Source organism: Nothobranchius furzeri, chromosome 3 (genome assembly GCF_043380555.1).
Source record: "Nothobranchius furzeri strain GRZ-AD chromosome 3, NfurGRZ-RIMD1, whole genome shotgun sequence".
NCBI lineage: Eukaryota > Metazoa > Chordata > Actinopteri > Cyprinodontiformes > Nothobranchiidae > Nothobranchius > Nothobranchius furzeri.
The window spans coordinates 5,718,095-5,862,273 of NC_091743.1; the positions used below are offsets into that span (position 1 = coordinate 5,718,095).

Sequence of the window (144,179 nt, forward strand, 5' to 3'; positions counted from 1 at the left end):
TGCAGGTCCTGTATGGAGGGAAGTTTGCTGCCAATGATCTTGTCAGCAGAGCGTACAACTTGCTGCAGCTTCTAGTTGTCCCTGGTGGTATCTCCCTTGTGCCACACAGTGACTGAAGAGGTGCTTTATGAGGTGAATCTTGCGGACCGCAGCTTCAATGAAGTCTTTTCTATTTGATTCCATTTCATTCTGAAGTCATGTTTGAACTCGTGAAATTTCCTGACTGGGGAATCTTTGCGTGTGACATTGGTTCGTGTGTTGTGTGGAGTTTTGCTGACCATCACCGGTGAATCCATGATGCGTGATCTCTCATGTGTTGAAAACCGTCTGAGTTGTTAATGATCGGACCTTCAAGACCGTCCCATTAATTTTGCTTTAACATAGTTGCCGAATTCAACGGGAAAGTCTGTTAAAACAAACATTTGTAGTTTTGAAGATAATATAAATACACAAAAGAGGAATGTATGAAAATAATGTTAAAGTTCAAAAGCAAAAGTTTCTAAACTCTTCAGGAAGTCTGTAAAGCTGAGAAACACATCACCAGCATGTACGTATAGTCTGGTAAACTAAAAATGAATTTCTTTAAGTTTGCATGATTGAGTTGAACGTTAATGTTTAGCACATTTAAGCTGAACATGGCTGCGTTTGCGGACCTGTCCGTACATTGGTCCGACGTCGTGTTGTGTAAAAAGCTGAGTAAATGTGGGTTTGAGGCTGTTTTACAGTGAGTCAGAACTCAGCACCATGGAAGCAGAGTTCTGCAGGGCCGTCAGATGAATGGTGTGAGCAGGAAGTCAGACCACCCCTGGGGAGCAGCCATTTGTAGGACGTGATGAATTGGCTGCATGCTTGAACCCAAAGGTTGGCAAATTAACACTTAATTAGTAGTTGATAAATGACAGATGGACACACACCCTCTGCAGCCCTAACCCACCTCTGCTATCTCACTAAGGCAAGTGTTTATGTGCTGGTAACAAGTGCTGGAGACTGTTATGTCTGGGTTTTGTCACCGAGTGCGATTGCTCTCAGATGGCCCTGCTCTCTTTAAAACCCACCAGCATTCTCCAACTGTGTTCCTTTTAAACATGGGGCTCATTCCCAGTCGCCCTATGCTGCCTTTTTTCCGTTTTCTGGAAAATATTAGAAATTAGAAAGTTTTCATGACAGAATGTTAATTCATTTCAACAATCCCATTAAGAGATTTTTGCTCTCTGAGAATTATATTTTCCCTCCCAGCCCTCCCCACCATAAGAAGCAACAATTTTGAGCTGCAGCATGCTTGACAGGTATGTCAAGCTGAGGAGGAAATAGTTAACCCTCTCAGGCTCTAAATAAGTTTTGATAAAAGGACGAACAAGTACGTCCTTCAGGGGTACTTCTGAGTTAAAAATGCTCATGAAATACATATGTGGAGTAACCAGGTAGGTAGGTTTTAACATTGCTAATCTGCAATCTAGGAGTAGAAAAGCCTGACAGATCTATGTCACACTGTCACTAACATTCATGGACTCACCCATCTTGACTCACGACGGGGAAGGCTGTTGTTGGCTTAGCGTCCAGGAATCAGAAGAGATCGTCTCACCTACTAGAAGCCGTTAGCACTGTTAGCATTCACCATTACCGTTAGCAACTCCACCACATGGCAGAACTCCTTCAGGCTTATGTTATTTTTGGAGCTAAACCTTCTTTTGATGATATAGATCTTCGTTCCTCCTCCCCCTGCCACACCTGGTGAGAGGGGTTGTGCCATGGTCTGCCTGAGTGTTCGTGGCAACCGGGTCTGGGGGTTTAAGATTTTGGCATCTGCCTGATAGATCCCGGTGGCTGCCTGGTGGGGTCTGGGTCCCTGGGCTCTGCTGGGTCCCCGGTGGGGGAGGTCACCCCTGGGTCCCGGGTCGCTGGGTCCCGGGCTCGGCCGGCTAGGGGGTGGGAGGCTGCGGGCGGGCCTGTGGGCTTGCCGCTGATATCTCCAGGGACTCTGCCGGCTGCTGGTTGTGGCCCCCCGGGTGCGATCCTCTGTGCCTCTCGAGGGGGGCGGGGGTCTTTCTGGTTGCAGTCTCCTTGGGGTTCCTGCATTCTGGGGCAACGCCTGGATCTCTGGGACTTGGAGCTCCCCCCGTCTCCTACGCATCTTTGGGGGGCGGATCTGTGGTCCCTCACACTCTCTGTTGGACGCTCCTATAGAGAAACCTTACATAAACAAGCGCGTGTACACACACAGGTGCTCACATGGTGCTCTCAAAAGTATGGACTTGGGCACGTTAAACACAGGTCTTAAGACTATGGGGGGCACTTAATGCATTGTGATTTATTATCGTGATTCTTCAGTTAAGCAATGTTGATATATATATATATATATATATATATATATATATATATATATATATATATATATATATATATGTTAATATATATATATATATATATATATAGGGGTTTTTTTTTTGTTTTTTTTTCATCAAGTTGACGCAGTGATAGGTAGATCTTGTTGTATTGTTGTTGTGTCCCTTTTTTGTGTCCTTTTGTTTTTTTTTTTTTGTCTTTTTCTGCAGGTTTAGAAGCAGACTCTTGTTCATTGTTTATTTTTGTGGAACCCCCCCCCCCCCTCCCCTCTCTCCACCTTTTCTCTTCCTTTCTCTTTCACCTCTGTCTCCGTGTCTGGTCGGAATTACAAAGCATTCAACAACAATAACAATAAAGTTTTAAGTATCAGGCGTGACATTAAAAGCAAACGCTTTGATGCTCCACCTGAGAATAAATCTGTAAGGCTTGTTACCAGCATTCAGACATCAATTCTGCTTGCTTCACAGCCAGACAGGACACGGTAAAAAAAAAATAAAATAAAAAATTTTGGAGCTAAACATCAACACGGCAGAGCAAACAAGATTGAGTGGTAGAGTCACATTGTTGTTAGCCAATCAGAGGTGAGATGTTCAGATACCAGGAAATAGGAGCATAGTTCTGGAAACACAAGTTTCCTTTTATTTGTTGTTTTTAGTGTGTGGATGTCAAAATAATAGCTTATTGCCTTTGTGTGTTCACCTGTAATGTTGTTATTTTTCTTAATAATTTTCTCTAAGTGTATGTGCTGCTGTAGCAAGCAAATGTCCCCTCTGTGGGATTAATAAAGTCTATTCTATTCCAAATCCTGCTGTGTTCTGCCTCTCCTCTGTGCTGATACAGGCACTTCTAGGATTCCTCCCTTCCCCTCCGGGTACGACTTGCAAAGCATTCATTCGTCCTAAAGACCATTGCAAATGTATTATCAAACAAATTTTCAACACCTTTAAGCTCTGAAAAGTGCCTGTTGCTGGCTAGAGATGGCCTTATGTGGTAGACGGAGATTCCAGTGATGGCCTGTCTCATTTCAAACTTCTTAAAATATGTTTTTCCTTTCAACAATAACTTATAGCAAGAGGAAATAAATATTTACCATTTAAAAGAAATGTAAAACATGATGAATTCAAAACTAGGAGCCAATTCTAGCCGTTTCAGCAGGCAAGCAGCAGCTTGCAGCATTTTACTGGAACTGATAACCCCGGGTTTCCACCGGAGCCGTCAGCAGCACGTTACTGCAGCAGCACGTCTTGCTCGCGTAAGCTGCTGCTCGGCCCTTCCCACGAGACGCGAAGCAGCAGGGGAGCAGCTGTCACCGACCGAGCACGAAGTCACACGAGTGACTTCGTCAGTAAACACAACAACAAGCAGGAGAAAATTACAACGTGGTTTGTGTTTTATGTTCTGTCCGTTTTATAATCGCCAATACGGACCTGAAAAACAAAGGAGACCGCTAGCTAGATGTTAACTTCTCACGGGGACGCACAGTTAGTAACCTTTTTTAAAGTAAAGCAACCGGAAGGCAGTACGTTCTTTATTCTGAAAATCTCGGGTGCTTCTCTCCATTTCCGTGTCCGATTTCCTGTCTTTCCTTCCCCAAAAATGTCAAACTTGACCCGTTTCAGAGGCGTCGCGCGTAGAAAATAGAACCGGCGCGTAAAGGCCGCGACATGCTGCTCCTGAGACGCGGCCGACTCGCGCTGCTGACGGCTCCAGTGGAAAAGGTTCTGTTGACCACAGCGGTTCCTATCAGCAGCTATGACGTGCTGCTGCAGTAACGTGCTGCTGACGGCTCCTGTGGAAAGCCGGGGTAAGAATGATTTCTGAGTGACCCAATATCTTAGCTTGTGTTAGCATTATCTATGAGTGACATGTGGGCGACCGTGGCAGAGGCAAGACACTTGACCCACCTTGCCGGCTGGTGGTGGTCGGAGGGACCGGTGGCGCCTGTGTACTGCAGACTCGCCTTTGTCAGTGTGCCCCAGGGCAGCTGTGGCTACAATAGCTCATCACCACCAGGGTGTGAATGTGTGTGTGTGACTGGTTGAATGACTGATTGTGTTGTACAGCGCCTTGGGGGGGTTCGATGACTCTAGAAGGCGCTATATCAACTACAGGGCATTTACATATAAGGGAGAGCAGCAGTGGATCCCTTTACTCTGGGTAGCAGCATGGATCCATTCTTCACAGCAGACTTGGCATCAGATCAGACTCTAATCTCAGAGTTGAGGCTGAGACAGGTGTTGACCCACAGCAATAGGGTTGCAGGTTTAAATCTCAGCAGCAGCCTTTGTGTGGAGTTTTCTTACTTTGTGGGTGGGAGAAAACCTCACCTTCCATCCCATAATCCAGAAACATGCATGGTGTGCGTTGGCCCACGCCCTTTGACCTCTGGAATGGACATGAGCCTCCTGAGACCCTGACCAAGACTGGGAGCAGAAAACAAGTGTGAGATGGGTATCTGCCGCCCTGAGATGCACTTTTGCTTCTATTTTTTAACACATTTGATGAAGTTTGTTATGGAAATTTTATATTTCATTACTTTAATCCTATTAACAAATGTATCACCTTATGCCTGAAGCACGCACACACACACACACACACACACACACACACACACACACACACACACACACACACACACACACACACACACACGCACGCACGCACACACACACACACACACACACACACACACGCACATTCTTGTCTCTTTGTAACTTCCCATACACACACACACTCTCTCTCTCACACACACGCACACACACATGACCTCACTCCCATTCCTTTCTTATCTTTTGTAATAAATAAACTCTGTGAGCAGAACCTCGGGGCATTTGCCTCGTGCTTTTGCTACAAATTGCGATTTGGTTATATTTCTGAGTTATTGTGTATCTCCTTTTCTCTTCGACAGCAGGAAATGGGTTTATTGATAAATATATATATTGATAAAACCCCTAACATAATTTGGTCCTTCGAGAGCTGGGGTCCCGTCACCTCGCGGCGCCAAGAGCCGATGCCGGAGAAATGTCAACAACCTAAATCTCCTCCAGCGCTGACTTTTCGCTGCGAGGGTCTTAATGTTGCTAGGAGGAATGCAGATCCACAAACTCAAGCCCTGAGTGGACAGATTTGGTGAGAAGTTTGTTTTTTGTCGTTTTGTCTTGTGGTACCGAGAGAAAATCCTAGGTGACCAAGAGTTAAATTGGTTGGTCTGCCGGAAGGGACTTGTTAAACAGATTCCTCGAGTGCTGTATCGGTATGGTTAAGAAAATGCACTAGAGCGGCAGAGAGAAAGATAAACAGATTCCTGGAATGCTGTATTGGCCTGGCTTTTAAGCATTTTAGCCGAAATATAAACGCAACTCTGGTGTGATAAAGAGATAAATGAATAGACTGGTGTGATAACTAAGAGGTTAAATTGGTTTCTGAGCATTTTAGCCTTGAATAGAAACACAACTCTGGTTATCTTTGTTGTTGTTTGTTTATCTTAAATGTTGTCTGCTTTAACCGTTGTCTGAATGAATGAGAGAGTGTATGGATTTGCTTTGTATGTGTGGTATCTAATAATGGGGGAATAAGAACTCACAAACACCTTTTGAGTAAATATTGTACATTGATGGAGGTGTGGATCCAGGAGATGGGGAAATGATCTGAAAATTATCGGAGGGTTGATGGAAAACATGATTTTGATAACCGCTGACGTGTTACAAATGTACTATGGTTACGTGGATGCACAGAGCGGTGGAGAGAAAGAAAGGGTTGAAGATGTGAAACAGAGAGAGAGAGCAAAGCCAGACTGAAAAAAATAAATAAATAAAAAAATCCAAACAACAGCTGCTGTGCTCTTAGCTAATAAGGTCTTATCGATTGTGGCCTGAAGGTAACTTAACTAGAACATAAAGATGAAAAATTCACTCCTTGATGCAAAATGGTCATTACAGTGGACAGGTTCTCAAAATTGTAATTTATTTATTCATTTTTTGCTATCAAGCACAGCTGTTGAAGACTTTATTGCATTTGAGCCTCTCCATTTGGACTTCAATAAGCCAAGCCAACATATTTCACGTTCAGAATGCACGCTGTCTACTGAGGTGGACATGTAATAAATTATTTGCAACTTATTAAATGTTACAAAAAATATTTGTTGAAATTTGTTTCATTCACACATGAAGATGAATGAAAATAATTGTTAAAAAAATCATTGTTGAAGATTTCATAATTCATGCATTATAGGGGTAAGCACTGGCAGATATTTAATTCCTGGTATTCTGGTGACTAATATAATTTTAAATATAAACTGTGTCACTTTTAATGGCTGAAAGGGAAAGGGTTTTAGTGGAACCCCTCAATTTGAGGAATTGACTGTTTATCAGTACTTGGTAGTAAAAGAGAGCCCCACTAAAAAGCTAAGTAGGTAGGTTTTATATCCTTATTTATTATTTTTTTTCTTTTCAAATTTTTCATGTATGACTTTTTAAGTAAGACAAGAGAGTTTCAGCAATTGACAATCACACCCGGGTGACAGATTTGGTATGCAGTACCTGGTGAAGTCGAAAACTGCATTTTGAACACTCTAAAAAATATTGGTTGTCATGAACTGAATCTCCTGGTGTCTGTCAAATGTAGGAACTTGTTCAGATCTCCAATTAGCGGACAATGTGATCAGAACAAGGGGAGAAACTGTCTGGATGTAAAATTAAAATGAGTCAGTGGATTAAAGCTGTTGTATGGAATTTGCATTTAAAAAGTTTTAATAGTTTTAATTCTTCATGTATTCTCAGATTGGGAACTTTAAAATGCTTTAACTCAGAGTTTCACGCTTCTCTGTGTCTGGGTTAAACAGCAAGGTCGTATGAGAAAAACATACATATCCTAACAGACCTTAACAGCCATTTGATTCTTAAATGATAAATGACCCGCACTTGTATAGCACCTCTCAGAGTAAGGACTCCTAAGCACTCTACACTACAGTGTATCATTCATCCATTCACACACACACATTCACACACTGATGGTGATGAGCTACAATGTAGCCACAGCTGCCCTGGGGCGCACTGACTTAAAGGGGCATTATAGAAGTCTGACAGCCAAAGCATGTATAGAAATAATAAATGTCTTCTTCATACATTCTCCTGCAATGCCCTGGTCCTGTAGAATGAGCCCTGGCATTTTTACTGTGATTGCCTGTTTTTCTGTAAAATCACAGAAAAAGAGAGATGCTCGGGTCGAGCAGGCTGCTTCATGCGCGTTCACGCTCAGGCATCGCCCGTAGCATTTGCTATCTGTAGCTTTAGCAGCAGAGAGAGGCAGTGCCACTTTGTCGCTGTTCCTAACGCCTAGTGACAAAGCTAGCTACATTTCTGAGGACACTTAGCTAATTTCTTCTAGATATTTCCTGCAAATTAGCAACAAAATAGCCATTTTCGCTCCGAACCGTTCTTTGAATGTTGTTTCAGCTGTCATCAACCAAATGTTTTATTTATTGTAGGGCTGACAGTATGATATTGGCTACATTTTATAATTTGGATCTCAGAAAATATGATAAAGTGTTATGACTCCCATCCTTTACCCTCATCTGCCTTGTCCTTTCCTCCTCATTCAGCTCACCTTGTCCTCTCGCCAAGCTCCAGCCAAGCCCTGTTTTCCCCAGCAACCTCTGTCTGCTTCAATCAGCTCCATTCATTTCACCTGCTCCTGTAATCAGCCTCATCCCGTACACCTGCTTCCCCTGCTATAAAAGAACCAGCCATCCAGTCAACAGATGCCAGATTATTACAGCCTTGCCAGTAGTTCTCCAGCCATCCACCCTGCCTGATCTTTGCGTCTGGACCTTGTTTTTTTGCCTGACCCCTGCCTTGTATCCTGCCTGCCATTTTGACCTTAGCCTGTCTCTGACTCTATCTCCAGCCTCACCCATCTGGTAACCCTGCTTGAAATAAAGACTTTTTTTAAAATATATTTTTACTGTGTTGGCGTCTTCACGGGTCTTCTGAGTTCAGTTCCTGACATAAAGTTTGAATCTTTGTTACACACCTAAATTTATTTTAGAAATGGGATTTAAATGTTGAAGATTCAAATGTTTTTTCATGTGACTGAGTGTGATTCGGACATTTCACAGTGCCACATGCCAAAATCCCACTGTTTCCTTATCGTAACCCAAACAAAGGAGACTGCTGGGCAGGGGCGGCGTTAGGCCCGGCTACTTGGGCTGAAGCCCCGGATGTTCTATGAAAAGCCCCGGATCTAAATTGCGGAAGTAACATGCAGTACCAAAGTCCAACAGAGAGGGAGCAGCTGGCAGTAGTTTGTATACAGCCTGCCTGAGCCTCCACCACTGAAGAAGAAGCCCTTCAGCAGCCGGGTTCTTCTACACTCTCTGCCTGAAACGCATGAGTGAAGATGGACATAAGGACGTTTTTTAGACCAAAAGTACAACGACAGAACCCCAGCTTTGATGAGACTGGTGCTGACTCAGGTTTGTGAGTCTTATTAGAAAATATTTGTTGTGCTGCTGGTTTGCCTAAAGTTAGCTTACTATCAGGTAAAGTTGTTGGAGAAAGAAAGGGAATATTTACTATCATCTCACACTAAACACTAACAGGAACAATACTCTGCCCTAAAATGCTTAATATGTAGCTTCAGATTAAAAATTATGTGGTACAAGACAAATATATATGATGTTGACTAGTGCGTGTCGTGTGTGTGTGTGTGTGTGCGCGCGTGCGTGCGTGTGTGTGTGCGTGTGCGTGCGTGTGTGTTAAGCCCCGGATCTTCTTCAGTCCTAAATCCGCCCCTGCTGCTGGGCAGGGATGTGCAGAGACCTTTGAAGGGGCGGGTGCTCAAATTTAAAAAGGGGCACACAGAATAATATTTTCAAACACCATGACATAACCACAGTATACCCAGCTGAATAACAAATCATATTTATTAGAAATTCAAAATGGAAGCGAATCATTATATACACCATAAGGACAATGTAAAGCAAAAGTAAGTTGTTTTGGTAAATGGTCTGTATTTGTATAATGCCTTCTTAGGGTTCTACAACCCCCCAAGGCACATTACAACACAATCAGTAATTCACACACACACACACACACACACATTAACACACTGATGGTGATGAGCTATGATGTAGCCATAGCTGCTCTGGAGCGCACTGACAGAGGTGAAGCTGCTGAGCACAGGCGCCACCAGTCCCTCCGACCACCACCAGCAGGCAAAGCAGGTTAAGTGTCTTGCCCAAGGACACAACAGCATCAATCTCTGATTAAAGTCAGGCTCAAACCTGCAACCTTCCGATTACTGGACAACCTGCTCCACTTCCTGATCCATTGCTGTCCTATTTTACCTGATGATGGGGTACAATGTAGCTGTTGCAGGGTCGCTCCTCTTGCTGCTGCTGATGATGCTGGAGGGCAAGGCTGTGTTGATCTCAGACTGTAGGTAGTAAAACCAACAGAGGAGAAATGTTAGTCAATTACAAAATTTATGTAAGATAATAAAAAAATGGCAAAAATTGGTGAAAACTCTTACAACTGTAAGACAGAAATATCTGAGACAACACCTGTGGTAAATAAATGGAAATCTAAACATTAGTGGATAATAGAGGAGTTTATGTCAGCGATAAGAATGTGACAGAAATATAAACAGAAAGAGTTGTGTGTGTGTGTGTGTGTGTGTGTGTGTGTGTGTTCAATCTCCTCAGGTGATCTATCACTCTCCACTTGCTGTCCATCTGAGAACAAGGCAAAATTAGCTATTGTATGAATGAATTATGTAGTTATTCACATTTAACAGGTCTTGCACCTAATCCATGATCAAGTAGCTAACAAAAAACATTTTCTGCCATCAAAACATTGCAGTTGTGTTTATTATTGTTTCTACACTTGTTGCTGTGATGCAACTAACCTGTACTCTTCTTTTTTATCCAGCTGGTGAGGGACCCACTGCCTTTAGCTGCCTCATGTAGCTCTTTCTGTGGCTGCTTCCGCCTCCTCTCCTTACGAGGCATGTCTGTACAATGATATATCATAACTAATTTACAAATGTTTTTTCATGCATATAAAACTCATGCATACACATACTGGGACATTTCATTCCTTTTCCAGAAAACTAACTGTATATAATTTGGCCACAAATTAGCTTCATGATGCTGGTCCAGAAAATTTCCATACTATTGTAATCATAGTGCTTTAGTAATTATAATAAAAATAAAGAATAAAACAATGTTTATGCTTTCATTCAGTTTTACTATCTACTTTGTGCAAAACAGAGAACTGTACAGATAAAATAATTTTGCTGTGAAAACAGTAGTTTTTTTTAAATGTACATCTATAAACATAATGTTTTTAATACAATGCATTCAAAAAGAGAGCAAATACAAACTCCAACATTTTGAGAATATGCTTAGTATTAGTGAACTATAAAACTCACCAGAAGGGCTGAGAAACCTTAAAATCTAAAACAAAACTATGTTCCCTAAAACGCTGGACAGAATTTACAGACAAGGACTGAATATTTTGTAACACAAAACTTGTGACGGATGTTACCTTTAGTATTTTTCTCATTTCCTTTCACAAAAGGTAGCTAAAGTTTGAATTTGTTCAAGTTTTATCAGTCTGCGAACCAGGAAGTGATTCTGTAAACAAGAAGCAGGGCTGTGTGAGACCCCAGTCACGTGACACGCAGCAGCAATAGGAATGCAACTTTGCGGTACCTAGTTAACAACGACATTTTATTGGCAAATTCCCAATATTTAAGATTGAAAAAATATTTTTGTACAAGTATTTATGTACAGAATGTTTTTGGTTAATCCTAAAGCTACTGAGGTTCAGAATCGGTACCCAGCCACAGACACACACCCAGCTAGTAATATATATCACACACCTAGTGCCACAAAACAACTTAATAATGTACAAAATAATCTGATAACTTTGTATAGTAGTGTGCATCCTAATTACCGGTGTTAGTCCGTTTCTCCTAATCAATATGTATGTCCTAAAAGCTCTGCACCACTCGCTCGGCCATGAAGAAAACGTGGGTGCTTGCAGCTTGCTGTAACCGGCTGTGCGCTCTGGCGTGAGGAAGAGACGGTATGGTCACGTGACTCACGCCAGCTATATAACTTTATTAAACAGAAATTTTATCAATTATTATTTTTGTTATTGTTGAGGGGGCACAAACAGAAAATTCTTAAAAAAAATATATATATATATATATAAAGAAATCATTAAACCTCAAAAAGGGCACTTTGGGCACATGGGACAAAAGGGGCAGGGTCTCCGATATCATCAGGAACATTATCTATTGGAGATTGATAGGTTTCTAGGTTACCATGGTTTTATCCATTGTGTTGTTATCATATGACATTAGACATCTTACAGGTCAAAGACTATCACTCGAACCATGGGCCAAGTCCATTTATAACCTTGAAACTTTCCTAACAAATGAGTCTTGTAAACAAATCTCCCCATTTATTGAAGTTACCTAAACTTGATTTAGTTTTCATGACTTCAGTAACGTCTAACTGATGATCAGTTACTTCTATATGAAGATGTTAAATTAACTGTATAGTTGAAGAATCTAGTTCTTTAAAAGTTATGAAGAATATAAAAGTTATGCAAAATATCTTTACTTTGTGTTAGTCAATCTATCTCGATTCTCAATTAAATGTTTGTGTAAGTATTATTGAACTCCTTCCTAATTGGTTAATGAATATTTTCTGTTGTTTTGCTCAGTCTTTATTCTGCCTCTCCTACCAGCTCTGACTTTCTTATCTTCTTTATTTAACAAAGAGAGCAGCTCTTGCCCTTGGCTCATCATTGTTTGTTTTTCTTATTTGCTAGACGAGCATTATAAGGTGACACTTGTCCTACATGACCCTTAGATTTGATATGTTACACTATGGTCTAACAAATGTTCTTTGATGGTCACATTATTTTAAGAATAACCTAGTAACATGTGCATCTAGTGTTTTTAAGCCTGTCAGTCATTTATTTCTTACTGTTTTCTAAATATAAATACTTTAGTTGTTCATAATCACACTTAGGTTATTTTCCTCTGCTTGACCCTTTAATCTAATTAGGGCTCTTCCTCAGCTTGTTTCCTGAAGTATGACCATTTTAGACAAATTACATGTTTTCAAATTACAAATTATTTCTCTTGCTTAGAGCGTTGTAGCGTGATGAAGGGCCTCTGATTTGTGACAATGGTCACATTTTCCCAGCTGGGTCAAGCTGGGTCAGACTGTAACTTTAAGCTCCACAGATTAACCCAGGAGCCCTGATGTCTAAAGAATATCATCCTTTATCTGCTGCTGTTCCGTCCCAGAAGAAGGACACTTCAAGTCACGATAATAATTAAATAATAATATTAATAAACTCTTTGACTTTATTACTGTTTATTATAATCATCATAAATAATCACTTGGTTCAGTATAAATGTATTTTAATTACTGAAATGAATTATTATGCTTTGGGTATAATTATGATTATGGTTGATAATGTGTGTTCAGTAACCAGAAGGTCAACTTCCACTTATCCATCTAACACAGAGTTTATCCAGAGTAAAGGGTAACTGCCATCACATGTTTTTTGACTCATGACCAAAGCTTTCTTGCTCTGAGAGGGCGTGTTCTGAGGACTTTGGTAAACTAACTTCCAGCAGCTTTCACTTCAGTTCGTGAACCACCACCATCCTGGGGAAAGGGGAACGGCCGCCCTGATCCTCTGCCAAGCTGTTCTGTCATGCCGATAGAATAGCTTTGAATAAACGCACCTGTAACCAGCTGACGCAAAAACTCCTTCAGAGTTATTGACTTGAAGACGCAAGTAGTTCCACCAGTCGAGTGACCCAAGGAGACATCTCAGGACCGATTTGGTCGTGCCAGAGGTTTTTTCTACCAACCTCGTGCCTGGAGGAAACCATCTCCACCTGACACTTCAGATCCAAAAAGGGGGTCTTCTATACCGGGTGAGGTAGACATTCTGACAGATTGTGTTTGATGCTGTTTTCTCTAAGTAAACAACAGTTAGCTGCAAAACCATCATTTCCAACCCAGAACGCCCCCCCCCCCCCCAACGGACGCCCCTCGGCGTCCTTGCAGTGGATCGGGAAGCCTCAAAGTCAGTAATGAGGGAGGGGTCTTCAATGTAGGACCGAGGTATCCAGGACCGCTCCTCTGGACCATATCCTTCCCAGTCCACCAAGTACTGCACACCCCTTCCCCGGGGGCGTGAGTCGAGGATCCGCCGAACCTTATAAAAAAGCCCCCCCTTGTAGAGCTGGGCAGGAGGCGACGGAGCAGGCACCAGACACAGGGGGCTGGAAACCACAGGCTTGACCAGGGATACATGGAACACGAGGTGGACCTTCAGCGATTGAGGGAGGTCCAGGCGAACGGTCACTGGGCTTGGAACAGCCGCCATCTTGAATGGACCAAGGTACCTTGGGGCGAACTTCCTCAACGTCGCCTTGAGGGGCATGTCCTTGGATGACAACCAGACCATCTGCCCCGGGGAGTAGGTCGGCGCTGGGCGACGATGCCGGTCTGCCAGCCGCTGGTTCTTCTCAGCGGTACGTAGGAGGGCAGACTTTGTGGCCGCCCACATACGGTGGGCCTGGCGAAGAAACGGAGGCGTGGAAGTGATGGGACCTGTTTGGAGCGGGAACAAGGAGGGCTGATATCCAATAGAGACTTCAAACGGAGACTGACCTGTGGCAGTGGAGACGTGGCTATTGTGGCCGTACTCCACCCAAGCGAGGTGGTCACTCCAGGCAGAGGGGTTTGTGGCACACACACAGTGTAGCATGGCGCCCAGCTCCTGATTCATTCGCTCTCACTGGCCATTAGTTTGGGGGTGGAATCTCGAGGTTAAGGTGACCCGGGCCCCCAGGATGGTGGCGAACTCCTTCCAAACCTTGGACACGGACTGGGGGCCGCGATCCGAGAGGATCTCAGTTGGTATGCCATGGAGCCAAAACACATGCTTGACCAGGAGCTGGGCAGTCACGACTGAGGAAGGAAGGGTCTTTAAACGAACCAGGTGACAGGCCTTGGAGAACCTGTCTACAATAGTCAGTACAGTAGTAAAACCATGGGAGGAAGGAAGTCCACAAACAAAGTCTATTGCTATGTGTGACCATGGGCGAGACAGAACAGGCAGAGAACACAATAATCCAGCTGGTGATCGATTGGTACCTTTCTGTTGGGCACAAACGTGGCAAGCTGACACGTACTCCTTGACGTCCTTATAGATGGCGGGCCACCAGAAAGAGCGCTTGATTAGTGCAGAGGTTTGTCCCGGGGTGTATGAAGAACTTCCCAGAGTGAGCCCAGTGTATGACTTTTCCTCGCAGACTCTGAGGAACAAACAGTTTATAGGATGGTCCGTTACCTGGGCCAGGATCGACCTTGAAAGCCTCCAGAACCTGGTCCCTGATTGCCCAGGTGACCCCTGCCACTATACAGGAAGGAGGCAGAATGGTTTCAGGTGTGGATTCATCCTCTGAGGCATACTGGTGGGAGAGAGCGTCGTGCTTAGTGTTCTTAGATCCTGGGCGATAAGACAATAAAAAATTAAAACGAGAGAAGAACAAGGACCAACGGTATTGCCGAGGGTTAAGTCTCTTAGCTTCCTTGAGGTAAGTCAGATTCTTGTGATCTGTCCAAATCACAAACAGATGTTCAGCCCCCTCCAACCAGTGCCTCCACTCCTCAAGAGCCAGTTTATTGGCCAGTAATTCCCGGTCTCCCACATCATACCTGCTTTCGGTAGGTGTTAAGCGCCGGGAGAAAAAGGCACAGGGATGGAGCTTGTGATCTGCAGGGGATACCTGTGAGAGGACCGCTCCCACCCCAGTGTCTGAGGCGTCCACCTCCAAGGTGAACTGCTGCGTAGTGTCAGGCCTGCAGAGCACTGGGGCCTCAGAGAACCTCTTCTTGAGTGCCCGGAAGGCTGCCTCGGCCTCTGGAGACCAAACAAAAGGTTGAGAAGTGGAGGTGTGAGACGTTAGTGGAGCAGCGGTTTGACTATAGTTTCTAATGAACCGTCTATAAAAGTTGGCAAAGCCCAGAAATCGCTGCAGCTGTTTTCTGGTGGTAGGAATGGGCCACTCTGTCACAGAATGCACCTTGTCTGGGTCTGCCTTCAGTCGCCCGCTCTCCAACACAAAACCTAGAAATTTCACAACAGGTACATGAAATTCACACTTTTCTGCTCTAACAAACAGTCTGTTCTCCAAAAGCCATTGTAAAACAGCTCGAACATGTCTCTGGTGCTGAGTGATGGACCTGGAAAAAATCTAAATGTCATCCAGATAGACAGTCACAACGTCATTCAAATAATCACCCAGAACAGAGTTCACCAGTCTCTGGAACACCACTGGAGCATTGGTGAGACCAAAAGGCATCACCAGGTATTCGAAGTGCCCCAAAGTTGTTTTGAAAGCCGTCTTCCACTCATCCCCTTGGCAGATCCTAACCAAGTGATAGGCGTTACGGAGATCCAACCGTGTGAAGATGGTGGCGTCTTGGACTGGTTCGAAAGTGGAAGACAGTAGGGGTAGAGAGTACTTGTCCTTGACAGTTATCTGATTCAGACCCGGTAGTCAATGCAAGGGCGGAGAGACCCATCCTTCTTGGCGACGAAAAAGAAACCCGCCCCTAGGGGTGAGGTAGACGGTCTAATGGTCCCGTTTGCCAAAGCCTAAGTTATGTAGGTCTGCATGCTGTCACGTTCAGGTTTTGAGAGGCTGTAAAGACAACTGGATGGCAAACGGAGCTCCCGGTAACAGGTCTATGCCACAATCAAAAGGGCGATGAGGAGGTAGCGTGGCAGCCCGGTCCCTGCTGAACACCTGTTGAAGGTCGTGATAAACAGGGGGTACCTGGGAAAGATCGGGGGGCTCAGTAGGCACCAAGCCGGAGTCCTTAGACACAGTAGGTGCTGAGTTGAGGCATGTGAGATGACACTCCAGACTCCAGGATTCAACTCTGCTGGCTCGCCATTCCAGAAGCGGGTTGTGTTTGTTGAGCCAGGAATGTCCAAGCACCACAGGGTTCTGCGGGGATGGGAAAACAAACAGTGAGAGTGTCTTTGTGTGGTTACCTGAAACTTGGAGCTGGAGTGGCAGGGTCCTGTGGGTGATGGTAGACAGTACTCTTCCGTCCAGTGAGGTAACCAACACTGGTTCGGGGAGAAGTTCAGTGGAGATACCCCATTCACAGACCAGTTGGGGATCCACCAGAGACTGCTCACCATCCGAGTCTATTTGGGCAGTAGTCAGGTGGCGTTGATTATTCCAAGTTACAGTACACTCGATGAGGAACCGGGAGGTTTTATTTCCAGTGTTACTACCCACCAGGACTCCCAGTTCTACTGGTGGGCTCGACCTTTTAGCAACGCCGGGCATGTCTGAACGAAATGTCCTGGAAGTCCACAGTACAGACAGAGGCCCTTGCTGATGCGCTGTTGTCGTTCCTCTGGGGTTAGATGGGCTCTTCCCAACTGCATAGGCTCCTCTGATGACTACGCAGAAGGAGATTTAGGAGTAGGATGGCGAGGTGTAGGAGACAGTGGAAATTCCACCGCTGACGTCCTCTGAAGCTCACAATATCTCTTATCGATGGAGATGGATAGAGATTAATCCATCCAGGGTGGATTGTTCGGGACACAGAGCCAGCTGATTCTTTATTCTGTCACTAAGGGCCTCAATTAAAGCTGCCTTTAAGGCATCGTCATTCCACGACGTCATGGCCGTCAAAGTCCTGAACTCCAGAGATAACTCTGCCACCGTTCTCCTCCCCTGAGATAGATGCAAGATCTTCTTCCTTATGTCAGCTGTGGTCTCAGAACTGCAGAGAGTCTGTTTAAAATCCTCCAAAAAGTCAGCATAGGAACCAGACAAAAATTCAGCGTTTCTGCTCTTTGCTTCTGCCCACCTAAGAGCCTTTCCCCTCAAAAGTCCAACAATAAACGAAATCCTAGAAGAGTCAGTCATAAAAGCATGTGGGTAGGGCTCGAATGCCAGGCGGTACTGTAGTAAAAACCCATAACACTCCTCGAACTCACCCGAGAACGTAGGACATGGCAGAGGTGGAGCTGGACGGAAGTGGGTGACTTCCGTAGGTCCGATCGTCTCCGGTCCGGGCGGACTCACTCTTCGTAACGTAGGTTCCGGGCTTGAAACGGAAGTAGCGACTGGAGCTGATGCTGGGACCGGCGCTGGAGCTGGAGCTGGAAGACGCTCGTGAAGCTGTTGGACCATAGCCTCCAAATGCTGGTAATGCTGCTTTGCGATCGTCAGCTGCTCCATGAGCACCGGAAGAGTCTGCTCCTGCTGGGACATCCTGTTAGCCAGATCGGCGAGTGCTGATTCCGCTGGGTTAACGTTATGGCCGGATGATTCTGTCATGACTCGAGGGAGGTGTTTAACCCAAGACATGCAGAATCAACACGACTTCAATGGGTGAGTAAAAGAAAAGTTATTTTATTTTTAAAACAGGAACAAAAGTTGCACTGGAAAGTCCAGTGAGGATGTGCCGTTCGGCTTTAGTCCATGTAATAGTCCAATATGTGCGGGAAAGGTGGGTTGCCAAGGTGAGTGCTGGTGGAGCTTCAGCGGGCTGAGGCGAGTGAGGCAGCGGAGATGAACAGGCAGGAGTTGTAGAGGAGGATGGGACGTGGTTCAGGAAATCCGGGGTTTTAGCGGCGAGAGAATTGTGCAGAGTGATGTTTCCTGAACAGAGTAACAAACAGGGTTCAGAGGAGAATCCAAAAGCTTAATCCAGAAAAAACAGTCCAAGGTTCAGAGCCAAAAAATCCAATATCAAATTCAAACGAGTGAAACGAGCAAGCAAAGTCAAGAGGCTGGGGCTACCTAACAGGTGCAATCATCCGGCGTAGTGTGGTGTCTCCATCCTCCCTTTATACCCGACCTCCAGATTGGAGATTCGGTGCACCTGCAGCTCCCTCCGCTCCTCACCTGTGGAAGATTGCCTCAGAGATGGTTGGTGTGGAGAGAGTGCTCACCTCAGCTCAGGAACATGACATAAGCATTCCCTCATAATGATATTTGTCTGAGGTCATTACATGCCCATAAGAGCAGAGGGAGCCAGGCTGTTTGTTCTCAACAGGAGAAAAAAATAGAGACGAGAGATCCGAAGCAGAGTGAACCAAAAGTGGGGCAAGTTAACAAGCTACCAAAGCAGAGCTATGATGCTAATTTTAAGATGATGGTGAACAATTCAGCAGTGGCTTCAAACATTGCATGATGATGATGATGGCAGTGAGGATGATGTTCAATGGGAGGTGCTGGCGGTAGTAGCGATCTGTTGGTACACTGGGACAGCAGCAGCATGAGAGTGAGTGAGTACAGCGAGGCAGAGGGCATTAGAGAATAAAAGCCTCATTTGACTTTTGATTTCACATGTGAGCAAAGGTCTGATAGTTTGCACTAAAATGATATTTTGCTTAGTCACTGTTCTCAAAATATCAATTAAAATAGTTTATTTAAAAAGTGATTTTATTTATTTTTTTGTCTTTTCCTGAAGATTATTCTTGGAAAAAGGGTCGTCTTCTAAAAGGGGCCATCTCATATTTGGATCAATATGGTATTTATCCTGTATCTGTAAATGTGACACTCATATACAGACATAAATGTGTACTCACATGTGTGAAGATCCCTTGGTTGGGCTGTCACCATGCTCCATCACCTCTACTCCTTCCAACTCATCTTCATGTCTATAAATAAAACATAAGAATATGAAAAGAATAAATACATATTTTTTCCAATACATTGGAGAGGTTAGACATCTATTTATTTTATCCAGTTGTAATTTATGGACAGCCCTTATACCTATTTTTACCTGAATATACAATGTTTGTATAACTACACATTGTATCCCTACTTTATTATTATACTGCCAGAAGAATGTGCTTTAACTTAATTTTTTTTTGCAAATACACAGTTTGTTTACAATAAGCAACCATAGGCTAAAAAATAACCTCGACATAGGCAGCCTTCCTAAGCCTTCATAAAATGCTACAGGAGCTACTAATAACTACTAACTAATTTTAATCTGTAATGTTTCAACAGAAAGGAACTCTAAATCAGACACAAACCACGACTCATGGCCCAGCAGTCAAACATAAGACCAATGTAGCCTTGAAGGCAAGGCTTAGTTTGAAAGGACCGTTCCAGCAACTGTCTGCTAGGACCGGCAACTCACGCAACCAACTTGTGCTGTACGCAGGATTTGAAGTACGGGTGAGCTAAAGGGAGCTCCTGGAAGCCCTCAACACACCCAGGGGGAGCCTGAAAACGATCGTGGTTCTACTTATATTACAATATTCATGTGGACTCTCCGGGGATTATTTTGAGGTGAGAGGTGCAGAGCTCTGATCGTTGACGCGCTGCTCCAGACATCTGCGTCCTGAGCACCGCCAAATCAGGTGTCACCACGTCAAAAACAAAGTTAACACGCGATTGTTTATGTCGGCTCATTTCCTTTTATGTTTTCTGTCTTTTATTTGTGCCTGATGCTTTTTACTGCTGTGGAGCAGAGCGCATCACCTGTTTTGTCCTCCAGTGACTTCACCGCACCGGTGCGGTCTGCGCGTACTCCGCTATTTTAGCGGTCGGTAGATCTTTTAAAACTGCAGTTCAAAGGTAACTCATAAGGTGAATATATATGAACCCAGGTAGCAGTTTCTCTTTAGGATTGAGAGGAGATGCAGGAAGATAATAAACAGGCAGGACAGAAAAATAGTCAAATAAAAACAAGTTAGTTTTTGTACCTGCTGGTTGCAACAAACAGACACCATTGAAGGTAATCAGAAGTGAGGAACAGAAAATGAAATAATTATTTTAATGTTTAGAGCAGCAGGAACTCCGAGAGGCTGCAGGCGCATCAGTGAGTTTGCGGCCGCTGCGCAGGGGGAGGGGGGAGGGTCACAGGATGCAGGTGAGTGAGGCGGGGTGAGGATCCAAGCGCAGGTTAAGAAGGCAGGCAGGTAGGTAGACAGGAACGTTTTTAAAGGTTTTAATGGGGAGCGCGCTGCACATAGAAACAATGAACCGACAAGACACACAGAACTGAAAGGGTTTAAATACATGATGGCTGGGAGCTTGGGTGACTGGAAAACGAGAGGCAGGTGGGAGCAATCAGGAGACACAGGACCGAACTGAGTGGGGAGACAGGACAGGGTGTGACAGGGAGAGGGCTGAAGTAGGGGAACAGGAAAGATGCAAAAACTACCGTTATTAAAAGAGATGTGTGCTAACTTAGAAAATGTGGGCGCAGTTTTAATTACTTGCCATTATTCCATAGGTGGTTTGACACTCTACAAATATTCAGATACTTGAAATGAGGCTGAAGTGTTTCACAAAGTGAAAATATGTGAGTGGGAGGTCTGCTAGACGTGTGTGTGTGTGTGTGTGTGTGTGTGTGTTCAGTAGGCAGACCCCCACCAGTAGTGCAGCTGCTAAACGGAGTTGATTAGCACAACTAGAGTATTCAAGACCAGAGCAGCTGCTTTGATTTGGGCTGATTACTGTTTGAAGGGAATGGCCAAGAGCGGCATCATTCTGTCAGGAACTGTTTGGCAGATTCCAGGTGACCCTCCTCAGCTCCAACACACACACACACACACACACACACACACACACACACACACACACACACACACACACACACACACACACACACACACACACACACACACACACACACACACACACACACACACACACACAAACCCTTGACTTCCATTCATTTTATTGACTTCACTATGCCTGACCCTAACTTTAACCAATGGGATTCTATTACTAACTCTAACCTAAACTAAAAGTTAATTCACACCAAACCTCTAAAACCAAGCATTGTGTGGACCAGCAAAATGTCCCAACAGTATGGAAATTTCCATTACAGATTAAAGTCAAAATGTGTCCACTTAATCTGATAAAGACAAGTGTACACACACACACACACACACACATGTCCACACATACATGCACACATAGACACGTACACACATGTACATGCATGTGTGCACAGACACACACAGCTAGTAGCAGCTGTTGTGTCTATTGCTCATGACAAATCCAGTCTAAACAACATGGCACTAATCCGCCAATTTCCATTGACTCCAATGACAACAACTCAGGTTAATCTGGGGCGTTGAAAGCCACGCAGCAGCGATCCAAACAAATGTCCGGGCCAGACTGTGCCTAAACTCTGCCTGGACACTCTGATAAAACAGGAAAAAAAACCCACCCTGCTAATTGTTCTGACATGCTTTTGGGTTCCAGCTCTGAATACACCGGAAAATTAATTTTATGACTTCAGTCCTGTTTGCTGTTCAGTGTGATCACCGTTACATAAACTCTAACATTTAACAACACTAAGTAGAGGAAGTAAAAGCAAAGAGAAAGTGGTTCAATGTGGTCTGGCTGCATAGCCTTGGCCCAGGGAGAGACTTCCTCTGAGAAGTATTTAATGCTGGAAGCTTTTGCTCTCCAAACACAGAACACCTGGGACAACAATGGCCGGTCCAAAGCCGGCGTTAATCAGTGGCAATCCTGACTGGCAATCAGCGGTACCCACAAGAATACAATTAATACGGTGTGCTGGCTCTCTGCTCGCTCGTGCTGCCTCACTTATCAAAACACAAAGTGACGGTGTTAAACGGCTCCAAACTTTTGGCAGAAGCTGTGCGTACATCCAGAAAAAAAATCATCCTGATTGCTAAAAGGATTTCAAAGATTTTGTGTAGAAAGCAGATGAAAGAGGCTTGAAAAGCATTCTTTGCTTTACTGCAGTCAATTATGTTGCTGTCATTAGGACCCGATCCACACTTGGAATTTACTCGTGTTGTTTTCTGCCTCGGCTTGCACCGAGTTATCATGAGTGGTCATGAAACAGAAACGCGAGACGAATGAAAAAGCCATTTTGTGTTTCGCTGCCGTGTGTCTGACATGTTTCCTAACAACCACTTGTAGAAGAGGTGACCCCTCTGAATACCTGCCGCCCATTGCCAGCAGTGGTAACTGCAGCGGTGTTTCAGGGATGAAACGACCTCTGACTTCAAAACAATCAGCAGGAAGTGTTCAACCATTTAGCTCTATTCTGCTCAGAGCCCACAGTTATTGTAGCTGCAGGACCACCATTTAAATCTGTTTGGATGTTTTGTGTTCATCAGTAAATAACTAGTGTGTTTATTAATGAGGCTGAAGATCCTGTCAGCATCACCTCCCTGAGTGATGGTCACATCTCCCGCTTGTTTACACAAACAATAATACCTCTTTAGACAACTTCAATGGTCCATTACAGTAGGAAGAGAAATGAAGCGTAAGGCAACCTCCTAACCAGTTCAATGGAGTCCTGCTTTGCTGAGAGAGAACTTCTCAACATTGTCCCCCCCCAAAAAAAACTTGACAAATAGTCTTGTTTGAAAAAGAAAGGCCACACTGGGTGCATTTGAGAGTGGTCAGTCATGTCATCGAGTTAATGCCAGACACAGTTTGGTCTAAACACAGAGCCTTTTATGGAATTATCCTAATTAGTGAGACCATTAGGCTTAATGGGGAGTAATGGGCAGTTAGATGGTATTTAGTAAAACAACACGCCAAAGGCTGAAGGTGTTTTATTACAGCACATCTCTGGAAGGTAAAGAATGTTTCCAGATCGCAGGCAAAATTGTCTGGGCGTTAATTCAGTTTCCACATCCAGCAGAGCAAAGACCACCCAGCAGGAAAATATAATACAGCTCTAGTCTGAAGGGTTTCCTGTGAAACACTTGGCGGTCTTTTCTCTCATCTCCAAATGTTTACAAATTAAAGGCAAAAATATCCCGGGCATCACCAGGCCTGCAAACGTGTTTAAAAGCTCGACTGTTGTGAAACCTTAGAAGACGCCTCTGCTGCTTCACAGCACAACTACTGGCTTGTTAGCTTTATTGGAATTACACCAAAAGTATGTGTCAAATGTATTTTCACCAAAACATTGAAGTTTTCTTTAAAGTGTAAATGTGAGTAATAAATAGTTCTGCAGTGGTTGAGGTCATTAAGCCTGGGAACACCATAACCTCTGGCACAGTTCGCATGGAAGCGAGACCAGCCTGCCCTCTTTTTCCGTGTGATGTTGCTGCTCTTGGGTTGGCTGTAATTGCCGTGTTTGCACTGATCCCCCTGTGGGATGCTGTTTGCAGTCCAGAGCCACGTATGAAACCATGTTTGCAGAACTGCTAAAATCACTTCTAGGCCACTTTATAAAACAACTTAATGCCGCTGGATGAGGTTATCCAATGGCTTCCAGAGCAGGCAGTAATCACCATTTCCATCACATTAGCACTTTTATAAACAGCTCCAATAATGAGTTAATTGCTTAACATGGTGAATGATAACCAGCTATTCAGCACTGGTGAACTTTTAAGTGTGAAGTGTGAGTAAAATGTCACCACCCTCAGTGTCTCAGAGATTTATGACACATTTACAAGCTCATTTAATTCCAGTCTGTTTGAACCCAGCTATGGGCCATTTGCATCACACAAGCACCATCAGTCTTAAGCTGAATGCACATTATCTGTCTTTATGAATCCAGTCCAGTGAATCAGATGCTGTAAAAAGATGTTTCTTCCCCTTGGATAAACCTGTCACATTAGTGATTAATGGTGATCTAATCACTACTCGGCGTAGCTCGAATGTTTCAGTGTGCTCGATATTTGGGTCAGTGGGTTTAAAAGGTTTAGTTCACTTGACACGCATCCTACATTCATCATGCGGTACAAACGTTAGACAGAAACAGCAACAGGTGGTATTTTTTTAGTCAGGCCTCAGGGAGGTTAAGAGCCAATGCTGTCAGGTGTTACTCATAAAAACGTTGCAGACCTCACAGTGTCTAACTTGCTTTAAAAACAAAAATGTTACATTTATCTTAATATAAAGACTGAGCATAAGGCACACAGGAAAACCAGATCTACAGTATTCCCAGTGAACTGTATTTTCACCGTACCTTATTACACGAGGAGACACAAAGACTGCTTTTATCCACAAGGGAATGCTGGTCCTGGAGTTCCATCTGGTTTATTGAACATTCATGGACAACAAAGAGGGATAAAGTATGTATTTTTTTCATACTTTAAAAAAGCTGAGTTAAATCAGCTTGAGTAAAATAGTTTACACTTTCTTCCTTTTCAGAATCGACTCCTTATTTGCCCAGAAGAGCTCCAGCTGTACACTGTAAACACTAGCAACACAATCAGCTTGAAACTTTTCTAAGTTATCTGGCGTCTGCCTGATTAATCCCGGTGGCTGCCTGTTGGGATCTGGGCCCCGGGTCGCTGGGTCCCGGGCTCAGCTGGCTAGGGGGTGGGAGGCTGCGGGCGGGCCTGTGGGCTTGCCGCTGTTATCTCCCGGGACTCTGCCGGCTGCTCCTCTGGGCCTCTCGAGGGGGGCGTGGGCTTTTCTATTACAGTCTCCCTGGGGTTCCTGTGCTCTGGGACAGCGCCTGGATCTCTGGGACTTGGAGCTCCCTCCATCTCCTACGCATCTTTGGGGGGCAGATCTGTGACCCCTCACACTCTCTATTGGACGCTCCTATAGAGAAACCTTACATAAACAAGCGCGTGTACACACACAGGTGCTCACATGGTGCTCTCAAAAGTATGGACTTGGGCACGTTCAACACATGTCTTAAGGCTGTGGTTGGCACTAAATGCACTGTGATTTATTATCATGTGATTGTTCAGTTAAACAATGCTGATTTTATATTTCCTCATCAAGTTGACGCAGTGATAAGTGGTAAGACTAACATTTATCTGAATGTTTTGTTGCATGGTTTAAGCTATGCAGGAGTGACGTCAGTAAAAAGTACAAATGGGGTCGCATTTTCGGTGTCAGCAGGCTTTTTATGAGATCCAGCCGGAGACTGTCACACCCTGTCTTGTCTCCCCATTTGGTTCAGCCTGTGTCTCTGTTGATTGCTCCCACCTGCGTCTCGTTTCCCAATCACCCAAGCTCCCAGCCCTCCTGTATTTAAACCCCTCCAGTTCTTTGTCTCTTGTTGCCTCATTGTTCCCATATCCTGTGTCCAGTTATCATTAAACACCTTTTGAGTTTTCTAGTTTGTCTGCCTGCCTGCTTCCTCCCCAGCGTTTGGATCCTTACCTCTGCTCCACTCACCAGCGCGTCCTGACAGAGACCTGTTGCGCTATGGCTGAACGCTGTCCCAAGTTACTGGTGATGTATTGCGGAACTGTACAAATAAAAAGCCCCACGCTGTAAGGACAAAGTTGTCTCATTCTCTTGTGTTTTGATAAGGAAAAGAACCACAACAACACCTGTGCTGAGGCTCCCATTGATAATCTGACCAAGTGAAGGGCCAAGACACGGAAAGGCAGCCTTCCAGAGATGAGGCGGCAGAACCTCAAGTGGAGAGCCAGATGGCTTCTGCCTCGCAACAAGCTTACTCAGCTCGGAGTATGAAACGGTATTGAGGTATCAGAATCAGAAGAATCAGAATCAGCTTTATTGCCAGCGCTCCAGCGTACCAGAGCATAGGAACTTCACTCTGCAGCACAGCCTGGCCAAGGTTACACACACATATAGACAGAACAGATACAGGCAGACCACGAGAGCAGCCATAACGGTGCTCATTTGAATTTTTGTAGAGAATCTTGATATTCTTAGAGTTTGTTTGTAATGATGTCTGCAAAACAGGCAGTTCTAGCTGCCCTCACAGCATCCTGATAAGCAACCAGTGATGCTCTGAACAATTCACGCGAGACCTGTAGGCCATCCTTTTCCCACTTTCTCTCGGAGGATCTACATGTCCGCCTACAAGCCCGTGTGACACCGGAGAGCCAAGGCTCCCTCCTAGGTCTAGACTTGCAAAGCTTGAGAGGTGCAACCACGTCCAGGACCTGATTACAAAGTAAATCAAAGTATTGTGAATAGTGATCAATGTTAGACAGATCTGGGTTAAAGGTCTCTAACCTTACAGACATACAGTCCACAAACTTTGCAACAGTTTCTGCAACCAGGGCTCTGAACATTGTATCTGGAGCGTCACACACAGGGATGGGACATGGCAACGTAACATCACAGAGTATAGGAGAGTGTTCAGAGAACACAGGAGGCAAAGTCTCGAGGTTCATGACAGGGAGACCAAAAGAGAGAACCAGGTCCAGGAGGTGACCCCTGGCATGAGTTGGGCACGATGCCCATTGAGTTAGATTGAATGAATCTAGCAAATTCAGAAAGCCTTTAGCAAGCACATTATCAGGACAGCAGATATGGATGTTAAAATCACCAAAAAATAGGACATAGTCATGTTTTAGGATGCAGTCTGCCACAAGATCACAGAAATCATTAAGGAAGTTAGAGTCAGTCTTTGGAGGCCGATAAATCAGCACCAAGAGCAGGCGGGGGGAGATGCACAGTTCAAATAAGCACAGTTCAAAGCAAGAAAATGACATGGTGGGTGTAAGCTGTTTACAAGGAAAGCTGGATTTAAAAACAGCAACCAGCCCACCACCTCTGCCCCGCGATCTAGGGGTATTAAAACAGGAGCAGCCAGGTGGTACCAGCTCCAGCAGGGCGCTTGAGTCGCCAAACGGGATCCATGACTCACAGATGCACAGAAAACTCAAGTCATGCTGAATAAAAAAATCCCAAAGAATCAAAGTTTTGTTCTGCACAGACCTGGCATTGACCAGATCAGGCTGCAGCCCCGGGATTGCGCACGGGCACCGCAAACGGGGCCACAGCACTGGGATCGCATACGGGCACCATTTCCTTCAGCTCAGAGTCTGTAACCGAGCGTAGATTCTCCCAACAAACCCCACTCTGGTGAGGTCCTCGAGCCAAATGGCCGTGGCGCGGTGCCAGCTCACCCTCAGAGCCGGCCAAGTTCACAAGGCAGGGCGCAGAGTAATCCATCTGACATCTCGGAGCCACAGGGTCACAAGCTGAGCCGAATTGGACCAGCTGCCTCCTCAGGGATCCAGGAAGTCCAGCCCGACGTCTCACGTGTCGGCTACCTTGCTTTCCCCGTCTCCTACAATGCCTCCTTCTCGAGCTGGGGTGGACAGAGGGCCGACACATCACGGCTGGGAAGCGGGGAGGGGGGGGGGGGGGGTTGGGAGAGAAAGCACACGGGCAGTCCATGCAGCAACACCATCCGTGAGGTTCCCAGTGTGCAGCGCCCGCTACAGCAACAGGAGGATGAAGCCTCAGCAGCACAGCTCGATCATAAGTCACCAGAGAAGCCACACCATTCAAAAAAGCATAAGAAACAACAAAAGTGCATAAAAGCCAATAAAACGCCAGGTTCCATTGCGTGAAGAGGACGAGCAGCTCGCTGCATGCACCCGCGCGAGCGCCATCTGAACCACGGGATCGGGTCTCTGCTGTAGCAGATAATTTGATCCTGTTAGCAGCATCTGACCTTGATCGCCAACTTTTGCTGGAGCGGTTCGCAGGTGAGTAAGAAGGAGCTGGGATGAGAATCAGCTCCTCTAGATAGGAAACCATGATCTTGAGTCAGAAAAGGGTAGAATGCCTTCTCCAGGTCAGGGATGAGGTCCTGCCCCAAGTGGAGGTGTTTAAGTTTCTCGGGGTCTTTTTCTCCCTTGGGAGAGCTGGCCCAAGTGGCTGGGGAGAGGGAAGTCTTAGCTTCCCTTGTTAGGCTACTGCCCCTGTGACCCGACCCAGGATAAGTTTAAGATAATCGATGGATTGATGAAACAGTCAAATTGTTATTAAGGTGCTGTTTTCCTTCTTCTGGATTAATCAGTTCACTCTAGAGTTTGGGCAATGTACTGAGCCGTCATGGTTGTTTTTTACAAGAGGCAAATAGTTTACTTACGTATTTGTTGCATCTTCAAAAAATAAAATAACTGAGCCTTACTCCGGAGTGTCGTTGAAACTTGTTCACTGAACCGTCTATTCAGAACATGTACAGAACATCAGCATCCATTTGTTACTTACTACTGCCGGACACACTCTTCTTCTACTGTTCTTCCAACATCATGTAACACAGAGCCTCTACTGCCTCTCCTGGCCTCACCATTGTAACAACACCTCTTCTATTTCTTGGTGATGAATAACAGGAACCTGATATGTAGGCATCTGTGAATAAGAACTATTATGCGTACTCAGATATTTATATGAACAACTAATTCCTCGCGATACCACATCTCCTCCCCCTTTAAGTCCAACTCCACCGTGATCTACAAAATAATGATTTATCTAAAGAATGCTTAACAAACAAGCAACACGTAATTATGGTAACCATCCAACCTAACATATATTCACTTATATCAGAACACCGTGTTGCTCTATTCCTGGAAGATCTCACACTATCTAACAAAGTCCTTTAAAGTCTCTGGTGGACGTCTCTCTCTCTGAGAACGTCGCAACACGGGTGACATGGAGGGGTCTCCAGGAGCCGGAATCTCCAGAGCCTCAGGCAACTCCGATGCCGCAGGTTGTGGCAATGTCCCGGCTGGCCAGCAGCACTCAGGCACTGCTTCTTGGTCCTGCAATGGCTCCACCTCCCTGTCCACTGTACTGGGCACAGTGTCAGCCACTCTTGCTCTCACCTGATCCACGTGCCGCTTCATAGTTTGACCTGATCCAATGGTAACAATGTAAGACACCGGACCCGATGCTCTCACAATGACTGCAGGAATCCACTTCGGGCCATAGGAGTAGTTTCTGATGAAGACCTGGTCTCCTGGTGTGAAACTCCTCAGTCTTTTCTTGGTGTCATGATTTTCTTTCTGTTTCAATTGTTTGTGCTGCACTTTATTTTTCACATCAGGCATGAGCAGGTCCAAAACTGATCTGAGTCTCCGTGACATCATCAACTCTGCTGGTGATAAACCAGTAGTGGCGTGCGGCGTGATGCGATAACTGAACAGAAATCGAGACAGTCTGGTTTGCAAGGTATCACCTTTGACTTTCTTCATCCCCTCCTTAAAGGTCTGTACCGCCCTCTCAGCCAGCCCATTTGAAGAAGGGTGAAAAGGAGCGGATCTCACATGGTCAATTCCATTCTGTTTCATGAATGACTCAAATTCCGCACTGGTGAAACATGTTCCGTTGTCTGAAACTAACATTTTAGGTAGCCCAAACACACTGAAACTCTGGCGCAGTTTCTCTACAGTCACCTGCGATGTCGAGGATTTCACAGGGTACACGTCCATCCACTTGGAATGAGCATCCACAATGATTAGAAACATCTCCCCGAGGAAAGGCCCTGCATAGTCCACATGGATTCTGGACCATGGGGACTCCGGCCACTCCCACGGATGCAATGGTGCGGTCGGTGGTGCCTTATGGTGTTTCTGACACTCTTCACATGCCTGCACTTCTCTTTCAATGTTCTCATCCATCCCTGGCCACCATACATAAGACCTAGCCAAGCCTTTCATCTTCGACATACCTGTATGAGTCTGGTGCAGTAGTTTCAATATTTTGTCTCTGGCTTTGGTGGGAATAATTACTCTGGCTCCCCAGAGCACGCAACCATCCCTCACACTCAGTTCCAGCTTCCTCTGTCGATACGGTTTTAAACCGGCATCGGTCTGAACTGGCCAACCCTTTAAGGTGTACTCGTGTACTTGCGACAACACTACATCCTTCGCTGTCCATCGTTTGATCTGTGCAGTGTCCACCAAAGTGTCATCCAGTACATCCATCATTAAAAACTGCTCAGCCATTTCTTGCTCAGATGCTGAGTCTGGTACCGGCAACCGGCTGAGCGCATCCGCATTTTCATGGTGTTTACCTGGCTTGTACTTGATGTTGTACTCGTAAGCACTCAAGGTCATGGCCCATCGTTGTACTCTTGGTGAGCCCATCTGAGGTATAGGCTTCTTTTCATTGAACAGTGAGACTAGAGGCTTATGATCTGTGTAAATCGTGAAAACTCGGCCATACAAGTATTTGTGAAATTTCTTGATGCCAAATATCACCGCTAAGCCTTCTTTGTCCAGCTGAGAATACTTCCTTTCAGCAGGAGAGAGTGTGCGTGACATGAACCCCAAAGGTCTCTCACTTCCATCCTCCATCTTATGTGACAATACGGCACCTACGCCGTATGGGGATGCATCACAAGAGAGAACCAACTCCCGGTCAGCAGAATAATGCACTAACACCTCTGCTGAGTTCCACAGGTTCTTGGATTTCTGAAAGGCTTCCTCTTGTCTCTTTTGCCACGTCCACCGTACCTCGTGTCTCAAAAGTTCATGTAAGGGTGCCAGTAGGGTTGCCAGGTTTGGAAGGAACTTGTTATAGTAATTTAGCAACCCTAAGTATGCTTTCAGTTCAGTGACATTTGTGGGGGTAGGTACATCCCTGATGGCTTTAACTTTCTTTTCCACTGGGTGGAGCCCCTGAGCATCCACTATGTGCCCCAAGTACTCCACTTCCTCTTGCATGAAAACACACTTGCACCTCTTTAACCTCAACCCTGCCTCCTCCAACCGGGTCAACACCTCATCCAGGTTTTTTAGATGGCTTTTCTCATCCACTCCAGTCACTAAGATGTCATCTAAATACACAGCTACCTGAGGTATCCCCTTCAAGAGACTTTCCATGGTCCCCTGGAATATTGCTGGAGCAGAGGCCACTCCAAAAGGCAATCTGTTATACGTGAACAGCCCCCTAGGTGTGTTTACTGTCACGTACTTTTTTGATTCGTCATCCAAGAGGATATGCTGGTAAGCGTGGCTCATGTCTAATTTTGAGAACTGCTTACCCCCGGACAGTGTGGCAAACAAGTCCTCCATTCTGGGTAGGGGATACTGTTCCAGGGAAGCCACTGTATTTACAGTAAGCTTGTAATCTCCACACAGTCTTATTTTCCCCGTGGGCTTCAGAATTGGCACTACTGGTGCCGCCCATTCAGCACATTTAACTGGCGAGATGATGCCTTCTTTCAAAAGTCGATCTATTTCCTCGTTGACTTTTGCTCGCATAGCATAGGGAACAGAACGTGGACGGAAAAAACGTGGAGTGGCATCACCTTTCACATGAATCACAGCTTTCATGCCTTTCAGGGTGCTCAGCTCCTCTTTGAATACAGCCTCATGTTCATTTAACACCTGCTGAAGTGTTTTTCCCGTTGTTTGGACTCTGTGCAGCTTTCTGTGGTTATGACTGTTTTTTACTTCATTCCAGTCCAATTTAATTTCCTCAAGCCAAGCGCGACCTAGCAAGTTGGGGCCGTCGCCTCCGACCACCACCAGAGGCAGATGTTTTTTCTGCTGCTTGTAATTTACACTGACTCGTGTTGCACCAATTACCTTAACAGGATCCCCTGTATAAGTTTCCAGCTTGATTTTGATGGGCTGCAGGCTAAGGGGCTTAGTGTTTTTTTCCGTTTCTCTGAATGTTGCTTCGTTCATGATGGTTAGGCAACACCCGGTGTCTATTTCAAAGTTCACCCTTTTTCCATCAATTTGCATATCTACAGTGTAGGGGTCTACTTTCCTCAAGTGTACCACACTGCCACGCCCTAACTTGTACACTTTTCTTTTGTGCTCTTGACTGCACTTAACACAGTTCATCGTGAACGACTCATCCTCAGAGCTGTCAGTTTGGCCGTTATCTTTTTCCTCGCCCACTTTGTGAGTACTGTAGTGTGAACTCTGCTTTCTGTCTTTCTTTACATATGTCGATGCATACTTTTTCTGGTTCAGTTTTGTCTTAATTCTACAAGCTCTGGCTATGTGTCCCACTTTACCACAAGCATGGCATTTTTCTTGTTTGTACTTACAGTCTGCCGCTGTGTGCTTAGTTCCTGTGCAACGATAACACTCCTTGCGTTCTCCTGTAAAGGTACGACTCTCCTGTTGTCCTTTGCTGAGGTTAAAACATTTTGCTGTCGCCCCTGAGGTTTGCAGATCCTGTGCATTTTTATTTGCAGTCTCCATGGCTACTGCAACTGACAGGGCCTTGTCAAACGTAAGATCTACTTCTGACAAGAGACGTCTCTGAATTCGGTCATCTTTAATTCCGCACACGATCCTGTCTCTCAACATCTGTTGTAACGTGTTGCCATAGTTACAATCCTGCGCCAGGCGACGCAGCTCCGCTACGTATTCCATGACCGTTTCATCCGGCTTGCGGGAGCGAGAGTCAAATTTGTACCTTTGCACAATTTCACTGGGCTTCGGGTCAAAGTGATTTTTCATCAGCAGTACCAGCTCTTGGAAGGTCTTGTCTTTGGGTTTGGCCGGGCTGAGAAGGTTTCGCATCAAGCTGTACGTCGCTGCTCCGACGACACTTATTAAGATCGCTCTTTGTTTTTCTCCATCGTCGATCTCGTTAGCTGCGAAAAACTGCTCGAGTATTTCCGTATACTCATCCCAAGTCTGACTCTTTGGGTCGAACGCTACTAGCGTACCAATTGTAGCCATATCTGCTTCGAGGTTACTGGCTTCTATTACCAGCCGACAAACTTTTGCATTCTTTGAAAAGCTAGCCAAACCTGTAGCGGACTCCGTCACTTTTTTTTTCTTCAGACCGGTCGAACCAAACTCCTTCCCCCTAAGCGTCCTCGTCGCCAAAAAGATGTTGCATCTTCAAAAAATAAAATAACTGAGCCTTACTCCGGAGTGTCGTTGAAACTTGTTTACTGAACCGTCTATTCAGAACATGTACAGAACATCAGCATCCATTTGTTACTTACTACTACCGGACACACTCTTCTTCTACTGTTCTTCCAACATCATGTAACACAGAGCCTCTACTGCCTCTCCTGGCCTCACCATTGTAACAACACCTCTTCTATTTCTTGGAGATGAATAACAGGAACCTGATATGTAGGCATCTGTGAATAAGAACTATTATGCGTACTCAGATATTTATATGAACAACTAATTCCTCGCGATACCACAGTATTTATTTATTTGCTCGTGAGTACGTTTGTTAATGACAAATATTTTACACGTTCACATCATGGATATTTAAGGGTATTGAATGAATATGTATTACTTTAAAAATGAAAGTGACAGGAATAATTAACGATGTGACCTCTGGCTTCGTTAGACTACGCCCAAATGCAGCAGCAATTCTTTTCATTTCATTTCCTTCTCAAACTAATGAAAGAAACCCAGTTGCATTTGTTCAGAAAACAACATTTAGCTTAAATAAAATACCACAATAGTTGGCACTGCAGGGAAACAAAGACGATGCTTCCTTTTAACCCTTTAATTGTGTTTAACTCACTCTACAAATACAAAATTAGATAAAAAGAAAAATCTAATTTTATCTTCCAGCAAACATATGCACTGCGCTTCTATTCAAAAACAAATTCTGTGTTTGGGCTTCTTCTGTGTTTGCAAATCAGTCATTGCATCATAACGTCACATGCACAAATTAATCACCCATCATCATTCTGATGAATGGCGGTGGGAAAGTTTTTACAAATCACCCAACCCTAGTACAAACTTACCTGTTATGTCTCTTGGAAAGTGCTCACAAAATGGTAAATGGCCTGTGTTTGAAGTAGCTCCTTTATGAGTCCTAGAAACCCCCAAGGCTCTCAACAACACAATCAGTCATTCATTCACACACACAAATCCACACACTGTTAGAGATGAGCTGCACTGTAGCCACAGCTGTCTAGGGAGAACACTGACAGAGACGAAGTCAACGAGCACAAGTTTTTAGCCACGACCAAACTCAATGACTGTATAAAACACTAAAAGAAACCCAGTAGCAACAACCTCTAATACACCCAGGACCGAGCAGCCACTTTGCCACAGTTGTTAGCCAGGTTTGTGCAGCTGTACACAGGTGGGGCTATAGTACAAAATTCGACACAGAGTACACTATACAGGTCATCGGATGTTCAAGATGGGGTTTGTGTCGTCTGACACCTGTACACACTGCACAAACAACATTTCTGACAATTACATTCATGCACTGTGGTCCTGCCCACCTGTCCAGGAATTTTGGGGTAGAGTATGTGAGGATCTGTCAAAATGTCTGAAATGTCATATCCCAATTTCCCCCTCTCTTTGTTTACTGGGACAGCTGCACGATGTCCCGATTGCAACATCTTTGGTTCACGTGGTTCTGACTGCCATATGCATCGCTAAGAAAACTATCCTCTTGAATTGGAAAAATAGAGAAAGTCTCTGCATTAACCAGTATAGAAATCTTTTGTTAGATCATATTGCACTTGATATAGCCTCTGCTTCCACTTCAGATGAATCTCTCTGGGCTCCTTTGATTGGTTCCATCACATAGCGAGGGTGGGAGGCCATTGATGTTGTCCTGCGGGATGGTGTGGGTGGGGGTGTGTGGGGTCTGAGTTTGGAGTATCCGGATGTTCCCTGGAGGTGGGTTCACTGGGGGTGTCTGGGACTGGGGGGCTGTTGCCCCCCTCTGGAGGTGCTTGGGTTGCCTCGGGGGGTGGACTACTGGCGGTTGTGAGTGGGGCCCCTTGGGGATCTTGGCGGCGGCCATGGGTCACTGCCTGGCGGCTGCAATACCCCTGGGCGGGTCTGGGTGGGGGCCTGGGGGCTCGGGGTTTGGGGGTGGCCGGCCCCGTGTGGGGATCTGGGCGGGGCCTTGGGGGTCAGGTCCTGACATGTATGCTGCCGGGAAGAAGGCAGGAACACTCAGCAGTGCCTGGCCCGGGTTCGGGGGCATCAGGTAGACCTTGGCTCCTCTGCCGTTCCATCACAGGGGAGGGGGAGGTCCAGGACGGGGAGGACCAAACCTTACCTGGATGTCCCATGTCTTATATATTCTGGAAGTTGTGCAAATGCAGGGGTGGGCATAGATATTCTGCTGGGATGGGGCTGGGTTGGTGCCCTCGGACTCCGTGAGGCTCTGTAATGCTGCTGCTTTGGGCCCTGGCAGGATGGGCTGGGGTCTCCATGCCCTGGGTGGCAGTTTGACAACAGAGGTGCCTATTGGGGCCAGTAGGGGAGCTGGCTCCCTGGAGGGCTAAGCCCAACCAGCCATTCCTCCCCATCCCCGCATATTTCTCTCCTCATGCTCCCTCACATCATCACACAAACATACACATAGGACCTTGGGGGGTGGGCAAGTCAGGGAGTGCGGGTATGGACCCCATTTCCGCATTCCTGTGGCAACCTGCCCCCCAATTTTATTTGCACCTTATACACTTCCACTGACGACATTCCACACAAACACACACTTAGGGCCTTGGGAGTGAGCACATTCAACGGCATTTGGCAGGGGGATATTTCAGCCTCCTCCCGAGTGCCGGTGCCCACTTCCAATTTTAAACCGCACTTAGACACTGATGGCTGAGGGTGTAAGTGGGGTGGTGCGGTGGCATCAGCTGGCATAGGCCGGATGATGCCCGCACTGCCCACTCACCACAGCCATGGAATACACCTCATGATCACACAACACTATATTGGAGCAGGTGGAGGGAGACTAGGGGTCTTAGCCACCTCTGTTGTTGCTAGGCTTCCTGGGGCTGGAGGCTAGGAGGGAGATCTGGCCGTCTGGTTGGGATCTGGGGTGGTGGGTTGCTGTGCTCAGCGTTGGGCAGGGGAGCCTGCTCATCAGCACCCCAGCAGAAAGGGTCAAACTCTGGTTACCGGTGATGGTTGTACCCCATGTGCAGCAGTACCGGGACCAGAGTGAATAGGGTGTGTATGGGGAGCATGAGTGGGTGTCTGGCGTGTATTTTTGTAAGTCTTGGGTTGTATGTGCATGTGTGAGCATGAGGGAGGGAGTGTGTGACTGTGTTTGTGTATGACTGTATATGTCAGGTGGGGCCTTTGGGTCCTCCCCTCTCCTGGAACTTCTCTTGATGATATAGATCTTTGTCCCCCCTCCCCCTGCCACACCTGGTGTGAGGGGTTGTGCCTTGGTCTGCCTGAGTGTTCGGGGCAACCGGGTCTGGGGGTTTAAGATTTTGGCATCTGCCTGATAGATCCCGGTGGCTGCCTGGTGGGGTCTGGGTCCCTGGGCTCTGCTGGGTCCCCGGCGGGGTGGTCATCCCTGGGTCCCGGGTCGCTGGGTCCCGGGCTCGGCCGGCTAGGGGGTGGGAGGCTGCGGGCGGGCCTGTGGGCTTGCCGCTGATATCTCCAGGGACTCTGCCGGCTGCTGGTTGTGGCCCCCTGGGGCGATCCTCTGTGCCTCTCGAGGGGGGCGGGGGCCTTTCTGGTTGAAGTCTCCTTGGGGTTCCTGCATTCTGGGGCAACACCTGGATCTCTGGGACTTGGAGCTCCCCCCGTCTCCTGCGCAGCTTTGGGGGGCGGATCTGTGGTCCCTCACACTCTCTGTTGGACACTCCTATAGAGAAACCTTAAATAAACAAGCGCGTGTACACACACAGGTGCTCACATGGTGCTCTCAAAAGTATGGGCTTGGGCACGTTCAACACATGTCTTAAGACTATGGTGGGCACTTAATGCATTGTGATTCATTATCGTGATTCTTCAGTTAAGCAATGTTGATTATATATATATATATATATATATATATATATATAGTTTTTATAGTTTTTTTTTTGTTTTTTTTTTCATCAAGTTGACGCAGTGATAGGTAGATCTTGTTGTATTGTTGTTGTGTCCCTTTTTTGTGTCCTTTTGTTTTTTTTTTTTTTTGTCTTTTTCTGCAGGTTTAGAAGCAGACTCTTGTTCATTGTTTATTTTTGTGGAACCCCCCCCCCCCCTCCTCTCTCTCTCCACCTTTTCTCTTCCTTTCTCTTTCACCTCTGTCTCCGTGTCTAGTCGGAATTACAAAGCATTCAACAACAATAACAATAAAGTTTTAAGTATCAGGCGTGACATTAAAAGCAAACGCTTTGATGCTCCACCTGAGAATAAATCTGTAAGGCTTGTCACCAGCATTCAGACATCAATTCTGCTTGCTTCACAGCCAGACAGGACACGGTAAAAAAAAAAAAAAAAAAAGAAGAGCTAGCATATTAAAGTGTATCAGCAGAGAGTGTGGTGCCATTTCAGGGTGCTTAGTCAACTTGGAAAGCTGTAGCTGAAACACAATTCAGCGTCAGTCACTGAACCCCTCACAAATAATGTGGGGCGACGGTGGCACAGGAGTTAAGTGCTCGCCCCGTAATCAGAAGGTTGCAGGTTCGAGCCCCGCTCAGTTTGTCGCTGTCGTTGTGTCCTTGGGCAAGACACTTAACCCACGTTGCCTGCTGGTGGTGGTCGGAGGGACTAGTGGCGCCAGTGTTCGGCGCCCTCGCCTCTGTCAGTGTGCCCCAGGGCAGCTGTGGCTACATTGTAGCTCATCCCCACCAGTGTGTGAATGGGTGAATGACTGATTGTGTTGTAAAGCGCCTTGGGGGGTTCCAGGACTCGAGAAGGTGCTATATCAAATACAGGCCATTCAAATAATGATTGTAGTAATAGGATCACTTCATCACTCATCTAAATGTCAATACAACATTCTCCACATGTACAACACGTTGTTAAAGCTTAATGCTAGTTTCAAAGTAGATTTCATCTGTTTCAAAGAAAACTGTTACTAAAAACAAAAACTACAAAATAATAAAAATAAAAAACAAATCTAAATTTACTAACATAATATTTATGTATTTTTTCAGCGGACATGAATGATGGTCTTTTATCAGTAACAAAAACAAAAGAAACATCTGTAGCACCTTTCAACCAGAAAGGTAACTGGACATAAATATCTGCTCAAACTGCAAGGCTCTTCAGTCACAACATGCCCCGCTACTGAAGCTAAAATGGTTACTCCACATGCTGCATTACACATTTGATGAATAACACAAGCACAATGTCACTTTGTTAACTCCCACTGATTCATTCCACATGCAGATTTCATACTATATGATCCTCTTGCACCTTATCCTCCACACATTTCTTTCTGCATATATCTACCCATATTTTGTTTTACCTTTTATTTGTATGTATTTTCTGGATACGTCAATTTTCTTTAATTGTCCTACTTATATTCTACATATGTTAGCACGTTAAATTTTATTTTGCTCATACTTGCGTTGAAAGTTGCAGTCTATGGGGCAGCTTGGAGTCACATTTCACTGCAAGCTGTACCTGTAAAACTGAGCAGGTGTGAAATAAACCTTTTAGAATTTTTTTAATCTGTGTTCAAACATATCCCAACAAACCTCTGTCGTACAAAATTAAAGCCTCTATCGGAGCAGGCGCGCAGATAGAGTGGGGGATGGGGGGGGATCTGTCCCCCCCAAATTCAGATCGACCCTGATCCGTCTCCCCCAACTAAGGCCAGAAAGAAAACAAAATCGGAGGTTAAGCGCTTGAAGCTCCTTTTTCCAATTACATTGAATGCAGCATGATGTAAACAAATACCAACTCCAAAGGCGCCAGAGTGGTTGCTGCTAGGATGCAGGATGAAGCGAAAAAGGCAACGATTACTGCGTATTTAAAAATGACCAACAGTGTAAGTAGGCGGGACCGATCTGTCTGTTTATGCATGTTGGTTCTAGTTTCAGTACGTTGTTGTCGGTGTTGGGACTTACTCGTTATAAGCGTCAAAGCCTCAATGCTGACTTTAACAAGTCTCATTTACAAAAATGATCCCTCATGAAGTTACTACTTTACATCAGAAGATAGTGGTGATGTGGAACCTTCAGGCTGAGCAAAGTTTGGGAGTTTTTAGAGTTTGAAAAACGTCTCCCGCCGAGAGGCTCCCAGTCGGGGAGAGGAGGAGATGCGCGCAGCATGAAGAGCGTAAATATTAGATAAAACGTATAATTGCCGGCAGGTCTGGTCTTTGTTGACTGATCACTTTGTCTGGTAATGACTGACTCCGATTATGAAGCAGAATATTGACTCTGATGAAGAAATTCACTCATCCAGCCGAGAAGATCGACGCTGATGCAGCATCAGACAGCTTACCTCCGCACACATACACACACACACACACACACCCACACACACCCACACACACCCACACACACACACACACACACACACACACACACACACACACACACACACACACACACACACACACACCCACGCACACACACACACACACGCACACGCACACGCACACACACACACACACACACACACACACACACACACACACACACATACATACTTGTGTTAGTGTTGGTAGGGAACAAGACTAAAACACACACTTATTGGGTCAGATTGTTTTACATTATCATTTCATTGTTTCATTGTTTGTGTTTGTTTGATAAAATAAGTTGGTTAATATTGATTGGCTAAATGCTTCAGAAGGAGCTGAAGTGATTATATTAGTTAATAAATGTATTGCCAATTCAGTTTTGTCAAGTGAATTTGTTTGTGTGATATGAATTTATGACTGCTGCTCATAAACAAATTTTACTAACTTTAAGACGGACTGATAAGAGGTTTTGGATTAATTTTCCCCTGTTAAAAAGGGTGGTGCCCCGAGGCATATCTCCGGATATCCTAATTACGTAATAAAGTCGGTAAATATTTCCAAATTTACGAATTTTATTGAAGAATCCAAAAGTAAGTAAAAGCTTACAAATTATCCGTTGACTAATAATCACAACAGCAGCTTTTTAGGGCTTTTATGTTTTCTGTAAAGATTGGTATGCTGAAAATCATTTCATGTCTTGCATAAAGCATGAGGTTCTCTTTCTTAACATTCGTTTCGATGTCTCACTATGGGATACGCCCCTCCGCGGATTCCTCAGAAGCACTTATCTCAATACGCCAATCCTGATTGGCCAGTGACCGTGACGTACGCGTCCCCCTGCTACTATAAGTAGCAAGCGTCCCCACGCACACACTATTCAATCACCTCTTCTCGCTTCGGTGGTCGCTTATCTCTGAGGTAAGTTAGCTCAACTGTTCACAGACGGAGCCTTCTAATATTCTCTCCGTCGCCGAACATTAACTTACTGTCCTTCTGTCCTGGCCTTCACCATAGGCTCGGGGCATAACGAGCAGCTTCACACTCCAGTGCATCTGTTCGTTCTCTGCTAACACACCAGTTAGCCTACATGGAAGCCGCTCCTCCCACCAGAGGAGTCGACGGCGCAGGAGCTCGCCTCTGTACCTGTGGGAACAAAATCTCAAGCACAGACCCGCACAAGGTCTGCTCGAGCTGCCTCGGGCTGGAACACGCCCAGCTGGCATTGGAAGTCCCCGGGTCATGTGAGAGCTGTGCTTGCTTCAGCCTGAAGAGCCTTCGCCGGCGGCTAGCGCGCCAAGCTAGCCTGTCGGGGAAGGACCCTTGCCTGCCGGCCCCTGGGCCACCGCCTGGGGACGCCAGCGAACATGTCCTCCCGGAGCCGGAACCGTGTGCCGAACTCAGCTGGGGCTCACAGCTCAAACCGGCCGGTCCGAGCCACCCCGTCGAGGACGTGTTGGAGTTGGACTACGGAGACGACGAGGACACCTCGGAACTCCTCATTTCAGAGGAGGACGACGTCTTTCTCCCCATCGCTCAGGCCTCCATGCCTAGCTTTCCGTCCTCTCCCAGGGATGGAGCGGCTTCTCCGGCCGCCCACCTGGACATGCAGTCAGTCTGCCGACGCGCTGCGACCAGGCTCAACATCCCTTGGCCCACCATGGTCACTGAGGCTGTCAGATCCCGCTACGAGGGAAAGAAGCTGCCTCAGGCCACAAGAGCGGCAAAGCCCCTCCTTCCCGCCTTCCCGGAGCTTCTCCAAGAAGTGAGGTCCTCCTGGGACAAACACCCTTTCAGCTCCAGGTCTCCTGTCCAAGGAGCCTCCTCGCTGGACTTCGAGGGGATGGAGAAGGCTGGCATGCTTCGCATGCCGCCGATGGAACCGCTGGTTGCAGCCCACCTGCACCCACGGCTCTCGGCAACTTCCTCCAGGCCTCCCGCTCTCCCCGCGAAGGCGGACCGCTTCCAGTCGGCGCTGAACGAGAGGGCGTACAAGGCTGCCGCCATCTCCGTCCGAGCTTTGAATGTCTCCTCCATGCTCTCGGCGTACCAAGCCGAGCTCTGTGAGGACATGAATACGAAGCCGGACCCGGAGGTGTGGGAGGAAATCACCATACTGACCGACATCTGCCTGCGTGTGCAGCGCTGCGCGGTCCAGGCCACGGGAAAAGCTATGGGCATGATGGTGCTTCAAGAACGTGCACAATGGCTGAACCTCTCCAACCTCTCTGATAGAGAGAAGGAGGACATTTTGGACATGCCAATCGTGCCTGAAGGCATTTTTGGCTCTGCCCTGGCATCAATGCAGCAACGGTGTGAGGCCAAAAAGAAAGAGGATGAAGCCCTTCATCTCTGCCTTCCCCGTAAGCCCTCACCGGCGCTGCCGGCTCGGCCGAACCTTCCTCAGGCGGCTGTCTGAGCCCAGCCTCAGTTCCGGATCCCAAAGCGCCCGAAGCCTCAAGCTTTCCAACCAGCTCCTTCGGGCTCAGTGCCTCGACCAGTTTGGCCTCAGAGATCCGGCAACCAAGCCGCTCCGCTGCCGGGACAACCCACCCGACCCGGCGGTCAGCAGGTGAGGAAGAAGAAGAGGGCAGCCTGACGGAGTTCTTTCCCTCCGGACGCTGCAGCTGGCAGTTCCCCGTTCGCCAGCTCCTCCTATTCGATGTTGCCATAGTGCCTTCTCCCCCCCTCACGGAACCCCTCCGGCAGAGTCCCCGAGCGGTCCAGGGTGGGGTCAGGACGTGCAGCCGGCTGTGCCGGCTCAAAACACACGTCACAAGCACTCACATTGTTTTTCACAAACATGTCACGCTCAAGGAGCATTAAAAAGTTCGCTGCCGCATCCAGACAAAATGTCAAGGGCGCAGCAAAAATCAATAAAAATGTTGCCCATGAGCAGTTTCAGGCGTGGGCGCCCCCTGGCGGACTTACCCGCCAGCCACGGGTCGTCCCCGTACACCTGGGCCGTCAAAGCACAAAGCCCCCGCGCATGCGCAGTGGTTGCCACGAGCACCGCTGCCCCACAACCTCTGGAGGGAGCTGCTGCTCCGTGTGTCACGGCTGTGTCACCGCTCTCCACTCACATGGAGGAATGGACAGCGGTTTCTGCTTCACGTTGGGTGCTGAGAACTATTTCGAGAGGTTACAGGCTCCAATTCGCTTCTGTTCCTCCTCGATTCTCCGGCGTAGTGTTCTCCCATGCCCAGGGGACGTCAGCTCACATCCTTCAGGGAGAAATCTCCTCCCTGCTGGAGAAGGGAGCGATATGCATTGTGCCTCCCGATCGGTCTCAGAGCGGTTTCTACTCCAGGTACTTCCTGGTCCCGAAACGGGGAGGGACCGGGATTCGCCCGATCCTGGATCTGAGGGCCCTGAACCGATGCCTCAGAAAGTACAGATTCAAAATGCTCACGCTCTCATCCCTTTTGCGTCTGATTCACCAGAACGACTGGTTCACCTCAATCGACCTGAGGGACGCATACTTTCATATTCCCGTGTACCCTCCACACAGGAAATTTCTGATGTTTGCCTTTCAGGGAGTGTGTTACGAATACACCGTGCTCCCATTCGGCCTCTCGCTGAGCCCGAGGGTGTTTGTCAGGTGTACGGAGGCGGCGATCGTCCCTCTGAGAGGGAGGGGCATTCGGCTGGCCACGTATTTAGACGACTGGCTCCTGCTGGCACAGTCCAGAGAGGAGGCAGCATCAAACACGCTGGTTGTGATCCATCACTTGTGTGGTCTGGGTTTCAGAATAAACTGGCAGAAAAGCGCTTTACTCCCCTCCCAGAAAATAACCTTTCTAGGTCTGAATCTGGACTCAGGGGCGTTCACGGCCCGTCTCTCCGCACCGCGCGTGAACGCGCTCTCGCTCTGCCTGGCGCGCTTCCGCCTACACAGTTCGGTGCGGTTTGCGTTATGCCTCAGGCTTTTGGGTCTCATGGCGTCGGCTATTTCAGTGGTACCACTCGGCCGTCTACACATGAGAGATTTTCAACGCTGGGTGGCTTCTCTGTGTCTCTCTCCAGTGTGCCTTAGAGCGCGCAGGGTGACGGTCTCTGCAGCGTGCGTCGCAGCGCTCCGCTGTTGGCGTCACCCCTCCCTCTTGGCACAGGGGGTGCCTTTGGGGTTGGTTCTCGTGAGGAAAGTGGTCACGACAGATGCGAGCCTGTCAGGTTGGGGGGGGCTCCTGGAGGGTCGCTCTGTCAGGGGTGTGTGGAGCAGAGAGCTCTGGGGGACACACATAAATTATCTGGAACTCCTCACGGTCTTTCTGGCCCTGAGGTGCTTCCTGCCTTTTCTCTCCGGCCATCATGTCCTAGTGAGAACAGACAACACCACGACTGTGGCTTATATAAACTGCCAGGGGGGGCTGCGCTCCGTGCGGTTACACACGCTGGCACGCAGACTGATCCTATGGTGCAGCAGGCATCTCCTCTCAATCAGAGCCACCCACGTCCCGGGTGCTCTGAATCGGGGGGCGGATCTGTTGTCCAGAGGGACACCCCTGTACGGGGATTGGAGCCTGCATCCAGCAGTGTTGGAACAGATTTGGATCCGGTTCGGCACAGCCGTAGTGGATCTTTTTGCCTCCAAGGAGAATGCTCAGTGTCCTCTGTTCTTCTCCCTGCGCGACCGAGACGCTCCACTCGGCGTGGACGCGCTGGCGCACGACTGGCCACGGGGACTGCTTTACGCTTTCCCCCAGTGGCCCTGATACCACCCACCTTGCTGAGGGTACGAACCCAGCGCCACACTCTCATTCTGGTGGCCCCATACTAGCCAGCCATGAATTGGGTGGCGGACATTTTCCAGCTCCTGGAGGGCCAACCTTGGAAACTGCCGCTTCGCAGGGACCTTGTGTCCCAAGCGGGAGGCTCGATCTTCCACCCTCATCCAGAACGGCTGGCCCTGTGGGCCTGGCCCCTGAGGGGTGTGGGCTAGTGTCAGCAGAGCTGCCCCAGGCAGTCATTCGAACCATTCAGAATGCTAGGGCCCCCTCCACTAGGTCCCTATATGACTGTAAATGGAGGGTGTTTGAAGCCTGGTGTCAGGGCAGGGAGGTCTCACCCTTCCAATGCCCGGTGAACATCATTCTGTCTTTCCTGCAAGACTTGTTGGATGGGAAGAAGGCTTTCTCCACCATTAAAGTGTACCTAGCAGCCATTTCCGCCCGACACTTGGGTTTTGGGAGGAAATTGGCAGGTCAACACCCCCTGGTGTGTAGCTTCATGAGGGGCGCGCGCAGGCTTCTCCCTGTGTCCCGACCCCTGGTGCCTTCATGGGATCTGTCCTTGGTGCTGTCGGCCCTCTCCAGGCCTCCATTTGAACCTATGGACGGCCTGGACCTTAAGATCCTGTCTCTTAAGGTGGTGCTACTCCTGGCTTTGGTATCTGCAAAGCGAGTTAGTGACTTACAGGCTCTCTCTGTGCACCCATCCTGCACCCAGTTTGCATCAGGTGACATGAAGGTGTCCTTGAAGCCCAACCCTGCCTTTGTGCCTAAGGTAGTGGGCTCCTTTTCTCCTATTATCCTCACAGCTTTCTACCCACCACCCTTCTCCTCTCCTGAGGAGGAGCGGTGGCACAAGCTGTGTCCGATTCGCGCGCTCAAGGAGTATGTGAATCGGACGGAGAACCTTCGCAGGGGGGACCAGCTTTTTGTGTCATGGGGTGGGCCTCGTAAGGGGAAACCCGTCACAAAGCAGTGGCTTTCCCACTGGATTGTGGAGGCTATTTCTATGGCTTACTCCTGTCAGGGCATTCAGGCACCTGTTGGGCTCAGGGCCCATTCTACTAGGGGCCTGTCTGCTTCTTGGGCCCTTTTTCGGGGGCTGTCAATCCAGGAGATTTGTGCTGCAGCAAGTTGGGCTTCTCCACTTGCATTTGCACACTTCTATAAGCTTGATGTTTCAGTCCCTGCAATGACTCACACAATTCTGAGTGTGGGGTCTTTGGCGGGCCAAGACGTATCCCTGTAGGTTGGTGATCGCTGGATAAGCTGTCTGGCAATACGGGAGTCTCCATATCCCATAGTGAGACATCGAAACGAATGTTAAGAAAGAGAACTTTAGGTTACTGTCGTAACCCCGGTTCTCTGAGTAACATGAGTGAGATGTCTCACCAGACAACCCTTCTTGCTGGGCGAAGCGAGAAGAGGTGTTTATCTTGAATAGTGCGTGCGTGGGGACGCTTGCTACTTATAGTAGCAGGGGGACGCGTACGTCACGGTCACTGGCCAATCAGGATTGGCGTATTGAGATAAGTGCTTCTGAGGAATCCGCGGAGGGGCGTATCCCATAGTGAGACATCTCACTCATGTTACTCAGAGAACCGGGGTTACGATAGTAACCTAAAGTTTTGGTTAGTAAGTGATTGGGAGAATAACAAATGACTGATTTAAATAGTGGGGCGCCTCTGTCAGTGCGCCCCAGGGCAGCTGTGGCTACATCGTAGCTCATCCCCATCAGGGATCCCTTCCCAGATGCCTCAACGCCCATGCATATCCTGGGCCATCTGATCTCAGGAATTCACATGATAGGGTGGGGGCAGGTTTCACAATGAGCTCACCCAAAACTCTGGCTGAATAGGACCCACACCCACCCTGACACCTTGGCTCATAGAAGATCATCAGGGGGTCTTTTGTTCCCTCTTCGGGGGGAAACTCCCAGGGTTTAAATCTGGGACTCTCCACCATTTGACCTCAGAACTGAAGAAGCCTCTCGGATGAGAGGTAAAACGTCTTCAAGCAACTCAAAGAAGTCCAGACGCTTTTCTTTCAAGCTCATTAGACTACAATGACCTGGATGACTGAGAACCTTCACAGACGTGTGTGTGTGAATGGATGAATGATACACTGTAGTGTAAAGCTGTCACGGTTTGCCTCCACCTACTGGTGGATTTTCTGTTTTGTGTTGCAGGTAGGCGCGGCAGACGGCACACCTGTTTGGAGTTTTACTAATTGAGGGACAGAGGATTTAAGGAGCGGTGTGACTCAACTCCAGTGCCGGTTGATACTCTCACATAGGTAGTCTCTAGCCTCTGAACCTGCCTGCTCTGTTTCGTGATTCCATGTTTATAACTTTGAACTCCGTTCCAGTATCCTGTACCTGCTTCACCTACCTTGCCTGGAGTTGTTCCCACGTCTCGTCGCTTAAAGATCTTCTGGACTCCTCTCTCCACGTCTGCCCGCCTGCCTCACGCTCTGAACTCCTCATCTGGTCCGACCTTCCTCAGTTCGCCTCCGCTCTGGTTCCGATTCCTGACCGTAAGAACTTTCTCAGTCACAGACACTTATCTCCTGGTTCTCTGGTTCTGGTCTCGCTCACCTTCTGCTTATGTCCCCGTAGATTCCGGTCTCCTCCTGATCCTGATCTGAAGCAGTGCCTTTATTTTAGTTTTGCCTCTTCTGTTATTTCACTCATTGTAAATAAACCATTTTACTTTTTACTCACCGTCCCTCTCATGTGATTCTTCATGTCCTGGGTGAAAGCTCTTACCCACAGCATGACAGAATCAACCGGCCAGAAAAACACCCCCATTGAAGAATCACTTCCCGCAGCCTTAGCAAACACATTAACTCAGCATGAAGGATCCATTTGTTCCGCCCTCGATCAGTTGTCACTTGTTAACCGGCGTTTGTTCCAGCTCGATTCCGCCCTCCACCAGGTTAACGAGAAACTTACACCATCCTCTGCTGCTGTCTCTGTAGCTTCTCTCCCGGCTCCACTTCCTGTTCCGCATCACGGGGTCGGGTTCCAAGTTGCACAATCCCTGCAACCAGAAACATTCGCCGGTGAACCTGAAAAGTGCTGTTGTTTTTTATTACTTTGTGATTTAGCTTTCAACAGATCACCTGAGACGTTTGTAAACGATGCTGTTAAAATTTCATATATTGTCAGTCTGTTGCGTGGTAAAGCCCTACAGTGGGCCGAGGCCAGGAGTTGGCAACCAACCTTTCTGCAGGGATCATTTGCAGCTTTCTTAGTTGAATTCAGACAAATCTTTGATAAATCAGAATCCCCAGCCGAAATTGCCAAACAGATCTGGAGTCTCCAGCAGGACCGACAATCTGTAGTAGATTTTGCCATTGATTTTCGTACTCTTGCCTCCCTGTCCTCACTAGATGAACCTTCACTTAGAGCCGCATTCTCTCATGCGCTCAACGATAGGATTAAGGACCAATTGGCTTTTTGCCAGGAACCAGAGAACCTAGAGTCCCTAGTCCAGTTAGCTGCCAATATCGAGAGACGCCTCAAGGAGAGACACAGGACACAGAACCTCAGACCGATCCCTGATTCCGCCCCTCAATGACCATATCACCCTCATCCCTCTCCGGCTCGTCCCGAAGAACCAATGCAGATAGGTTGAGCGAGTCTAACCCCTGAGGAGAAGGAGAGACGTCGCTCTTTGGGTCTCTGCATTTACTGTGGGCAGCCAGGTCACATGCTGCAGGATTGTCCGGTTCGACCAAAAGCCAGGGCCCATCAGTAGGACCTGGGTTACTGATGGGTGGACTTCCTGGAAATCAGAAATCCCGGTGCAGCTTAACATGTTCTGTCTCCTATAACCAACAGACATTCTCAACCCAGGCATTGGTGGACTCTGGATGTGAGAGGAGTGTTCTGGACATAACAGTGGTTCAACAGCTCAACATTCCCACCATTCCTCTCTCTACCCCATCCGCGCTTCCTCATTGGATGGCTGTTCTCTTACAACCATAACTCATCGCACTGTTCCAGTTACTATGCAGCTTTCTGGTAACCATCACGAGACTTTGAGCTTCTATATTTTTCCTTCTCCCCAATTGCCAGTGGTTTTGGGTCATGAGTGGTTAGTTTTACACAACCCACAGATAGACTGGAAAACCGGGTTGGTTTCTGTATGGAGTTCCTACTGCCTGTCTCAGTGTCTCCTTTCAGCTCCTCTTCCAGCCCAGATCACCAATAACACTCCCTCGGAACCACCTGATCTTACTGGGGGGCCCGCTGAATATCACAACCTACAGCAAGTCTTCAGTAAGGATCGAGCCTCCTCTCTACATCCTCATCGCCCGTATGATTGCGGTATTGACCTCATCCCGGATGCCATCTTACCTACCAGTAAGCTATACAGCCTGTCTAAACCCGAACAAGCCTGCATGTCTGATTACATTTCAGAATCCCTAACGTCCGGAATCATACGACCATCCACTTCTCCCCTGGGTGCTGGATTCTTTTTCGTTTCCAAGAAGGATGGTTCGCTCCACCCCTGCATTGACTACCGTGGTTTGAATCTGATTACCGTTAAGAATAAGTATCCACTACCTCTCCTATTTTCCACGTTCGAACCCGTTAATGATGCTTCAATCTTTACAAAATTAGATCTGCGCAACGCCTACCATCTGGTCAGAATTCGTGAGGGTGACGAATGGAAAACGGCATTTAAGACACCTTTGGGTCACTTTGAATATCTAGTAATGCCATTTGGTCTCACCAACGCACCTGCTGTGTTCCAGTCCCTAGTCAACTCCGTGTTGGGCGATTACATTAACCAGTTTGTGACAGTTTACCTGGACGACATCCTCATTTTCTCCAAAAACTTAACTGAACACCGCCAACATGTCCGCGTGGTGCTCCAGCGCCTCCTGGAGAATCGGCTGTACGTTAAGGCGGAGAAATGTGAGTTTCACGTTCCTTCAGTAAAATTCCTAGGTTTTGTGCTAGAACATTGGAAACTAAAGACTGATCCTGATAAGATCGCTGCTGTCTCGTCCTGGCCCATTCCGACTACCCGTAAGCAGCTCCAGAGGTTCTTAGGTTTTGGCAACTTTTACCGCAGATTCATTCGAGACTACAGCCGGATAGCACTTCCATTAACCCAGCTCACCTCCATCAAGAGACCATTTTTATGGACTGAGGAGGCTAACCAGGCTTTTCTTACTCTTAAGGAGAGATTCGCTCACGCACCCATACTCACTCGCCCGGATCCATCAGCTCCATTCACCATGGAGGTTGACGCCTCTGACGCTGGGGTTGGAGCTGTCCTGTCCCAAGTTTCCTCCTCTGATCAGCTTCTCCATCCCTGCACTTTCTATTCCCGGCGCCTTTCCCCAGCCGAGCAGAACTATGAAGTTGGTGATCGGGAATTGTTGGAGGTGAAGCTGGCTTTGGAGGATTGGCGTCACTGGTTGGAGGGAGCAGAGCACCCGATTACCATTTGGACAGATCATAAAAACCTATCATACCTGAAGGAGGCTAAAAGACTCAATCCCCGTCAATCTCGTTGGTCACTGTTTTTCTCCAGATTTAACTTTACCATCTCTTACAGACCCGGTTCAAAGAACGTTAAACCAGATGCCCTGTCTCAACAATATGCCTCCGACAGAGAAGTAGAGCCTTCCACCATCATTCCTGCCTCCTGCATAGTCGGCTCTATAGCATGGAACATTACCAACAAGGTCCTGGAGGCCCAACAGCAGGAACCCGATCCAGGTACCGGCCCCCCAAATAAGATTTTTGTTCCCACCAGCACCCGGGGTCCACTCATTCACTGGGCCCAAACTGCCAAGTTCTCCATTCATCCAGGTCTGGGATGAACCATCTTTCTAATCAGAAGGACATTTTGGTGGCCCTCCATGTACCGGGATGTTAAGGAGTATATCAGTGCCTGTCAGGTATGTGCCAGACACAAGTCTAGTAACCAGCCTCCTCAGGGTCTTCTCCAACCTCTGCCTGTGCCCCATCGACCATGATCTCATATAGCTCTGGACTTCGTCACTGGTCTCCCTCTGTCTAAGGGTTTCACCGTCATACTCACCATTGTCGACCGCTTCTCAAAAGCCTGCCATCTGGTTCCCCTGAAATCCCTTCCTTCTTCTACCGAAACAGCCAACCTGCTCATCAAACACCTTTTCCGCCTGCATGGATTACCCAGCGAGATCCTGTCTGATCGTGGACCCCAGTTCGTTGCTCGAGTATGGACAGACTTCGCTAAACACCTGGGAGCCAAGGTTAGTCTCACCTCCGGTTTTCACCCTCAGACTAACGGGCAGGTGGAGCGCATGAACCAGGAACTGGAGGCTATGCTGCGCTGCATCTGTTCCTCCAACCCTGCCGGATGGAGTGCGCAATTGCCATGGGTGGAATACGCCCATAATTCCCACACTTCGTCATCCACAGGTCAGTCTCCCTTCGAGGTCTCGCTTGGGTACCAAACCCTCTGTTTCTCTCCAACTCTGCTTCCTCCACCTCAGTTCCTGCGCCGAGCCCGCCGCACATGGACTCAGACTCGTGCAGCGCTCCAGCGTACCGCGGAGCGTAATCGCTGGATTGCTGACCGCCACAGGCGGCCTGCACCCACCTACACTCCGGGTCAGTTGGTCTGGCTCTCTTCCCGGGACGTCAAGGTTTGTGGATCTTGCCGGAAGTTCTCTCCTCGCTTCCTGGGTCCTTTCCCTGTGGCCGAAGTCCTGGGTCCGGTCTCTGTCCGCCTGGAGTTGCCCCCTTCCATGCGGGTGCATCCAGTCTTCCATGTCTCCCTCCTCAAGCCGGTGGTGTCCAGCCCTCTGTGCCCTCCTGACGCTCCACCTCCACCTGTCCGCCTCGCCAACGGGAGTGTCGGTTACCGTGTGCGTCGCATCCTGGATGTTCGACCGCGGGGTCGCGGCCGGCAATTCCTGGTGGACTGGGAGGGCTACGGACCCGAACACCGGCAGTGGGTGCCTGGACCCTGGATCGATGATGTCTCCCTCATTGATGACTTTGAGGCCTCCCGTGCTTCCTCCTCCTCCGCATCCTCCTCTGCTGGGCCGCCGGGTGGCGTCCCTTGAGGGTGGCAGGGGGGGGGGGGGGGGGGGCACTGTCACGGTTTGCCCCCACCTACTGGTGGATTTTCTGTTTTGTGTTGCAGGTAGGCGCAGCAGATGGCACACCTGTTTGGAGTTTTACTAATTGAGGGACAGAGGATTTAAGGAGCGGTGTGACTCAACTCCAGTGCCGGTTGATACTCTCACATGGGTAGTCTCTAGCCTCTGAACCTGCCTGCTCTGTTTCGTGATTCCATGTTTATAACTTTGAACTCCGTTCCAGTATCCTGTACCTGCTTCACCTACCTTGCCTGGAGTTGTTCCCACGTCTCGTCGCTTAAAGATCCTCTGGACTCCTCTCTCCACGTCTGCCCGCCTGCCTCACGCTCTGAACTCCTCATCTGGTCTGACCTTCCTCAGTTCGCCTCCACTCTGGTTCCGATTCCTGACCGTAAGAACTTTCTCAGTCACAGACTCTTATCTCCTGGTTCTCTGGTTCCGGTCTCGCTCACCTTCTGCTTATGTCCCCGTAGATTCCGGTCTCCTCCTGATCCTGATCTGAAGCAGCGCCTTTAGTTTGGTTTTGCCTCTTCTGTTATTTCACTCATTGTAAATAAACCATTTTACTTTTTACTCACCGTCCCTCTCATGTGATTCTTCATGTCCTGGGTGAAAGCTCTTACCCACAGCATGACAAAAGCACTTTGAGAGGCGCTATACAAGTGCAGATAATTTATCATTTATAGTGTTGATCAGGCAGAGCTTTGTTGCATAATGGCTTCAAACACGTATATGCCATAAATCCTCTAATATTAGGCTGTATTCAATTAATGGCCGGGTATCACATTTTGGCCGGTGTCGGAGTCGGCGGAGGTGAATAATGGCCGTTTTTTTTATTGTGGCTGGGTGGAATGTGGTAACAAGCAAGTACCGGGGGCAGTTGTGTCATCCGTCTCACTTTTGATTTGCCAGTGATAGACCGCGAGTGTAACTTTAACTGTGCGGAGACGAAGAGAAGGCGAAAATTTGATATCAAGTTCAAAGAGAATGTGCTGATTATGCTGCAGAACACTCTGGGGAGCAGTAGCAGGGGTTGTATGAACTAGTCACTAGTCAACTTGACTGCTCTATAGTGACTTTTTATGCCTGTCATCGACTAGTCGCTGTCACGTGATAATGACTGGCAAGATGCAGTCCTCGGAAGAGACAGCAGCCTGCTGTCAGCAGGTGACAATCTCCTGCGCATCAGGAGGCAACGCGCTGTGCCAGAGCGTCGGTACTGCCACCCGCCGTAAAACGGACATTTAACCAAATTGCGATGTTTACCCTCTTGCAATTTAACCTTCCCCTCACCCCCATCCTAACCTTAACCAGCTTGTGCATGCAAAGCTCTGATTGTTGACGCGCTCCAGACATCTGCGTCCTGAGCACGGCCACAGTAACATTATCAAATTAGGTGTCGCCACCTCAAAAACATATTTAACATGCAACCGTTTATGTCGGCTCATTTCCTTTAATGTTTTCTGTCTTTTATTTGTGCCTGATGCATTTCGCTGCTGTGGAGCGGGGCGCATCACCTGTTTTGTCCTCTGGTGACGCACCTCACTGATGCAGCAGGCGCGCACTCCGCTGTTTTTGCGGTCGGTAGATATTTTAGCACTGCAGTTCAAAGGTAACTCATAAGGTGAATATATATGAACCCAGGTAGCAGTTTTTCTTTAGGATTGAGAGGAGATGCAGGAAGATAATAAACAGACAGGACAGAAAAATAGTCAAATAAAAACAAGTTAGTTTTTGTACCTGCTGTTGCAACAAACAGACACCATTGAAGGTAATCAGAAGTGAGGAACAGAAAATGAAGTAATTATTTTAATGTTTAGAGCAGCAGGAACTCCGAGAGGCTGCAGGCGCATCAATGAGTTTGTGGCTGATGCGCAGGGGGAGGAGGGAGAGGGCTGAAGCAGAAACTACCATTGTTAAAAGAAATGTGTTCAACTTTGAAAATGTGGGCGCAATTTTAATTGTCAAAAACTCCAGCAAGCCAACCGAACTCAAATAGAAATTGAGGCCTGCCTCTAATTCTGGACCTCCTTCCAATAAAAGCCTGGAGCTTGATGAGCTTGAGTCAAATACAGGCCTGGGCCTGTATTACAGGATTTAAGGTAATAGTGTTAGTTTTTACGTAAACCATTGGATGAAATTACACAAACTCACTGAGCTCTAGTTAAGGTGCTTGCAATAGTTTGTGTATGTGTACGTACGTGCGTGTGTGTGTGTGTGTGTGTGTGTGTGTGTGTGTGTGTGTGTGTGTGTGTGTGTGTGTGTTTGGGGGCGGGTACATTGGAACTTTGTCCGCCCCAGTTTGAAAATCCTATCTGCGCCCCTGTATCTGAAGCATAAGTCTGAAGTATGACAAGTCTCAAAATCTGGGTTGACTGCTCCAATTGAGCGATTGCCACAGGTTCTGAAAGCTGTTTTGGCCTCCTCTGTCCAGCAGATATTATTGGGGGTGCGGGAACCAGTCAGATCTGTAAGAGGAGCTTCTCTGATGGAGAAAAATGATGATAGAATCCTACCATACACAAAAACAATCCCGGTTGTTTTCTGGTTTCTGGCAGGGACAGGACTCTGTGGCAGCAACTTATTAACTTGAGATTTTATCACCCCATTCCCACATACAAACCTAAGGTACTCAGTTTCAGCCTTGGCAATGGTACACTTAGCTGGATCAAATCAAATAAAGTCAACCTTTATTTATAGAGCACCTTACAGGCATATAGCATTCCACCAAAATGCTTTCCAATTAAAATGAAAAAGATAAAACCAATAGGGACAATTAAAAACCAACAATATAAACAAAACGGAGTAAGAGCATGTAAAAATGTCACCAACAGCTAACCCACAAAGTTAAGAGCCAGATCATAAAAGTAGGTCTTCAACCTCATTTAAAAAACCTCTACTTATGGGCCTTAACAGCTAAGGGAAGGGCGTTCCGTAGTCTCGGTCTCGGGAACCGAGAGTGGCCGACCAGAAACACGTGGCTCCAACACCTCTGACAAATCAACACATTCTCACCCAACTAGCAAGATGGTTAAGGATAGGATAGCGTGAGAGGAAGTTTAGAAATGGCAAGAGGGTTAAGGTTCGGATGCAGGGAAATGTGCGTGTTTGGTACGGTGCCAGCAGACATTCTTTGGGATTTGCAGTCGGAAAAACTCCTTTTCATACAACGGTGACAAGAAAGGGCACTCTCAGCATTGGTGTCTGATGCAGAGGGTGATGTTGTGTCCAAAGCGTTGGGAGTGAGTATGTGTTGGACAAATATTCAGGGACCAACCCATTCATTGGCTTGAACATCAATAAAATAAGTTTAAAACGAATCCTAAAACTGACAGGTAGCCAATGAAAAGCAGCCAGAACTGAAGGCGTGTGTTCATAGTTTCTCTTGCCTTAAAGCCTGATTTATACTTCTCTGTTGCATCGGTGCGGAGACACGCAACACCAATATGCGTTGGCGCAAAGCCTCTCTACAGGCTCACAGACAGTGACAGAGACCAAAGGGTTGTGATTGGTCAGGATGCCACTTCCTGTAAATTTGTCACCAGCACCACCGTTGCCCCGTTACAAAGTAAAAGATATTTAGCGGCAGAAACGGAACAGGTTGAAGAACGCATCACAGAGCAAGTCTGAAAATATGAGCGTTTATTTACCCATGACTGAACGATTACAAAATACGGAGTAAACGTTGACAGAAATGACGAGAAACCTGTGTTTAGAGAAGGCAATCAGATGAAGAGGTGGAGGAGGATGAAGGACAAATTTGTCTGTGTTATAAAGCCTCTGAAATACATAAACACATTAGTAAATACACCACCGTGGACCGAATACATGAGTGTTATGGTGCCAGGATCCCGCAGACCAGCACTACGTCCTCTGTTGTCCTGGCGAGGAATTGCTTTGCAACACTCCACTGCCTGAACAGAAGTTCGAATGTGGAAAACCTTTCTGACACTGTGTGCGTCTCTCCGTTGCAGAGCTCACTGAGAAGTATAAATCAGGCTTAACAGTCAACCCAGCCGACTGAAGATGGTCCAACACCTTCTCCAGCTGTTTAGATGTTTTTCCCAGATAGAACTGAATGTCATCAAGGTAAGCTGCAACAAAATCTGACTTGTCAGAAAGTACTTAATCTATCATTCTCTGAAAAGTAGCTGGGGCTCCATGTAGTTCAAAAGGCATGCCCGCAGACACCACTTCTGAGCGCTCAGTTTGTGTTACTGCCAACACCCCACGTAGACATCTATAGTGGCTAGATATCTAGACGTCCCAAGGCGCTCAACCATGTCATCAAAGCAGGTTGTTAGGTATGAATTAAATCGTGATATTGCATCAGGTACTTGAAGCCTATGCAGAACTGCTATCTTTCTGTAGCACCAGGACAGGGTGGCAACAATCACACCTGGGTGGACTTCCCCTTTCAGTGGAAGCATCCTACGGCCAGGTATCCTGTAACTCATTCTAATTACAGAAGCTCTGTTTTTTAACACATTAACATGTATGTCTGTTTTATCCGGATCCTCCCTGAATATATCTGGATGGCACAGATTTCTCATCTGAGTCTGCTTTTCTTTAGAAAGATGTTCAAGACCCAGGTTCTGAGGAGTGGGTTTTCGTCTACTTGCTCCTCTTCCAGAACCTCCTGGATCAGAAATACATTTGCTTCTGGTCTCCACCCATTTCTGTTTTGAAATGGCAATCTTGTAGGTTTCTTCCAGATCTCACACGGTCCTTGCCATTTTGCTAATGGGTTAGAGAGAAGGAGCACTAGCTGGAACCCCAAAATCAAGTGGCTGTACCAGTGTACAGGAGCATCTGAGAATCACAACCTAAAGTAGGTTGATTCATTTTTCATTCCTAATAAAAACACATTCAGTTAAAAACAACAAGAAGTTTTCATAACTGAGGTAAAAGTGACAGATGCTCCAAAACAAAACAAATAGAAAATACTGGAATGAAAATTATCTCTTCATTTTATGGAAATATGTTTCATTTTGCCTACAAATTCAGTACAAAATAGTTATTCTTGTATGAAAATTGACTATTGGCTTGTAGGGACATGAGTAGTAATTAAGATGCTCAAATCAAAGTTTTTATAAAACTGTAAGGTGTTACGCCGTCAAGATTTAGAGCTGCACTGGTTATCATGGAAACATCCTGTGTGGGAAATTAGTGCCAAGGTTTTTGGGAAGTTGTAAGTAAATTCCTTATTGCTTTTTTCAATAATCATATAAGTTGTGTCCCAAACCCTTGAGTCAAATGTATGCTACATCAAAAACCAAAACAATGACAATCTGTGTCTTGAAACAACTCAAATTCATTTTAAAATTACAAATGAAAATAATCCACTAATCCCTGGATGACTGAGAACCTTCACCAGAACAAATGAAGATACATCTCTTGTATTTTGGAAACACTTGAAGACAATTTTCCCTATTAACGCCATTTTTCTGCAACACTGCAGGTTGCTTTCCAAGGCCAAGCAACATGTTTACTCTGAGGTAATGCCTGCAGAACATCTGCCACAGAGATCCCATCTGGGTTTGTTAACCATCCCTCTAGTTTCTCTGAAGACTTTCTGATCTTCCCTGATTACATGTGGCAGCCTCTGACCCAAGCTGGACCTCCTTCTCACATGGAAGATTGACGATAATGGATGCAGAAACCTTTGTTGATTTTCTGTACAAGGTTGTGCACTTTCTGCAGAAAGGGCGCTGTTTAACCTCATTTGTAAGTTGGTCCAACCTGGGAACTTCTTATTTACATCACAGTTGCCTGAAAAAGTACCCGACCAAACTGAATAAGATGTCTGACTTTCTCTGCCTGAACTGTGTTCTATCCTGCCGTTGTGCTTCATAAAGCTGTTTACAACAGAGGAATTTCTTCAAGTTCAGTTCTGTGGCTGATAGAGCCAAAATAAACAGCTGTCATAAAGAGGAGAACATGGAGAACTGTGTTGGAAGAACCACAGCATCCCTGTGCTCGGACGATGGAGATTTATTGTTCACTGGCGACTGTGGCACAGGAGTTAAGTGCTCGCCCCGTAATTGGAAGGTTGCAGGTTCAAACCCCACTCAGTCTGTCGCTGTGTCCTTGGGCAAGACACTTAACCCGCGTTGCCTGCTGGTGGTGGTCGGAGGGACCAGTGGCACAAGTGCTCGGCAGCCTCGCCTCTGTCAGTGCGCCCCAGGGCAGCTGTGGCTACATCGTAGCTCATCCCCACCAGTGTGTGAATGTATGTGTGTGAATGGGTGAATGACTGATTGTGTTGTAAAGCGCCTTGGGGGGGTCCAGGACTCTAGAAGGCGTTATATCAAATACAGGCCATTTACCATTGGTGTCAGCTATCTCTGCTTTGGTTTAGATCATTCAGCAGCTGTGTGCCAACTGGGCTAGCCCACAGCCACGCAACAGCCCATAATATGAAAATAGCAAGCAGCAGAAGGCTGTGGGAGTAGTGTAGTTTTTTTTTCTGACCCTGGATCATAGTAGAACAAATATAAAACTATTAAAACCATTGACTAGGTTATTCATCAGCTGTTTTATATCCTAAACTCTGATTATTTTACCACAGTAGTGCTTAAACAATGACTGACTCACAACTATGTGCTAAAGAAATAAATATTAGAATATATTCTATGCATTTAGTTATTAAAGTACCCACCAGTGTTGTGCCTGAACGCGTTCATTGAACGATCGTTCGTGAATTTGTTCGTTCATTTTTTTTGTAAACGTGAACTGAACTCGTTCGTATTTTGCCTGATGAACGTAAAAGTGTCCTGGCGTGCGTGAACGGGTTTGTGAACGTGTTCTTTCGCTGTTCTAGCTCCAGATCTCCACGGAGCGTTTCCGGAGCTAAAGCCTAGCTAAAACATCCTGTTAACCAAAGAGTTTATAAAACGTAGAACCCGCAAAAGCGGCCAAACATAGACAGTTGCGGTTGGTGCGGCATCTACTCTTCTACATCTATGATGTGTGCAGGAGTCAAAGATCATTCAGAAAAATTGAATAGGTCTTAACTGAAAGATTATACTTTTTTTTAATGTTTTGCATTTTTAATATTGCACTTTGAGTTTGCTGCTTCAGCCTGCTTCCTAAGACTGTTTAATAATTTCTCATTAAAAAAACTGTTCAAATAATGTTTCCCTCATGTTGTTGAGAATATACTGTAGGGTAAAAACTGCAGCTGGGTATGAATGTGGGCTGAATGGGTGCCAACTATTGAAAATTTATTTCATAAGTTTTATCTATCTATCTATCTATCTATCTATCTATCTATCTATCTATCTATCTATCTATCTATCATATATCTATCTATCTATATATATATATATATATATATATATATATATATATATATATATATATATACACACACACACACTCAACAAAAATATAAACGCAACACCTTTGTTCCTGCTCTGATTTTTCATGAGATGGTCTTAAAGATCTAAAATTCATTCCAGATACACAATATCACAATTTCTCTCAAACATTGTTCACAAATCAGTCTAAATGTGTGATAGTGAGCACTTCTGCTTTGCTGAGATAATCCATCCCACCTCACAGGTGTGCCACATCAAGATGCTGATCTGACATCATGAGTAGTGTACAGGTGTACCTTATACTGCCCACAATAAAAGGCCACCCTGGAATGTGCAGTTGTTTTTTTTTTTTGCTTTATTGGGGGTCTGGGGACTCAGAACTGGTCAGTATCTGGTGTGACCACCATTTGCCTCATGCAGTGCAACACATCTCCTTCTCATAGAGTTTATCAGATTGTCAATTGTGGCCAGTGGAATGTTGGTCCACTCCTCTTCAATGGCTGTGCATAGTTGTTGGATATTAGTGGGAACTGGTACACGCTGTCGTATACGCCGGTCAAGCACATCCCCAACATGCTCAATGGGTGACATGTCCGGTGAGTATGCAAGAACTGGGAAATTTTCAGCTTCCAAGAATTGTGTACAGATCCTTGCAACATGGGGCCGTGCATTATCTTGCTGAAACATGTGATGTTCATGGATGTACGGCACAACAATGGGCCTCAGGATCTCATCACGGTATCTCTGTGCATTCAAAATGCAGTCAATAAAATGCACCCATGTTCTTCGTCCATAACAGATGCCTGCCCATACCATAACCCCACCGCCACCATGGGCCACTCGATCCACAACACTGATGTCAGCAAAGCGCTCACCCACACAATGCCACACAGGCTGTCTACTATCTGCCCTGAACAATGTAAACCGAGATTCATTCGTGGAGAGAACACCTCTCGAATGTGCCAGACACCATCGAATGTGAGCATTTGCCCACTCAAGTCTGTTACGGCGACGAGCTGGAGTCAGGTCAAGACCCCGATGAGCACGACGAGCATGCAGTTGAGCTTCCCTGAGACGGTATCTGACAGTTTGTACAGAAATAGTTTGTTAATGCAAACCAATTGTTTCAGCAGCTGTCTGAGTGGCTGGTCTCAGACAATCTTGGAGGTGAACCTTCTGGATGTGGAGGTCCTGGGCTGGTGTGGTTACACGTCGTCTGCGGTTGTGAGCCCAGTTGGATGTACTGCCATATTCTCTGAAACACCTTTGGAGACGGCTTATGGTGGAGAAATGAACATTCAATGCACGGGCAACAGATCTGGCTAACATTCCTGCTGTCAGCATGCCAATTGCACGCTCCCTCAATGCTTATGGCAACTGTGGCATTTTGCTGTGAGACAAAACTGCACATTCCAGGATGGCCTTTTGTTGTGGGCAGTCTAAGGTACACCTGTGCACTACTCATCATGTCGGATCAGCATCTTGATGTGGCACACCTGTGAGGTGGGATGGATTATCTCAGCAAAGCAGAAGTGCTCACTATCACACATTTAGACTGATTTATGAACAATGTTTGAAAGAAATGGTAAAATTGTGTATCTGGAATGAATTTTAGATCTTTAAGTCCATCTCATGAAAAATCGGAGCGGAAACAAAGGTGTTGCGTTTATATTTTTGTTGAGTGTATGTATATATATATATATATATTATTTTTTTTAATATAATTATATATATATATATATATATATATATATATATATATTATATATACATATATACATGTAATATGTATATGTTTATATATATATATATATGTATATACATATATATATATATACACACATATTATATATATATATATATATATATATATATATATATATATATATATATACTGATCACAGGATTGTAATATCAAGTACTAACACTGTCATTTCACAGATTGATTGAACATTGGGCTCACATTATTATTGGTAATAACAAAGTTGTTGATTATGTGTTTATCAAGAGAGTATTCTTCGTCTTCGTAATGAGCTGTAACAAAGGTGAAGCAGTTCAGATGAGCAGAGTGCATGAAAGACCTTGGCCACTATTTCATGTAGATCAGCCTGTCAGAGACGTTATGTCTCTGCTCGAGTAGACGCAGGAGATCATGACCTTTAGGTCAAAATCATGACATTCATGATGCTACATATGTTTACTTGACGAGGTCATAACATTTGCACTCACAAAAAGACAGAGTAAGTTAAGTTAACGCATGACACATAGTTAACCTTTTGCCCAGGTTCATAGTCTCCAGATCAAAGAGGGTGTGTTTCTGAGATTCTTGTTAAGATCTCTCAAACTTGTCAGCCCCTGATTGGCTGGCCAAATCATAATATAGATTCCGTAAAACTAGATGGCTTTGAGTAATTTGTCAGTTCTAGAGCGAGCTTCAGACCGGCCATCTTTAGCAGCCTCTTCAACCAGCAAAGATTTTGACACGTCGTCAAAACTTTGAAAACCTTTTTCGCACCTGCGAAGCTGATAAAAACAAGATAATTTTCTGCAGAACAAAGCTGATATTGCAAAACTCCTTCAGAGTTACTTTTAAGACACAACCAGTTTCATCATTTGTTGTGACCCAGAGACATCTCAGGACCGACCTGGTTGCACTAAGGTTTCTCTACCCGTCTCGTGCTTGAGGTCTTCACTACTCCTGACATCTCGGATCCAGAAGGGAGTCTCCAGAATGGGTGAGGTAGACACTTCAGACGGATTGCGTCTTGATGCTTTTAATAAGAAACTGCTTATTTGCAAACCAAATTCTTTTAAATCCGGGACTCAGCTCTCTGAGATACGGAGATTCTGATTACCGTATTTTCTGGACTATAAGCCGCTACCTTTTTCCCACGATTTGAACCAGGCGGTTTATAATGAGGTGTGACTTTACTGAAGATTTTCCTTCACCTGCCAGGGGGCGCTTTAGCAGAAAGTGAAACAGGTGGAAGTCAAAAGTGGAAATAGAAGAAAGTGCTCATTTTAATTTAGCACATACAAGCAGCCGGCACGACGAAGAATGTTTTTCAAATCCATACCCCCTCATCATGGTACACGTATGAGTTCATATGATGCCGCATTTAAGTTGAAGGCCATCGAACTGGCAGTAAAGGAGGGAAACAGTGCTGCCGCACGTAAGCTTGGCATGAATGAATCCATGGTTCGGCGCTGGAGACGGCAGCGGGAAGAACTCATTCAAGCCAGCTTCACCCGGGGATGATGACAGCAACACGGACAGCGACACTGAGTGCGTTTACGTGCAGCCAGTAACCCTTTTAAAACCCGAATATTCACAATAACCCGGTTCCGCACTGCCATGTAAACACCGCCAAAAACCCAGATATGCTCATAACCGGGTTTTTAAAAACCCGGTTACTACACCTGGGATAACCCTTTTCTAACCCGAATGTTTGGTCGTGTAAACGCACATCGGGATATCCCCATCAAAGCATGTGTTCTGCGCATGCTCTGTTCGCAAGGAATCTTGGTCTTTTGAGTAGCGAGATGTCTTGTATGCGCCAGAACACCGGAAGTAAACAACAAGTTGGGAGCAGCATGGCGAGTCGTGGCACAGCACCACACTTTTGGAGTAACGAGGAAACCTCTGTCTTCATCGGTCTGGTGAAAAGTATGAACATTATGTCTTTTGTTGACGGCTGAAAGTACAGAGACAGCGAAATATACAAGAAGGTAACCGCATATTGCGTCTTGATGTAGTCCATACGTCCTGATGCTACCCCAACGTCCACATTTAAATCGGGTTATGCAAGTTAGGGGTAACTCTTTCTATTTATGCTTGTAAACGGGTTATTCTGAACAACGCAGAAACCCGAATACCGAGCTTAACCCGATCATAACCCGGATATTGGCTGCATGTAAACGTAGTCACTGACATCGCCACCGAAAAGGTATGTGACGAAGCTCTTCTGAGGCTGTTCAACTCCGACACTGAAGAAGAGGACTTTAATGGCTTTAGTGCGCAAGAGGAAGGTGAGAGCGAATTACTTTCTGGTCGGCAAGTGTGTTTTATTTACTAACCAGGCGTGTTTTGTGTGCAGTTTTTATTTTCTAATCATCCAGGGCTTATTAATGCTGTGTCAGCGCTGTTCTTTTCTTCTAAACATGCAAATTACCGGTAATAATGTGTCAGTGCTGTTTTTATTTTATAACATCCAGAAATATGAATGCTATCAGTGCTGTTTTCTTTTCTAAACTTGCAGGCACGTTCACCTGTGATTAAAATTTGTTTAGTTGAATTAAAACAACAACAAAAAACCTCCATGTAGCGTCTTTCTGTCTAATTATCTTGTGCAATGGCCGTACATGCGCTGTGCGCCGGAGACCTGCATGTGGCTGCTGCACCGCAGCTTGTATTTGAGTGCGGCGTGTGTGTAGAAAACCTTTTTTTTGTTGTTGGTGCGGCTTATATTGAGGTGCCCTCTATAGTTCGGAAATTACGGTACATTATATTTACACATAAGTTCCAGACACCATCCTTTAGTACGCATCCACTCACAGTAAATAATAATTTAACCAATTTGTCAAGTCTTAATTGTTTGTAAAACAAATTCTTATTTTTATAAACCTGACTGTTTCTTGAATCAAAGTGAAGTGTGTACAATTCCCTAATGAATAAAAGAATCCTAGAGTCTTCTGACTAAAACAAATGAAGACCAGGCAAGGTGATATTCTATATTTAAATAGAGTATTACAGCTTATTGGTCTCAAGTGGTGTTAATAATACAAATAGATCTTAAAGCAATTTACATAACCAAGTATACATACTGCGATAAGTATCCAGTTTATCTAACACTACGTGTGTGTGTGTGTGTGTGTGTGTGTGTGTGTGTGTGTGTGTGTGTGTGTGTGTGTGTGGGATGGATGGATGGATGGATGGATGGATGGATGGATGGATGGATGGATGGATGGATGGATGGATGGATGGATGGATGGATGGATGGATGGATGGATAGATAGATAGATAGATAGATAGATAGATAGATAGATAGATAGATAGATAGATAGATAGATAGATAGATAGATAGATAGATAGATAGATAGATAGATGATAGATGATAGATAGATAGATAGATAGATAGATAGATGGATGGATGGATGGATGGATGGATATAGATAGATAGATAGATAGATAGATAGATAGATAGATAGATAGATAGATAGATAGACAGACAGACAGACAGACAGACAGACAGACAGACAGACAGATAGATAGATAGATAGATAGATAGATAGATATAGGAGAAAAAGGAACTATGAACTAGTTCGTTTTTTGAACAGTGAACTTAGTTCAAATTTTTTTAATTATGAACTAAGAAACAAACTAGTTCATTTTAAAATGTATGAACCGAACTTTGAACTAGTTCGTTTTTTCAGTCAATCAAATCAATCAATCAAAGCTTTATTTATAAAGCGCCTTCCGCAACTCTGTCAGGAAGCCCAAGGCACTGAACATAGTACAGTAGTACCAATATAGTGAATAAATCAAAAATAAAAGCAATTCAAATTACAAAATACAAATTACAAAAAAAGGTGAAACATTCTAGTACAGGACAGATGGGTAAAACAAGGGATAGAGTGAACCAATGAAAACTGTGAAAGAAAATCAACGTAAAAGAGGGCCGAATCAAACATGTTCAGGAAACGCCAAGCGGAGGTGGTGTGTTTTTAGGCGACTCTTAAAGGCTGGCAGAGATGGGGACAGCCTAACTGAGGGTGGCAACTGGTTCCAGAGTGATGGTGCTAGGACTGAGAAAGCCCGGTCCCCGCGAGTACGACACCTAGAACGAGGGACAGCTAGCAGGCCTTGGTCAGAGGAGCGCAGAGCACGTGATGGGGAATGTTCAGGAGAGTGGCCAGATGGGGGGAGCACCACCCTGGAAGAAATTGTAAACAAAGACGAGGATTTTGAATTGTGCACGATAGCAAACCGGAAGCCAGTGCAGGGAGGCCAGAACTGGACTGATGTGGTCCCGTTTCCTGGTCCCAGTCAGGAACCTTGCTGCGCTGTTCTGCACAACCTGTAGGTGACGCAGTGATGACTGACACAACCCTGAATAAAGAGAGTTGCAGTAATCAAGCCTAGAAATAACAAAGGCATGCAGTACCCACTCCAGGTGGGCTCTCAACAGCATAGGCTTGATATTTGCAAGGCGTCTCAGGTGAAAGAAACTGGACCGTATCACTGAGTTGATGTGAGCCTCAAATTTGAGTCCAGCATCAATTTTCACTCCCAAACTGGTAACAACTGGTTTTGAGTAGGGAGAAAGAGGGCACATAACGACCCACATTCCTGCTGTTGGGGTGAAAAACAATGAGCTCTGTCTTTCCCTCATTCAGATGCAGATAGTTGGCCATTAGCCAGTGGCGGCTGGCCAGTAGAGGGCGATAGGGCGCCGCCCTCCCAGTTTTTCCGTGTTTTAAATTTTTATTTAAAAAAAATAAATAAATAAAATTAACAATAATCACATATTCTAAGTTAATTGTGTGTTTTGTAACAAAAATAAATCATATATATATCTATCTATATTGGTCTCTGCCGGTCTCTGCCGATCTCTGCCGGTCTCTGCCGAGCGGTGGAGGCTGTGTGCTGTTTTTCAATCGCCCAAACAGGACGAGACCAGCTGTTCAATTGCTGACAAGAATATCCAACGGTAGGAATGGGAATGTATCCAATCAGCGTCGACGTTGTTTCAGAACGTTTCAGAAGCATGATGGGCGATGGAGCTACCGCCAAAGGTTTCGTTGGTGTTCGGTAGAACTCGGCAGAGTCGTTTTTGGTCGTGACGCAGATGTAACATGGACGCCGCCAGTGACTACAACCAGATCTCAGCAGCCACTGAATTCAGTTCGGTCTCTTCTCCAGTATCCGTTCGAGAGGAGAACTATGGTGGAAAAACTTAATGTCAAAGAGCTTGGACCAGATCAGCCCGACGTAAAGATAAGCCAGCAGGAGAAGGAGAGAGGTAAACTGTACACACGAGGCTTCTCCCGAAATTGGTACACCAGGAAGGCTTGGCTAGCTGGATGCAATCACGCTAATGCGTTATTTTGCTTTCCGTGTTTGTTATTCAAAACGGCTGGGACAGATAAGGCATGGATGAGTCAGGAGTTACAGACATGAAACATTTTTCTGAGAAGGTGAAGAAACACGAGTCATCCCGGGCACACATGGACAACAACACGGTGAAGCTAGCCATGCTAGGCAGCAGAGCTAACGTTGCCATGCAGGGAACAACAGCAGCTGGGTGCAGAGGTAAGCTGTACATTACATTTCTGTGAACAAGATAATCAGAATCAGAAATCCTTGGTTGTCCCACAAACCGGGACATTTGTTTAATAACATGTTTAATGTGCAATAAAAACTAATTTCAACACACATACCTATTATACATATTTAATCATGTAAATGTGTATTTCATGTAAATTTGTACATACATCAATCTGATTCCATTTTACTTGTTACACTTCTGCTGCAGCAAACAAATTTCCCAGCTTTTGGGACAATTAAACATTTCTGATTCTCAATTAGATGTTTTTACCTCAAATGTAAAAACATCTGATTGAGAATCAGAAATGTTTTACTGTCCCAAAAACTGGGAAATATGACATTTGTAAGAGGATACTGATGACATTATTTCCTATGAAAGTGTTTCCTATGTACTTATCTGTTGTTTTTTATTTATCATATGACAGGTTTTTCACACCATCCTGAGCCATGCAAAAGAAGATTCTTGTCATCACACCCATGACCACAGCCGAATTAGAAAGGTGCTTTTCTACTTTAAAGAGGATTAAGACTTTCCTTGAGGAACACCATGACACAGGATGGGCTGAATGCTCTTGCCATGCTCTCCATGGAAAAAAAAGCTTGTCACAAACATTCCTGACTTCAATAAAAAGCTCATCGAGAGCTTTGCCACTCAGAAGGACAGACAGAAGGGCAAAATTTCTGTCCAAATGAGGTATCACACACACACAAATGCATCCACTTGATCTTTGTATAAAGTTGACCTTGGCACAACACTCCAGAAATATTTAACAGTGTAAATTTCTGGCATTTTGTCTAAGTGGTGTTTACTACATTACTGTAACAGTGACCTGCTCGTAATTTTTGGTGTTCACTCAAATGTTGAAATTAAACAAAATGGTTTTGTTACTTGCCTCTTGCATTGCCTATTTACCATTTATGGTCATGTTATTTTATGTGTAATTTAATGCAGTATTTTTCAACCTTGGTCTGCAAGGCAGCGTGCCAATAGTCAGACACACCTGGATTAATCAGTTTGTCCAATGATGTAAGACAGGAAATAAAAAGAGCTGTGCTAAATTCAGGAAATAGTGAAGTTGTGCACAAAGCTCAGAAAGCACAAGTTTGTTTAAAAATAAAAAATAGCACAGCCCCACCAAAAATATTTTTCACCAGCCGCCACTGCCATTAGCCAAGACTTCACCTCGTTAATACAGGACACAAAGGACTGGATAGAGTGACCTTTCTCCTGACACAACGGAGAGTAAATCTGGCAATCGTCAGCATAGAGATGGAATGATAGGCCATGTTTACGAAAGATTGACCCCAGAGGTAGCAGATAAATGGCAAACAAAAGAGGACCAAGGATCGATCCCTGTGGGACCCCCCAGCGGAGCCCCTCCCAAGAAGAAAAAACATCACCCAGTTTAACGCAGAACGTCCTGTTGTGGAGATATGATCTAAACCAATCCAGAGCAGACCCTTTGATCCCAACCCATCGTTCCAAGCGATCGAGTAGAATCGCGTGGTCAAGTGTGTCAAAGGCTGCCGTCAGATCTAACAACAGAAGCATCACAGATGTACCCTGATCTAGTGATAGATATCATTTAAGACCCTCAGTAGAGCTGACTCTGTGCTATGGCCAGACCTGAACCCTGATTGGAAAACCTGAAACAGATCAGAGTCAGCTAAATGTGAGACCAGCTGCTGATAAACGATTTTCTCAAGCAGTTTTGATGTAAACCAAACCGGGTCTGCAGCGGGGCAGCAGCACCGAGATCGCGCACGAGCACAGTCTCCTTTAACTCTGTGCCCGTAACCGAGCGCAGATTCTCCCAGCAGGCCCCAGTCTGGCGAGATCTTCGAGCCAATCGGCCGTGGCGCAGTGCCAGTTCACCCTCAGAGCCGGCCAAGTTCCCTGGGCAGGGCGCCGAGTAATCCAGGAGATGTCTCGGAACCACCGGGTCAGAAGCTGGGCCGAATCGGGCCAGCCGCTTCTTCAGGGATCCAGGCCGACGTCTCACGCGCTGGCTACCTCTCTTTCCCCGTCTTCTCCGATGCTTCCTTCTCGAGCTGGGGCGGACAGAGGGCCGACACATCACGGCTTGGGGGGAGAGAGCACACGGGCAGTCCAACTAGCAGCATCGTCCGTGAGGTTCCCAGCTCGCACAACCCGCTACATCAACGGAAGGACGAAGCCTCAGCAGCGCGGCTTGATCGTATGTCAGCAGAGGATCCACACCATTCAAAAAAAGCATCAGAGACAACAAAAATGCATAAAAGCCAATAAAACGCCAATAAAAACCAGTAAAAAGCAAGGTATCAGTGCATAAAGAGGACGAGCAGCTCGCAGCGTGCACCCGCGCGAGCTTCATCTTACTCTCCTCAACAAACTAACTTTCCCAACACTGGTGCCCACACACATTTAAATTCAATATTTAGTTGTGAAGGCAACTTAGAGAGTAACATAGGAACAAGTTACATTAGGGGTGGGTAATAAAACACATTTATTATTAGGAATTTATTTTTTCTACCAGAACACTTCATGACCAGATCCCTCCTCCCAAAAGGGAACACATTTTCAGGTGGGACTATCTTTATTTCAGCCCACCCCTCATGTGGGATTTCTAACATTTTATAAAGTTGCCAACTTTCAGGCGTCACATGTGAGACTCAAGCGTTTACCCAGGGGTGTCAAACTCAAACTCACAAGGGGCCGAAATTCCGAAACTCTGGGACGAAGTCGAGGGCCAAACTTAATATTTTTGAAAAAGTGACGGTAAATTTGCACATTTTCTTTATCAACATATATGCAATTTTGAACCTTTAAATTTGGAAACAAACTTATTTCTGCATTAACACTGAATGTGGAATAACCAAATTACACACGAGCAAGTCAGTTTGAAATAAAAGGCATCAGTGGTATTCATTACTTGTGGTAAAATCAGCATTTTAAAATCTATTCAGGATTTATGTTTTCTTGTTTATTCATTTTTCTTATTTTTTATTCTCCTTTTTTCTCCTGTAATACGTGTCATCGCTGCTGTGACGTCTAGCTTTCCCCACTGAGGAACAATAAAGGGATTTTCTATTCTATTCATCTATCTGCAGCCTTTCCACTTCCTGTTTACTGTAGGTTAAATCTTTTCTCACGGGCCAACAACAAAATAAAAACATCATTTTATCTTAAATGAAAATGCAACATCTCACCTGTTAACTTTCATGTTTTGGAGCAGAAAAAGAGCAGAAAACCAGCATATTTAAAGCTCAGTTTGCTCCACTGGTTTACTGTGATGCTCACCTGTTCCAGCCAGATACCTGCATCATGGGGTTGATCTGAGCTGAGGAGGAGACTCCTGTTGTTTTGTTCATCTTCATCATAATGATGACAACATTAGATGACAACAGGTGCTCACATAGGTTGGTGCTGATGAACATGTCTGAGCAGCTTGACCACGTTGTTGTGTGTCGGGGAGGAAACACAACCACAGAGCCGTGCTGGTTTGAGCGTGTCGCTGTTCGCTGGAGTTATATCAGCTCTGTCTGGACGTCAGTTGGAAAACTTTCTCTTTCAGTCGTGAACACATCACTGAGCGGCTAGAATCTCCGTTTCTGGGCTTCAACGTCAGAAAACAGCTGAGTGAACTCGGCGCTGAGTGAGAGGAGTGTTTAGTTTGTCCGAGACAGCGGAGCTGCAGACACCCAACTACCTCTGACTGCCTCGGCGCTGAAAAAACACAAAGGAGGGGGCGCGTCTGCTCCGCGCTGGCGCCGCAAAGCATCATGGGAGTTGTAGTCTTTGCGGTAAAATCGGCCAGCGGGCCAGTTTTAATATATTTTTGATATTTATCTCGCGGGCCACATAAAAATGCTCCACGGGCCGCATCTGGCCCGCGGGCCTTGACTCTGACATATGTGGTTTACCCCATCTCTCACACTGACAGTCCTGCAGCAGGGATAAACCTGAAAACAAACATTTTTTCATTTTTCTATTTGTCACTAGTCAAAACACAGAAACACCTCCTGACTGACGTTGTTCATGTCCGGTGGGTGGCTCAGAATAAATAACCAATCAGAACTGCTCAGAGAGCCTACAGATGGTCAATGATAACACCAAAACCACACAACTCTTTACTCGTGTAGAGTATAAACTTATTAAAGTAAATAAATCAATTTCCCTCTGGGATTAATAAAATATTTTTTAAATGAATTTGAATTGAATTGAATTGAATAAACATGAACTTACATTTAGAACATTCTAACATTAAATTTGTAGGCAGATGTTCAGACATGTGGAAGAAGGACGGTCTGCGTTTGGCTATGGAGATCTGGGGGAGGGGGACCAGAGAGGGGAGGTGACTCATGACACAACGTTGTGTCAGTCTGGTAGCCCTTCATAAGGCTCAGGACCTGAAGCAGCTCCCAGCTTCTCTAAAGGTTGGTTTATGCTAAACGCGCCCGCGAGGTTCGCACAGCTCCGCGTGGCAAAATTGCATCATTTTAACAACCACGCCCCTCCACCGCGCCTCCGCACTGCCCAAACTTTCTGCACCTCGCACCCAGGAAATGTTCTAATCACGCGGACAGTCGGACACGGAAAAACATGGCAGACTGGCAAGAACTAGTTATGGCAGAGGTTCGTAAATGCAGACATTTGGGTGGAGGGTGGCGGTAATGCGCTAAGTAGCTTGCATCTGTCGTTAAACACTCACTGAAGAAGATGAAGTGTTTGTTGGTCCATTGTATGTGTCAGCATTGTTTTGTCCCTCTCGAGTAAATCCAGATTCTGGCTCATAAGTGAAAATCAAAATGGCTGCCGAGGTGCTGACACACAGCTTGACAGGTCCTGTGTGTTTGCTGGAAAAGTCATCTAAAAAGTGTAAAGGACCTTGGATTGTACTATCAAAGTCCTGCTCTGTGGTGTGGATAACTGTCTATCTTCTGTTGACCTCAGCATGTCCAAGAAAAATTAGCAGTCAAACCCTGTTTCCAGCCAGATGGAGTCAGCATATGCTGTACACAAGAATACTGGACTATGACCATGCCAGGCCACCCCAAGATGAACAGGAACAAGCCTTGACAGGTAGACCGCTTCTTGGTGTTTTTAATCTCATGCTGATGTTTCTCTTGGCTGGGGATGGTGAACTAAACCCTGGGCCTCAACCTTTAACTGGATTAGCCCCATGGCTAGTCGGACCAGTGCTGACTGGGCCTCAACCTCTGCAAGTGGTATTAGCACCACTACCAGCTAGGCCTCCACTTCCACCAGCTGGACCTTTAGCTCTGCTTTCGGGTTATTTACATCTACTAGCCGGCAGAGGTGGAAAGTAACAAATTACATTTACTCGCGTTACTGTAATTGAGTAGCTTTTTTGTAAATTTATACTTTTTAAGTCGTTTTTAAAATCTGTACTTTTACTTTTACTTGAGTAAGTTTTTAAAAAAGAATTGTAATTCGCTACATATTAAATCATATCCGTTACTGAGTAAAAACGAATTATAGGCTTAATAAATTAAAAATATTACGTGAAGCAGCGTCGGAACGGAAAGAGACACCTGCATGAGCGCCGCGTCTAAACCGTGGGGGGTGTGGGGGTACACTTTTGCTCAAAGACATCAGTTCAGTTCCTCAACTCGCTGTTTATCTCCTCTCTCCCTCCTCTCCTGTGTGTTGGATCCCGCATCTTCGCGCACCGGTGTGACGTCATCAGAAATCTGCTCGGTTCGGTAGCCGGACTCGGTTCCGTGTTTGAAATGTGTTTCTCTACCGCTCCGCACGGCAGCGGCAAAATAACGTTTAGCGCTCATAACAAGCGGATTATCAGCGTTTTGCTCATAAAACAGAAGACCTGTGAGGCCTCTGTGAGTTAAAACATCCTGATACTGTTCAGGTGTAAACATTGTGCTCCATCCCTGTGTTTGAACTCAGAAGATGCTTCTTGATGCCACAGATATGTGATGATTTAGCTTGTTTCTTTATTTTACTCCAGAATAAGAGATTAAAGTATTACTAAAGCAGTTCAGTGTAGTTAAATTAGTCATTCACATGATTCTAACATGCTGCAGTGTGTGTGTGTGTGTGTGTGTGTGTGTGTGTGTGTGTGTGTGTGTGTGTGTGTGTGTGCGTGTGCGTGTGCGTGTGTGTGTGTGTGTGTGTGTTACACATATAGGACTGCATGAGACAGCGTGGTTTCATCAAATCCATGCATCTTATATCTTGGCTGAAGTAACTGCTCAGGAAAAGGAAAATAACTTATATTTCATAAATAATGACATCTTAATAGTGTCCATGATAATGTTTTATCTTATCTTTGGTCTGGGAGGTGTAACTTATCATGATACTAGCCTTTTAAAACATGTTAATGTGCTACAAGAGGAGATGAATGCATGAATTTAAAGTTCATGTTTGGAGACCAACCTTCACAGTTTGGAGGTCCACGCTGGTGAGGAGACACCATTAGTTCTAGTAACACCTGGGCTCCCAAGGCCTGTTCTGACAGGATGGACGTTACGGGACCCTTAAGGATTCCAGTTGGATGATTGGAGGATTATTTAGGAGGATTGGAATGAACAAACTGATTTCAGTGGTGTAGGGTTAAATGAGTGAGTGAACCCACCACCAAGGATGAACTCTGCTAGCTTTAAAAATCAGCTGCTCTAAATAAGCAAGAAGGTCAGAGAGGAGCTTTAGGATGGACATGGATAAAGGAACTGTAATGTAGAGGTAAAGTAGGGCAGGGCCAACGTTAGCAGCTGTCATACGGTCCATCTGAAATGTTTGACTGCATTAAGCTCGTTATATTATGTGACAGGTTAGAGCACAGTCTCATGTTACAGTTTTGTCATGAGAACATTGAGATACCTCACACACTGATGGCATCTTAAAAAATTATTTTTTCTCAAAATAAAGAATAATTTTAATCACAATTGAAACTTACCATCCTAAAAAAACCTCGTCCAATCAATGTGCACGTCCTGTTCTCACTGATTGGATAGAAATCCCTCCTTCAAGCTGTGTGTGTGTGGGGGGGTGGGGGGGGGGGGGTGCACACACATGAGCGAATTGTGAACTGGCGTTGTGATTTAGCACTACTTAGATGTAGCCATCCTTACGCTGACAAAAATGTAACTAAGTAACTTTTACTTTGAGTACATTTTGTTTTACGATACTTTTTACTTTTACTTGAGTAAAAATTTAGGCAAGTACTTTTACTTGTAACTGAGTAAAAAATTATCAAAGTATTGGTACTCGTACTTAAGTAGAACATTTTAGTAGTCTTTCCACCTCTGCTAGCCGGGCAATCACCATTGCCAGCTGAGCCACAGCCTCTGTTGGCTGGGTCTTCACCTTTGTTGGCTGGACTACCACTTCTGCTAGCTGGACCAGCACCCTGTTTGGCTGGACCTCCACCTCTTTTGCCTGGGCCCTCACCTTTGCTGCATGGGTCTTCACCGCTGTTGAATGGGCCTTCACCACTGCTGCATATACCTTCACCACTGCTGTATGGGCCCCCGCCTCAGCTGCATGAGCCTCCACTGCTGCTGCATAGGCCTCCACCACCGCTGCATGGGCCTTCACCTCAGCTGCATGGGCCTTCACCTCAGCTGCATGGGCCTCCACCACTGCTGCATAGGCCTCCACCACCACTGCATGGGCCTTCACCACTCCTGCATGGGCCTCTACCATTGCTGCATGGCCCTCACCACTGGTGCATGGGCCTCCACTGCTGCTGCATGGGCCTCCACTGCTGCTGCATGGGCCTCCACCTCAGCTGCATGGGCCTCCACCTCAGCTGCATGGACCTCCACCTCAGCTGCATGGACCTCCACCTCAGCTGCATGGGCCTCCACCTCAGCGACATGGACCTCCACCTCTGCTGCAAAGGCCTTTACCCCTGCTACATGGGCCTCAATATGTACTGCATGAACCTCCACTTTGGCCACATGGACCCTCACTTCTATTTCCCAGGCCCCCACCTCTGCCACCTGGATCTCTACCAGGGCCTTCACCTCAGCCTATGGACCTCCACTTCTGCCACATAGACTTCCACCTCTGCTTCCTGGGCCCCTACCTCTGTTACCTGGGCCTTCACCTCTGCTGCTCAGGCCTCTTTCTCGGCCAGCTTGGTCTTCACCTCTGCTCCCCAGGCCTCCACCTTTGCCACCTGGGCCCCTGACTTGGCCGGGCGGGCCTCCACCTCGGCTGCCCGGGCCTCCATCTGCATCGACAGGGCTGATGCTCCACAGGCTGCAGTTTCGCGGCGTTCACCCAACGCGATATGTGCTATGTCATCAGAGCACAATAACAACAAAGCCTAATAAGGGAGCACACAAGGAAGTAAAATAACGGCGTCTTGGAAACGTGGAGTAGATTTCAGCCTTCTCCGCTCTCTCCCAAAATGTAAGATAATAAGCAAATTAAAATAGAGCTCTTCAACACCCAGTCATTGGCAAAAAATAAGTCTAATCCTGAATCATATTATTGACAAAAATTTAGATCTGATGTGCCTCATTGAGACCTGGCACAAACCAGATTCATATCTGTCACCAAATGAAGCCTGCCCACCAGGGAATACATATCTGGAAAAGGCTAGGACCAGCGGCCGTGGTGGGGGGCTAGCTGTTATCCATCGAAGCGATTTAATTGTAACGCCCCTCCCAATACAAGACCCAAAAACTTTTGAATGTCTGCTCTTTAAATGCAGACCACAAAAAGAAGCGATTACCATGCTTCTGATCTATCGTCCTCCAAAACCACAACCTGGATTCATCTCTGAAATGCAAGATTTTCTTACATCACTCTGTGCAATATCACATTATACACTTATTATGGGTGATTTTAATCTGCATGTAGATTGTCCCACAAACCGTTTTGCAGTTGAGTTTCTGGATGTACTAGATTGATTACATCTTACTCAACATGTCACAGTTCCTACACACACAAAAGGTCATACATTAGATTTGGTCATTACAGACACTCCCGCCATTACAAACTTACAGGTTTATGATTTAGGCGTGTCTGACCATAGTGTTGTCTCCATGGAACTAGGCTTGGGCGGTATTACCGTATACACGCGGTATTACAAAATAGCGATGGTGTCAGTTCCAATACCGTCATGAAAAACAGCTGTGCGTGCGTGCACTTAGGAGACAAGGATTAAAAATGTAAAAATCTATTAAAAAGATAAATAAGTAATTTCATGTATAAAACATGCATTTTTGAATTATTGTTTTTACTTAAATATTTTTAAATGTTTTATAAGCTTTGGGGATATTTCATAAAGTTTATGAACGTGACATCACGTAATCACGTGACAGTGCGGAGGAGAAAGGCTGAGCGGAAGATGGCAGGTTGCGCACCGACTGACTTGGTGTCCAAAAAGAAAACAACCTCTGCAATTTGGGAATTTTTCGGCTTCGAACCAAATGACAAAGGAGAGCCGGTGCATCCCAACGAGGCAATTTGTAAATTATGCAACAAAAGGTAACCGCGAGAAATGGAAATACCTCAAACCTACGGACACGTCTCAGAATCAACCACCCACTCACTGCCGCGAGGATGAATTTGGCTCCGAGTTCAGTCAGTGCAACAGTTTCAACACCTCTCACCGACACCGATGCAGGACCAGGACCAGCATCAAAGTCCACCACCAGTTACGCGCAGCCAACAATAATGGGGGCCTTTGCCAAAACAACAAAATACAAACGGGACAGTCTCCGTTGGAAAACTTGCACTGATGCTGTGACAACATATTTGGCAAAGGAAATGGTTTCTTTCCACACGGTGGAAAAAAAGTCATTTAAGGACATGGTAACGGTCCTAGATGCCCAGTACGAGCTGCCCGGACAGAAACATTTTTCACAAACAGAGATCCCAAGTTTGTATGTTAGTCAGAGACGATGTTCAGGCGCTGCTGTCAGGGGCAGATCATGTTTCCTTAACAACTGACATGTGGTCGTCGGTTAATATGACACCATACATGTCTCTGTCCACATAATTACACCTGAGTGGAAACTTGAATCCAAATGCCTCCAAACAACCTATTTTCCAGAGAGTCACACAGCGGAGAATCTTGCTGCTGCGCTCAAAGCTGCACTTCAGGACTGGAAACTTGAAGAGGAAAAACTTTCAGCCATAACAACCGACAACGCTGCAAACACTTCTGCTACAATCAGGTCCCTGCAGTGGCCGTGGCTTAACTGCTTTGGTCACAATCTAAACTTGGCGATCACAAATGCATTGCATGACCATAAGCAAAAAACTGAGCGCGCCCTCGGATTATGCCGCAGCATTGTGGGGGCATTTTCACACAGCTGGCAACGTAAAAGTGACCTCCACAAGAAGCAAGTGGACTTGGGACTCCCAGAGCATAGTCTCATAACGGTAAGCATACATTTAGTCTGTATCTGAATCTGATAACGTTAGATCATATAACTAACAATATAATTTGTTTATTTATTTAGTTATTAATTTAGTGTGTTATTCGTCCGTCGGCAGGACTGCGCAACTCGCCGGGGCTCCAAACTGCATGGTGGAGCGCATCCTCGAGCAGGCCCCAGCCCATCAAGCTCGTCCTGTCGGATGACAGAAGCAGCAACCTGTCCCTGCACTGGCAGGATACTGATATCTTGAAAGCTGTGAACGGCGCACTGAAACCTGTTGGTGACTTCACTGATATTTTGTCTGGTGAAAACTATGTGACCAGTTCCTCTATCCTCCCCATACCCCAGCTCTGCAGGGAGAGCATGTTGGCTGTATCAGAAGACGACCTCCAGCTTACAAAGTCAATAAAAGCCACAATTCTAAAAAAGCTGGAGGCCAAGTATGAATCTGTTTCAGTGTGTAAATTCATGCGAAAATGCACTTTCCTCCATCCTCGTTACCGTGGCAGATATGAGCTTGATGACAACGCACTGGCTGAAATCAAAGCTGAATTACAGGCTGAGATCGTGAGCTTAAAAGGGCAAGCAGCACCAGAAGCAGTGGCCATCCGAACCATAGAGGAACGAGCACAACCTGAACCCCCACGCAAAAGATGTCTCTGGGAGCTCTCCTGCAAAAACGAGCCGCTGACGCTGCGCCGGAGGGTCCCGTCAACGCAGAGCAGCGAGCTGGAGCTGAAACAGCGTACTGTTTGGAACCTGTTATTCAAGGGGACGAAGACCCTCTTCTCTGGTGGAAATATGCTGCCAGTCATTTTCCCCAGATGTCACGACTGGCCCGGAGGTATCTATGCATTTGTGCCACCAGCTCACCATCGGAGCGGGTTTTCAGCACCGCAGGTAAAGTTGTTGGTCCACAACGTGCAAACTTGAACCCAGAAAATGTAAACATGCTGGTTTTTCTGGCGAGAAATCTTAACTAGATTTCCTGCAGCATGCCGTAATGTTCACACTCGTGTGTGTGTGTGTGTGTGTGTGTGTGTGTGTGTGTGTGTGTGTGTGTGTGAGTGCGCGCGTGTGGCAGTGTGAGGGAGAGTTTTCTTTTTATAATTTTAATGCAGTCGTTTTGGTTGCAATAATTTTTATAATTTCAATGTTTATGGTTATTCAACTCTTGTTGACTGTTACGGCCTATTTGCACTGTTTCATGCTGCTCGTTGATAAGTTGTTCACTTGATTTGCGCACCACCGATAGGTTCCGTTTCATTTTTAACGGTGTTGGAGAAATCTGAATGTGGTGAGCCTGGCAGATTGTAATTAACACCCTGTCTCATGCAGGTGTTCTGACATTGTAAACCTCACACACAGAACATTGTGGATGTAACAAAATAAATCAAGAAATGATTTCCATCTGTGTCACGTTTTACGGATGGTAGGACCCAAAATGCAGAACCCAGGATGACAAGAGACAGGAGATGAAATATAAGAAAATCCTTCATTTTGCAGGCTGAGTCCAAAACAAAACTAAATCCAAAGGGGAGAAGCCAGTAATCCAAAATGTCCAAAAATATAAACTAGAGATAGGAACGAGAGACTGACAGGAAAACATGCTGACAGCAACAACAACAATGAACCAACACCAGACACAGACAAGACAGAGCTTATATACACAGGGAGAAGTGATTAGGGAAAATGGCGGCAGGTGTGTGGAGTGAGAGCTGGAGGGAAGACAGATGAACCTAATAATCAAAATGGGCAAACAGAAACAGAGGAGGGCAAACTAAACCTAAAGGCTGCGGGAAGAATTAACACACACACACCATCACACAGACACAAATGCACTAATATAAACAGGAATGGGGAATGGACACACACACACAGCTGGGGACAAAGAGGCTGGAGCTGCAACTTGGGGCACAGAGGATAACTAAATGAACACTGGACCTGAGGGGATGATAAAAAGGTCTACAAACAGAAGACACCATATAGAGACACAGACATGACACATGAGGGCGCTAGAGGACAACAAAAGGAGCACCTAGAGAACATGAGATGAGACGCTGACACAGACCATGACAGAACCCCCCCCCCCCCCCCCAAGGGCGGGTACCAGACGCCCACAAGACAGACAAACACCACAAGCAAAAGACAAGACACGAGACACGACAGGGCGGGAGAGGAGGGACCAAAACAAAACACACCCACAAGGGCGGGCGAGGAGGGAACAGGAGACCCAAGGGACCAGCGAAGGGGAACCAAGAGACGGGAAAGAAAACCCAGGGGACAGGGGCCTCGGAGGAGGAGGAGGAGGAAAGGACTTCAGAGGGCGAGGAAGGGTCGCTGGAGACGGGGACTGAGACTGGAACACAGGGGACTCTTGAAGCTGGAACACAGGGGACCCTTGAGGCGGGATGGTGACTGGAGCTTTCGAGACAGGGACGGTGACTGGAACACTTGTGACAGGGACGGTGACTGGAACACTTGAGACAGGGACGGTGACTGGAACACTTGAGACAGGGACGGTGACTGGAACACTTGAGACAGGGACAGTGACTGGAACACTTGAGACAGGGACGGTGACTGGAACACTTGAGACAGGGACGGTGACTGGAACACTTGAGACAGGGACAGGGACTGGAACACTTGAGACAGGGACGACTTGGACGTGGAGGCTTGACACGGGGACGTGGAGGCTTGACACGGTTGACGTGGAGGCTTGACACGGGGACGTCGAGATGTCCACCTCAGAGCCGGGGCTTGAGACGTCCACTTCATGGCTCGAGACGGGAGGCGTCGACTTCTGGTCTGGGGGCGTCGACTTCTGGCCTGGGAGCGTCGACTTCTGGCCTGGGAGCGTCGACCCTCGGCCCGGGGGTACCGGACTGGGCGGAGCCTCTTGGATGGGCTGGAGCGGAGCCTGTTGGGCGGGCTGGAGTGGGTGCGAAGCGTCCTCCGGAACCCCCACTGAGACAGGATGTGAAGCGTCCTCCGGAACCCCCACCGGGACAGGAGGCGAAGCGTCCTCCGGGACCACCACCGAGACAGGAGGCGATGCGTCCTCCGGGACCACCACCGAGACAGGAGGCGATGCGTCCACTGGGACCACCGCTGGAGCAGGAAGCGATGCGTCCACCGGGACCACCGCTGGAGCAGGATGCGAAGCGTCCTCCGGAACCCCCACCGGGACAGGACGCGAAGCGTCCTCCAGGACCACCACTGAGACAGGAGGCGATGCGTCCACCGGGACCACCACTGGAGCAGGATGCGATGCGTCCACCGGGACCACCGCTGGAGCAGGATGCGATGCGTCCACCGGGACCACCGCTGGAGCAGGATGCGATGCGTCCACCGGGACCACCGCTGGAGCAGGATGCGATGCGTCCACCGGGACCACCGCTGAAGCAGGAGGCGATGCGTCCACCGGGACCACCGCTGAAGCAGGAGGCGATGCGTCCACCGGGACCACCGCTGAAGCTGGACGGTTGCGGCGTCGTCGGTGTGGGTTTTTTTGGCTCTGAGGCATGGAGAAGACGCTGGCAGGAGCCGAGGAGGAATGACAGTCCACCGGAGATTATGCTGCAGCGCTGTCTGGTCCAGGCGAGGGTGTGGAGTTTTGGCCCATCGGATGTGCTGAGAGGGCACCAACAGGTTCAGGGGAGGAGGAAATGAAACCAGTTCTGACAGATTTTACAGGAGCAGGATGGGACTGGAGTTTTGGAGCAGATGGAGAAGATATGGAGGAGGAGGTGGCAGGAGCGACTGGTGAAGGAGGGTCATGGCCAAAAGCTTGTAGAACCTTCTTAGCAAAGTCCCAAAACGACACAGCCTTAAGATCCTCTACCTCGAACATTTCAGCAACCCACTCCATGGCTTTACCTCTCATCCAAAGCACCTTAAACGACACCTTGTTGAATTCGGAGGATTTTAAGTCCAATCAACGGGCACAGGTCCGAATAAAGTCCACACAAAGCTCCGGATCTCCATCGTAAAAAAACATCTCCTGTGTACCTGGAGATCCTGCTGGGTCCTGGGTTGGTCGGTTCATTCTGTCACGTTTTATGGATGGTAGGACCCAAAATGCAGAACCCAGGATGACAAGAGACAGGAGATGAAATATAAGAAAATCCTTTATTTTGCAGGCTGAGTCCAAAACAAAAATAAATCCAAAGGGGAGAAGCCAGTAATCCAAAATGTCCAAAAATATAAACTAGAGATAGGAACGAGAGACTGACAGGAAAACATGCTGACAGCAACAACAACAATGAACCAACACCAGACACAGACAAGACAGAGCTTATATACACAGGGAGAAGTGATTAGGGAAAATGGCGGCAGGTGTGTGGAGTGAGAGCTGGAGGGAAGACAGATGAACCTCATAATAAAAATGGGCAAACAGAAACAGAGGAGGGCAAACTAAACCTAAAGGCTGCGGGAAGAATTAACACACACACACCATCACACACCATCACACAGACACAAATGCACTAATATAAACAGGAATGGGGAATGGACACACACACACAGCTGGGGACAAAGAGGCTGGAGCTGCAACTTGGGGCACAGAGGATAACTAAATGAACACTGGACCTGAGGGGATGATAAAAAGGTCTACAAACAGAAGACACCATATAGAGACACAGACATGACACATGAGGGCGCTAGAGGACAACAAAAGGAGCACCTAGAGAACAAATGGAGGACAAAAGGAGACACATGAGATGAGACGCCGACACAGACCATGACAATCTGAGCATTTTAGCATTATTATATTATTATGTCAGCACACTGACTGTGGGACAGCATTCTAAACGTGTCAGGCTATTAACAGCGCGCTGAAGATCTGAAGTTCAGAGTGCGTCTGTCAGAGGTCAGACGCGTTCCAGCGGAACCACGGCTCACGGGTGCACAAGTGAGCACATCTGGGCTGGGCAGAAGTAATTTTACAACATTGGTTTGAATAGCGCCAATAACGAGACGCGGTGACTTGAGCGGCTCATGGAGCTGTGCCACACACACACACACACACACAAACACACACACACAGATTTAATAAGCACATGCGCCGCGCCGTCAGACTGAAGGCAGAAAGGAGCGCTGCCTCCTCCATGATTAAAAAAAAACTTTTAAGAGGTTTTATAACAACATTTTTCTTTCAAGGTCAAATTAAGATATTATCTTCAATTTTGGGATGACGCATGAAATTCGAGTCCGCTCCAGCCTGTGGAGCCAGTCATGAACCTGACTACAACTCATGTTACTGCAGCATTTGTTATTCCGGTCCACGTGGCAGCGGATCACAGATTCAGCCACACCATAAAACACCAATAAGTCAGTCTGAGGCAAAAGTGAACCTCATGGCTTTTCTATTTAAAAAATGAAAGTGATGGGGAAAAAGGTCGATCATATTTTTTAACCCTGTCCGTCGAGTGACTGTTTAGCTTGACGTCTGATATATATATATATATATATATATATATATATATATATATATATATATATATATATATATATATATATATGGCCGTGCCCTGATGCGGGGGCTGGGGGGTGCGTCAACATGGTCGGCGCATAGAAGGGGGTGCGCAGCTAAATAAGTTTGGGAACCGCTGCTCCACTGTAACAAATCTTGGTATCAGACTAGATTCAAATCTTACATTTGACACCCACATCTGCCACCTCTGCAAGGTCTCTTTTCTCCACCTCAAAAACATTGCTTAACTCCGTCCCTCTCTTCCCCAGCCAGATGCAGAGAAGTTGGTCCATGCATTTATCCTCCAGGTTGGACTATTGCAATGCCCTCCTTGTTGGGGCCCCCGGCAAGAGCATACAAAAGCTCCAGCACATCCAGAACTCAGCTGGCCGGGTCCTGATGAGGAGACGCAAATACGGTCATCATATCATAGGGGGCGTGTGCATTACTTGTATGTGTGTGTGCATGTAGTTACATGTATGCAAATGTATTTGTGTGTGTGTGTGTGTGTGTGTGTGTGTGTGTGTGTGTGTGTGTGTGTGAGCCAAAGGTTTACTCATTGTTGGTCATTCACATGTGAGGTTATGACATGAATGCGTATATAGTTTTTATGGGTTTTACAAATGTGTAAATTGGTTGTGTTTTTAGAATTTAGAGATTTTAGTGCCGGTGTCGGTACAATGCTGTCTTGAATTGCCCCTCGGGGACTAATAAAGTTGTCTTGAGTCTTGATATCTCTCCAGTTCTGAGATCACTTCATTGGCTGCCCATCCAATTACAAAAGAAGCTGTGCCAAATCTATGACAATACAATTAGAAGGTGCACAAATGAAGAGTTGGAGTAGTTTATTAAACAAGATTACCAGTTTGCGTGGAGTTTTGTACAGATGCCAGCGGTGGAACATCCTCCTAAAGAGGAACTTTTGAACGGAGAAATAATAAAAGCCTGAAAAATATCCTGAACAGTTTGTGACAATGGAGCTGAAGGAATATTCTGGTGGAGGTGGCAGAAAGAAACCTGCCAATTCTAATTTCATGGGTAAGTCACGAATCATAGAAGTTGCTGCAAAAGCTGAATGAAGATTTGCTAAAGTCACAGAATCCAAAAGGACTTTCACTGTAGAAATGGGTGAATTCCACCTCAACGTCTCATGTCAACAGACCAAACAGAACTTTGTTACTGATGGTAGAACCTTTTATTTCAAGGACAAAGTCAGGCAGGGCAGATGTTTGCTGGAGCCAACCAGGACTTTGTCTGGTGGTTTGTGTGTGTGTGTGTGTGTGTGTGTGTGTGTGTGTGTGTGTGTGAGAGAGAGAGAGAGAGAGAGAGAGAGAGAGAGAGAGAGAGAGAGAGAGAGAGAGAGAGAGAGAGAGAGAGAGAGAGAGAGAGAGAGAGAGAGAGAGAGAGAGAGAGAGAGAGAGAGAGAGAGAGAGAGAGAGAGAGAGAGAGAGAGAGAGAGAGAGAGAGAGAGAGAGAGAGAGAGAGAGAGAGAGAGAGAGAGAGAGAGAGAGAGAGAGAGAACTCTCATGCTTGAGACTCTCAGTCATGCACATAATTGCTCATTTACTGAGCATTGTTGTTGTAGGATGGTCTGGCCGATGATGAATCCAGATCTGTAGCTTCTTACGTAGACCTCCGGAAACAAATGAAGCGTGCAGAAGGAAGCTCAGCAACTACATTAACTCACACTCATCTGTGTTCCAGTTTAGTCCTGTTCAGGGATGTGATGGAGCAGCACACACACACACACACACACACACACACACACACACACACACACACACACACACACACACACACACAGAGAAAGACCAGATATGAAAGCCGAGGTGATCGCTCCTTCCAGACTGCTGCACCCCGACTCTGGAATGATCTTCCTTTATCCTTACGCAGCGTTGACAGTCTGGACACTTTTAAAAACAACTGAAGACCCTTTTAATTAAAGCTGCTTTCACCAAAATCTTTTATTTTCTTATATTTAACTCAAACTTGTAATCATCTTTCATTTGTTTTATATTTTATAATTTTATGATGTTATTATTTGTTTTGTTTTGATCTATGTGAAGCACAGATATTCTGTCTGTGATGAGTGATATAGAAATAAAATTTACTTGTGTTTACTTGTGTGTAGAATACATGTTGTACTTCCACTCAGTCACTCTTAGGCCTGCTAAATGTCAACAAGAGTTAATTTTGTGGCGTTTGGTTTCCACGATTTCTCTGTAATTAAATAATTACGTATCATTAAGTGACTTGTGTAATAGCCCTTGAGGTGCAGCAGACAGCTGCAGACAAATCTGGTGTCAGTATTAGCTGCAAGCTGTGCCGCCAAACATCAAACGTCACTTACATTTAATCTGCAAGTAATTATAACATCTTTTTATAAAGTTGTTTAAGCAGCACACTCCCCACCATAACTGTTTTTGGCCTGACTTCAGGACAATCACCAGGGAAGTATGAAGTTTTATTTTAAACGGGGACAGCGGGGGTGGGGGGTGGGGTGGGGGGGGTGGGGGGGGGTAATGTTCTGCATCCACTCTAGCGCTGCCGAGCTGGGTCAACGTTCTGGAAAATGACAAAGTCATTATGAGTGGAAACATTTGTGCTTAGATCATTACTCCACACAGTAATTGTTACGTGAGTGTAATGAGTCACCATAGGAAGATTAATGCACTATGTAAGAAGATAGTGAGAATTTTACAGTGAGAAAACCCCTAAAGAGTCTAATGTTTCAGTCATTTTGGACACTGAAACATATTTCATATCCAGCTGGCTGCAGGGTTTGTCAGTTTTTCTTCTTTCAAAACAAAGGAAGGAGGGACGCAACTACTGTTTACCACCAGTGAGTGTGGGGGTACCATGTCTCCTGAGAGCTAATACTGCAGCTAGGGTTCAAATTACGGAGGGAGGCCACCACCCTGTTGGGTGAGCTGGGCTCCCCTGGAAGCCCTCAACTTACACACCCAGGAGGAGCCTGAAAAAAGGTCCTGGTTCTACTTATATTACATTATTTATGTGGACTCTTCGAGGATTATTTTAAGTGGAGATTACATGGCTACAGTAACATGAGTGTCACCACCCCCAAAAAGTATAGTTAAACAAGGTCGTTTATGTCGGCTAATATCCTCTGGCGCTTTCTGTCTTTTACTTGTGCCTGATGTGCTTCACTGCTGCGGGGTAGAGCACATCATCTGTCTTGTGCTCCGGTGACTTCATATCACTGGGGCGGTCGACGCACACTCTGCTAAAGTCTGCAGTTGAACTGCTTAGTTCAAAATCAACTCATGAGGTGAAAATATAGGAAGCCAGGCAGCAGTTTTTCTGTAGGACTGAGAGGAGATGCAGGGAGATCAGAGACAGACAGGGCAGGAAAACAGTCACATAAAAAACAAGAAAACAAAACAACGTGGTTAAAAAGGAAAATGTAGATTTATCCCACTACACCTTTTACTGTCTAAAGCAATAATTTATTAGCCTAGTGAACTAGAATTCTTGCCCTACAAAGTTAGGTCTGGGAATGATCCATTGGAACCTCTGCAGCCCCTAGTAGCATTCTGGCTGACCAATCACAGTGCTCCATGGGGTTTCAAACCTGTGATTGGCCCACCGTTGTGGATCAATCACAGTGCTCTACCTGCTTTGTGGACCAATCGCAGCACTCTCTCCGCTTTGTGGGCTGATCAGAACCCTCTGTTTGTCTGGTGGGCAGGATGATGCAACAGAGTGGAACAAGATGGCAACAGCCTGTTTGAAATGGCTTTTACATCAATTATGGTCAGTTTGCACTTGGACTTTATTAGAAGTAGATAGATGTATTTGAAGTGACAGTGTGTATTTTTCCTGGCGATGGGGGGCAGTAGATACCTAAATTGTTGCAAGAAAGCAGTATTTTTGTGTTGGGGTAAGACCTTACAAATGGATGCCTATGAGAGTCAAAAAGCCTTGGGGAGAGCAAACACTAGCAAAATAACAAGCACATCAGACTCCCTTTCATCACCGGCAACAAGTGAAGATGTAAATCTGTAAAACAACATTTAAGAGTGACAAAAGTTTTGTAACAGTTAGTTAAAAATCAGTAAATGCATTTTGTCCTCATGGCCTCCCGTAGAAGGAAACATGACATCTAATATGGCATCGCCCAGAGACTTAGGGTGTTTCTTAACATCAAGGAACCTGGCCTTGCGAGGCGATGTCTTGCAAGGTCAGGTGCCTTGCTAACGAGGACACTATCCTTCCTTGGTCAAAGAAAACAGTTAAATGGAACAGACTTACATCACGTGACCGTGGCTTCTACGGCGGTTATGTAACGTCACGTGACACGGGAGGTCCTACCTCATGGATAGAACTTTCTCTGTTTCCCTTGGCTCTTATTCTTCATGAGATGCTATGCTTAGGTGGGGGGTTCCTCGGGGCTCTGTTTTGGGACCCCTGCTGTTCTCCCACTATCTGCAACCACTGGGATTGTTGTTTAGAAAACATAACATTAGTTTCCATCTCTATGCTGACGATTGTCAGCTGTATATGCCTGTTAAACAGGGGGGCCAGAGGTGAATTGCCTGCATTATGTCACCCAATGGATGGTGTATAATGAAGACAAGGGATTCCGAGTAGCCACGTTAGACAAGCGTTTAATCCGCCAGCCCCCGGCAACCAGGTATAACATTCAACCAACATGGCGGCTCGCAAAGTCTCATGGGAATAGTAGTCCTACTACTACATGTCATCCTTTAAGCTAAAGTAATCTCTTTTTATTCTTTCAAACACACAAAGAAACTAACACATTGTCTTACAAAAACTTTACTTGGCCACCTTTTCATTTTCTTTCTTAATTTTTTTTCATCAACACATCCTGAACCTTAATTTTTATTTATTCATTTTTCTTTCACACACCCAAAACCTATGCAACCACTTAGCTTTAGAACACAGGTGTGAAGTTATTTTCACTGATAGTTCACAAATCCATTCTGTCAGGTGCTTTCACCATTCGACCAGAACTAGTAACAGTTCCTGTAGGTCAAAGATGGCTTCTGTTTTGCCTGAATGTTTCCCCATCTGATTCCACCACATATGATCTGGGAGTACTGGCAGGCCTGACAACCGCACCACAAGTTCCTTCTGTGGTGATCCACATTTTCTGTCCTGGTGTGAGAGGTGACAGAGGTCTGGATCTGTGTCTCCTGTTGTAATGTTTTGCCTGCCGACGCCACCCTTTTTCATCCTTCTTTCGAAAAGCACGCAGTTCCGGCCACTGAGGATCCATTTTAGCTGATGGTTGTGGTAGGGAAGTTTGCAGGTTTCTCCCCATCAGCAATTGGGCGGTCAAGAAGCCATGCTCCATTGGATTGGCTCTGTATGCCAGCAGAGCTCTGCTCTGATCAGGATCCTTCTTCCACAAGTCCTTTATAGTCCGTACTGCACGTTCGCCCTCGCCAATGGCCTGGGGGTACCGTGGGCTGGAGGTGACGTGAATGAACTGATACTCTTCTGCAAACCTTTTGAATAGCTCTGAGGAAAATCTGTGGCCCGCTTTCCAAAACAACAGTCTCTGCGGATCCATGTTTGCAAAGATCTCTTTGATTGCTTTAATAGTGACTTCAGCCGAAGTGCGCTTAAGCTTGACCACCTCAATATATCTTGAGAAAAAGTCTATTGAGAGAAGATGTTCTCTGTTGGACCACTCAAAAATATCCATTCCGACATTTTGCCAAGGACAGTCAAGGACCTGTTTTGGTAGCAGTGGTTCACTAAACTGTATCCTATGTTTTTGACATGTTTCTCAGTTGTCCACAATGCGAATTATCTCTGTGGAGATGCCTAGTCACCACACAGACTCTTGAGCCCTGGCTCTGCACTTGGAAATCCCCTGATGCCCTTCATACAGACGCTCCAGCATGATTGCTTTGAGGTTATGGGGGATAACCAACCTCTGACCTTTCATCAGAAGATCATTTAAGACATGAAAGTCCATTCTGTGCTGCCAAAAGGGCTTAATGTCTTGGTCCAGCTGGCATTTTTCTGGCCATCCAGTGAAACAGTACTCCATCACTTTTCTGCACACCTTATCTTCTTTTTGGGCCACTTTTACAATCTCAAGCTTCCTGTCTGAGGCTGGCAACCCGATCACCAGACTGTCCACAAAAACGTCGACCTCTTTCGAACTGCAGCTCCCCTGCAGAGGGCGGGCCCACCAGTGGTGCTCTGGACAGGGTATGAGCTGTGATGAGGTTTTTTCCTGGCACATGAATGATGTTGAAAGCTCAGCAGACTCAAAAAAAACCTCAAGACTCTTGGAGGAAGATCATCCAAGCCCCTAGTGCTGAGCAAAGAGACCAGAGGTTTATGGTCTGTCATTAAGGTAAAAAGTAAACCCATTAGGTATGATGACAGTCTTTCACATGCCCATGTGACAGCCAACACCTCCTTTTCAATTTGGGCGTAACGCCTTTCAGTGTCTGTTAGCAAACAGGTCTACTGAGGATGCCATACTCTCCACTCCTCTTTGCAACATCTGGAGAACCTGGCACCTCCGTTAGAATGCTTTTTATTGATTTTAGCTCTGCTTTTAATACCATAATCCCGAACATTATTGTAGCCAAGTTGATTAATCTGAACCTCCCCCCTACCACCTGTGGCTGGATCAAAGATTTCCTCACCAATCGCCCACAGGCTGTCAGGTTTGGTGACAAGCGGTCATTCACTCTGATGCTCAGCACTGATTCCCCTCAGGGCTGTGTGCTAAGCCCCCTACTGTTCACCATCTACACCCATGACTACATTCCTATTCATCGCTCTAATAAGATCATTAAGTTTGCAGATGACACCACTCTTGTAGGTCTTATCCATAACAACGATGATGCAGCATACAGAGATGAGGTTTGCCATTTATCACAATGGTGTGATGATCATAACCTCTCTCTTAACATCAAGAAGACCAAGGAGATGGTTAATGACTTCCGAAGGAGTAAGGATGCCCCCCGCCCTCTCTGCATTAAAGGAGCTGAGGTGGAGCGAGTTCCCTCCTTTAAGTTTCTCAGGATTTACATCTCTGAGGATCTGTCATGGACAATCAATACCAATGCCTTGGTCAAAAAAGCACAACAATGGCTGCACTTCCTGAGGGTCCTGAAGTGGAACAGGGTGCGGACCAACCTCTTGGTGTCTTTTTATCGAGCAATCATTGAGAGCGTGATGACTTACGCTATCCCTGTGTGGTACGCGGGGTGCAAAGTAGCTGATAAAAAAATATACCAGAGGGTCATCAGAGCGGTGGAAAAGGTGATTGGATGCACCCTTCCCTCCTTGGACACTATCGCCTTGCAGAAGTGTCTACCTAGAGCAAGGACCATCTCCAGGGACATTTACCACCCAAACCACTAACTTTATGCCATGCTGCCCTCTGGGAAAAGGTTCAGATCCCTCAGCTGCAGGACCAACAGACTGAGGAAGAGTTTCTTTCCCTGGGCTGTTAGAACCCTGAATGGACAGAAAAATCAACTATATTGATACTATTTATTGTATTTTGTAATGTTTTTATTGCATGGTGCATATTGTACTTGTTTTAGCTATTTTTCTTAGTATTTTTAGCAGATGCCTAATGTGAAGCTCTAGGAAATTTCTTTGAATGGACAATCATTTAATGACAATAAAGGATATCTATCTATCTATCTATCTATCTATCTATCTATCTATCTATCTATCTATCTATCTATCTATCTATCTATCTATCTATCTATCTATCTATCTATCTATCTATCTATCTATCTATCTATCTATCTATCTATCTATCTATCATCTATCTGTCTGTCTGTCTGTCTGTCTATCTATCTATCTATCTATCTATCTATCTATCTATCTATCTAGTCCTCTTGAAATGTGTGTAATCCTGCTTCTTTTGTGTTAGGACAGCTCGAATCCCATATGCTGATGCATTCGCTGCAACTCTTGTGTCTGCCAAGTTGGAGTACTGAGCGAGTACTTCTGGAGAGATTAGTATCCCTTTCAGTCGTTGAAACTCTGTTTCTTGGGGTTCTGCCCAGATCCATTCATTTCTCTCCTTTTGTAGATCCTTTAATGGCATCGTTATTGACGCCAGCTGTGGCACAAACTTTGCTAGGTAGTTGGCCATGCCCATGAAACGTCGCACATCTGCTACACATGTGGGTTGCGGTAGCTGTTGTATTGCTTTGAATTTATTAGGGTCGGGCTTGACACCGTTCGTGGAGACTTTGTGACCCACAAACATGATTTCAGTCTTGGCAAACTCACATTTTTCATTTAAAGTGAGTCCTTCTTTTTGAAACTTCTGGAGCACACGGTGAAGTCTTTGGTCATGTTCTTGTTTGTCCTTCCCAAAGACAAGCGCATCGTCTGCATGACTGATGATTCCTTCAAAGTCCTCAAGCATTTGAGACATCCTTCTTTGAAAATGCTCTGGCGCTGACAATATTCCAAATGGTAGGCGGTTGAAATTCCCTCCTGACAGCTTTGGACTGGCTACCGGTGAAGAGTAGCATCTTGTTAAAAATACTGGTCCTTGTTTTTCAATCCCTGTCTTGATCAGCACCACCTTATTTAGCCTCCCTGCTGACCCGTTACATCCCTGCAAGATCGCTACGTTTGCTCAGAGTGACCTTTTGGTGGTACCGCGATCAAATTGTAAGTCTAGGGTTGATCGTGCCTTAGCAGTTCTGGGTCCTCGGCTTTGGAACCAACTCCCACAATGTTTATTTATGTTTATGTTTACTGTATTTTCTAGACTATGAGCCGCTACTTTTTTCCCACGCTTTGAACCATGTGGCTTATAATGAGGTGCAGCTTTACTGAAGATTTTCCTTCACCTGCCAGGGGGTGCTTTAGCAGAAAGTGAAACAGGTGGAATTCAAAAGTGGAAATCGAAGAAAGTGCTCATTTTAATTTAGCACATGCAAGCAGCCGGCACGACAAAGAATTTTTTTCAAATCCATACCCCCTCATCATGGTAACTACACGTATGAGTTCATATGATGCCACATTTAAGTTGAAGGCCATCGATCTGGCAGTAAAGGAGGGAAACAGTGCTGCCGCACGTGAGCTTGGCATGAATGAATCCATGGTTCAGCGCTGGAGATGGCAGCGGGAAGAACTCATTCAAGCCAGCTTCACCCGGGGATGATGACAGCCACACGGACAGCGACACTGACATCACCACAGAAACCACCGGGCCAGCAGCAGCTACCAGGCCACCACCAGACGATTCTGGAATATACCATAGGCCAATAGGCCCGGAAGCCCAGGTTTTACTAAACACTAATTGCTAAAAAGGAAAAAATACCAGCAACCAGCATCTGGGAAAGCCAAAGGCTACAGGTATCAGCTCAGGAAGCTATGCTAAAGGATTCAACATCAGCAATTAGCAACTGGGCCAGCAGCAGCCTACAAACCACCACCAGGCCAGCAGCAGCTACCAAGCCACCACCAGGCCAGCAGCAGCTACCAAGCCATCACCAGGCAAGCAGCAGCCTACAAACCACCACCAGGTCAGCAGCAGCCTACAAGCCACCACCAGGCCATCAGCAGCCTACAAGCCATCACCAGGCCAGCAGCAGCCTACAAGCCACCACCAGGCCAGCAACTGCCTACAAACCACCACCAGGCCAGCAGCAGCTACCAAGCCACCACCAGGCCAGCAGCAGCCTACAAACCACCACCAGGTCAGCAGCAGCCTACAAGCCACCACCAGGCCATCAGCAGCCTACAAGCCACCACCAGGCCATCAGCAGCCTACAAGCCACCACCAGGCCAGCAGCAGCCTACAAGCCACCACCAGGCCAGCAGCAGCCTACAAACCACCACCAGGCCAGCAGCAGCTACCAAGCCACCACCAGGCCAGCAGCAGCCTACAAACCATTGGCTACGTATTGTAACCCCAGATTCTATGAGTCTAGTTGCAGCCCTTAAGCGAGCTGCTATTAGAAGGGTGATCTCAGCATCACCCAATCATGAAGAGCTTAAATGTACGCCCACCACGTGGGCACCCCTTGTGGGTATATAAGTGGAACGACCCCACTGTTCGCCTCCGATGGCTCTTAGTCCTAACAGAACCAGTGGGGCCAGTGGCTTAAGGGCTGCGACTAGACTCATAGAATCTGGGGTTACAATACGTAACCAACGTTCTATTTTGTCTAGTCTTAGCCCTTAAGCGAGCTGCTATTGGAATAATGCGCAGCTGGATGGGTTTACGCCACACTGGTTAGCTCAACCAATGGACACACCCAACATGCCTCCTTTTAGCGAGGTTCGCTCAGCCTCAGCCCAGGGCTTAAAAGGCTGAGGCAGCCAGAGATAAGAGTGAAGCCCCCACTAAAAAATATCATCCACAAGAGGATGAAATTCATTCAAGTAAGGCTGATGTGGTGCCATGATGCTTTCACTCAGCCTGCTGAGGTCCAAGCACTGAACGAGTGATGGATCCTGAAGACACATCTCGTAAATAATAACGAGTAAAGGGACAGGGTGAAGCCCATGAAGCAGCCTGACAAATGACTTCCATTGACACACCACTGTGGGGCGCCATAGAAGAGGAAATCCCTCTGGCTGAGTGTCTCAGGGGGATCCCGCCCTGCTGATGTGTAAGCGAGTGAAATGGTGTCACATAGCCAGAGTCAAAGGCGCTGGGCCAACAGCGCTTGCCCAAGGGAAGACTCCCTGTAGTGCACAAACAGGCTTTGTGAGCGGCGAATCCCTGAAGTGCGTGACACATATCGTGCGAGCGCGCGCACCGGGCAGAGAAGATGGGAAGTCGCCTCCTCATCAGAATTATGGGAAGGAGAAAAAGTCCAGCCAATGAAAATTGACCTGGATTTGAAGGAAGTATTAATGTTTTTGGGCACAAAGGCTGGGATGGGGCATAAAACAGCAGACCCGCCATCTTCCCGGATCCTGAGGCATGCGGGAGCCACTGAGAGGGCGAGTTAGGTCGCTCACTCTCTTGACTGATGCCAGTGCCAGCAGCAAGGCAGTTGTGACAGGAACTTGAGTGAGACCTGGTCCAAGTGTTCAAATGGGGCTTCAAATAAGCCACGCAGAACCACCGTTAGATCCCACTAGGGAACTAGCGGGCGGGACACAGGTCTGTTCCTTCTGACACATTTTAGAAAACGGTTTGTGAGGGGATGACTGAAAACAGATCCATCACCAAATTCCTGGTGACAGGATGAGATAGCTGCAGCATGTTTTAATAGTGCTGAATGCGAGGCCCCTCTCCGTCCGTATCTGCAGAAACGATAGGACATCCGCCAGCTGGCAGGAGAGCGCTTGAACATTCCGCTCTGTGCACCATTTCTGGAAAGCTGCCCATTTAGCAGCATAAGATGTGATGGTAGAAGGCACCCGCGCAGTCTGAATCGTGGTGACCACATCATGCGGCAGCCCAGAAACCCCTTAGCGTGACCGCTCAGCAGCCAGACTCACAGCCGTTGGCCTATTTCTGGAGGATGTTTGATTATCCCATCCGCCTGGGGAGGGGCGTCCTCCCTTCGCGGGAGTCTCCACGGGGAGCCGGACAGTAGCGCTTGCAGGTCCGGAAACCATGACGCGGACAGGCGTCTGGGAGCCACCAGAATTACCGAGAGCTGTTCTGACCAAACTCGGTCCAGGAGACGGGGAATCAGAGGGACTGGTGGAAACGCATAAGGAGCGTTCGAGGCCAGGGCTGGTGTGAGAAGGCGTCCGCCCCGAGCGGGGGTTGGTCCCGGGGACTCAGGGAAAACCACAGGCGACACTGAGCGTTTTCGCGAGCCGTGAACAGCTCCACAGACGGTTCCCCGAACCTTGTCCAGATGTGCGGAATGCAGACGCCAGTCGGAGTTGCGGGGACCCCTCTCGACAGGATGTCTGCCGCTACATTCAGGATCCCCGGAATGTAGGTGGCACAGCAGGTGGACATGTGCCCAACACAGTAAACCTATGGTTACGCGCAATAGTGGGAGGGATCGAACTCCCCTTTGGCGATTTATGTAGGCTGCCGCCACCTGGCTGTCTGTGTGAACTTTGACATGACGGCCATCGGGCAGGGCAGCGAAGTGTCTGAACGCATTCCTCACTGTCATAAGCTCCAACACATTTATGTGCTCGTGCGTGTGGGAGGGCCAGCGGTCTGCCGCCGTATGGGACAAGCACGTGCCCCCACCCCAGACAGTGACGCATCCATAAACACAGATACGTGTGACGTAGGACTTCCGATAGGGACCCCGTGTGAGAGGATGGAGGGATTCCTCCAGTGAGCGAGGTCCCCGCCCACTGAGGGGGGAACCCTCAACATACGTCTCTTCTGATGTATCGAGTGTACCCGGAGGCGGATGAGCGTTGCAGGCGCCTCGAGCGCAACAACCCTAGTAGCACCGCCGAGTGGGCTGCAGCCATCAGGCCCAGAAGTCTCATGACTAACAGGGCTCTCACGATCTTGCGGGGTTGCACGCGGGAGATCACCGTGGTGAGATCTGCCGCTCTCACCGGCGACAAACGTGCTCTCATTAGGGAGGCGTTCAGCTCCACCCCGAGAAACACAATCGACTGGGATGGAAGGATGGAGTTCTTCCCCCAGTTTATGGAAAACCTCAGGGTTGACAGATGCTCTGTTAATTTCCTGGTTTGCTCTGACGCATCGTCCTCGGACCGGGTGCATCGGAGCAGATCATCCCGGTAAAATAAAACCCTCGTTCCCGCCGTGCGCAGTGGCTGCAGCGCGGTCTCCAGACATTTGGAGAAAGTGCGCTGGGCTAGCGAGTAGCCGAAAGGGAGGCATTCATGCGCGCGTTCCGACAGCGGATGTGTACTCGAGGTCACGTGAGGATTGGGTTCGCGCCCTTACCGCCGTCGCTTGTACCAGAGAACTGGGAGCGACCCATGGAGGGCTGTGCTCGAAAGGGCGAGTGTGAAACAGCTGGAAGAAGCTGATCCGCACCGCAGACCAAGGATGAAGGACAAGTGGGTGCCGGGCCCGTGCACGGGAACGACAAAGTGCCAGCGGATGGAGCCACGCAACGTGAATTCCCGTCCCACTCAACGCTGTGGGGGAAACGGGATGAGTCGGGCCTGGCCGTAGGCTGGGGCCGGTGCGCAAATGGAGCGCACCCTTACAGCAAGCCGTGTAACATGACCGAGTCCGACTGTGCGAACATGCAGATATGCTGCAGTGCTTGGTGCGGGGAACATCATGTGTGAGGATTCGGCAGAGGGTTCTGCAGAGGACTGTAGGACTGTGCTCTCGATGTGACGTTTTTTGGGTTTTATTTCAAAACCAAAATCATTCACAGAGTTAACATTACAGTCATAAGCACACACATTCCCCCCAACGAGTCATTTTCGTGGTTGTTTTCGGCGAGGTTCCTGTGACTGAGACTGCCAAGGCTGTGTCTGCTGGCTCATTCGGAACCGTTGGCCGCCAACTCCCTGGTCCCGCCTCAGCGGGAGGCCGGCTCCGCGGGGCGGGCCGTGCAGCTGGGCGCCTGGAGTTTCCGCGCCGTTCGTCCCATCCTCTGGGGGAACGGCCGGAGTGCGAGGCTGACAGAGAGTGGACCAGGTCTCGCACCGTGGCTGAAAGTCCAGCCGCCGTCTGAGCCCTCTCGATGACGCTCGTATGATGGGGACCAAACAGAACGTCAGAGGTGATGGGGCCTTCCAGCATCTCCCTGTGCAGGTGTTCAGGAATGGGGGGCAGGGCCTTGAGCCACAAGGCCCGCTGGATAAGGGTCTGCCAGGCAGCAATGCAGCAGAACCGGTGAGTACAGCCACGCACAGATCGAGGATGGAATCAGCAGTTTTAATAATGATGGTTTCTGACTCGACAGGAGCGTCAAGCTCCTCCACCATTTTGGAAACGCCAAAGGCAAGAAGGTGATATTATTTCCTGCAGCGCCGGTCTGGAAGGCGCACTGGTGTGCGCGATCGGCGAGCTGCCTCAGCAGCTGGTCATGCTTAGAAGAGGGAACTGCTCGCGGTCCAGCGAGGTGGTTCTTGGCCTCGACGCCACACAGCGAGGCCAAGTCCGGCTCCAGTGAGGGAACGGATGGCCAGCCCAGGTCGGAGAAGCCCTCGACCTTGTTAATGGGCACATATGTGGAAAATGGCGCCTTGAACCCGGCAGGCTCGGAGAAGGCGGCGGACCAGCAGCTCATGGCAGCGGGGAAGCGTGGCCAGACGGGGTCTGGACAGCGCGTCTGTGTTGCCCCGAAAATTCCCGCCAATTCATCTGCCTCAGGCGGAGCCGGTTCTGGAATGGCTAGCCCCTTGCGGGCCACAGCCGCGGAGATGATGGCGCGCAGCTCCTGGAGCAGTGCTCTAACTGCTGGCAGGGAGGAGCGAGAAGCCACTGGGGCAGAAGGACCCTGTTATGATCACCAGTTTCTACCTGCTCCTGTTCCTGCTCCACTTCCCTGCAGAGAGGGGCAGCCCCTCCTCCGCTCCTGCTCCTCCTTCCCGCCTTCCAGCTGCGCTCAATCCCTAATCAGCTTCTGAGTTTTTAAAAGGGCGCGGCCAGAAGAACCAGGGGGCAGAAAGAGTGGGGAATACCTAGAGAGTGGATGAAATCTAGACACACTTAGTTTGGACCTATGTAATTTCATTGAGTTTGGTTTTACTCTGAGTTCTGTGGAACTTTTGGAGAGTGTGCTCAATAGAGGTAGGAAATAGGTTAGTTAGGTTAGTTTGAACCTTCTTCCTGTGTTTGCTCAGTGGAGCCTTTGTAGAGTTTAAGTTAACCTGTTGGTTGTGTGTGCTCAGTGGAGCATAAGTATTGCTTTTGGTGTGTTGGCTCAAAAGCACTTTGATTTAGTAATTATTACTGTTTTGTTTCCATTACCTTAACAGCCCTGTGCTCGCCTTTAGTTGGTTTGGACTAAATCAGTTTGCTTGCTATTTTAACCCAAAAAGGGGGAATAGCAGAATTGGTGAGTTTACTTTTGACTTATTGGTTTAGTATATTAGTGGAGCTGAGCTCCAGCTTGCGTGTTCTCTCCAGTTCTTGTTTTTCCCTATTTAGGAGGTCACCTTTAGTTCTTGTATTTAACTGGCCTAGTAACTGTGCATGAGTTTTGTCATTTATTTGTTATAAAACGGTTTGCTTTTAAAATCCTGACCCCGCGCCTTCTATGTTACGACGTCCTTCACCCATACCATCACCAGTCGTAACATTAATGGGGGCTCGTCCGGGATTTCTACTTTCTTTCTATGATCGTAATTAACCCTGAAGGACCTTTTGTATAGGCGTGGGTTTTGCATTTTGGCAACGTTTTCTGGGCTGTGTGTATAAAATGGCACAATTCGAATTAAGAGCATTTGTGGAGGCCCCGTCTCGTGAGGCATTGGAGGGCTGTCGGAAAGCCGACATGCTGCAGATAGCCGCCCACTTCAGTTTGGAGCTTCCAACCCAGATACTGAAGAGAGATCTGAAAACTTTGATTATGGACTACCTCACTGACCAGGGACTACTGCAGTCCTACTCACCAGTTGCTTCCAGTCCTGACCGTGCTGATCCAGATCTAGACCCTAACCTGACTGATGGAGGGGAGTCGTCAATGGACGGCAACACGGGCGAGGTAAAACCCCTTGTTTTCCCCTCATGCGGATCTGCAGCTGAAGGTTTGATGTCGGGGGAGTTGCAACTGAAACTTGAACTGGCCCGTCTCGAAGCAGATGAAAGAAAACAACGGATGCAGATGGAATTGGAATTGAAACGGCTTGATGCAGAAACTGCTGTACGCATCCGTGCGCTTGAACTGGAGGCCCAAGTAAAGCCGACACCACAGATGATGGCAGAGGCGCCATCAGAACCCACTGTGAAACCAGCACTTGATCTCAGTAAGTGTATTTCCCTTATGCCTGTGTTCAGAGAAGCTGAAGTGGATGGTTATTTTGTCGCCTTTGAGCGGATCGCGACTGCTCTTCAGTGGCCGCGTGACGTGTGGTCTCTACTTTTGCAGTGTAGGTTAAGTGGTAGAGCCTTAGAGGCAATGTCTGCTTTGTCGGTTACTGACAGTTTGAGTTATGAGCGCGTAAAGACTGCTATTTTGCAAGCTTACGAATTGGTGCCTGAAGCATATCGACAGCGTTTCAGACAGCATAAAAAGGCAGTAGGGCAGACTCATGTTGAGTTTGCCCGAGAAAAGAGTTCGTTGTTCGATAGGTGGTGTGCTTCAACTAAAACTGACTCATTTAAAGAGCTCAGAGAGTTAATCCTTCTTGAAGAATTCAAGAAATGTGTGCCTGGAACTTTAGTAACCTATTTAAATGAACAAAAGGTTACCACTCTCTCTGCCGCGGCTCTGTTAGCAGATGAGTTTGCACTCACCCATAAAGTTACTGTGATAAAAGAAAACGTAGTTGAATCCAGTGAGAAGCGTGTAAGAGTTGAAAGAAGGCCCTCAGATGCTCGGGAGAATCGAGAGTGTTTTTTTTGTCACAAAAAGGGCCACCTGATAAAAGAATGTTTTCTGTTAAAAAACAAACATCCAAGACGGTCCGAAAAGCCCAAAGAGGTTGCTTTTATAAAAGCCTCCTCTCAGACACCAGGCCAAGCAAAGAAACTTAACCCTTGTTTTAAACCATTTGTTCTTACGGGAACTGTGTCTTTGACTGGCAAAAGTGATGATGAAAAACAAATTCTGATCCTGAGAGATACTGGAGCTTCTCAGACATTAATCCTCAGCAGTGTGTTGCCATTTACTCCTATGTCCTCAAGTGGATATTCAGTGTTCTTAAAAGGGGTTGAAATGGGTTGTGTAACTGCTCCTGTACACAGTGTTCACCTTAGGAGTCAGTTGGTGAATGGGGTTTTTAATGTTGCAGTCTGTGACCGGTTGCCAGTTGAGGGAATAACCCTGCTATTGGGCAATGATTTAGCCGGGGGTAGAGTTACCCCCAGTTTAGAGGTTTTAGATGACCCGGTTGCTCACAGTGAGAGCCCTAACCAAGCGGATTTGATAACTTATCCTGCATGTGCTGTGACTCGTGCCCAAGCTCGTAAAGATGCGGATATTACTTTACGGGATACTGTGTTGATGCAGGATTTCTTAGAGGATTCTGTTGATAAGACCCTGACTAACGATCTACCTTGTGTTGCAGAGGGAAGTGAAGGCACCAGGCCGGATCATCTTCAAGATGACAGGTTGCCTCTGAATCAAGAAACCCTCTCTTTAGCTCAAAAGGAAGACCAAAGCTTGAAACCCTTCTTTGAGCAAGTTACTAGTGAAAATGTGGTAGATAAAGACAGCAGTGGTTTTATGCTTGAAAACGGTGTGTTAATCCGTTGCTGGCCGAATCCCGTTTCAGAAGGTGCTGACTGGGGGATAACCCGACAAATAGTAGTACCTCAGGCTCTGAGACAAAAGGTCATATCTATGGCCCATTCTAGTGATTGGTCGGGACATCTGGGAGTAAATAAAACATATCACTCGCTCCTACAACATTTCTTTTGGCCGGGGATGAAAAAACAAGTGGCTATGTTTTGTAAGGAGTGCCATGTTTGTCAGATGGTTGGAAAACCAAATCAGGTGATACACCCTGCACCCTTACATCCTTTGCCAGTTGTAATTACACCTTTTGATCATGTGATTGTTGACTGTGTAGGCCCATTGCCACCGTCGAAGACCGGAAAACGGTATTTGCTAACCATAATGTGTGTTGCTACCAGGTTCCCCGAGGCTGTTCCATTATCTTCTATCACAACCAAAGCAGTAATTAAAGCCCTAACAACTTTCTTTTCTGTCTTTGGATTGCCAAGTATCCTTCAAACTGACCAAGGGACCAACTTCCAGTCACGAGTGTTTAATCAGGTGGCCAAAACTCTAGGCATTACGCACGTCACCTCATCAGCCTACCACCCGGAAAGTCAAGGTGCTTTAGAGAGGTGGCATCAAACTTTAAAGTCCATGCTAACTAAGTATTGTTTGTCCACAGATAGAACGTGGGAAGAAGGACTTCATTTTGTTCTCTTTGCTGCCCGAGAGGCAGTGCAGGACTCTTTAGGGTTTAGTCCAGCTCAACTCGTGTTTGGACATACTCCAAGAGGACCTTTGAAGGCCTTAAAAGAGCGATTTCTCTCCTCCTCCTCCCAAGCAGGAGTCATAGCCAGCAAGTATGTATCAGCCTTCCAGAAGCGCTTGCAAGAGGCAAACGCTATTGCCCGACAACATTTAGCAGTGGCTAAACGTAACATGAAAGCCAATTTTGATAAAAAGGCAAAGAGACGAGAGTTTCATGTTGGTGACAAGGTGCTAGTCTTGTTACCCTTGTTAGGTTCCTCTTTAACTTCCAAGTTTGAGGGACCTTTTGAAATAATCCAGAAATTGAGTGACACTGATTATGTGTTAAAAACCCCAACTCGTAGACGAAAAACTCGTAAGTGCCATGTGAATATGATAAAGTTGTACCATTCAAGACCTGAAAGGTCAACGAAAGACATAAGTGTAGCTGTTGTGACACCTGCCTCTGGCTCTGTTGAAGAAAAGGATGAGCTGGGAGGTGTATTTCCACAATACTCCAGTCCAAGGCTAAACAATTCTGAGGCTCTTCAAGCATTGCCTACACAACTAAGCCACTTGCCTTCAGACATGAAGGAAGATCTACTACAGTTGATCAGTGATAACAAATGTTTGTTTTCTGATGTACCAACACAAACTACGTTAACTGCTCATGAAGTAGAAGTGTCCTGTGCTAAACCCCTCAAACAGCACCCTTATCGTACTAGCCCACAAAAACGACAGATGATGAAAGAGGAAACAACCTACCTCCTCAAACATGGCTTTGCTAAACCCAGCAAGAGTCTGTGGAGCTCCCCTTGTCTTGTGGAAACGAAACCTGATGGGACTCCTCGGTTTATAACAGATTATCGTAAATTAAACTCAGTAACCATTCCTGATTCATACCCACTTCCTAGGGTAGATGATTGTGTAGACAGTGTGGGATCTTCCAAATATGTGACCCGATTAGACCTTCTAAAAGGATATTGGCAAGTCCCTCTAACAGATCATGCCTCAGACCTTTCTGCCTTTGTTACCCCAGATGCATTTTTGCAATATACCGTCCTTCCTTTTGGTATGAGAAATGCACCTGCTACGTTCCAGCGCCTTATCAACCAGGTTGTAGCTGATCTCACGCATTGCAGTGCTTACTTAGATGACATAATAGTATACACTTCCAACTGGCCAGATCATCTAAGAACTCTGCATTTGTTGTTTAACAGATTAGCCGAAGCTAACCTGACGCTGAACTTAGCCAAATGTGAATTTGTGAAAGCTACAGTAAATTACCTAGGAAAGGAAGTTGGGCAAGGACAGGTGAGAGTCCTTAAAGACAAAGTGCAGGCCATGCTAGAGTTCCACACTCCTAAGACTCGAAGGGACCTTCGCAGATTTTTAGGCATGGTAGGTTACTACCGTGGGTTTTGCAGGAATTTTTCAACTGTCGTACACCCTCTTACTGAATTGATCAGTCCAAAAAAGAAGTTTGTGTGGACTGCAGAGTGTCAAGCTGCCTTTGAGGCCGCTAAATGCTTGATGTGTCATGCTCCAGTGCTTGCGGCTCCTGATTTGAACAAGCCGTTCAAACTTGAGGTGGATGCTAGCTCAGTGGGTGCTGGTGCAGTATTACTGCAGGAGGATGGGGAGGGTGTCAACCACCCTGTGTGCTACTTCTCTAAGAAGTTTAACCAGCATCAGTTAAAATACTCCACAATAGAAAAAGAAACTCTGGCCCTTCTGCTAGCTTTGCAGCATTTTCACGTTTATGTTGGTTCCAGTTCCACCCCCACTATTGTGTTCACGGATCATAATCCTTTGGTTTTTCTCAGCAGGATGTATAACCATAACCAGCGCCTTATGAGATGGGCATTGATCCTGCAGGAGTTTTTGATAGAGATCCGCCATAAGAAGGGGACTGAGAATGTTGTAGCTGATGGCCTATCCAGAGGATGCTAAGTATATTCGCCTACAGTGGTTTGTATGTCCCTTGTTTTAATCACCATTTGTACAATGTTTATGGAATTCCCTTGTAGGACGTATGGATACATCCTCTTTAGGATGTGTCCCGTTTATTGTTTTAATAGTGTTGCGGTAAGGAGGTTAGGGTTGGCCCTCGGGTCATCTCGGGGGTACTCCGTGAGGCTGTGAGGCGGGCTTCAGACATGGGCCACCTCATCTCCCGCTGGTTTTGTGCTCAATTTGCCCACCTTTGACCCGCATGAAGACTAGGGTTGAGTTAGCCAGTATTTCCTTAGGAAGTTAGCGGGAATGTCCTGGACAACGTGGTGATCCTTTGATAGACCTCCAATGATGGGACTTAAGACATACAGACCATGGAAAGTAATTGGCTGGAGAAAAAAAAATAAATAAATAAATTAAATAGCTAAAATGCTTCGATTGAAATGTTGTTGTTTTTTTTCTCTTTTAAGGGAGGGGGTGTTATGATCACCAGTTTCTACCTGCTCCTGTTCCTGCTCCACTTCCCTGCAGAGAGGGGCAGCCCCTCCTCCGCTCCTGCTCCTCCTTCCCGCCTTCCAGCTGCGCTCAATCCCTAATCAGCTTCTGAGTTTTTAAAAGGGCGCGGCCAGAAGAACCAGGGGGCAGAAAGAGTGGGGAATACCTAGAGAGTGGATGAAATCTAGACACACTTAGTTTGGACCTATGTAATTTCATTGAGTTTGGTTTTACTCTGAGTTCTGTGGAACTTTTGGAGAGTGTGCTCAATAGAGGTAGGAAATAGGTTAGTTAGGTTAGTTTGAACCTTCTTCCTGTGTTTGCTCAGTGGAGCCTTTGTAGAGTTTAAGTTAACCTGTTGGTTGTGTGTGCTCAGTGGAGCATAAGTATTGCTTTTGGTGTGTTGGCTCAAAAGCACTTTGATTTAGTAATTATTACTGTTTTGTTTCCATTACCTTAACAGCCCTGTGCTCGCCTTTAGTTGGTTTGGACTAAATCAGTTTGCTTGCTATTTTAACCCAAAAAGGGGGAATAGCAGAATTGGTGAGTTTACTTTTGACTTATTGGTTTAGTATATTAGTGGAGCTGAGCTCCAGCTTGCGTGTTCTCTCCAGTTCTTGTTTTTCCCTATTTAGGAGGTCACCTTTAGTTCTTGTATTTAACTGGCCTAGTAACTGTGCATGAGTTTTGTCATTTATTTGTTATAAAACGGTTTGCTTTTAAAATCCTGACCCCGCGCCTTCTATGTTACGACGTCCTTCACCCATACCATCACCAGTCGTAACAGACCCGCTGAGCGAGGCCCGTCGACCTCCGTGTTGTACAGGAGGGAAAGGGGGCTACGGCAGCCAGCCTCGTCGTGCTCCTCACGAGGCTCGTCAACCTCCTTGTTGTACAGGAGGGAATAATGGCTGCGGCAGCCAGCCTCGTCATACTCCTCACGAGGCTCGTCGACCTCCGTGTTGTACAGGAAGGAAGAAGGGCTATGGCAGCCAGCCTCGTGGTCGACCTCCGTGTTGTACAGGAGGGAAGAAGGGCTATGGCAGCCAGCCTCACGGTCGACCTCCGTGTTGTACAGGAGGGAATAATGGCTGTGGCAGCCAGCCTCGTCGTACTCCTCACGAGGCTCGTCGACCTCCGTGTTGTACAGGAAGGAAGAAGGGCTATGGCAGCCAGCCTCACGGTCGACCTCCGTGTTGTACAGGAGAGAAAAAGGGCTATGGCAGCCAGCCTCGTCGTGCTCCTCGCGAGGCTCGTCGACCTCCGTGTTGTACAGGAAGGAAGAAGGGCTATGGCAGCCAGCCTCGTCGTGCTCCTCGCGAGGCTCGTCGACCTCCGTGTTGTACAGGAAGGAAGAAGGGCTATGGCAGCCAGCCTCACGGTCGACCTCCGTGTTGTACAGGAGAGAAAAAGGGCTATGGCAGCCAGCCTCGTCGTACTCCTCACGAGGCTCGTCGACCTCCGTGTTGTACAGGAAGGAAGAAGGGCTATGGCAGCCAGCCTCGTCGTGCTCCTCGCGAGGCTCGTCGACCTCCGTGTTGTACAGGAGGGAAGAAGGGCTATGGGAGCCAGCCTCGCGGTCGACCTCCGTGTTGTACCGGAGGGAAAAAGGGCTATGGCAGCCAGCTTCGTCGTACTCCTCGCTGTCGATGACAACGTCCAGTCGGTAGGAGCCAGACGGCTCCTGGCCGACGTTGAAGAACTGTAAGGCCTTGTCCAGCGAGTACATGCAAGCCACTGGAATTTCCTCGTCGGTGATGGGGTTTAAGTACTCGACCCGGCGGACCTTTTCAGCCACGGGTAGAGCGGTACAAAACGGGCACGAGGCCTGGGGGTCAAGGCCAGGCCAGCGTGGTGAGCCCCGAGACAGACCTTACACTTGGCGTGCAGGTCGCCGCTGGAGATGGAGCCCGTCTGGCAGGCTGGGCAGGTCCTGGCGTTGCTGGACATGGTCAGTGTGTAGATTTTTCTTGTATAATTGCTCTTAAAGGAAGCTCTTAAGCTTGGCGTGAAGAGAAAACGGAGGCGAACAGTGGGGTCGTTCCACTTATATACCCACAAGGGGTGCCCACGTGGTGGGCGTACATTTAAGCTCTTCATGATTGGCTGATGCTGAGATCACCCTTCCAATAGCAGCTCGCTTAAGGGCTAAGAGTAGACGAAATAGAACACCACCAGGCCAGCAGCAGCCTACAAACCACCACCAGGCCAGCAGCAGCTACCAAGCCACCACCAGGCCAGCAGCAGCCTACCAACCACCACCAGGCCAGCAGCAGCTACCAAGCCACCACCAGGCCAGCAGCAGCTACCAGGCCACCACCAGACGATTCTGGAATATACCATAGGCCAATAGGCCCGGAAGCCCAGGTTTTACTAAACACTAATTGCTAAAAAGGAAAAAATACCAGCAACCAGCATCTGGGAAAGCCACAGGCTACAGGCATCAACTCAGGAAGCTGGGCTAAAGGATTCAACATCAGCAATTAGCAACTGGGTGAGTCATTGGCTACAGGCCTCAACACAAGCTACCAGCTACAAAGAAACAGGTTTAACTGCTGATAGTAACAGTTTTTCAAGATGGGACCCAAGGGGATTAATAATGATGAAGTGGATGAAATTATAAAATCACTTGACGTTCTGGCTGAAAAACTTACAACAGTCAGGCAACAACAGAAAAGTATTATGGATTTGGTACAAGAAGTAAAAAAACGGAAACAACAAAATGCTGAGAAGGACAAACAAATCTATATTTTGCAAAAACGAGTGGATGAACTAGAGCAATATTCAAGAATAAATGATGTTGTCATTACAGGAGTTGATATAAAACCTAGATCATATGCTCGAGCAGTAGCAAATAATAATGGGGAGGAACCAACTGATACAGATATGAATCATGTGGAAAGGCAGGTGACGACTTTCTTTCACTCACAGGGTATTGAAATCAGTGAGAACAACATTGAAGCATGTCATGTTTTATCAAGTAGGAATACGAAGGGAAAAGTGTCTGTGTTAATGAGATTTGTGAGCAGAAAGATGAAAAATTCACTCCTTAAGCAGGCAAAAAAGTTGAAAGGAACTGAGGTCTATGTAAATGAGCATCTGACAAAGTATAATGCAGAAATTGCAAAGAAAGCCCGTTTTCTGAGGAAGCAGAAAAAGATCCAGGGTACCTGGACTGCAAATTGTAAAATTTTCGTTAAATTGAATGGAACTCCAGAAGAAGCAAAGATACTGATTAAAAGTTTAGAAGATTTGGATCAATTTCAGTGAAAGAGATGATGGGATAGAGGAATGGAATGTGTAATTAAAATATGAGGAAAATGAAATTTCATTTAGGACTTGATCTTTCAATGATATTTGGATTTTGAAACATGATTAGTGTGAGGGAGATTAGAAATTTATAATTAACAGGATGACAAATGAACTACATATTGACACAAATATAGGCTGTAAAGATAGGTTTTGGGATTTTGACAGCAATATTGATCCTGATTACAATTTCTTTAATAATGAAATACATGAATGTAATTATTACAATGAAGAACAATTCAATTTAAAGATGAAATCAGAAAATAGTTTGACAATGGCTCATTTCAATAGCAGAAGCTTATATGCAAATTTTGACACCATCAAGAAATACATAGCACAATTCAAGAAACCATTTACTGTCATTGCCATATCAGAGACATGGATAACACATAAAAAGGAAGGAAATTTTGAATTGTATGGAAATTACTTTATCCACCAAGACAGAATAAGAAAAAAAGGAGGAGGGGTGACACTTTATATTGACAAAAATCTTAATTACAAAAAAGCAGAAATGATGACGACTACTATTGAGGGAGTGATGGAATGTGTAATTGTAGAAATAAGCATGAAAAAAAAGAACGTATTAGTAAGCTGTATATATAGAACACCAGGCTCTAGGATTGAAACATTTAAGAATAAAATGGAGATGTTTACAAATTTGTACCAGAAGGGTGTGTTTATTTGTGGAGATTTCAATATAGACTTGCTAAATCCAAATAAAAACAAAAGTACAGAGGAATTTATTGATATAATGTACAGTCTAGGTTTATTTCCATTGATAACCAGACCGACTAGAATAACATTACACTGCACTACTTTAATAGATAATATATTCACTAATATAACAGAAGAAAAGGTGGAAAATGGGTTATTAATAAGCTATATGAGTGACCATCTACCGGTTTTTGCTTCTTATGACTGTCATTACAAAAATGAAACAGAAGAAACTATATGTATAAAAGAATGAAACAGAACAGAGGTTAAATAGTCTTAAAAATGATCTATTAGAATAAGATTGGAATATTGTTTATGAAAAAAATGAAGTAGACCAAGCATATGATACCTTTTTAAATATATTTAAAAGTCAATTTGACATAAACTGTCCAGTAATCAAAAATATTCAGAGGAATAAGTATAAAGAAAAACCGTGGATGACAAAAGGACTACAAAATGCATGCAATAAAAAGAACACTTTACCGAGAATTCATAAAAAACAGAACTACAGAAGCAGAACAAAAGTACAAAAGATATAAAAACAAACTCATAAATATAGTGAGAAGCTGTAAACGTGAATATTTTATTAAAAAGTTAGAGCACAATAGAAACAACATAAAAGGCATCTGGAAAGTATTAAATGGTGTAATTAGGAAAGAGACAGGGAATAATAACTATCCACAACATTTTATAGAGAGAAAAAATAATATTACAAACATGAATGAAGCAGTGGATGAATTCAACAAATATTTTGTAAGCATAGGATCTAAATTGGAGGAAAAAATAATAGTTGATGAGATACAAACGGATGCCACAGAGTATGTTGAAAGAAATAAAAATTCTGTTTTTTTTAAGAGCAGTTGATGAGAAGGAGATTTATGATATAGTTAGAAATATGAAGAATAAAACCAGTACAGACTGGAACGATATTGATATGAAAACATTGAAATGTGTGATTGAGGGCATTGTAAAACCATTAACACACATTCGTAATCTTTCTTTTCAAAAGGGTTTTTTTCCGAATAACATGAAAGTAGCAAGGGTAATTCCTATTTACAAGACAGGAGATAAGCATCAATTTACAAATTATAGACCTGTGTCAATACTTTCACCATTTTCCAAAATATTAGAAAAGCTGTTTGTAAAAAGATTCGATAATTTCGTTGATCAATATGAGTTGCTGACGGAATGCCAGTATGGCTTCAGGAATAATAGGTCAACAGTCCAGGCATTGATTGATCTTATTGAGGAAATAACAGAATGCATTGACAAAAAGAAGCATGCAATAGGGTTGTTTTTAGAAAGCTTTCGATACAGTAAACCATGACGTATTGATGAGAAAAATGGAAAAATATGGTTTCAGGGGTATAGTATTGGACTGGATAAAAAGTTATTTATCAAATAGACAGCAATATGTGCAAATAAATCAACATAAATCAGGACTAAGAGAGATACAATGTGGGGTACCTCAAGGATCAGTCTTAGGACCTAACTATTCATAATGTACATAAATGACATTTGTAGGGTTTCACAAGTACTGAAGTTTGTATTGTTTGCAGATGACACAAATGTTTTTTCTCGGGTGTGGAATTGCAACAGGTCCTGGATGTGGTCACACAGGAAATAAATAAATTTAAAAAATGGTTTGATGTAAATAAACTGTCACTAAATTTAGAGAATACAAAATTTATGTTGTTTGGTAATGAAAGCAGATAAAATGAATTGGTATAGTAATTAATAATGTAAAAATTGAGAGAGTATATGAAATAAAATTTCTTGGGGTGGTCATAGACAGCAGAATCTGTTGGAAGCCACACATCAAATATGTTAGGGGACGCTTGCACGGGGCATTGCTATATTGGGGAAAGCTAAGTATATTTTTAATCAGAAAGCACTTTACATATTATACAATACGATGCTACTGCCATATTTGAGCTATTGTGTAGAGGTCTGGGGAAACACGTACAAAAGTCATTTACAAACAATAGCGACAATGCAGAAAAGGGCTATCAGATTAATAACAAATGCAGGATATTTGGATCACACAAATGAACTTTTTAATAAAACGCGGACAATGCAGTTCCAGGACTTGGTTAAATACGAAACAGCACAAATAATGTATAAAGTAAGAAATAAGTTAATGCCTGATAAAATACAGAAACTGTTCACAGAGAGAGAAGGAGGATATAACCTGAGAGGGACACTAAACTTAAAGATCCATAAGTTTAGAACAACATTAAAACAGATGTGTATCACAATAATAGGGGTTAAATCATGGAACAATTTAGAAGAAGAAATCAAAGTAAGTATAAATATAAATGTGTTTAAAATGAATTTAAAAAAACATATTCTGAACAAGTATATAGTGGAAAATAGATGATTTATGTGGGTGTCCTTTATTCTAAGGAAAAGTAAATTGTATCAATTGTAAAAAGATGCTTTTTTTCTTTCTTTTTTTTCTTTTTTCCATATAGTTTGGTGGTTTTTGGTGACTTGTACTATTTTGTTTGTTTTAATGTAGGTTTTGTGTTAGATTTAGTAAACAAGTAAAAATTACTTGTATAGAGGAGTAGGGATATATAAGTTTCCACTTCAGCCTACTCCTTTTCAAACACAGAAGGGATGATATGTATTTTTTCTGTTTGTGGTATTTTTTAAAAAACTTATGTATGTTTTCTTTGTTTGAAATAAACTAAACTAAAAAAAAAAAAAAAAAAGAAAAGGTTTGTGACGAAGCTCTTCTGAGGATGTTCAACTCCGACACTGAAGAAGAGGACTTTAATGGCTTTAGTGCGCAAGAGGAAGATGAGAGCGAATGACTTCTTCTGGTCGGCAAGTGTGTTTTATTTACTAACCAGGCATGTTTTGTGTGCAGTTTTTATTTTCTAATCATCCAGGGCTTATTAATGCAGTGTCAGCGCTGTTCTTTTCTTCTAAACATGCAAATTACCGGTAATAACGTGTCAGTGCTGTTTTTAAGTTATAACCATCCAGAAATATGAATGCTATCAGTGCTGTTTTCTTTTCTAAACTTGCAGGCACGTTCACCTGTGATTAAAATTCGTTTTGTTGAATTAAAACAACAACGAAACCCTCCGTGTAGCATCTTTCTGTCTAATTATCTTATGTTATGGCCGTACATGCGCTGTGCGCCGGAGACCTGCATGTGGCTGCTGCGCCGCGGCTTGTATTCGAGTGCAGCATGTGTGTGTAGAAAACCTTTTTTTTTTTGTTGGTGCGGCTTAAATTGAGGTGCGCTCTATAGTCCGGAAATTACGGTATTTATTTGGCAGATGCTTTTATCCAAAGCGACATACAATTTATAACCTATAGGGCATGTTGTGGGGAAACCGGAGTGCCCGGAGGAAACCCACGCATGCATGGGGAGAACATGCAACTCCACACAGAAAGGCCACAGCCGAGTATCGAACCTGCAACCTTCTTGCTGCGAGGCAACAGTGATAACAACTGCACCACCATGTAGAAGAAGCATGCACACCATGCAAAGTAAATCAAGCCGTCCACATCGCTGCCCACTTTTAAAGCAAGGCTTAAGCTGTATTTTAGATCTGTTTCTTAGTTGCTTTTATCACATTTTAATGTTTTTGATCCCTATTTTTATTGTTTTTAGCACTTTTTTATGTTTATATCTCTGTATTTTATTATAGAGCTGTTTTATTGTGCTATTTATTTGTCACTATCTTCAGCACCTTGGGCACCCTTGACTGGGGGTGGGAAGGGGCTTTATAAATTGATTGATTGATTGATTGATTGATTGATTGATTGATTGACTGGTTGATGATTGATATTGACTGACTGGCTGGCTAAGTTTAGTTTAGTTTATTTCAAACAAAGAAAACGTAACCAACTATAGATAACTTCTTTGGATCTACTTTGGAAATGGAAAAACTTGAGGAGGATATAGAGGAGATAAAAACATCAGTGAATCGAATATCTGGAGAAATGTCATCCTTGAGCAGACTGTTGGATGAAATTAAACAGCTCAAAAACATCATAGTGGAAAAAGACAAGCTTATTGAGAAGCTGGAACAATGAGTGGATGATCTTGAGCAATACTCTAGAGTAAAGGATGTAGTAATATCTGGCTTGGAGACAAAGCATCGTTCGTATGCACGGGTGGTGGACTCAGATGGAGCCAGAGGAGAGAATTCACCACCAGAGGAACTACTAACATTGGAGCAGCAAGTCAAAGACTTCTTCCATAAAAAAGGTATCAACATTCAACAGGACAAAACATCAAATTGTCATACAATTCCATTTAAACGTGGTAAAACTAAAACATTGACTATTATAATAAGATTCACAAGCAAGAAACACAAAAATGACTCACTGAGGCAGGCAAAAAATTGAAAGGAACAAATGAACATCTAACAAAAAAGAATGCTGACATTGCTAGGGAAGCAAGACTATTAAAAAACAGAAACATATTGTTGCTACATGGGTCTGGAACTGCAGGGTATGGATAAGAGAAAAAGAAGGAACTAATGGTGTACAAATCAGAAACAATGATGACCTCAAAAAAATACAAAACAGAATAGACAAGAGTGTGATACTAGTCGGGATTCACAATAGCAAAAAATGTATAATTAAAAAAAACATTCTATAATAGATTCAAGTTACAAAATATATGACTTGCATAGTAAAATAGATGAAATTTTACTTGATTTAAATATAAATTGTGATTATTATGAAGAAGAAAATTTAAATAGTGGGGTAATTATGGAAGATACACTATCACTCACCCATTTCAACAGTCAACATTTGTTTTGTAAGCTGCCAATAATAAGAGATTATCTAAGAAAATTTAAAAAATCAATTCAGTGTGATTGCTATTACAGAGACTTGGCTTAATGATGACATTATGGATGATGTTCAAATAGATGGATATTTTGTAAATAGAAAAAATAAAAGAGGAGGTGGTGGTGTTGCCTTGTTTATTAAATCAGATCTGAAGTGTAAATTAGTAGTAGAAATGACAGTGATGGAGGACACTGTTATAGAAATGGTGACAGTGGAAATTATTAATGAAAATGCTAAAACTATTTTAACTAGCTGTGTCTACAGGGCACCTGGGTCTTGTGTCATGCAATTTACTGACAAGATGATGGAGCTGGCTGATCAAATTAGAAACAAAACCTGGTTAATGTGTGGAGATTTTTATATTAATTTAGAAAATCCTGAGGAACAAAGAATGTCAATGGACTTTGTTGATTTAATGTATAGTTTAGGTTTATTCCCCCTGATTAATAAACCAACCAGAATCACATCTCACAGTGCTACGATCTGTGATAATATTTTCACAAACAAAAAGGATGATGTTATGAGGAGTGGGATACTGATGACAGATATTAGTGACCATTTACCTGTTTTTGCTATATTTGAATATAAACATTTGTTAAATAAAAATATTACTATAAATTACAAAAGAAATAAGTCCGTTAAAGCACTGGAAGCACTAAATAAAGATCTTAATAAACAAAACTGGAAAGAAGTATATGTCAAAGATGTCAACGTGTCATGTTCCTGGGCAGAGGTGAGTCACACCTTCTCCTCTCACCAGACTCTAAGCTAATTCTCCACAGGTGAGGAGCAGGGGGAGCGGCAGCTGCAGGAGATTTCCCAAACAGGGAAGCGGATTCAAAAGGAGGATGGAGACACATCACTTTGCCGGATGATTGCACCAGTTTAGGTAGCACCAGCCTTTGACCTTGATCAAGTTTGTTCGTGTTTTTGACTCGTGTTTGACCATTGGATTTATGACCTCGGATTGTGTTTTTGGATTACGATTTGGATTATCCCTCACGCCTGGTTTTTGTTCCACGCAGGATCCTCTCCTCATCTCCTCACCCTCGCTGTCTTAATTCCCTGGATAACACACATCACGTCCCATCCTCCTCCGCTGCTCCTATTTGGCTTCCCTCTGCTACCTCGCCTCTCCTGGACTTCTCACCCTCTGCCCAACGTCCTTCCTGGCTTCCTCATCATCTCATCAACCTGAGCACTTCAGAGACTCGAGCCGTATTGCTCATCCCACAGGACTTCCCTGTGCGGTTTCAGTTCCCGTTTTTATAATAAAGACATTTTACTTTACTGCTTTGGACTACGTGTGTTGATTCTGCATGTCTTGGGTTAGACACTTACCTCGAGTCATGACACAACGCTGCATATACATCTTTTATGAAATTATTGATGGAATCATATAATAAAAACTGTAAGTTAATAAAAAGTAATGGTAAAAGGAAAAACCAGTCATGGATGACTAAAGGAATAAAAAAGGCTTGTGCAAAGAAAATAAATTGTATAGGTGTTTCTTAAAATTGCAAACAAAAGAAGCTGAAGACAAATATATAAAATATAAAAATAAATTAACAACAATAATTAGGAAACAAAAAAAGAATTACTATGGTGAACTATTGAATAAGAATAAAGATAGCATAAAAGCTACATGGGGAATAATAACTAGTGTGACAAATAAAAATAAAACAAAATCAGTAATTCCTAATTACTTTATCAAGGAGAATAAAGACATTCATAATGTTAAAGAAATAACTAATGAATTTAATGAATTTTTTGTAAATGTAGGTGCGATTTTGGCAAGTAACAACCAATAGTAGAAGATAAACTGAAGACAGTAGTTTATAATGTTAATAGTATTTTCCTTGACAAGGTAGAAAAAGAAGAAATAAGGAACATTGTAAAAAGCTGTGGAAACAAACAATCAGCTGAATATGAAGACTTGGATATGACGACTGTAAAAGCTATAATAGAATATGTTATTGATCCGTTTACTTAAATCTGTAATCTGTCACTTCATCAGGAATTTTCCCTGACACAATGAAAATTGCTAGGGTGGTTCCATTGGTTAAGGGTGGGGATAAACACAATTTCTCCAATTACAGGCCAGTGTCACTGCTTCCACAGTTTTCCAAAATAATAGGGGGGGGGGGGGGGAGTCCTCAAAGTCCTGAGGGGGGTGCAGAGGCGGCGGAGAGCTGGTCGGTCAGAAGAGGCTGGGAGCGGGAGACAGGCGTGGATCCGTGACTTATGGCAGGTTCTGTAAGTGGAGGCTCGACCTGAAGGAGAGGGAGAAATAGGGTAAAGTTACTCGGGACGAAGCTCGGAAGACAATCTAGTCAAAGATAAAAGGCTTGTGACTCTCAGGTAGCTCTACCAAGATTGAGTATGCAGGCGCTGAGGTGCGTCTCCCTGCTCCTTAAGAAGCCTAATGACAAGTGACAGATGGCTTGCTCCTCTCCGGTTCCGCCCATCTGCACTCAGACAGAATGAGAGTCAGGTGCGTTCACTCACCTCCAACCATGACAGTACCCCCCCCCCCCCCCCCCCCCCCCGCAAGGGACGCCACCGGGCGGCCCAGACGCAGAGGAGGAGCGTAACAACTCAAAGTCCCGAATCAGAGAGGGGTCCGTGATAAATGAGCGAGGCACCCAAGAGCGGTCCTCGGGGCCATAACCCTCCCAGTCAACCAAGTACTGGAAACCACGCCCCCGGGGGGCGGACGTCGAGAAGGCGGCGAACTGGGTAGACGAGACCACCCTCGAACTGCCTGGCAGGAGGCGGAGGAGCAGGAGGGGGCAGAGGGGGCTCGTGGAAACCGGCTTGATGAGGGAAACATGAAAAACAGGATGCACTCTCACTGTGGGGGGGAGATCTAAATGGACAGCGGAAGTGCTGATAACAGAAGTGATCCTGTATGGTCCAATAAACCTGGGCGACAGCTTCTTGTTAGAGGCCTTGAGACGTATGTCCCGGGTGGACAACCAGACCTCCTGGAAGACATGCTTAACCAGGAGCTGGGCCGTGTCTGCAGATGAAGGGAAAAACGTGGAAAAACGATCAATAACTGTGAGAATTGTAATGAAACCATGAAAAACGGGTAAGCCGGTCACAAAATCCAGGGAGATATGTGACCATGGTCTGGATGGCACAGGAAGGGGGTTGAGGAGTCCAGCTGGGGGTTGGTTAGAACACTTATTTCGAGCACAGGTTTGACAGGCGTTAACATAATCCTTGACATCACGAAACAGTGTAGGCCACCAGAAAGACCTGCGAAGGAAGGCAACGGTTCTACTTATTCCAGGATGGATGGAGAACTTAGCTGAATGAGCCCAACGTATCACGGGACCTCTACCTGGACCAGGCTTGGTTCTTAGAAACTCCTCCACCTGCTTTTATATATCCCACACCACCGCCGCTCCCACCAGGCAGGATGGGGGAAGGATGGTGATGGGTACCGGGTCGGAAACCGGTGAATACTAGCGGGAGCGGGCATCTGGTTTAGTGTTTTTGATTCCTGGTCTGAACGAGATAAAGTTAAATCTAGAAAAAAAAAAAAATGACCAGCGGTACTGTCTGGGATTAAGCCTCTTTGCCTCCTTCAGATACGACAAGTTCTTGTGATCAGTCCAGACAATCGTGGGTAAGTCTGCCCCCTCCAGCCAATGTCTCCATTCTTTGAAAGCCGGTTTAACGGCCAGCAATTCGCGGTCTCCAACATCATAATTACGCTCGGCTGGGCCGGGCTCACGTCGGGAGAAGAAAGCACATGAATGAAGATTGGCGACGGAGACTTCAGACAGGATGGCTCCTACTCCCGTGTCAGAGGCGTCAAACTTGAGGGTGAACTGCTTGGTGGGGTCTGGTCTTGTAAGTATGGGAGCGTGGGAGAACTTATACTTTAGTTCGTTGAAAGCCTTATCAACCTCTGGGGTCCAGGCTAAGGGTCGCTTAACGGAGGTGAGGTCGGTGAGAGGGGCAGCTGTCTGGCTGTAGTTGAAAATGAATCTACTATAAAAATTTGCGAAACCCAGGAACTTCTGCAAATGTTTGCGTGTTGTAGATGTTGGTCACTCGAGCACTGCTTTTACCTTGTCAGGGTCCATCCTCAACCACCCACTCTCCAAAATAAAGCTGAGAAACTTGACTGAGGGAATGTGAAACTCACATTTCTCGGCTTTAACGTACAGACGGTTCTCCAATAGTCTTTGGGGTACTGCTCGGACATGAACTTTGTCACGAACTCCTCCAGCTAACTATGTTTCCCAGCATTCTCGCCACCACTTCCCAACATTCCCGCCACCAACGTAGCCTGCTGACGTCATCCCGCCGACACTATATACGGAAGCACCGGCATTCATTCATTACTCAGTCATCGTTCCAACCAGACTTTGAATCGAGTTCTCAGGCTTACCAGCCCTCAAACCCAACCAAAAGGATCTAACCACGCTGTCTTCTTCCACCACTCTGCGTCTGGGCCACAGGCCATCTCCGCTACGCTTCAGCTCAGCCACCAAACCTGACAAACTTGATGCTCAGCCAGGTCCTTGGAAAAAATTAAGATATCTTCAAGGTACACAGACACGAACTTGTTAATGAAATCAGGGAGAGGAGATGCGCATGCGCTGACGGCCGATCACCGGACACAGCAGTGTTTTGAAGCAGATGGCAGCTCGTTAGCAAACATCAACAAACAATTCAGATGCATTTTTGCCTAATTTAACTACTGATAACGCAAAAAATAATTTGGTACGTATAACTCGCTCAATCTGGAGGTAAGTGAAGGAAATTTAGAAAGTTTGCTAAATTATATTGACAAAGTTTTTGAAGTTTTCGTCATGGGTCCGAAGAAATCAGCAGCTGAGCCTGAAACACCTGGGACCAAGAGGAGCCGTCCTCAGGACTGACCTGAGGCCTCATCTCCCCGGAAGGACATATTAGAATTATTAGATTCTATTGATAAATGGTTTCTGGGATTTGAGAGGCATCTTCATCTGCTTGAGGTTCTACACCAGGAGTTTCAGAACCTCCGTCAGTCTCTGGAGTTCAGTCAGGAGCAGGTGGAGCGGCTCGCTGCTGAGAATGCGTCTCTGCGGGAGTCCGTTTCTTCCCTGGAAGAGGGAATGACGCGGATCAGCCGGGACAACAAAACTCTGAAGGAGACGGTGTTGGACCTTCAGGCCCATAGCATGAGGGATAATTTGGTGTTCGCAGGCCTGCCGGAGCAGGCGGGAGGGGCGGAGAACTGCGAGCAAACAATAAAAAACTTTTTCCAGACCCAAATGAATCTTCATTTGGGTCTGAAACGGTAAAAAGCCGAAGAAACGGTAAAAAACATCACATTTCACCGGGTACATCGCCTTGGATCTAGACGAGTGGACAGCAGAAGACCTCGTCCCATCGTGGCTAAATTTGAACATTTTAAGCAGAAGGATCTTGTTAAAAGTCACGGAAGAGAGCTCAAAGGGAAAGATTTCAGCGTAAATGACCAGTTCCCTAAGGAAATCCTGGATCGGCGCCGAGTCCTCTTTCCGCTGCGCAAAAAGTTTATCCAGGATGGGAAGAGAGCTGTCCTCTCGGTGGATACGCTTTACGTGGACAATAAGCTTTACAAGGAGCGAGGAGTGACTGACTGGCTGTATTAGCCCAACATCAGGTCAGACATTTATCATTCTTATCAAGATTCACTGGGTTTGATCACTTCAGGATTAAACAGCTGCTAAATCCGTATTCTAGATGATGAGATCACCTGTTCATCACCACCTCACACCCCATCACCTTTTCTTTTTACTTACACACACATCAATGGGTGCACTAAGATTTGTCTCATGGAACGTATATGGAGCTGGCTCCAGAGAGAAGAGATTAAAGGTTTTTGATCTGTTAAAAAGAGTGCAAGCAGATGTAATATTATTACAAGAGACTCATAGATCTGCCACATCTGCAGATGAACTTAAAACACCTGAGTTTCCCAGCATGTTCTCTGCCTGCTATAACTCTAGGCAAAGAGGTGTAGCTATTTTACTACACAAAAATAAGAATAAGAATAAGAACAACTTTATTTATCTCGAGGGAAATTCTTGTGTCATGTACATGCTCAAAGCAGTTGGAGAGACAAAGGAACAGGTGAAATAGAAATATGATATACAATATATTCATTAAAAAAAAAAGATCTACAGTAGTACCATGTAGGATAGTGCAAAACAAACAATCGCATATCTCAATAATTAAATACATGACTGCATCCTTGTGAATAAGTAATTAAGCCGTCGATGCAGGCGATTCACAAAAGTGATTAAAGTATTGTGTAAAAGAATATGGGTTTGTAGCAGCATGTGATATGATGGGGGGATAAAAAACATATTTACAATCAGAACTCTTGGGTGATATTGCACAGTCTGGGAGGGAACAGAATAACCAAGGTAATAGTATTTGGAGAATCACCTACAGCGTGAGGAAGAGTTAAACAGCCCTATTGCCACCGGTACGAAGGATTTCCTGTGGCGGTCAGTTCTGCCGCCACAGGAAATCAATTTTTTGATTTCCTGAAATTGATCAAAAACATCAATTTCACAGTATTGGACACAGTTTCAGATCCAGAGGGTAGATTTATAATGTTAAAAATATCTGTACTGAATCAAAGCTTATGTATCGTCAGCGCCTGATGACCCTTCATTCTTTCATAATTTTTTCTCTGTACTCTCCAAACACTTGGACTGTCCACTTATACTTGGAGGCGATTTTAACTTTTGGATGGACACTTTAACAGACAGGCTCAGTACAGCTGGGACTCAGCGCAATTGGCAATCCTCTAACATAGTTAAACAGTACATGAGTGATTATGGGCTTTGTGATGCATGGCGATCTCTTCATCCTAATCGTAGAGAGTATACTTTTTTCTCACATGTCCATCACTCTCATTCACATTTGGATTATTTTCTAGCAGAGGCGGCTGGTCCATAGGGGCGATTGGGGCGACGCCCTCCCAAGAAAAAAAAGAGGGTTTTTTTTCATGTGCTTCTCATTATTGCTATTCAGGTCCACCATTGTGGTTTGCTTGTCTGTGTTGTCCAACCAGTTTGAGCCCTCCCTGCTGGGAGTTCCACCCTCATTGAAAGTAATGTAAATGCTTTCCCTCAACTTCCCGGAGCAACAACTCATCTTCTAGGGGCTGGCGGGACATCTCCCTACGTCACGCATTACACCCCAATACAGGTAGCGTTAAGGGCACGCACAGAGTGGCAAACCATTTCCATCATGGCGAGCTGCCGGAGCAACACTGTTGTCTCTTTGAAAGAGTTTTTATTTATTCGTCGTACCAACGTGGATAAAATGGCAACAAAACTGTTAGGACCACCAAGACCAAATCTCAACATCAAACAAGCAGCAGTTAAAGGCGGGAAATCCTACAGTCGAGGATTTTCGAGAAGGTGGTATGACCAGACGAGCTGGCTCGCGGGCTGTGAGACAGCAGGGTCGTTGTTCTGCTTCCCATGCCTGCTGTTCAATCCAGATTGCGCCACGGCGGCCCACAGCTCGTGGACGAACACAGAAGTCACCGACATGCACCATCTGGCTGAAAAGGTGAAGAGACATGAAGCATCAAAGATCCACATGGACAGCTGCATCAAGTTTTCTACGTTCGGACGATTTAATATCGCCGAGGAGCTATTCAGCAGCTACCACCTGGCAGTCCACCGCCATAACAAGGAGGTGAGCAGAAACCGACATCTCGTTAATTGCCTCATAGACTGTGTCAGATTTTGTGGCGTGTTTGAATTAGCCTTGCGGGGAAAAGATGAAAGCGAAGGCTCAAAGAACGCAGGTATTTTTCGGGGATTAGTGGACTTGGTGGTGTCATTGGATGAGGTGTCTGAGGAGCACCTGAAAAAAGTGACTGTTTTCAAGGGCATGTCAAAAACTTTTCAGAACGAGCTGCTGGACAGCATGCTGGCGGTCGTCAGGAAGCGCATTACTGAGGATGTCATGGCAGCTAGATTTGTTGCCATCCAAGCTGATGAGACCACCGATGTGTCAACACGGAGGCAGCTTGTGCTTGTGGTTAGATACTTCGACGCACAGCATGCAGGCGCACTTTTTTGAGTTTCTCCTTGTTGTGGATTCGACAGCCAACTCGATTGCCAGTGTGTTGTTGGACAGACTGATCACCCTCTTTCCTGATGCTCACAAGGAGAAGCTCATCGCCCAGGCTTATGATGGAGCCAGTGTGATGAGAGGTGAGCAGGCCGGGGTCCAGCAAAAGGTGCGCGAGCATTTCCAAAATGCTCATTATGTGCATAGCTATTAGGGCTGCACAATATATCGAAAAATTATCGTCATCGGGATAACAGGACGTGCGATAGGCCCATCACAAAGCACGTCAAAAACGGCAATAAATGTTTGGTTCAAACATTTCCATCCGTGTCAAGCATCAACTTTTTGTAAACCAGCTCTGTTTTTTATGTGGAAGTATTATTTGACAAATCAAATGTAGTCCTTCTGAAATGCGGCCAATCAGATGGGTCCATTCACGTAATATGCCCGCCCCCTACGTAGACCCTCAGGTTGGAAAGCAACACCCAAAACGAGTTAGCGGCGCCGTTCCCTTGTCCGTCATGCTGGCGCAGAGCAACGAATGCACTTTGTGCTGAGGTTTCTGGAATCAGCACTGCTTTCAAACGTGAACGTGCGTCGGCTCGGTGTCGTTAAGCAGCTGATAATAACCGGGCTGACTCCGACACGTGCCGGTGAACCAACCCACCTTCATGTCGCTAGTGTTCCACCGGGTGGTGATGTTAGCCCCAGGCTCCGGTTAGCTTCCAGTTAAAAGGCTACAGCACTCTCCTCCCAGTCCCACCCTGCTAAAGAGGGTCTGGAAAAGTCCCCCCCCCCCCCCCCCCCCATCAAAGTGATTTTTCATTTATGAGCTTTTATAACCTTGTTAATCAGGATAGCTGATTTGCTGCTGCACATTAACTGTCAGTCAGAAGCTCTGCTAGCCGGTGTAACGTGAGGAAATATGGGTTTTCTGTGCCAAAGGTCATTTGACTCGGCTGGGTCAAGAGCTGGGTCGCTGAGAACTTTCACCCACAGATTAAGACCTGAACGCCAGCGAGTCTGGGAGAAACCATAACATCTGCCACCTGCAGCTTCGTGCCAGAAGATGTTGTTCCCATGGAAGTAGTCATAACATAACAAGTCTTAAACTTCCTTTTCTTGATTTTAATGTTAAAAGAATCATTATTATCACTTTGCTCATTATAAATGTGTTTTAATCAAATGAATGATTATTATGCTTTGGGTAATCATAATAACTAATGAATCACTGCTTAATTAAATAATGTTCTGAGGATGTTTTAGTGGTGACCTTCACACACTCACACACACACAGACTCACAGTAAACTCCAAAACACATTTGCTGACGCACACGTTTTGCTTTGAGAAGAGAAAGGCTTTTGGTAAGTTTTTCAGTTCATGATTCATTCGTGCTTGACAACGAAAGAGAGAAGACCTGAATAAACGCAAAAGGGGGGACCGAGCCGATCGGCTCATCCCCCCCCCCCCCCCCCCCACGCTATTCCTAGGAATAGCTGAATTGCAGCAACTAACGCGGACTCGCCTCGAGTCCTTTGATTTCTGAGTAAACTAAGCTTAAGAAAGCGCATCTGCAAACGTTTTCCCATCAACGTGTACCGCGGGCATCTCTGGACCGGGTCGCGGACATCTCCGTCTCCTCTGCCAGCCGCTGGTGTCACCTGGATGAAACATCACCATCCTCTGGCGTCCCGGATCTAAAAGAGGGTCCGACTTTAGGTGAGGCAGTCCACGGCAGATAACGTTTGATGCATCTTTTCCAATAAGACCTACGTTTATCCAAAACATCACGTTCACTCAGACACCTGTTTCTTCCTGAAGCAAAATCTAACGCACACACACGCACTCAGCTCACCTCATGTTCAATGTTCACACATTCACCACAAGGTCTATTTGTGCAAGCTTACAATATCAACTGTTAAAGATTGTTCAACAAAGTGCCAGTGTTGATTGTTGTTTCCTCTGCTTGTTATTTCAAAATCATTAGTTTAATTTGAAGAATTAAATCTTTTAACTTTCAAACTTGTCTCTTCATTGAACTGAAACACAGACCCACGGATATTATCGACAGTTTATCGATGAAAACAACCTTTGAGTCTTCTTAAAACTATAAAATATGTAGGATGGTTCCTCTTTCATAAAAGAGCATAAACCATTACTCTACATAATTAAAAGAGCCTAATCAGGTTCACTACATTTTAACCAGCCAGCCAGTCCTACACCGGTTATGAGTGGACTGAATGTCTAACCTTGACTAGAATGCTTATACTTGGTAAAAATCTATATGAAAAATAACTCCACCTAACCTAGAACTATCACCTTTTGAAATTATTTATGGCAGGCCATATAAACTGCCTTTGATTAACAAACTAACTTTGGCTGATTATTTGATTTTGCCTAAAGAATCCCAGGCTGTGTCTCAATTCAGGGTCTGCATCCTTCGAAGGACCCAGCCTACTCGGCCGACGTGGGCTGGGTCCTCCGTCGGCCGGGTAGACCGGATGTAAACGGCTGTGAATTTGGACAGGCCTAGCCTTCATGAATTCCCGCCTCTCCCTCGGCGAACGTTCTGTCGCCTAGCAACCGTGGAACCGCTGAGCAGAAGGGAGAAGGAACTTTAAACGATGGAGCTCGAAGTTTTATTTAGATCTTTAATCATTTCCTTGACTGTTGGAGAGCTAATTTGGAGAAAATACTTTCGATAAGCTGAGCCTGAGCAAAGATGTGATAATAGTTTTTAATACTGTCTAAGGGTCTTAATTTGACCAAAACCGATTTATCACCTTTTAAGACTTTAAGACCCAGCGGGATACCCTCTAGTAAACAATTCTCATTTGTAAACCAAAATAAAATTCAAGAGTTTAATGCAGAACTGTTTTTATTTAGATATTTCTTTTATATGTACATGTTTAATCTTTATTAACCATTTTTTTCTATCAAAGTAAAAAGCTGTCAAAGTTCTTCCTTCTCTCCTGGGCCCTCTGCTGCTCTGCCTCCCTCTGCAGCCTCATGTCCTCCCTGATCAGCTCCAGAAGCTGGTCATCGCTGTCACCTTCCCCTGGATGCCCATTTTCTCCAGAATAGTCTTAACAAACATGTAAGAAAAGAAACAGGAAGAGAAAAGAGGACAACGGGTTATTCCTTTCATGTTTTCGCAGAAAAAAATAAACTCAAACGAGTTTTTTAAATATGAGATGTTATTGTACCTCCATGCCACAGCCGCCGAATACTTTGCTCCAGTGATCATGTGGTCCATCTCCGCCCTAAGCTTAATAAATTCCCTGGTTTTCTCTTTTGTCCCTAAAATACAAACTTCTATTAAAATCAGGGGGAAACGTAGCGCGAGAAGTACGACACCGAGCGGCCGAACATACGAGCCGAGACCGCAACACAAGCACTTTTACTGTAACATTTCTAACTAAAATAACGTTCATGTATCACCAAAAGTCCTTAACCTGACAGTTTTCAAGTTTATACTGACATTTATGTGCGCAATCCTCTCCGACAGCTCCCGCTTCACTGTCCGCCGTTTTTCTGCCGGCCGGCCCGCAAGGCATCTTGGGAAATGCTACCCACCAGACCCATCCTTCATTCAAGCGAAAAGAAGGCCGGATTCGTCGACCACATTTGAAGGAGTCTTCGAATTGGGACAGGCCTAGTCGCGGCGCTGTGACGTAACCGGCCGACGAATCCGGCCGACGTAGGATGCAGACCCTGAATTGAGACACAGCCCCATAAGGTTGACTTTGGCTCCTCCTTGAACCGTCACCTTATCGTGGTGGAGGAGTTTGAGTGCCCTGATGATCCTAGGAGCTATGTTGTCTGGGGCACTTTGTGCCCCTGGTTGGGTCTCCCATGACAAATTGGTCTTAGGTGAAGGGTGAGACAAAGAACGGTACAGAAGATCTTTCATAGACGTAAAAACAAAGAGTCGGAGTACCCGGCCCGGAAGGTTACCGTGGTCCCACCCTGGAGCCAGGCCTGGGGTTGGGGCCTGTGAGCAAGTGCCTGGTGGTCGGGCTTTCGCCCATGGGGCCCGGCCAGACCCAGCCCGAACAGATACATGGGCTCCTACACATACACACACACAACACACACACACACACACAAAACACACACACACACACACACACTCAGGGTAATTATTTTCACAGAGAAAACAGAAAGCTGGGGTGACAAACTACATAGTGCTGGAGAACCCACACTGAGGGCTTCTCCTCACTCTGGACATGAAGGCACTAACAGGAACCCTTACAGGCTGAGCAGCACTCTCAGCCGGCTCACGCGGCTCTAATGAATAGATGCTGCAGATTGGCTCCAACAGGGTGTTTTCACTTCCATCTGATTAGAAACCCATGACATTCATACCAGCGCAGCATTATACTTGTCCATGCTAATACCTTGTGTACAGGCTGCTAGAGTAACAAATTGCCATATCGTGTGTTACAATTATGCCCTGGCTCCGGCCAACCAATACATCTTCCCAATGAAACGGTTTGAAAGCTATGAATTATGGCCATATTTCAGTCTAAAAGCAACAAACCACTAATTGCACCGTGGCCTCTTGGTAATTTCAACAGAGAGCCCAGGAACGCGCTTCAGCTTTGGGGAAATCATTTACTGCTGCTTCTGCTTTATTTTGGTTTCAAATAACAGACACTGATAATTTGGTGTGGGCCTGGTCCCCCGCCACCCCTCCCCTCTTTGACCCATGGGGAAAACTCCAATCAGCCCACCACTTCTCTGTCGTCCTCAGCCAGCCCTCCCTGCTACCATTCAACTGGAGACTGGCTTTTCTGAAATGTTTCTGCTAATTCCCATTTCCTTTATAATCACAAACTTTCATGTGAGTGGATGGCTGGGCCAGCTGGGGAGGGGAATGGTAATTACTCTGGGGTCCCGGGCATTAACCCGGCCAGGTGTCAGTGGATGGCCTGTTTACCTCAGTGATTAATGAATGGACTGTTAGTCTCTGGCTGCCCCCCTCCCACCCACGGCTCTTTTTATGCTGCATGGAGCGTGCCACTGAATCAATTTACTGAGCAGTGACAGGTCTGAGCAGCATCAAGCCTCTGAGGCTGACGGGTCCCCCAGTCAGCTCATCTGTTAGCTGTGTTAAGTTAATTAGCAGCATGTTTATGAATGACAACCATGCAGCGTGTGCCCTGAGATAACATTTGTGTAGCAGCAGTTCCGTGCAGCGCTGATAAATAACTGATAGGTGAACCAGAAAAAGTTTCTTTCGTTGAAGGACAGAAGACGAATGAACGCCAAAACCCCCATGAACTCCAAATAAATATGAATAATCTCGTCTGACACAGCTGAAACAGTAATCAGCCTCAACCTGACATGCAATAAAAATTAACTTTTCATCATTTCCTTTTTGCCCCGACTGAACAATAAGCTTCACCTGGTGGCTCTCTTCAAAGGGTAAATGCAGCAAAGCTGTGATGAAAAGGGGAGTGAAAGCAGAACTGAGTCTTCCCCTCATGTCTGTCAGAGAGGATATGGAAGGAGAGGAGCACACAGGCTTTGTGTACACAGGTGATTACCTAATCAGCATGTCCTCTCTGAGAGGGGCCAGCGAGGGTTCACGCCACTCAACTGCCACAACACAGCCACCTGAAGCCAGATGATGCTGACACAATAACCTGTTGGAGGAGGGCAGCCACAAAATGAACATGTCTGCAGCACATGCACTCCTTTCCTGTCAGAGGTGCAAGCACCAACCGAGGTGGTTTCAGTGTCTGCTCACGTTGAACAAAACACTGAGTGAGTGAAGGAAGGCTTCGTTTTAACACAAGGGTTGGGAAATCCCATTGAAATAATTTTAAAGCGTGGCTGCTCAAAGACAGAGCCCTTTATGCAAAGCCTAAATTTCATAAGTAGCTGAAACTCTAAAACATGTTTTACAGCCGGCTGGAGCTGATTAGATGTTTGAGTCGTCTCTTCACATCAGCCTCCGATGTTAGCGGGCTAAATGTTACCACAGACAGGTCACTCATATTCATCCCTTTGCTTTTACAGCTCCTATTGGTACATATGCTATGAAAGGGACTGCTACAGGTGTGTGACAGGTTAGTCATCACCTGGAGCCAGCTCCCAGCTTTAGTCTGTGAGGCAGACACCTTGTCTACTTTTAAGACCAGGCTTAAAACATTTTTATTAGATGGTGCCTATGAGTAAACTCTGATGTTAGCCCAGATCTGGACAAGTGGGGGAGTAGAAGGAGGTGGAGTGTACAGTAGTTAGGGATGGGTAACTTCCCTACGGTGCCAGTTCCCAGTACCTACGAATCAAGACCAATATTTAGCGGTACCACTTATCAATACTTTTTTTCTCTTTTGTATTTCATTCAAAATAAAAACAAATAAAACATACAAACAATAAGAAACGCATAACAAAAAATCAAATTTGAACGAAAAGTAGCAGAATGAAGAAAAACATCTTACAATTTCTGTCCCCTTTTCCAGTAGAAATAATCAATTTATATACAATTTCCTTTTGTCAGACACACACACAGATTCATTTTAATGAGCAAGTCACCCCCAAACCAACTTTTTTTTGCTGATAAATGACATAAATGAGTGTTTAATTGTGCTGCAGACATGCATAGTCAATAATTTGGAACTTCACTGCATTTTAGTTAAATTTTAAATTTTCTGCCTAAAACTGGCAGTGTTGTGCCGTCGTCAGGTAAAAACTCTGCACTGTATTTGAATTTAAATCTGCCACCGCTATTGGCTAAGAGGTATGCTATGATGTAAACTGGTACATTATGATGTCACAATGGCGTTGTAAGCCTGTGTGTGTGCGTATTTGTTAGCAGCTCCGCCCTCTCGGTCTGCCGGGCAACAGCATTTGTTGCATTTTTCAAACATGAAGAGGGAGTGAAGTAAGTCTCTTGTAGGGGGTGGCTTGCTCTTTAAACTTTTTCCTGGTCTAAATTCCAGAGCGATCATGATCATTGATTTAATTTACATTTTCATAATTAGTTAGTACATTCAATTTGGTACATTTTTTAATATATTAAATGACAGAGTTTTTTTTTATTTCCCTTTTAAGGTTATTCCATACTTTAACACCATTTACAGATATATTCCACTCCTTAATTTTAGTTATAAATCTAGGTTTTGTAAACACATCAGTTTCTTTCAGCATGCAATTACTACTTCTCTTTTCAAATATCCCCTGAATGTTTGTTGGCAGAGTACCTAAATTGGCTTTATACATGGTTTGTAAGATTTTCCAGTCTTTTAAATCATGACATTTCAGTAATAAACAACAGGTTTGATGGATCCCTACAGCCACTACTTTTGAGTGTTTAATAATTATTTTAATCTCTTTTAAATTAAATATATATTATTTTCCCAACATATAACCATATTTGATAAACTCACAATAAATAGCATACAACTGTTTGTATTTTATCATCGTAGTGTTGTACAAACTTCTTCAACATGAAAACCTTTAACCCTCTCAGGCTCAAAATAAGTTTTGATAAAAGGACGAACAACTAAGTCCTTCAGGAGAACTTCTGAGTTAAAAAATGCTCATGAGATACGTGTGTGGAGTAACCAGGTAGGTAGGTTTTAACGTTGCTAATCTGCAACGCCTGCCTGCAGAGGGTTAAATAACAACAGTTTCTAAATGATGCAGAAACAAACCCATCTCCATGGACTCCTAATCCTCTTCTGTGCCCTCATGAAACTAACAACCTTTGATAGCATACAACAGTTTGTATTTTACTATTGTGGTGTTTCACAAACTAAACCAGCTCCATGTACTCCTCCTCTCCTCTCCTTTCCCCTCTGGACAAACTGTGTGATGGGGGGGTGGGGGGGGGGGGGGGGGAATAAAATGTCGGGCCAACCAGTCTTGTTCAGATCAAAACACACTATTTCATGTTTCATCTTCAATAATTTGTAAAACGGGAGCTGTGTCTCTTTAATTTTCTTCCTCCGGAACTTCCGGGAGGGAAGCTTTTCACTGTAACACCAGCTTCCGGCATAAACTTCTGGTACTACGGCACGGTAAAAATCAGCCGAGTCTGTAAGAAGCAAGCTTCAAACTACATACTAATTGCTAAAAAAGTATGTGTGTGTTTACTTGTGTGTTTATGCGTTTATTCGTCACCTTGTCTGTATACATTGTGTCACTCCTGAGTCAGAGAATCCGTTCACTCTCTCTTCACGTTAGCACAACGATAATCGCTAGATAGCCTGATCAACTGTTTAAATAGCACTTTTTCCGGTTCCTGAGCTCACCATAAGTTGCTAATTACACTGAAGCTAACATCTCTGCTGTGAACTGCATTTACCTTATCTGTATCTTCAATCCTTTTGCTGTTCTTTTTCAGTTGATTTTTCCTACTCTGAAGTTAAAATTTGGTACCATCCCTAACAGTGGAGAATGCACTCTGTAAAGACGGCTCTCTCTTGCCCTGCCTCCAACATGCCTCCATCTAAAAGGCCAGGTTATCCAGTTATCTCTGTAGTTATGCTGCTATAGGCTTAGACTGCTGGAGGACACACTGACCACTTTCCACACTCGACTACTTTCTTCTACAATCTGCTCTTTAACTGTATTATTTCCTGCTATTTCAGCTGTTAACTTTATTTTCTCTCTAAGTGTTCCTCTCCCCAGAAGAAACTACAACGATGTTCTGCTGAGCTGTGGTGGCCTCATGGAGGAGGCCGTCGTCTAGCACACTGCTGCTAACCACTAAAACATTCTCCCTCTCCTGATAATAACTTTTTACTTTCTTTAACATTAAAGTGCTACTCCTAGTTTACCCATTTAATTTATTATTTGTTTATCTTCAATTAAGTCATGGCAGATGGCCGCTCACACTGATTCACGTTCTGTTGGAGGTTTATTCCTGTTAAAGGGAAGTTATTATTGTTTTCCGGAATTGCGCTGCCCTGGGTGGCTGCATGTTGGAGTAGCTCAGCTGACTATATGTAAGTTTTGTCTTTTCTTGGGCATTTTTTCTTCTAGTTTCTCAAGAAAAACTGTATTTTTTGGACACTTTACTTGTCTGTTTCTGGTGCTGTGAAGCTTGGAGGATTTTTACTGCTATTTTGTAGCTTTTTTCACTTTTTGAGCATTTGTTATGATGCGTAACCATGGCAACAAGCTGGTTTACAATCTGAAGCAGCTGATTTACATTGGGAAGGCTAAAATAATACCACAACTGAAGCCACAAATCCCAATTGAGCTAAAACGCAAGAAGCGTGGATGCAGAGCGGGAGCAAAACGGAGACGGAGAAAGAGGAAATTCAAACCATCTCTTCCATCGATCATAATGGGCAATGTGAGATCACTGGCCAACAAGATGGAGGAACTCCAAGCCCTTTCAAGGACTCAGCCAGAGTATCGGCAGTTTCAGAACCGCTGGAGGAGATAATTTAAAGGATTCTCCAGAGAATCAAGAAAATGATGGACAACCCTGAGCATTCTCTTCACAAGACTGTCCGACAACGGAAGAGTGTCTTCAGTCAGAGGCTTCTTCAGTTTGGCTGCAACACTGACCGCTACTGGAGATCCTTCCTGCCAACAGCCGTTGTAATATACAAGAACTCTTTGATGACTTGATTATTATTATTATTCTGAGCTACTACAGCAATCAATTTCCCTCTGGGATTAATAAAGTGTTTTTGAATTGAATTGAATTGAATTGTTATTGTTGTTGTGTTAGGACATTATGCTTTGACACTTTCCGGTTTGAATGCTGACGTCACATGGTGCGTAGAATGATACCCAGGGTTGTAATTACGGAGGTACGTGCACGCGGCGTGCAGAGGGAAGTAAATCTAAGGCACTGGATGGTAAATGAAAACCAGTGGCTAACAAAGTGGGTGTATCAACTACGAGAGGGTCAAACTGGGTGTTCTGACCGTCCTGCATGCTTCAGTTTATTTTTTTCTTTCCAACATTCAGTTATAATCCACATGAATGGAACCGCCTTTAGAGGTATGACTGATTTGTAGCTTGCTAGCTGTTCTTAGCCAGTTCCAGGAAAACACACCTGGACTTTTCCATAAGCAGCTTCTGTTTTCCTGAATCCTGATAAATACATCACACATTTTACAATTCATATTTAAAATGTCCTCTTACAGTGACACAGCTAACCAAGTCTAATCATATTTAATGACCTTGTCTTATTTTTAAAGCAAATGGTATTTTTCCCCTCTAATCCACCTGAGACTTCTTCCTGTTCATCCAAGCTGTCACTTCTGTCTTCAGATGCTGTAAGCCATGTTTAGACGTGATAATAAAGTGATCCTGTTTGCTGTTATTGTTGCGTGTCACGACAGAACACATTCCAGCTAGTGTGTTCAGGCTCAGTCTGCGTGCCATGACATCAGCTAACAGCGAACATTAAGACATGCCATTAACCAAGCTGCTGAGTTACAAACTGCTGCTGCTAACGTCTTCAAGCTCTTAATGGATTGCATTTTGATTGTGTCTGCCAACACCGGTGCCACCTTTTTACACACAGCTTGGCTACAGACAGCCAGCAGCTGTTTTTCTACACTGTCTGTCAAAACAACATGAATGAGTAAGGCTGAGGTGTGTGTGAGAGGGTAAATTGCTTTGACTACCACAGGTGGGGGCACGGAGAAGGAGAGGCAGGACAAGTCAAACCGTCACTCAGGAATCTCTCAGTAGGGAGAACATTTCTGTATTCACAGTGCAGGTGAATCGGACACTCAGATGAATTAAAACAGTGTTAATGAAACAAAAACATGTCAAAATGACCCAGAACTCAGTGGAGTGTTTTAACACCTGGGTTTCTCTCTGCTGTTTGCAGTTTACACTGCATTTCACATGTTCGGGGCAACCAAGGGAGTCAGGCTAGCATAACATACCAGGAAAATATCACTTTTCTTCCTGATGATGTCAAACACAGATGTAATCACTACAGTGGTTTGCATGGGAGACAGAACACACGTTGATTCAGACAGAAGACAGGTGAGATACCTGACATGACATCACTGTTACCTACAGCTCTGATACAGACATAGACGCTCGTGTGGGTTATTGTGCTGCACACCGTTTATGTTTACTATTAGAACTGTCAAAACTACATGAGACCTTTAGCTGGACACCATTTGTGTCAGGTCACACGTCCATGTGTCTTCGTCATCTACATGAAGCAGCTCTCCTGCATCCGTCAGTGGTTTAAAACACATACAAACAAGCACGCGCGTGCATGCACACACACAAGCACGTACACATGCATGCATGCACGCACACACAGGCGTGCACACACACGCATGCATGCATGTACACAAACACGCACACGCACATGCACATGCTTGCATGCACACACACACACACGCACACACACACACACATCTGTCTTTCTATCAAAATGAGGACCATTCATTGACTTCTATTCATTTTTGAGACTGTATTATGCCTAACCCATACCCTGACCATAAACAATGCTGATTTACTTCTAACCCTAACCTTTACTAAAACTTAATTCACACCACACCTCTAAAACCACCTGGTAAGCTTTTTAAGAAAGTGAGGACCACAAAATGTCCTCACTTTGAAAAATGACCTCACTCTGTTGGTTAAATCCTCATGATGGTCCTCAGTAGTGTAACGTCTAGAAAGGGTCAATTTTCACCTACATATTGACCCACATAGTGACCGGTCATCTACAGATATAATTCCACTTTCTAAGCAGGATCTATATTCTATCTTCTACAACCCAGGAGACACTGATGTGCTTGTTGACATTCCAACAAGACAAGATTGTCGGCCCATGTCTCCAAACAAAGCTTTCCTCTGATAAGACTGCAGGATTCCACACTCTGAATGAAAAGTGAACTTTAACAACTCATAAGTTAAATAATCATATGATTGAATGAACCAGATGTTATAATAATAATAATAATAATAATAATAATAATAATAATGTTTGAATAATATGTGCCTAATTCAGTGAAGTTTAAATGAAATGCTCACAATGATCAATAGTATTTGATTTATGTTTATGTTTATGTATTTAGCAGACGCTTTTGTCCAAAGCGACTTACAAGTGATAATCGGCATGTTGCCCTTGAGGCTAACAACAACAATAACAACAACAACATTGACATCAGTCATGGAGAGTAGGGAACAAGGAGCGGACAGTAGAGGGGGGACGGGTGCAGGGAAGGTGCTAGTTAAGAAGATGCTCTCTGAAGAGCAGGGTCTTCAGGAGGTTATTGAAAATTAAAAAGGAAGCCCCTGTTCTGGTAGTGCTTGGAAGGTCATTCCACATTTGTGGAACGATGCATGAGAAGAGTCTGGATTGTCCTGAGCGTGGTGTAGGCACTGCTAGCCGACGATCCTGTGATGACCGGAGCGGCCGGGCCGAGACGTAAGCCTTTGCAAGAGGATTCAGGTAGATGGGAGCCGTACCGTCTCGGACTTTGTATGCTAGTGTTAGCAATTTGAATTTGATGCGTGCTGCTAGCGGTAGCCAGTGGAGCTACAGATTTAACAAGTTAATCATTATCTACACTCATACACAATGTTCATTAGATGCAAATTCAGGTTAAGGTCATCTCACATAAAGTTTAAAGATTCTTTATCCACAGCACAAGAACATCTTGTATCTAGAAGGTGTGGTTTTCTGAAGGATGTTTGGTAACGCCGACAAACATGTCAAATTCTGATTCGCAGAAATAATCAACTCTAGATTATTGAAACTAGTGTGACTGCCCGAGTTACTCAGTTTCCAGCTGACACTCCGAAGTGGCCAGTTCGGAGTGTCAGCCTCTTTTCAAACATCTCTTTGACACACGGTCAAACCTTTTTGCACGCTGCAAGCTGACACAGCCATACGACTCCTTAAGAGTCCATCCAAGTTTACGCAACAACCTTCATGCCTGCTGTGACCTGGAGACAACTCGAGACCAGTCAAGTCGTACTGTGGTTATTCTGCGAACTTCTGTGCCTTGAGGTCCACCAGACTTCCTGACATTCCGGAGCTACAACGGGGGTCTCCGATCAGGGTTTGTAGACACAACAGATTGTGTTTGATGTTGTTTTATTAATAATCAACTCTCTAGTTTATAGCAGACAGCACATTCTTTTACACCCAGAACTCACAGTTTCTTCCAGATACAAAGGTTCTGATATACATCTACTTTACGCCATCATCACACATCACATTCCATCACATATCATTATTCATAACTTCTCATGTATTACAATTAGTCTAGGAAATAAAGTTTATTTTTAATTATATACTTGACTCGTCTGAATTAATACGAAGAGTGTTTATGGTCCCTGAACAAGCAAAGAATCCCAAATTCTTCTGGTTAAACATTCTAAGATCAATCAGGTCGATATCCTATATTTATATAGAATCATCACATCTTATTCATCATAATTAAACCCTCCAGACTCATTACAGTAGGCATTAAGTACAAGTGCAGCCACAAACCAAGATCTACACACACTGATTTACACACGGATGTTCCGAGCTGAAGTGGGAAGTCTCGCAGGATCAAACGTGACTTTGGATGGATCGAGTCAGAAGTCGGCACACTCTTCCTGCTATGAGACTCCGGCCAAGAAGAGCTTCATTTCATTATGAAGTGTTTCTTTTTGAAATGCTAAATATTTTTCTGATGACATCAGTTCACATAAAAACGGTAGACTGGATTCAACCAAAGGAGCCAAACTGTAAAGTGGAGAATAACTTTCTTGCATTATTTTATTTTAGGAGCTGTGAAGATTTGACTCTGTGTTTCTCTGACAGATGGTGACAAATGTTGTAATGAAAGATCTGAATTTATAATGAATGATTGACGAGATTAATCCCAGTGATGCAAAGCCAGCCCTGACTGGATGAGCCACTCGCTTTAGCATCTTGAATAATCATTATCACCTTTAGTCAATGTGGCAAGTTTGACTTTGTCTCTGTGGTGGAAACATTAGCAGGGCAATGAAAGGATTTTCATTTTAAAGAATATCCTTGTATCAATAATGTCTCCTGATGGTCCCAACTCATCTCTTCCCCAAGTGAGACACACTCGCTCAGATTTGCAGCTCTGTAACTTTAGCAATGAATCAAGCCGTCATCACAAACCAGCACTCTGTCTGCAGCTGAGAATCAGCGGTGCATCAAATATTAATCAGCAGCCAGTGGTACAAGTGTGCTAGCAGGGATTAGAGCTGTCACACCTTTAATGTTTTTATTTTTCTTCATCATGCTGGTGTTCTAGTTCAGGGCTCTGCACCCTGTGGCCACACTGGCTCCGAGTAACTCCGTCTAAAAGTGGGAAAATGATCTGTGTTTTTAAGTATAGATTTAAAAAACCTGCAGGCTTTTCAGATTTTTCATGGAATACTTTAGTTCAGTTAAACAGTACCAGTAATAATTGTATTTATATGGATATGTGTGTTGTTTTTTTACATCATGTTTTACAAACTATGTAGAAAAAATATTTATTCTCTTTTTGGGTTTGGGTTTATTATTTAACTTTATTTTCAGAATAGTGATTAAAAGACTTTTTCCTCACTGGCCCTAATCCTCTTCCACAGACACGTCTCAAAAGTTTGAAGCGCTCCCGTGAGCAGGTTTTGTTCTGGACGAGTGAGGGGACGAACGGCTCTGGTCTCGGTAATGAACAACTGAACTGAAGCCCTGAACGCTAGGAACGTGGCTCATTCCACAGGTTTAATGCTATACTTGTCTGGTAACAAGGTTTGTGCACCAGCTCAGTGGCCGCCCTGAGACTGGGAGATCGGGGTTCGAGTCCTGGTCGAGTCATTAGACACAATGGGACCCAGTGCCTCCCTGCTTGACACTCAGCATTACGGGGTTGGATTGGGGGGTTAAGCCAACAAATGGTTCCCGAGCGCGGCTTGTCTGTAGCTCACCGCTCCACCAGGGGAAGGGTCAAATGCAGAGAACAAGTTTCGCACACACATCAGTGTGTGTGACAACTGATGGGACTTTGACTTTAACTTTAGCTAAAAAGCCAGCATGAACTCATAAAGTTAGATGTTTGTTTGGGACCCTGATGAGGGATCCATGGTGTCAGTGCCTAAAGCTAAAGGGATGTTTGAGACAGAAACCAACAGAAATGAAGCATCCTCACACCTCCACACAGAACCAGAAGAGTGTTTTAGAGAAACGTCAACACTCAGTATCTGCGTTTGGACTGGTTGTAAATGGTTGAAAAACGACCAGTGCTTCAAAAGGGAAGCTGCTCCCCTCTGAGGAGACAAGAAGTGCTGAGAAATGATGATTCCTATAAACAAACAGGCAACAAGAGCAATCTGGAGGAGTCATCCGTCAGAGGCTGCCTTTGTAGGCGCAGGTAGTCTGGCAGAAGGGTCAGCGGTCAGCGTCTGGTTTACACCTCTCCCTCTCTGCTCCGGGTGGGGGAGGGGGGTATTGATCAGGGCCTTAGATGGGAGCCCTTGACCTGTGCCTTCATTTAAAAGCTCTGAAGGAAGCCCTGCTCCATTCTAATGCTTTCCCCCATGGTTCAGAGAGGCAGGAGACACCTGCACTGTGTCAGCATTTCCACCAGTCTGTGGTCCAGACTGGGACCAGTGCCGAAAACTCTGCCTCCATCTTTACTTCTAACGATGTCAGACAGGTGAAGAAACACATTCAAACACGCCTTATTAATGAAGAGTACAGTTTGGCTTATCCTAACCCAACTTGGCTGAAAAATGTGAAGCACTTTGGAGCTCATCCAGCCCGTCTCGTGTTTAGTGTGGACATGCTTTCCTGGTCTAAATATTAGGTTTGAGGAATATCTCAGCTTGTCAAAATTGAATCCTGCCACAGCTTCAAACAGAGCCGAGGCCTCCATTACACACACACACACACACACACACACACACACACACACACACACACACACACACACACACACACACACACACACACACACACACACACACAAACTTGTATGCACACACCAAGCCCCCACAATGCGGCCCAGAAATTGGTCTCAACCAGGAAGTACCAAAAATGGCAGTTCCACCCTCATCCACTAGGGGCTGGTGTCAGAAGCGAGCAAATCCTCATTGACTCCCATGTTAAAAATACCAATTTCACAGCAGAAATAAACATGTTTACAGCCTGGTACCAAAACATGTTTTTGGTTTAAATGCTCTAGTTTACCCTCATGACAACTCTGAGGGGGTTGAACTTTTTTCTGACTCTTCTGTTTAAGTGTATTAAAAGCCTAAAATTCTGTATAATTAATGAGCATCAGACCCACGTGACCACAGAGCTAGCTCCGTGGAAAGGCCTCAGTAAAGCCTCGGTCTGGCATGGAAACTGCTCCGGGATTTTGAATCTCTGTGTTTGTGTATTCTGTTTTGGATATTCTTTGTGCAATTGTTGGACAAAATGACTTGCTGTGGTATTAATTGCACTAATAGAGCATCCAAGGAGTCTCCACTTCATTTTTTTCTGTAAGTAAAATTAAATTTATGTATTTTAGGTCACTGCCGAGCTGAGCTTAGATTTTAACATGTACTGTTTAACCATGAAATTTAAATGTAATAGGGTAAAACCCAGTGCATTTAACATAATGCTACTTTAGAAAATGGGTTGAAATATAACATGTTGGTGGAGCTGGGTTCCCACTATCGGCTTGTGGAGCTCTCGGGAGACCGATGTTTTCCACCCGTTCTCGCCTCCCCGCAGCTCGGCGCATCTCTGTCTGATCGCAGCTTCTTTTGTCTGCTGCGCGGGTTGACGGCTTGTGGAGCTCTGGTATGGAAACCTTTCCACCCGGTTCTCCCCAGCGGCAGCTCTGCGCATCTCAGATCGCAGCGGCGCTTGTCTGCTGTGCGGCTGCCGGCTTGTGGAGCTCTCGGGAGACCTCTGCGTTCGACCCGGTTTTACCCAGCGGTCAGCCCGGCCTATCTCTGACTCAGAAGCTCTGGTGTTGTGCACAGTTAACTCGGTTGTAGCTAGGTTGCTACCTCCGTTAGCTTAGCTCCCACCTCCGCATTAGCTTTGGGTTAGCTTCAGGCTAGCTTGCAGCTAGTTCGACCGGGTGTCCTCAGTTGATCCCAGCCTTACAGCCCCACCCTCAGCTCCACCTCTCTTCCCTTTTATGGAATTGTCTGGACTTGACGGAACCTGTGACACGGTCAAAATGGCGGTGGTGGCCACCTCCCATTTTAGTACAAAAATGTATTATTGGAGTCTATGAAAACCCATTGTCCATATATGTATGTCGATGGCACACACGCACACACACACACACATACAGACAGACAAAGATGCACACACACTCAAGCACACACTTGCATGCACACACAGTACACACACACACACACACACACACCAATGAAAAATAAATAAATAATAGCTATATTACAGCATGATTATCTTATTGTTCTAACAATATAATTATAATGGTCCTACTATAAAAATGACTTAGAAACGATATAATACAACAGACTATAATACTGAATATATAATAAGTTGCATGATAATTATGTTGTACAGCTGTGATAAATATCTGTTATGAATGTGAAAATGATTTTGTTGGAACAACAAACTGTTAATGTAGCATCGCTCTAGTTTTATGTTGCGTGGGTGGCAGTTCTAAGCTACCTCTGAATTCAGCACCGTTTACTTGTTATCAACACATACAAGAGCTTACCTTTTAGCAGAGTTCACTTGTGTGTGTGTGTGGGGGGGGGGGGTGAGAGAGAGAGAAAGAGAGAGCTGTCTTACTTGACCTTGTCATGACCTCTGTGACATCCTGAGATGACAGTTTTGGTTTTACTGGTCAGTCGTGTCTGTGATGGTTTTTGTCCCGTATTCAGACACAGCTCCATGATAAGGAGTCTCTTTCTGCCGTTCGCCAGAAGTAGAAAGAGTACTAAAATGTCCTACTTAAGTACGAGTACCAGTACTTTGATCATTTTTTACTCAAGTACAAGTAAAAGAACTTGCCTAAATTTTTACTCAAGTAAATGTAAAAAGTATCGTAAATACTTACGTAAAAAGTATCTGGCGGCGCGGCAGTAGCACGCAGCGGCCACTCCGGAGCCAAATGGTGCCTACGTTTTTGTGTATCATGGTTTTTTATCTTATCTTATTTTTCTTATTTTTTACTATGGATATCGTCGGTACTGGTGCCTGTACATAAAGCAGCCAGACACTTTGCTACCTTCAAAACCCGGACAACGATATCCAAGAGGAGCTGCGGGAAACGCTACGAGAACTCGGCTTGCTCCGCGCACCAGGCCTCCGCGCACCAGGCCTCCGTGCACCAGGCCTCAAGGCCTCCAGGCCTCCGCGCACCAGGCCTCGATGCCTCATCGCTGCCTGATGCTGGCGTCCGGAGGAGGGGACATCGGAAGCGATGCGCGAGGAAGCGTAAGCGCGGCAAGCGGGCGGGAATCTGTCACAGGCTAAAAACAAACCCTATCCGGCCGGCTCTCCCGTCCATCATCTTGTCCAACGTCTGCTCCCTGGATAATAAACTGGACTACATCCGACTCCAGCAGGCTATGCAGCGTGAGGCCAGAGACTGCTGTGTCTATATTTTCACGGAGACATGGCTCAGCGACAGAGTACCGGACGCCGCTATTCAGCTGGACAGGATGGCCTCGTTTCGAGCCGACAGAAACGTAGCTCTGTGCGGCAAGACTCGCGGTGGCGGCCTGTGTGTTTACGTCAACGAGAAATGGTGCAAGAACGCTCTGCTAGCTTCTCGCTATTGCTCACCGCTGGTGGAGTCTGTGACTGTCAGATGCAGACCATTTTATTTACCACAGGAATTCACCACTGTTTTCATTATCGGAGTGTACATTCCACCTGGCGCTAATACTAAGGAAGCGTTAGGAGAACTGTACACAAACATCAGCGAACTACAAAACACACACCCAGATGGACTGTTCATTGTTGCTGGAGATTTCAACCATGCAAATCTCAAATCAGTGCTTCCTAGATTCCATCAGTATGTGGACTTTGCAACGAGAGGGGTAAACACGCTGGATTTGGTTTACACAAACATCCCCGGCGCATATCGGGCAGAGCCCCGCCCCCACCTTGGCTACTCAGACCACATCTCTGTCATGCTAATTCCAGCATACAGACCACTCGTCAAGCGAGCAAAACCGGTTCTGAGGAAGGCGAAAACCTGGCCGGCAGGAGCCACCTCTGCTCTTCAAGACTGTTTTGAGTGCACTGACTGGAACATGTTTAGGGAGGCTGCAACTTACGGCGACTCTACTGACTTGGAGGAGTACACGTCATCGGTGTCGAGCTACATCAGCAAATGCATCGATGACGTCACTGTCTCCAAGACCATCATCTCACGACCCAACCAGAAACCGTGGATTACTGCGGAAGTGCGCACACTTTTGAGAACCAGAGACTCTGCCTTCAAAGCGGGAGATAAGGTGGCGCTTAGCAGAGCTAGAAATGAACTATCTCGGGCCATTAGAGAGGCGAAGCGCGCACACGCCCAGAGGATCCACAAGCACTTCATGGACAGCGGCGACACACGGCGAATGTGGCAGGGCCTACAAGCCATCACCAACTACAGGACGATAACACCTGCCTGTGATGGTGACGGCTCCCTCCCTGATGCGCTGAACAACTTCTACGCTCGGTTCGACAGGCAGAACGACGTGGCAGTAAGGAAGTCAATCCCTCCTCCGGACGACCAGGTGTTGTGTCTCACTACAGCAGAGGTGAGGAAAACTCTACGCAGAGTCAATCCACGTAAAGCTGCTGGTCCAGACAACATCCCGGGCAGAGTGCTAAAGGAATGTGCTGAACAGCTGGCGGATGTTCTCACCGACATCTTCAACATCTCTCTGAGCAGTGCCGTTGTTCCCACATGCTTTAAGGCCGCCACCATCGTCCCAGTGCCCAAGAAACCTTCTGTGTCCTGTCTCAACGACTACCGTCCTGTTGCACTTACACCCACCATCATGAAGTGCTTCGAGCGGCTAGTCATGACACACATCAAGACCCTGTTGCCCCCCTCACTGGACCCACTGCAATTTGCATACCGCCATAACCGCTCAACAGATGACGCCATTTCCACTGCACTCCATCTTGCCCTCACACACCTGGACAAGAAGGACACCCATGTTCGAATGCTGTACATAGATTTCAGCTCAGCATTCAACACGATCATCCCCCAGCAACTGATCGGAAAACTGAGCATGTTGGGCCTGAACACCTCCCTCTGCGACTGGATCCTGGACTTTCTGACTGGAAGGCCTCAGTCAGTACGGATCGGGAACTGCACCTCCAGCACCACCACACTAAGCACGGGGGCCCCACAAGGCTGTGTGCTCAGTCCTCTGCTGTTCACACTGCTGACTCATGACTGTGTAGCAACACACAGTTCAAATTACATCATTAAGTTCGCTGATGACACAACCTTGGTGGGTCTCATCAGCAAGAACGACGAGTCAGCATACAGAGATGAAGTGCAGAGGTTAACAAACTGGTGTAAGGTCAACAACCTGTCTCTGAATGTTGACAAGACAAAAGAGACGGTTGTTGACTTCAGGAGGATACGGAGTGACCACTCACCACTGAGCATCAACGGCTCCTCTGTGGAGATCGTCAACAACATCAAATTCCTGGGAGTTCACCTGGACAAAGACCTCACCTGGTCCCTCAACACCAGCTTCCTGTACAAGAAATCCCAACAGCGTCTCTTCTTTCTGAGAAGACTGAGAAAGGCCCAGCTTCCACCAACGATGCTAACCACCTTCTACAGAGGAACTATTGAGAGCATCCTGAGCTGCTGTATCACTGCCTGGTTTGGGAACTGTGCAATCTCTGACCGCAAAACCCTACAGCGGATAGTGAAAACAGCAGAGAAGATCATAGGAGTCTCCCTCCCCTCAATCAAGGACATCTACACCACACGCTGCATCCGCAAAGCCACCAGCATTGTGGCTGGCTGGTCACACCCCTCTCACACACTCTTCACACTCCTGCCATCTGGAAGAAGGTACCGAAGCATTCAAGCACTCACATCCAGACTGTGCAACAGCTTCTTCCCACAGGCCATTCGTCTCCTCAACGAAATGGGACTGGACTGATAAACGCATGCATGCACACACACTCACACACACACACGCACGCACACAAACACGCGAACACACTCATGTTCTGTCCTTAATTAGATAGTTTATTTTTCTTATATTTTTTCATGTTGTAAATTTATGTTGCATGTAGCACCTTGGTCCTGGAGGAACGTTGTTTCGCCTCACTGTATACAAACCGTATATGGCTGAAGTGACAATAAAGTTGATTGATTGATTGATTGATTGATTGAAATAAAATGTACTCAAAGTAAAAGTTACTTAGTTACATTTTTGTCAGCGTAAAGATGGTTACATCAGTGCAAAATCACACCAGTTCACAACACACACACACACACACACACACATGGACACACACACACAGTTTGATGGAAGGATTTCTATCCAATCAGTGAGAACAGGACGTGCACATTGATTGGACGAGGTTTTTCTAGGATTGTACGTTTCAACTGTGATAAAAATTATTCTTTATTTTGAAATTTTTTTTTATTTTTTTGATGCCATCAGCATGTGAGGTATCTCAATGTTCTCATGACAAAACTGTAACATGAGACTGTGCTCTAACCTGTCACATAACAAGCTAAATGAAAGTCAAACATTTCAAATGGACCGTATGACAGCTGCTAACGTTGGCCCTGCCCTACTTTACCTCTACATTACAGTTCCTTTATCCGTGTCCATCCTAGAGCTCCTCTCTGACCTTCATGCTTATTTAGAGCAACTGATTTTTAAAGCTAGCAGAGTTCATCCTTGGTAGTGGGTTCACTCACTCATTTAAAAATATCGGCCAGAGGCGAAATTCGTTTGAACAGCATGTGTAAATGTGTATTAAAACCTCAGATGAAAAATGTTTCTGGATTTTGACGGCTGGAATTGTAAGAAAATCTGATGTTTGTGACCGGCACGGAAAAACAGAAACCAACTTCCGGTCTAAGCCCTGGGACGCTGGTGACGTTTCTCAAGGAGCTCTGCTGAAACAGCTGTAGTAAACAACGCCTGACTCCGCTGTTTCTGCGTTAGCATTATAGCAGAGAACAATGTGTCATCAATCAGATGTAGCTTCTGAAGCCTCTACTAGTCAGTCAGATTTGTTTTTTCTCTGGGATACGGCGACGAGAACGGATATTGGATTACCGGAGAAGTTCAACCGAACTCCGACCCCGCCAGCTGGATATCACTACCAAGAGGTGCAGACATGTTTTAGACCGTTTGACTCAGAAGACCTGTGACCCGATTTGGACATAGAGGAGGATTCTGTTCATCTTCAGAACCAAAATTGGTACAGTTTGTTTACTTTTCTTAAATATTTCATTTCTTTGCTCCACTGGGAGCTCTAAGCTGACGAGTTCTCAGCTGGTCTTAGCTCCATCATGTGTCCGAATATAGTTCAGTAGTCTACAGTTTTACTGCTGTGTGTATTTAAAGTCCCATTAGTTGTCTCACACACACAGGTGTGTGTGCGAAATTTGTTCTCCGCATTTGACCCATCCCCTGGGGGAGCGGTGAGCAGCAGACACAGCCGCGCTCGGGAACTATTTGGTGGTTTAACCCCCAATCCAACCCCTTAATGCTGAGTGTCTAGCAGGGAGGCATTGGGTCCCATTTTTTCAAAGTCTTTGGTATGACCCGACCAGGAATCGAACCCTGATCTCCCAGTCTCAGGGCGGACACTCTACCACTAGGCCACTGAGAAAGGTATTGATATAACTCTGGAAAATATTTAACCGACAATTTACCAGAAAAAATCTTCCTGATGCTGGAGTAACTCCTTAGCTCAACTCGTTGTTTGCACTAATCCAGGATGTCATGGAGGTTCTAATGTTGAATATAGAGATCATCTTTTAGATTATATCTCTGTGTGTGTGTGTGTGTGTGTGTGTGTGTGTGTGTGTGTGTGTGTGTGTGTGTGTGTGTGTGTGTGTGTGTGTGTGTATGGTAGCTTTCCCAAAGGACTTGTTCTTTCCTTACCGGAGCTAACACGGTTAGCAGTTTTGCTGCAGTCATGCTAACGGGACTCGTCTAGAGTCCAGAAGTAGCGGTGCGGTTCTAGATGGATTTATAGATGTAGGTTATTATTTTAGATCAGACCTGTTATTTAAAAATGCGTGTAGGACACGGACACATGGCTCAGACCTTTTGCTGCAGCTGTAAACGCAATTTTACGTAATAATTAGGAGCATGAAAGTAAACAAATAACAGTGATTCACAATATTAGCATCAGCAGCTAGCTTGTTTTACGTGCTGGAGTGACGTATACGAAACACAGTTCTTCACTGTCTGGAGGTGAGGATTTGGATTTTCTGTAATGATTTATGACAAAAGTCCTTAATAAAATAAAAAACTGAACCCAGTTCATGTTTATATAGATGGTAAAGTGTAGTTATTTTGCATTTCTACAATTTTAACACCGAGCCAATACCTTTAACCCTTCACTACTGAAATCAGTTCATTCCAATCCTCCTAAATAATCCTCCAATCATCCAACTGGAATCCTTAAGGGTCCCGTAACGTCCATCCTGTCAGAACAGGCCTTGGGAGCCCAGGTGTTACTAGAACTAATGGTGTCTCCTCACCAGCGTGAGCCTCCAAACTGTGAAGGTTGGTCTCCAAACATGAACTTTAAATTCATGCTTTTATCTCCTCTTGTAACACTTTAACATGTTTTAAAAGGCTTGTATCATGATAAGTTACACCTCCCAGACCAAAGACAGGTCCAATATAAGATACAACATTATTGTAAACACTGCAGAGACGTCGTTATTTATGAAATATAAGTTATTTTCCTGAGCCATTACTTCAGCCAAGAAATAAGATGCATGGATTTGATGAAACCATGCTGTCTCATGCAGTCCTATATGTGTAACACACACACACACATACACACACACACACACACACACACACACACACACACTTCAGCATTTTAGAATCATTTGAATGACTAATTTAACTACACTGAACTGCTTTAGTAATAATTTAATCTCTTATTCTGGAGTAAAATAAAGAAACAAGCTTAATCATCACATATCTGTGGCATCAAGGAGCATCTTCTGAGTTCAAACACAGGGATGGAGCACAATGTTTACACCTGAACAGTATCAGGATGTTTTAACTCACAGAGGCCTGCAGGTCTTCTGTTTTATGAGCAAACCGCAGAAAATCCGCTTGTTATGACCGCTAAACGTTATTTTGCCGCTTCCGTGCGGAGCGGCAAGGAAACACATTTCAAACATGGAACCGAGTCTGGTTACCGAACCGAGTGGAATTGTGATGACGTCACACCGGTGCGCGAAGGTGCGGGTTCCAACCATCGACATATATACGGTTCCAACCCACAGGAGAGGAGGGAGAGAGGAGGTAAACAGTGAGTGGATCACAGGGACTGAGCTGATGTTTTTTAACAAAACTGCGGTAAAAATGGCTGTTTGTCCTCATTATCTAAAGTGTACACACACCCCACCCCACCCCCGCCCCCCGCTTAGACGCAGTGCTCATGCAGGTGTCTCTTTCTGTTCCGATGCTGCTACACATAATATTTTTCATTTATTAAGCCTACAATTTATTTTTATTCAGTAACGGATATGATTTAAAATGTAGCGAATTACAATTCTTTTTTTAAAACGTACTCAAGCAGGGGCGGCGTTAGGCCCGGCTACTTGGGCTCAAGCCCCCAATCTTTAATCAAAAGCCCCGGATCTCAAACGTGGAAGTAACATGAAGTACCAAAGTCCAACAGAGAGGGAGCAGCTGGCAGTAGTTTGTATACAGCCTGCCTGAGCCTCCACCACTGAAGAAGAAGCCCTTCAGCAGCCGGCTTCTCCTACACTCTCTGCCTGAAACGCATGAGTGAAGATGGACATAAGGACGTTTTTTAGACCAAAAGTACGGCGACAGAACCCCAGCTTTGATGAGACTGGTGTTGACTCAGGTTTGTGAGTCTTATTTGAAAATATTTGTTGTGCTGCTGGTTTGCCTAAAGTTAGCTTACTATCAGGTAAAGTTGTTGGAGAAAGAACGGGAATATTTACTATCATCTCACACTAAACACTAACAGGAACAATACTCTGCCCTGAATATGCTTAATATGTAGCTTCAGATTAAAAATTATGTGGTACAAGGCAAATATATATGATGTTGACTAGTGCGTGTCACGTGTGTGTGCGTGCGTG

At 45.6% G+C, this 144,179-nt stretch overlaps 1 long non-coding RNA gene across 1 annotated transcript; it reads left to right on the top strand.

Moving 5' to 3' along the window:
* The first annotated feature begins 5,166 nt into the window (after positions 1–5,166).
* LOC107390635 (uncharacterized) lies at positions 5,167–51,644 on the top strand. The gene is made up of 5 exons (XR_011520085.1): positions 5,167–5,472; positions 46,147–46,253; positions 46,326–46,493; positions 51,116–51,222; positions 51,295–51,644. It is a non-coding gene; the product is annotated as an uncharacterized lncRNA (long non-coding RNA).
* The last annotated feature ends 92,535 nt before the right edge of the window (positions 51,645–144,179 follow it).